Source organism: Larus michahellis, chromosome 20, assembly GCF_964199755.1.
Source record: "Larus michahellis chromosome 20, bLarMic1.1, whole genome shotgun sequence".
NCBI lineage: Eukaryota > Metazoa > Chordata > Aves > Charadriiformes > Laridae > Larus > Larus michahellis.
The window spans coordinates 7,580,670-7,705,439 of NC_133915.1; the positions used below are offsets into that span (position 1 = coordinate 7,580,670).

General features: G+C 58.1%; 13 protein-coding genes across 28 annotated transcripts; 4 read left to right on the plus strand and 9 right to left on the minus strand.

The window, feature by feature from the left end:
* Window positions 1–913: 913 nt before the first annotated feature.
* RAB11FIP1 (RAB11 family interacting protein 1) lies at window positions 914–15,454 on the minus strand. Of its 2 annotated transcripts, XM_074563785.1 has the most exons (6): window positions 15,042–15,454; window positions 11,111–11,556; window positions 9,861–10,656; window positions 6,594–8,915; window positions 5,300–5,405; window positions 914–3,379 (listed from the first exon to the last, which is right to left on the minus strand). In XM_074563785.1, the coding sequence occupies exons 1-6, from the start codon at window positions 15,386–15,388 to the stop codon at window positions 3,161–3,163; spliced, it is 4,236 nt and encodes a 1,411-aa protein (XP_074419886.1). In that variant the 5' UTR covers window positions 15,389–15,454; the 3' UTR covers window positions 914–3,160. The 2 variants fall into 2 exon arrangements, with proteins under 2 accessions (XP_074419886.1, XP_074419887.1); XM_074563786.1 differs by lacking the exon at window positions 6,594–8,915.
* Window positions 15,455–17,808: 2,354 nt separating this feature from the next.
* On the minus strand, window positions 17,809–20,821 carry LOC141733283 (prolactin-releasing peptide receptor-like). The gene is made up of 2 exons (XM_074563430.1): window positions 20,187–20,821; window positions 17,809–19,071 (listed from the first exon to the last, which is right to left on the minus strand). The coding sequence occupies exons 1-2, from the start codon at window positions 20,591–20,593 to the stop codon at window positions 18,438–18,440; spliced, it is 1,041 nt and encodes a 346-aa protein (XP_074419531.1). The 5' UTR covers window positions 20,594–20,821; the 3' UTR covers window positions 17,809–18,437.
* A 3,696-nt stretch (window positions 20,822–24,517) lies between these two features.
* On the minus strand, window positions 24,518–27,050 carry LOC141733430 (nucleoplasmin-like). Its single transcript, XM_074563779.1, has 5 exons — window positions 26,791–27,050; window positions 26,540–26,622; window positions 26,321–26,440; window positions 26,130–26,223; window positions 24,518–25,777 (listed from the first exon to the last, which is right to left on the minus strand). Exons 1-5 carry the CDS (start codon window positions 26,846–26,848, stop codon window positions 25,749–25,751), a joined length of 384 nt encoding a protein of 127 aa, XP_074419880.1. The 5' UTR covers window positions 26,849–27,050; the 3' UTR covers window positions 24,518–25,748.
* Window positions 27,051–29,081: 2,031 nt separating this feature from the next.
* On the minus strand, window positions 29,082–32,380 carry ADRB3 (adrenoceptor beta 3). The gene is made up of 3 exons (XM_074563667.1): window positions 31,086–32,380; window positions 29,964–30,031; window positions 29,082–29,563 (listed from the first exon to the last, which is right to left on the minus strand). Exons 1-2 carry the CDS (start codon window positions 32,378–32,380, stop codon window positions 29,992–29,994), a joined length of 1,335 nt encoding a protein of 444 aa, XP_074419768.1. The 3' UTR covers window positions 29,082–29,563; window positions 29,964–29,991.
* A 14,505-nt stretch (window positions 32,381–46,885) lies between these two features.
* Window positions 46,886–53,896, plus strand: EIF4EBP1 (eukaryotic translation initiation factor 4E binding protein 1). Its single transcript, XM_074563757.1, has 3 exons — window positions 46,886–47,128; window positions 51,935–52,105; window positions 53,488–53,896. Exons 1-3 carry the CDS (start codon window positions 46,981–46,983, stop codon window positions 53,517–53,519), a joined length of 351 nt encoding a protein of 116 aa, XP_074419858.1. The 5' UTR covers window positions 46,886–46,980; the 3' UTR covers window positions 53,520–53,896.
* Window positions 53,897–54,230: 334 nt separating this feature from the next.
* Window positions 54,231–73,581, plus strand: ASH2L (ASH2 like, histone lysine methyltransferase complex subunit). 4 transcript variants are annotated; one of them, XM_074563724.1, is made up of 17 exons: window positions 63,399–63,576; window positions 64,198–64,267; window positions 65,168–65,313; window positions 66,097–66,185; window positions 66,530–66,624; window positions 66,756–66,851; window positions 67,046–67,141; window positions 67,372–67,447; window positions 68,124–68,141; window positions 69,514–69,607; window positions 69,977–70,194; window positions 70,391–70,558; window positions 70,917–71,110; window positions 71,535–71,627; window positions 71,976–72,074; window positions 72,386–72,445; window positions 72,901–73,581. In XM_074563724.1, exons 1-17 carry the CDS (start codon window positions 63,440–63,442, stop codon window positions 73,006–73,008), a joined length of 1,857 nt encoding a protein of 618 aa, XP_074419825.1. In that variant the 5' UTR covers window positions 63,399–63,439; the 3' UTR covers window positions 73,009–73,581. The 4 variants fall into 4 exon arrangements, with proteins under 4 accessions (XP_074419828.1, XP_074419827.1, XP_074419825.1 ...); XM_074563726.1 differs by lacking the exons at window positions 63,399–63,576; window positions 64,198–64,267 and adding an exon at window positions 54,247–54,404; XM_074563725.1 differs by lacking the exon at window positions 68,124–68,141 and having other exon boundaries at window positions 63,400–63,576.
* NODAL (nodal growth differentiation factor) lies at window positions 59,321–62,306 on the minus strand. The gene is made up of 3 exons (XM_074563668.1): window positions 62,054–62,306; window positions 60,611–61,401; window positions 59,321–60,522 (listed from the first exon to the last, which is right to left on the minus strand). The coding sequence occupies exons 1-3, from the start codon at window positions 62,244–62,246 to the stop codon at window positions 60,370–60,372; spliced, it is 1,137 nt and encodes a 378-aa protein (XP_074419769.1). The 5' UTR covers window positions 62,247–62,306; the 3' UTR covers window positions 59,321–60,369.
* On the minus strand, window positions 73,053–79,576 carry STAR (steroidogenic acute regulatory protein). 3 transcript variants are annotated; one of them, XM_074563734.1, is made up of 12 exons: window positions 79,167–79,309; window positions 78,964–79,057; window positions 78,129–78,389; window positions 77,678–77,750; window positions 77,265–77,332; window positions 76,830–76,998; window positions 76,252–76,365; window positions 75,844–75,971; window positions 75,604–75,762; window positions 74,846–75,030; window positions 74,545–74,638; window positions 73,053–74,456 (listed from the first exon to the last, which is right to left on the minus strand). In XM_074563734.1, the coding sequence occupies exons 3-12, from the start codon at window positions 78,180–78,182 to the stop codon at window positions 74,349–74,351; spliced, it is 1,152 nt and encodes a 383-aa protein (XP_074419835.1). In that variant the 5' UTR covers window positions 78,183–78,389; window positions 78,964–79,057; window positions 79,167–79,309; the 3' UTR covers window positions 73,053–74,348. The 3 variants fall into 3 exon arrangements, 2 of the variants coding, with proteins under 2 accessions (XP_074419835.1, XP_074419834.1); XR_012584287.1 differs by having other exon boundaries at window positions 73,645–73,783; window positions 74,292–74,456; window positions 78,964–79,576; XM_074563733.1 differs by having other exon boundaries at window positions 78,964–79,576.
* A 474-nt stretch (window positions 79,577–80,050) lies between these two features.
* LOC141733402 (G protein-coupled receptor kinase 5-like) lies at window positions 80,051–89,896 on the minus strand. Of its 4 annotated transcripts, none has more exons than XM_074563732.1 (16): window positions 89,879–89,896; window positions 84,185–84,280; window positions 83,954–84,066; window positions 83,102–83,179; window positions 82,806–82,906; window positions 82,640–82,732; window positions 82,492–82,555; window positions 82,267–82,407; window positions 81,998–82,188; window positions 81,885–81,922; window positions 81,597–81,686; window positions 81,294–81,502; window positions 81,073–81,210; window positions 80,853–80,990; window positions 80,626–80,757; window positions 80,051–80,525 (listed from the first exon to the last, which is right to left on the minus strand). In XM_074563732.1, exons 4-16 carry the CDS (start codon window positions 83,138–83,140, stop codon window positions 80,418–80,420), a joined length of 1,482 nt encoding a protein of 493 aa, XP_074419833.1. In that variant the 5' UTR covers window positions 83,141–83,179; window positions 83,954–84,066; window positions 84,185–84,280; window positions 89,879–89,896; the 3' UTR covers window positions 80,051–80,417. The 4 variants fall into 4 exon arrangements, with proteins under 4 accessions (XP_074419833.1, XP_074419830.1, XP_074419829.1 ...); XM_074563729.1 differs by lacking the exon at window positions 89,879–89,896 and adding an exon at window positions 88,757–88,902; XM_074563728.1 differs by lacking the exon at window positions 89,879–89,896 and adding an exon at window positions 88,757–88,902 and having other exon boundaries at window positions 83,102–83,206.
* Window positions 89,897–90,250: 354 nt separating this feature from the next.
* LSM1 (LSM1 homolog, mRNA degradation associated) lies at window positions 90,251–93,622 on the minus strand. The gene is made up of 4 exons (XM_074563744.1): window positions 93,493–93,622; window positions 92,763–92,831; window positions 91,726–91,841; window positions 90,251–90,778 (listed from the first exon to the last, which is right to left on the minus strand). Exons 1-4 carry the CDS (start codon window positions 93,536–93,538, stop codon window positions 90,608–90,610), a joined length of 402 nt encoding a protein of 133 aa, XP_074419845.1. The 5' UTR covers window positions 93,539–93,622; the 3' UTR covers window positions 90,251–90,607.
* A 120-nt stretch (window positions 93,623–93,742) lies between these two features.
* Window positions 93,743–99,214, plus strand: BAG4 (BAG cochaperone 4). Of its 2 annotated transcripts, XR_012584288.1 has the most exons (5): window positions 93,743–93,850; window positions 95,844–96,104; window positions 96,409–96,645; window positions 97,711–98,640; window positions 98,736–99,214. XR_012584288.1 is itself a non-coding variant. In XM_074563737.1 (4 exons), the coding sequence occupies exons 1-4, from the start codon at window positions 93,773–93,775 to the stop codon at window positions 98,212–98,214; spliced, it is 1,080 nt and encodes a 359-aa protein (XP_074419838.1). In that variant the 5' UTR covers window positions 93,743–93,772; the 3' UTR covers window positions 98,215–99,214. The 2 variants fall into 2 exon arrangements, 1 of the variants encoding a protein (XP_074419838.1); XM_074563737.1 differs by having other exon boundaries at window positions 97,711–99,214.
* A 4,982-nt stretch (window positions 99,215–104,196) lies between these two features.
* Window positions 104,197–115,934, plus strand: DDHD2 (DDHD domain containing 2). 2 transcript variants are annotated; one of them, XM_074563735.1, is made up of 17 exons: window positions 104,197–104,619; window positions 105,883–106,073; window positions 106,932–107,021; window positions 107,387–107,507; window positions 108,562–108,651; window positions 109,870–110,005; window positions 110,484–110,692; window positions 110,836–110,906; window positions 111,100–111,219; window positions 111,434–111,529; window positions 111,975–112,103; window positions 112,206–112,361; window positions 112,442–112,544; window positions 112,628–112,792; window positions 113,250–113,412; window positions 113,696–113,814; window positions 114,358–115,934. In XM_074563735.1, exons 1-16 carry the CDS (start codon window positions 104,439–104,441, stop codon window positions 113,784–113,786), a joined length of 2,112 nt encoding a protein of 703 aa, XP_074419836.1. In that variant the 5' UTR covers window positions 104,197–104,438; the 3' UTR covers window positions 113,787–113,814; window positions 114,358–115,934. The 2 variants fall into 2 exon arrangements, with proteins under 2 accessions (XP_074419836.1, XP_074419837.1); XM_074563736.1 differs by having other exon boundaries at window positions 104,290–104,619; window positions 114,615–114,755.
* PLPP5 (phospholipid phosphatase 5) lies at window positions 115,875–121,169 on the minus strand. Of its 5 annotated transcripts, none has more exons than XM_074563742.1 (7): window positions 120,932–121,026; window positions 120,607–120,715; window positions 119,112–119,202; window positions 118,830–118,893; window positions 118,146–118,270; window positions 117,613–117,783; window positions 115,875–116,388 (listed from the first exon to the last, which is right to left on the minus strand). In XM_074563742.1, exons 1-7 carry the CDS (start codon window positions 121,015–121,017, stop codon window positions 116,372–116,374), a joined length of 663 nt encoding a protein of 220 aa, XP_074419843.1. In that variant the 5' UTR covers window positions 121,018–121,026; the 3' UTR covers window positions 115,875–116,371. The 5 variants fall into 5 exon arrangements, with proteins under 5 accessions (XP_074419843.1, XP_074419844.1, XP_074419842.1 ...); XM_074563743.1 differs by lacking the exon at window positions 120,932–121,026 and adding an exon at window positions 121,136–121,169 and having other exon boundaries at window positions 115,876–116,388; XM_074563741.1 differs by lacking the exon at window positions 115,875–116,388 and adding an exon at window positions 116,506–117,314 and having other exon boundaries at window positions 120,961–121,039.
* Window positions 121,170–124,770: the final 3,601 nt, after the last annotated feature.

Genomic DNA, 124,770 nt, shown 5'->3' on the forward strand with positions numbered 1-124,770 from the left:
AAGGTCCCTTCCAACCTCAACAATTCTATGATTCTATGATTCTAAGGACCACCTTGAGAAAGAGTTTCAAGCAGCACAGCCCGCAAAGAAACATTCCAATTCCTGCCTCCGGTCAATGCTCCTTCCTAAAAGTATTAGCTGCAAAACTAAAGGAGGATGAAAAAGCAAAAATGCAAACTAAACAGAGAGATTACAGATTTATTGGTTACAGCAAAACGCATTTTCAAAGGAAGCAGCTCCCCCTCCCCATCTTTTACCCTTTAGGAGGTAGAAACTCCTAACAGACCCCAGCCCTTCCCACGTGCGTTTATAACTAGATTTTTTCCCTCAGCAGAGGAGAGGGACGGAGGGGACAACGCGCTCCCTCGCCCCACACTCATGGAAACCTTCCCACGGGGAGACTGGTCAGCCACAGCTCATCATCGCCGTCCCCACTGAGCCCCAGGATTCTGGGGGGCTCCATGCGACCCCCCCAACCCCTTCCATCCCCAGAGGCGGCTGCGGGCGATGACGACACTCAGGACTCCTGGGGCGCAGATGGGTTTCAGGCTAAATGGCCCCGAGACAGCAGGAGGCTGATTTCCTCCTCTTGTCATCCGCTGCCCACAATCTGAGGGCCATTACAATCAGAGACCCGGGCGATTGTGCTGGCTCCTGGCCAGCAAACCTTTCACACATTTATTTTACAGAAACTCTCGATTCTCGTGATGCGGATGAGCTCGTCCATCAGGTTTCCCCACCCTGCGAGGTGTTTACCATGAACTTCCTGCACTGATAGCTGGCAGGGATGGAACTAGCCCAAAAATACCTTGAGGATGAGGAGTTTTTGGCAGCAGAGCTGGTCACCAGGAGGGTATGAGGCCCTTTTGAAACTGCTCTTTTGGAAAAAAAGACAAAGCGATCAGAACAACGCTAGATGTCAGGTATTTTTATTTTAGTGTTCTATGAAACCAAAAGGCATTTAAAAACAAATAGGTACCCAGGCTAAAAGCAGACAGTATAAACACGGAAAAATACATTCAGATCCTTCAATAATAAAACAATACATTTGATTCTTCAGGCCCTTAAAGTCAAGGTGAAGCACCTGGCTGGACATAAAATGCCAGTCCCCTTAACACCAAAGAAAGGCTTTAACTTGTATCACCAATAAAAGCCTGAGGTACAAGGTTTGTGCGATGCTTTCACGGCCGTGGACGCTGAAGCGTGGCTGGTGCAGGACCCCGCAGCCGCGCCCGGGCTGCTCCGGCAGGAGCTCGACACCGAGAACAACCTCAGGGGCAAAAGCCAGGCACAGCCCAGGGTCCACCTCAACAAACATGGCTGTAACTGGCAAAAAAAGGCTGCCAGGAGAGGACAGTAGAAGTTTTAGGGCTTCATCTCCAAGGAGACAGCATATTACCGCTTTGTGTGTGTGTGTAACTGCAAGATGCGCATTCCTGCCAACAGGAATGCACATGAGCCGAACTTCATAAAATCCACGCCCCAAAAGCATCGCACCCAGCACCGCGGTACCTTCGGCAGCCACTCAGCAGTGCCCACATTGCTCTAAAATGAGGGCAGCGAAAAGCAAGAGTCCAGCCTTGCTTCCCACGCGTCCAGTTACGACCACCAGTAACACCATTTTTGAACCGTTAAGTCACCGTTCAAAGGCACAACCGGTTTTTCTGACTCTCTGACCTAGAACATCAGAAAGCTGTGGAATAAAGTCTAGAAGACAAGTTTATTATAGTGAGGTATAGGCAACCGTTTCTTTCCAGAGATCCACTGAGGCACAAGGAGGAAACAAATTAATCCTTCATCTTCCTCACTATTTCAAGGCACGAGAAGCAGCAGCAGTTTTCAGTAAGGCCAGCCAGTACCACGCAAAATTAAAACCACCAGCCAAGAGCTGAAGACGCCACTAAGACCTTCTGCATTTCACACCCTTCATTCACAGAAGAGGGTACAGTAGAGAAGGAATAACCCCTTCACTGAAGATATCTGCTCAAGTAAAAATAAAATTAGGAAAAAAGTACCCGAAGTCTTAGAAGACTCTTAACGCTTAAGGCTTGTTTCAACTCAAGCTTCCTGTGAAGGACAGCTCTGTCAGAAAAGCTCCAGACTTTGGTAGTTAGTCAGTTTACAGTAATAAAAATGTAATTAACAGCATTTTTTGAACTTTCAAATAAATGTATACATCTCTAGGTAAATATATTAAACTACTCTTCACTACAAAAATACAGTATTTGAGAAGTCTCCGGTAGATTTCAGTGTTTAATGACAATAGTAAGCAGAGTACTAACAGGTTGATAGTCGATCCAGCTCGTCTAGCCCCTCAATAAAGTGCTTTGCTGTGGAAAAACTGAGTTAGAAACTCACCCCTTTCCAGCCAAGCCAGGCGTGAGCCCATAAACCCCTTCAACAGCCTCTGGCCCCAAGTCGTTACTACCACTCCTGTGGTAGACACACGTACCATGACACCTCCAGGTTTCCTATACCAAAAACACCTGTAAACCTTCCCCTTGGAGAACCGCTTTGACGCAATATGTACTTTATGAGACTAAGCTTTTCTTCTTCCTTTACAGTCTAAGGTTTAAATTGCAGGTTTATAACTTTTAGGGCACTAATTCCTTTTAAAATACAGCCCACCCAGCCCTGGTCTGAAGCACACATCTTTGGACTTCTCCAGTGGAGTTATTACTATGTTTTGAAGAACAATCAAATCCTCAAGCTCTACTGTACAAGGTTTTATATTGCACTACAACTTAAGATATGAAAAGAAGAGTAATTGACCTACCAAAGCTGCTACGAAACAAAACCATTTAAAAAAAAAAAAATCTTCATAAGGGATCATCAGTGCCTTGCTGGCAAGCAAAACACATCAAAAACCCGTCATCCTTCCTATCGCAATCAGCCTTTGGATTAGATGCCTGAACAAATCTTCCCAAATAATGGAAAGAAACCAAAAAATAAATATGGTAAGTTGACTCCACTTCTGGACTCCATCTCCAAGACCTGACATAACTACTAATCAAACCGAGAGTTGCTCAAGGCAGAAAGAGGAAAGAGGTCATTTCTGTGGGCAGCACAACCGGTACCACCTACTTCATGTCATCTCCTTATTAATCAAACTCCACCGCTGGGAATTCAGTCCTTTGTTCAACCAACTGCCTGAGAGCTTTTACATCTTCCCGGCTTTTTTGTTTCCAGACATCGAAACCCGAAGAATGTTTGGGGTTTCCTCCATGACTCTGACAAGCAAGTTATCGATGTAGTCCTCAAGCTCCCGCACCTGGAGATCTTTCTTGGTAATTGCATCCTTCTGTTTCAGGACCAGCTGGATCAGCTCATCGTGTGTTAGCTGAGCATAAGCATAGGCAGGATCTGAAGGATCATATTTCTTTGAGAGAGCAGAAAGGCAGGGTCATTACAGACATACGGGCATTTCAAAATCGCAACAGAACGCTATCTGGTCACTGCCTTGTGGAATTTCAAGCACCAACGAACAACTTTACAGGTGGCATTTGCAGACCCACAGCTGCTCTTCACAAGTATTACTGTGCTTCGTATTTTTTAAAAAATAAGTTCCATCCAAAGGACATTTCGGAACATCAGTCATTGGCATTTTAGGATGAAGCAGAGCAGGCTGCGCAATGGCCAAGGAGAGGGAGGCAGCCCAGCCCACATCTCTGCTACAAAGCGCCTTTCGGGCCATTAGCAAACCCTGCCTGGAAAAATTCATACAAAACACTATTTACCCATGCACTTCCGGAATGCAGAACAGCTCTTTGGAAGTATTGAGGGGGAAAAAAAAAAAAAAAGCAACTGCCTCAAAGTAAGTGCATGCAACTTATGGCACAGAGACACGATTTATAGAGCTGGGGCAGCCTTCTCCAGAAGAGACGGCAGGCTCAGAGCCAGAGCGTTGTTATGGATGGTAACCAGGCATCAGTTTTAGCATAAAATCTTTGCATAATGTCAGTTCTGCAATTCAGCTCTGCTGCAATTTACGTTAAAAGAATGTCATGCTGACTCCAGGCAACAGCCCATCCAGCTGAGCGAAGATGCCTGGAGGTTACAGCCGCGCACCAGCTACCATCGCCTATTGACGAGTGCCGGGACAGCTACTGTTTAAAACACACCAAAGACTAGGAAAGCCAAATTCAGGTTAAACGGCAAGAAAAAACACACCTAGGCCTTTGGCATTTCCCTCTTACTGTAGTTATCACTGTGAAAACTCACCACAACACTGGTTCTCCAAAAAAATCTGGTTTTGACCCTTAAGGAAATTTGACAGATACTGAGCAGCTTCTGCCTTCTCAGGCGCTAAATCAGCGTCAGCCTGGGCGAATAATGGGCTCGTGTGACTACATCAAGCAGAATTTCTTATGTGCAATCAGAGCACCACACAGAACACTAATTACGAGTTCTCAACTCATTCAAAATAGCACCATGTCAGTTTGAATCACTTAACACGCGTTTTCTCCTTTTCCACGTACACCAGAAGGAGGCACTCCAGCTATTTGGGTACTAACACTTCATTTTCCCCAGAAAACCCTTAGAGACAGTAACGGTACCCAGGGTTTTTCCCCACTGATCTGGAGATGCTTCTAGCCGTTCTGATCAACATGACTTTTCAGCTACACCTCAAGCCTGGAGGTCTCTTTTGAGGCCAAGATTATGCAAAAAAGCCTCCTTTAAATCTGAGTGATTATGCAAGCTGCACCATCACTCAGAAAAAAAGCTGCCGTGCTTTAACGGCAGGCACCCGGCCTCTCAACCCACACAGGATATTAATGCAACACATTACAAGGCAACAGCCACCCTGAGATTACTTTTTCCCCATGTTCTCAGCTTTAAGAGCCGTGTCCTTATTTCAGGGTGAAAACGAGCTCTGGGGACTAACCACGTCTGAAAATAAACAGTGACTAATTTGCCCAATCTCCTCTGCAAGTCAGGCAGCTCCCACAAGTCACCAACGGGACCATCTTCCAGGGGCAGCACCACCCGCGAGTCACTTGTCTCCTGTCACCGCATGGCTCACCAGGCAGCACCCCGTGCTCCTCTCCACCGAGAAACCCCTCCGCAAACGAGAGGCACCGATTCTATTACAGATCGGTTCACAAGAAAAACAAATATTTAAAGACTGTTCCCACCTTTGGGGACTGACAAAAAGAAAGCTCATGGACCCCAGGCATAATAACCACTATTCTTTTTCTGCTCAGGATATAAGAGATATGAGCCTAGGCAATCTCAAAAACACAAACTCTGTTCAATTTACTGCTTAAGCTTTGGGTTAAAGTACCACTTTCCTCCATACCTTCACGTTCATCTCCAGCAGCTTTTCATTCATGGTGCTGATGACATTCAGGTTTTGACTCTGAGACTTGTTTGCTGTGGCATTCATTGGCTTCACAGGATGGAGTCTGCAAGGTTAAAACAGGCTCATGTGATTTAGGCAGCACATATAACACCAGCACTACACAGACCTTCAGACTAAAAGCAAATATACCAAGAAATCGGGGAAAATTCCTGCCCTTCTCTATCTCCAGAGAGATAAGAGATTCAGCTTCGGGAAGACAAGGCATTTCTGTATAAGCTACAGGCTTTTTATAAGTACACTCCAGTTCTCTTACGACTATCTTTATTGACTTAAGGCATTGGAGATAAAGAGGCAGTAACAAGGGGAATATATCCTGAATGGCGTATCACAAAAGCAAAGGCAGGTTGGTCCACACGAGAAGGTAGAACACAGCGGCAGCTACTCTGATCTCTCCCGCACTAGTATTTGAGCCTGACTTTCCTAACAAGAACATATTTGTGGTTCTTGCAACATATGAAATACTTCTACTGCCCTGGGACAAGCATGTATTATGCCTTTTCCAATCTGAACTTACGCCATAAGCTGTCGAAAAGCGCTATCTTCATTTGCTTGAGGAGGATTTATACTGCCAATTTTAATACAGGAAGAAAATTTTACTGGTATCTCAGCAAATGCTGGCCCAGAAGTGTCCCAGACCCCGGATGGAGTTCTGCAGATAAAGTATTGAGGACCGACAGCTCAGTGGCACCACTCCTCGGGCAGCAGTAGCCCAGTGAGCTGGAAGGGCCACAGGCTGCTCCAGAAAGCAGCCAGGCGCTCTTGGGAGAGAGAGGCTTTAGCTGCATCGCTGGCTGCGACTCACTTCCAGGCTCAGGAGCCCAGTCCGAGGAAGCACCCCAGTTTATCAGGCTTCCTGTGACCATTCTCCCATTTCTGAAAAGTGGATGAATTGCAGTTCATTTCCCCAGTTTGATGAAATGACTCTTTTTCTTAAACTGTGACCAAGTTTCCCTAAGATTTTTCCTTAAGAGGTAGCGCTGTGATGAACGGCGGGTGCCCTCGAGTGCTCTGGGCATCCTTTTTAGCCATACAGATTTATCTGGTGCCAGCAATGATCCTACGCTGACGTGACAGACCCAGGGCCCGACAAATCCATGGGCCATAGGAAGTTAAGGCTGCAAAGCGCTGTGAATTCCTGCCCCTGGAGAGACAGATCTGCGCTCGCAGGAAGAAAAAGCAAGGCTCACATCAGCACTGAGATACTCGCTGTGCATTTCCCATATTCTCTCACCTGTGCTTAGGAGACACGGTTTCACCACTCTGCTGAGTTTGGTTAGGATATGTTTCAGAGGGTGAAACCCATGCCTGAAGAAGCTTCTTCTTGCCAGAATTTCCTGCTTTATCTGCGAAGCCCTCGGCTGTTGGCTTTTTCGGAGACTCTGCTCTATGACTTGGGGTGTCAGAGGGGAGAGAAGGAGAGGAAGAGTAGGGCTGGGAAGGACTTGACAGGGAGGAAGAGGAAACAGAAGGCTCAAAGAAGTCGCACTCTGCACACTCCTCAACACCTGCACTTATTTTCAGTTCTTGTTTCTCAAAATGACTATTACGCTCCCTGGAATGAGATGTCATACCTAAGCCTGAGTCAGCTACCCGGTTATTGACACTGTGAACATCCACTCTGGCAGGCGGCACGCGTGGTTTGCTTGGCTTGCAAGCACCAGGAGTACTTCCTCCACCTCCTCCTCCTCCCGGAGCAGCCGGGGTTACTTGGGCTGCAGCAGAGCTAGCAGAGTGCTCTGACAGTTCTTCATGCAAAGGCATTAAATCCAGGGACTGCCTTGCAGTCTCTGAAATGTTTTTATCACCTGCAGCAACGCCGTGGTTCTCCTGGCAGTCACCCAGCAGCTCGTCATCCGAGCCTCCCTCCGGAATAACTGGAAGACTGGCCAGTTTCAAACCACGGTCTCCGGTAACAGGAACGGCAGACTTTAGAGTTGTAAGACAGTCAAATAAATCATTGTCACCTTCATTTTTTAAATGCCTATTAGTGCTGTCATCTCTGATCACCGCTGGTGGAGTGACAGTCTCTAACGAGCCGCTCTGGGGGAAACACCCATGAGCATCTGAGGCTTTATCAACGTGTAATGGGAGCCCAGGCGCAGATTTTACACCGTCACCTGAAGAAGGCACATCACCACTTAACTCATCAGCCTGAGAAACCAGTGGGCACTTCTTCCGCGTTAAAGAGAGCCGTGGTGCTGGCTTGGGAGTGACTAACACCTCACTGCCAGCCCTCCCTACATCGCCTTCCCCAGGGGACGGTGCACAAGCTCCCGAGGTTGGTCTGGCAGATCCTATTTGAGAAAATGAGTCATTTTTATCAAGTGGAGTCACCTGGGGTTCTAACGTGGGTGCACGTTCTTCCTGTCTCTTTTCACCAAAGATCTGCATCTCTTTCAGCTCACTCTCGGGGGAAGGTGGCTGCTCAGGCCCATTCTCTGGGAAAAGGCTATTACTACACTCCGAGGGAGATGCAAAGTGTTTGCTGCCCTTTGTGCAGGCTTCAGTATTTATAGTACCTACTTCCTCACCACCCTGAACAGTGGTCTCGCCATGCCGGATGGGACCTACGCTGTCACTAGAGCGCTCTGATGATGGGTAGCACCCCGCTTCCAGTTTGTGAGCAAACCCTGCTGGCTCTCCGGTTGCATCTGAACCCGTCAATACCATTTCACTGAAATCAGAGCACTGCTTTTCGTGTTCCTGCCCATCCAAATCCTCATCACCTGATGTAGCACCCTCCGATTCACTGAGGAGAAAGGACACAGATTTCCCATAGCCTAACTTGCTTCTTTTCAAAGAAGTCTCAACCTGAGGCTGGGGAGAATCGCGTTGCTTCTTTGGAGCCAGACCAGGGCTGTCAGAAAGGGTGCCGAGAGGCTTTGATACAGCTTTGACATTACTAGTTAAAGCCACATCTGAAGAACTCCCTGAAGCACCGCGACCAGAGTGTTGCAGCTCAGCAGGGTGCTCTGCTGAGGAACAGTCTTCATCACAAGGAAGGCAGAAAGAAGAACTAGCAACAGCTATGAAACCTGGCGCACCCGCGTCCCACCCAAGCTTGGATACAAAGGGATTATTGTTATTAAAATGACAATCAGAGGGGAGAGAAGGTGCGTGTGGGCAAGAGAGACCCCGAGAAGCCTGCGCATCAGAGCTTCTAGGACCTTGGCACCATTCGGAAGCAAAAGGATTATTACCACTGCCAGAGACCTGCCTAGAAAGAGGCGTTTTGGGAACAGAGGCTGCAAGCGGATGGGGTGAAGGGAGACGGGCAATGCCTTCAGAACCCAGGGCTGCGGATGCCCTGCCCCACTCAGAAGTAAAGGGGTTCTTGCCATGTAAAAGCTCTGCAGCAAAAGCAGGAGAAGTAATAGATGCAGGAGAACTAGTAATGTTTTCAGAGTCTGCCACTCGGACATTTTGCCCCGTTTTAGAAACAAAAGGATTATTGTCACTACTGATAGGGTGTACAGAAAGAAAAGCAGGAAGGGAATCAGGTGCAAGAGTAGGAAGCGTGGCTTTGGTTTTCTCCTCTGAAGGCACGCCCAGTCTGCAAAAAGGGACAAAAAACTCGCATGTCACTTGCGGATGCAACACGAGGCAGGAACAGACAAGCTTTAGCACCAGACTCCATCAACTCCTAAAACCGGACAGGAATTATACTTGCAAGAGACCTCAGAGCCTATCTGACAAACTTTACATACTTAAACGTGTCTTCACAAAGCACTCAATTTACGTCAGAACGCTTCTGCTGAAGAGTTTGCAGATGGCTCCTGATTTTAAGCACTATCTCATTTTTTGCACCCCAAGCAATTTTATTAGTATGTAAGACACTTCATATGCAAGACATTTAAACATGAGAAGCACTGAAAATAAGGAGTTAGAGACAGACACAAAATGTAGCCTTATTAGTAGAACACACCCATATATATATATAAAAACACACACATTATATATATAAGGATAAAGGAGCAGAATTTCCGAAAAAGCCTTATGTACAAATTTAGAGAAATGTCCTTCACGTTGCTATGAGTAATGCCAAAAGCAGAAGGGCTCCAAGATGAACACTTTTGAAGACCACAGCCAAACACAGAGGAGAAAAGCAGAGGTGTTAGAACTGGTGTTTCAGCCCCTGGGTACATTCAAGCCACACAGCTCAGCAGTATGTTAGTTTTTGCAAAAGATCCAGCAAGAAAAATCACCCCTACAGTACCTGCAAAGATGCCTGCGCTCAGAGAACCACTGTATCTCGGCATCACTTATAAGGAACATCTCTATACTAATCTCTTTTTCACACCGAGAGAGAACACAGAGCTATTATTTGTTATCAAAGGGTTCAGTGGGCAGCATAAACCCACCAGGTACCCTGCAGAGCAAGAGGCTTCAGCCGCAGGCAGGATGCCAGGGCGAGAGGCGCTGCTCTGCGGCAGGAAGCAGCCTGGTCAAAGCCTGCACATCGCTGTTTCTGTCAGCCTCCGAAATAAACGCCACTGACCTGGGCTTCACGGCTTTGGTCTTCGCTGGCGCAGCAGCTTTTTCAGGTTTCGGTTCTTCCTCGAAAGGGTTGAGCGGTTGCTTATTTGCAAAGACGTCTTCTGCACGGCGTCTGTCTCCCGAAGGATCCCCTCTGCTTAAATCTGCTGGAAGTTCAAAGTGTTTGGTCTCTTGTTCACTCTTCTCTTCTGGAACTTTGTTTTCCTCTTCCAACAGGGTCCAGTCGGGAATGTTCTCAGCATCACTGGTCTTCACTGCTTCCTTCTTCCCTGTGACCAGGGAGAGCAAGGCAGACTTTTTGTGGTCCGTTTTTTTGGTCTCTTTAATAACCTCAACAGTTGGAGGAACGCTGGTTTCCAGGTATTCTTCACTGCTAAGCAATTTGTACGATGGCAAAGTCATAGATTTAAAGGTCTCCAAAGACGCAGACCCAGAGAAAGCATGACTAGGAGATGTTCTTCCCGTCTCTTCAGGAACTTTAGCAGATCTGGAAGACAGGTTCTCTTCTGAAGCAAAGAGCTGCTTCCTCCTGAAGTTGTGAGGAGAGGGGGAAGAGGCTGGAGTGTTGTCCTTCGTCGTGCTCTCTTCCATATAAACGTGACTGCCGTTGATACACAGACTAGACTTGGAAACAGGATCGCTTTTGGATTTAAGGCCACTGAACAAAGAGAGCCCTTCTTTCTTGGTGTGGCTAGTGGTTACTTGGTTTAGTTGCCTGCTGTCCAAAGTTGCTGTTTTACGAGACTTAAATACAAGAGAAGGAGAGGACTTCTCTTCCAGGGCATTTCCAAAGGCTCCTGGAAAAAATAAATGGGGAGAAATTCAAGATGCAAGAACATCCTTTCCTCTGACACCCTCAGTGCATCACAATCATTGATGGATTGCAGCAACATCGCAAGTGTGACTATACCAGCCACTTCCAAACCTTCTGGGTCCCCCAGCACTGCCAGCCCCCAGCACGCTGGATCACACGTGCCATTCAATGACATAAAACCACCACAGATCGCTCACTGCAGCTGCACCGCCAACACGTGCTGCCATTGCTCCCGCAGCCCCACCAGTTCTATGCTGGCCCAAGGTAAGCTTAGCCGTGAGCGTCTAACGTCCTACGTGTGTTCTCACCACCACGGACAGAAGTGACTTTCTATGGATTCGTTCAGTAGGAAGAATTTAACCAGCAGTTTAAAAAGTGTGAAAAGTGCAAGCACACCTTTGTAGAAAGGCCTTGTGCCCATCGGTGCCAATACTCACTTTCTGAGGTTGGAGAGGCGTCTGACTCTTCATCGTCCCATTGTGACTGGAAGTCGCTGGGCCGCAGCCGAACCCTCTCGGTGACGGGCTGCGTTGGCAGGACTGACATGGACTGGGAGAGGGACGTCTTCTGCAGGCCAGGTTTGGAAAACAGGGCTTTGAACTTTGATTTCTTCTTTTCCTTCTCCTTCTCAACTGACTCATCTTCGCTGTCAGCGGGGGAGTGAGTCGTGCTGGGAATGATCACCGACGCCGTGTCGGAAAGGCCACTGCTCCTCTTCCCCTTGAGCTTGTCTTTGAGCTTGCCAAAGGGAGAGCGAGACTTGTCTTTCACGGACAAATCAAACATACTGGCTGTCATGTTGCTCCTCATAAACTGGATATCCACTTCGATCTCCCCTCTCTCCTTTTCTTTTTTCCCTGGTTTGGAGCGAAGCTTGTACCACCTGCAGACACAAGGAGATTTCTTTCACAAACAACTTCTTGAGAAGCACAGGTAATTGAGAACAACAAGGGTGTTTATGTTTTAAAAACCAAATAACCTACAGTGTAGAGAAAAAAAAAAAAGGCAAAGCCTTCAATCTTACAACCATGTCATAATCATATGGCCCCAGGTGCCAAGGAAAACATTTCTTATCATAAAGTTATTAGTAAAATCTGTTTTAAAACCCCAACAAGGAAGGGTTAAAAAAAAAAAAGAAGAAAAAAAAGAAACACAACATGGAATTCCTGTATTTCAGCTCAGCCACTCTCTTCTGTCATTTTATCTGGCTTCTGAAATTCCCAGAGGACTTTGAAGTGGGTTGGAAAGAAGGAGGCTCAGAGAGACACTGGTACCAGACAGCTCGCACACACCCTCATACCTTTCATTCCAGCTGCTTCTCAGTTGCTATCTTAATGCCTCTTAAGTCAGGAACCCCTAATCAACACAGCGAGAGGCAAACCAAGCCTCAGAGTCTGGGGATTTCCACACACCCCTACCGGCTCGTGACCAGGAAGGACACTGGTTACAGACAGAGCCTTATCCCTTCTGAGATGCATCTCTAGAATATTATGCACTGCGTATCAAGTAAGTGCTCGGGTGTCCTAAACTGCAAGTCCACCATGTGCACACCGCTACCATGCGTGCTTGATTACCACTCATGACACTCAAACCACGTTAGGGCCGGCAAAGAAAATTATCAGCCCTGCACACCAATACTTTTTTGTCTATCACTGGAGCCACAGACTTCCCGACTCCACAGAACCGATAGGAAAAGCCGCCTGGAAAATGCCAGCTTCCTCCTCCTCACCAGCTGGTACGGGAAATAAAAGAAGAGAACAGAGCATGCAAATCTGCCGCTCCATCAAATTTGCACTGAGTTCTTTGAAGATGCACTGGAAGCAATGAAAGAGAAGGGGAAAAGGCAATTAATTTGCTTCAGAGAAAATTCAAAACTAATGAGGATTAGCTGAAGGAGATGAATTCAGGAATCTGCTGCGGAGGAACGCTTTAGAAGGAAATGAAAGCAGGAGCACCACGCTACAGTTCGGTGTTCACACCTGAAGTCACAGGGCAGCAGCACCAGGGAAGGGACTTTATGAGACGTCAGGCTCTGCCAGGTCCCACAGCGGCAACAGCAAGGGAAGCGCAAACCCTTTGCCTTTAATGCAAGCCAGCACTGGGCACTTTTGTTCTAAACCGCGTGATTTTTCTAGGAGCATCCTGTGCTTGTACGGTGCCACAACAATTCCCTCTCTGCCCCGGGGAAAGAGCAGCCCCTGTTTCAACAGCATCCAAAATACAAACTGTGTGTTCAGCGAAAGGCAGCTTCCCACCGAAATACGGACGTGGCTTTGAGAATCACGCGGCTGCGGCCGAAAGTAAATAATGCACTGACAACCTCCCCCCGAGACTACAAAATATAAAATCTTATTAATTTATTATGTTACTGTGCACCTGTCAATCAACAGGCATTTATTTTCCAAATAAAACCAACCCTTTACAGGTATATGTCACCACGGCAGCCAAGCAATAACAAAAGAAACAGGCTTCAAACAGAAAATTGAGGTCTGGGGGGATGACACTAACAACTTGAAATAGCAGACGTTTTCACAGGAACATCAAAGTTGTTTTGTTTTTTTTTTTTTCTCCCCTTTCCTCTATTTTCCTTTGTCCGGACACAAAGAAGCCAGCCCAGAAGGTCGGCGGCACTTGTCTCGAAGGGCTGGCTCCCCAGACGCCGCACACCGTGCTCCACAGTGTAAACACATTAGCGCTTGACACAACCTTAATGACAGCCAGATTATAATTAAGGCCTCGCAAGCGCCAATGGCTTTGTTAAGAAACGCGACGCAGACCTCAGTTTTGGCCAAGCCGGCGTGAATACTTGGATCCGCTCAGGTGAGCGAGAGGAGGAAGGTGAGCGAGAAGGAAGGTGACTCACCGGCCACATTACAAGGCTGCTGACTCCCAGTAAAACCCTCCCAGTAACCACCCCTGGGATTTCAGGGCACCGTCCCGGTGTTTATGTTCAAAGGAGGGAGTATGACACAGAGCTGGGACTCGGCATTAAAGGAAGAGTCTCCCAGCTCAGTGTCCTGCTGACAACAGTGAAGCCGGCCCATATAACGCTGAATTATCTGCTCTTACACATGCTTACACTCTGCCGACTATTTATTAAGAACAATACACAAACAGCTGGCTGCAGCCTGCGTTCATTCTCTGTTGGAAGGTGTTTTAAATACATTAAGTTTCTTGGGTGAACCGGGCTGTTCCCAGCGTGCGCTGTCAGCACTCGCGTGTAAGTATGTGAAAATCAAACCCAAGCACGAGGCAGGACTGACCAAAAAAGCACTGTCCACGTTTCCCCAGGCCAGCCCGGCAGCCGCAGCACCCCCCGCCTCTTCCAGGGGGGCTGGCACCCTGCAGCTATGGGGGCCACCCCACACCAGGAGGGACCCTGCCCCAAGGGGTCACCCCATGGGCCCGCATGGGGCTTCAGGAATCCCTCACCAGATCCTCCCACCCCTGTGGGGCACAGGGGTCCGCCACAGATTCCCCCACACCCCCGTGGGGCTCAGGGGTTTCCATGGTGCACAGGGGTCCCCCACCAGAATCCCTGGTCGCTGTGAGACCCAAAGGGTGCCCCCCCATCCCTCTCCATGGCCGTCATCCGGCACAGAACCTCCCTGCCATTCCTCTCCCCGGTCCCTGTGGGACACAGACTGCCCCCCCCATCCCTCTCCGTGGCCCCTTTGGGACTCACAGACCCCCCCCAATCCCTCTCCGTGGCTCCCTTGGGCCTCACAGACCCCCCGCAATCCCCCTCCATGGCCCCTTTGGGACTCACAGACCCCCCCATCCCTCTCCCTGACCCCTTTGGGACTCACAGACCACCCCCAATCCCCCTCCATGGCCCCTTTGGGACTCACAGACCCCCCCATCCCTCTCCCTGACCCCTTTGGGACTCACAGACCACCCCCAATCCCCCTCCATGGCCCCTTTGGGACTCACAGACCCCCCCATCCCTCTCCCTGACCCCTTTGGGACTCACAGACCACCCCCAATCCCCCTCCATGGCCCCTTTGGGACTCACAGACCCCCCCCATCCCTCTCCCTGGCCCCTTTGGGACTCACAGACCACCCCCAATCCCTCTCCATGGCACCTATGGGACCCACAGACCCTCCCAATCCCTCTCCATGGCCCCTTTAGGACCCACAGACCCCCCCCACCCCTCTCTCCCCAGGCCCCGTGGGACTCACAGACCCCCCCCATCCCTCTCCCTGGCCCCTTTGGGACCCACAGACCCCCCCCCCATCCCTCTCCATAGCAACCGAGGGCACAGACTCCCCCGTCCCTCTCCGTGGCCATCGAGGGGCACAGATCCCCCCCCATCCCTTTCTCCCGCCCCCAGTGAGCCCAGAGCCCCCCTCCCCTCCCGGGCCCACCTGCAGTGCCGGCGGCCGCCGTCGGCCCTCAGCGCCGCCAGATCCACCTCGGCGCGTCCCAGGAACTTGTCGAGGCCGACGAGGGCGCGGTGCAGCACGGTGAGGCGGAGGGCGGCGGGTCGCGGCGGCGGCGGCAGCTCGAAGGTGGCCTCCTCCCGCCAGACCGGCTGCCCCTGGCACCGCTCCGCCACCGAGGTGGAGAACTTGTCGCGGCCCAGCGCCATCACGGTGTAGGCGTCGCTGCCGCCGCCGCCCGCCGCCGCCTTGGCCCGCAGCCCCCGCGCCCGCAGCACCGTCACCTGTACGTGGGTGGGCGCCCAGGCCGGCGCCGGGCCCGGGCCCGACATGGCGGCGGGAGCGGGAGGGAGCGGGAGCGGGAGCGGAGCTGCCGGTGCGCGTCCCGGTGCGCTGCCCCGCCCCGCCCCTCTCGCGAGAGCGCGGGGCGGGGGCAGGGGTGGGCGTGGCCGCGAGTGGGCGGGGCCCGGGCGGCGGTGGGCGGGGCCTGGGCCGTACAGGTGTGTGTGCAGGTGTGTACAGGGTTATACAGGTGTGTGCAGGGGTGTGTGTGTACAGGGTTATACAGGTGTGTGCAGGGGTGTGTGTGCAGGTGTGTACAGGGGTGTGTGTGCAGGGTTATACAGGTGTGTGCAGGGGTGTGTGTGTACAGGGTCATACAGGTGTGTGCAGGGGTGTGTGTGCAGGTGTGTACAGGTGTGTGTGTACAGGGTTATACAGGTGTGTGCAGGGGTGTGTGTGCAGGTGTGTACAGCTGTGTGTATACAGGGTTATACAGGTGTGTGCAGGGGTGTGTGTACAGGTGTGTACAGGTGTGTGTGTACAGGGTTATACAGGTGTGTGCAGGGGTGTGTGTGCAGGTGTGTACAGGTGTGTGTATACAGGGTTATACAGGTGTGTGCAGGGGTGTGTGTACAGGTGTGTACAGGGGTGTGTGTGCAGGGTTATACAGGTGTGTGCAGGGGTGTGTGTGCAGGTGTGTACAGGGGTGTGTGTACAGGGTTATACAGGTGTGTGCAGGGGTGTGTGTGCAGGTGTGTACAGCTGTGTGTGTACAGGGTTATACAGGTGTGTGCAGGGGTGTGTGTACAGGTGTGTACAGGGGTGTGTGTGCAGGGTTATACAGGTGTGTGCAGGGGTGTGTGTGCAGGTGTGTACAGGGTTATACAGGTGTGTGCAGGGGTGTGTGTACAGGTGTGTACAGGTGTGTGTGTACAGGGTCATACAGGTGTGTGCAGGGGTGTGTGTACAGGTGTGTACAGCTGTGTGTGTACAGGGTTATACAGGTGTGTGCAGGGGTGTGTGTGCAGGTGTGTACAGCTGTGTGTGTACAGGGTTATACAGGTGTGTGTGCAGGGGTGTGTGTGCAGGTGTGTACAGGTGTGTGTGTACAGGGTTATACAGGTGTGTGTGCAGGGGTGTGTGTACAAGTGTGTACAGGTGTGTACAGGTGTGTGTGTACAGGGTCATACAGGTGTGTGCAGGGGTGTGTGTGCAGGTGTGTACAGGTGTGTGCAGGGGTGTGTGTACAGGGTTGTACAGGTGTGTACAGGTGTGTGCAGGGGTGTGTGTACAGGTACGTACAGGGGTGTGTGTGCAGGGGTGTGTGGACAGGTGTGGACAGGGGTGCACAGGTATGTACAGGTGCGTGTGGCATGTACAGGTGTGTATATACAGGTGTGTCCGGGGGTGTGTGTACAGGTGTGTATGTACAAGTGTGTACAGGTGTGTGGCATGGAGAGATGTGTACAGGGGTGTATATACAGGTGTGTGCAGGTGTGCAGAGGGTTGTACAGGGGTGTATATACAGGTGTGGATGTACGAGTGTGTACAGGTGTGTGCAGGGGTGTGTGGCACGTACGGGGTGTACAGGGGTGTGTGTACAGGTGTGTGCAGGTAGGCACAGGTGTGCGCAGCATGTACAAGTGTGTGCAGGTGTGTATGTACAGGTGTGTACAGGGTTGTACAGGTGTGTATGTACAGTTGTGTACGGGGTGCACAGGGGAGTATGTACAGGTGTGTATATACAGGTGTATATGTACAAGTGTGTACATGGGTGCACGGGTGTGTGGGGCATGCATGGGTGTGTACAGGTGTGTGCAGGGGTGTATGTGCAGGTGTGTACATGTCTGTACGTGTATAGCTGTGTGCATACAAGTGTGTACAGGAGTGTACAAGGGCGTACAGGTGTGTGTGCATACCAGTGTGCACAGGTGTGTAGGTACAGCTGTGTAGGTGTGTGTGCAGGGGTGTACAGGTGTGTACAGGTTTAGGTACAGGTGTGTACGTGCATGTGTGGCGGTGTACAGGTGTGTACAAAGGTGTATGTACACGTGTGTGCATGTGTGGGGGTGTACAGGTGTGGGCATGTACAGAAGCGTAGAGGGGTGTGTGAATGGACGTGTGTGTGTATACAGGTGTGTGTATGGGGGTGGGGGTGCGCGCAGGGGCTGTGAACAGGCGTGTGTATGCGCAGCTGTGTGGGCACAGGGCTCTGTGTGTGTACGGGGGTGTTTTGTGCACGTGCAGGGCCGGGGGTGTCTGCACAGGACACTGTGTGCAGGTTTGGGGGGACACAGGAGCCTGTGCCTACAGGCGGGGGGTGTGCGGTGGGGGAGGCAGTCCGGAGGGCTGTAGGGTGACCTGTCCCAGCGCCAGCTCCATCTCGTCACCTGCTCTGAGGCTGCTGGAAAAGTACCAGCACTTCTCCAAAAACAGCCTCGCAGGAGAAATGCCATTTCCAACACCCGGCGCGGTGAGAACCTGTGATTCATTTAATGACAGGGGCACAGCCGTCACACCAGCAAAAGGCTTTTCGCCCTTTTCCTCACACTCCCGCAGGCCCATTTCCTTCATTAATTTAGAATAACGACACCGCAAGGTCCCGAAGCGAAGCGTGCAGCCTGCCGCCCCCCCCGCGGGACTGGGCAAGGTGTCCCTGGGGGAGCTCTGCCCGCCCACCCCATCCCGTCCCGTCCTGTCCCCTGCTCCCCGGGACCCTCTGCCCTGCTCGCTGCGGTGCAGGTTCACCTTCGGGACCCTCAGGGGAGGGACAGGTTTTGCTGGGGGGGGCCGCGGGCACGCAGCTGGGGCGACTTTGCAGGGAAAAGCTGCAGCAAATGCATTTTTGCTGGTGCCGGCCGCTGTCCTGGAGGCCAAGGGAGCTCGGGACACACCGGGAGCAGCCCCAAGCACCCTGATGCGGGGCAGGCGTAGGGAAGGACGCTGCGTCGAGTGCTGCAAACCCCCAGATGGGCAGGGGGACTCCATTCCCCTCCGGTCCCATGGGGAACAGGGACATCCCCGACCCCCTGGAGCAGGGAAAGCTCTGCCGTGAGCGGGACAAAGTACATGGCCACGGAGGAGAGCGGGACGCCGGCCTCAGAGCACGCCGCCGGCAGCCCCGCAGCTCTTGGCGGGGATGATCTTCCTCTTGCAGGCGAACATCTTGCGGAGCTCCCCGCGGAAGCGGTCGTGCAGCCAGGCGTAGAGGAAGGGGTTGCAGCAGGAGGAGCTCATGGCGAACCAGTGGCAGAGCAGCTGGATGAGGAGGAAGTAGCGCTTGTCGATGAGGTTGATGTCGATGTCCCGGATGATGTTGAAGACGTGGATGGGCAGCCAGCAGACCCCGAAGGCGGCCACCACCAGCACAATGAGGCGGAAGATCTTCCTCTTCCTCAGGCGGTCGAACTCGGCTTGGTTCTGGGTGGGGTGACCGGGCACCACCCGGCTCCTCAGCTTCACCGAGATGCAGATGTAGGAGAGGGAGACGGCGGAGAGGGGCAGGATGTAGGTGACGATCAGGGTGCCGTAGGCATAGGCCAAGCGCTGCGTCTCCTTCTGCATCCAGAACTCCTCGCAGATGGCGAAGCCCTCCTGCCGAAACTCCACGTGGTAGGTGTGGGCGATGGCGGGGGCCACCAGCCCGCAGGAGAGCAGCCAGATGCCCCCCACCACGGAGATGCAGCTGGTGACCGAGATGCGCTTCTTTAGGGGGTGCACGGTGGCGTAGTACCTGCAGGGAGAGAAACCGTGGAGACCGAGCCCCAGAGCATCCCGGAAAACCCACGGACATCCCGGACACCGCCACGGCGCTTCCCGAAGGCAGAAGATCCCACAGGAGGGGCTGTGGGAGCCGCTGCTGGGAAAGGGATGGCTGGCGACAGGGGGGACGACTGTGTCCCCTCACCCTGCGATGGAGCCCATGGAAGCCCCAGGTCCCTTCTGGTGTTTAGTAAAGCAGGGCCAGGCATGGAGGATTGGGACTGAAAGCATCCATTTGGGATAAATCCCAGTGATATTTTACGAGCACAGTGAGGACAGTATAACTCGGTGGCTGCCTCTTTAGCAGGAGAAACAGAAGCAAATCTTTTTTGAAGAGCAAAGGAACACCGCCAGCGCTCCTGGGGACATCTCAAACCCCAGACCTCCAGCTCTGCCGGCCATCCAGCCTTTCTCAGCTATTCCGCTCAAATCTTCCCTTTTTCCTGCTGTTCCCATCACGGTCCTGCCCCGCTCTCCCCCGGGGGCAGAGGGAAACCAGCTCCTCGTGCTGCCCTGGGTGCTGCCAGCTTCGCACCCATCCCTGTGGGGTTTGCACCATCTTTTATGAGAGGAGATCTCTATGGAAACGTGTTTTGTTTTGTTTTTTTTATAAACCACCCCCCCTCAGCCCCTGCCCGGGCGCACTCAGGGAGGCACAAGCGCTCCCCACCCTGGGGCCAGAAGGCAGCCTGATTTGGGTGCGCATTCATCCAGCAAAGTATGGAAAACGGGGTGCAAACTGCAACAGCCCTTGGGCGAGAGCCACGCTGGCCGGGAGCCCAGATCTGACCGGGGGTGAACTGGATTTTGGTAGAGATGGCTTCGTGAAGACAGGCATGAAACTGCCCAACAGCACTTCTCCATGCCAAGCAGCATCCCGGTCAGCCCCACTGCGCTTCCTCCGCCCGAGGCCGAGCCCCGACGCTAAAGAAAAGGCTGCAGAGTGACTGCAAAGATCCCCTGGGTATTTTCTTTTACTGTTTTGAGGGTTTGGCGCTTAAAACCCTGAGCTGAGCGAGCAGCAGCTTGAGGGGACCGAGGGGGACAGACCCGGATCCCCGCACCATCCGCCCCGCCGGTGCTTACCTGTCGACCGCGATGGCCGTGAGCGTGAAGACGGAGACGTAGACGGTCATGGGCTGCATCAGGAAGACGAAATAGCACAAAAACTTCCCGAAAACCCAGCCCTGGGGGTTGAAGGCGTAGGCCAGGGTGAAGGGCACGCACGTGGCGCACATCAGCATGTCGGAGAAAGCCAGGTTCCCGATGAAGAAGTTGGTGACATTGTGCATCTTCTTGGTCTTGCAGATGACGTAGAGGAGCAGGTAGTTGCCGAAGATGCCGACGAGGACGACCAGGGCGTAGCAGGGGATGATGAGGGGTTTGAAGGACTGGATGAGCTGCACCCCAGTGAACTGCGCGCTGGCATTGGAGCGGTTCTGCGGGGCGAGCTCAAAGATGGTGGCGTTGGCCATGTCCCCGTCCCCCTCCATGCCTGCGGCTGAGCCCCTCCACCTGCACACAGCAGGCAGGCAAGAAAACCCCTATCCCGACCAGCCTCAGCACCCCGAAATCTGTTGGTCGCAGGTTTCAGGTGTCCGTGGGGCGCATCCTGCTCCTCGTCACAGCTTTGTTGCCACTGTCCCCCCCCGCGCCGCCGCACAGGACCCTGCCCTGCACTGAGCGAGGCTCCCTGGGACGGCAGCTTCGTCCGGCGGGTCCTGGGGAGGGAAATGGAAAATCAGGCTCAGGAAAGGGGCGATGCCGGCGAGCAGCCCTGCATTCCTGGGGGGAGAAACAGCGGCGACGGCTCCGGGAGGGGAAGAGGAGAAGGAGAAGGGGGGCTGAGTGTGGGCTCGGGGGCAGCACTTACCCAAACCCGCTCTCATCAACACACCTTTAGGCGAAGCGTTCGCGGCAATCCTGCCTCTGCCCCAGCCCAGCCGGCGCGGGGGGACGGCTGCTGGCGGAAGGGAAAGGGAAGCAGCAGCCGAGCCAGAAAACGGCTCCTAATGTTTCTGGAAATAACAAAGGACATTAATGGATAAACGAATAAAGACGCTCTGCTACTTTTTCGCTGCCTCAAAGCCTCGTGTGCCGGCGCCCCGCTCATCCATCCCCCTAACGAGATTAACCCGGCTCTGCTCCAACGCGGAGGCTGGCCGCAGCCTGCCCAGGCTCCGTCGCTGCTCCGGCTCAGGGGGGCTCAGCCGGGGGATTCTCACCCTCCTGCCAAAACCAGACCCAGGTTTCCATGGAATCAGGAACGGGATGAGGGGCAAGGAGGAAATTCAGGGGCAAAAATTCCATCGGTCCTGGCAGACGGGTCCCTGCCCGCCCGGGAAGCCGTGACCCACACACCGTGCTCGCTGCCAGACCCCCGGGACCCCCGTCCCCAGCTGCTCCCCCTCCTGCCCACCGAATCATCCCACCTCCCGCTGCAGGCCGGCTTTAATTCCCTGGGCTATTTCCATACGTTATCTCCCACTCTTTCCCAGCACAGCACTTGCCACCCTGTTTATTCCTCTCTGTACCAGGCGTTATTTCACCCTTCAGCCCTCACGTACCTGATCTAGTAAGACCAAAACCCACCCGGCAGATTTTGGAAGCCCCCCAGGGGGACCCAACAGAGAGCTGCACCCAGCCGCGGTTTTGTAACGCGCCTCAGCAGCCCCCCAAAAGCTCCGCAGTCTGAATGTTCGTTAACTGAGTTTTTAATCAACTTCCGTGCACCCTGCCTGCTGCACCCCACGCGTTTGCAGGGCACCCCACCCCTACGGACGCACTCGGAGGCAGAATAGAGTCCCTCTTACCAAACATTTGCTGCTGAATCCGAAGCCGTGCAACTGCCCCCCGCCTCCCCAGCCAGCCCCGCGCCGCTCTTTGTTCTGCTCAGGGAAGGAATTTGCCAGCGGAGCATCAGCAGGTAAAAAAATCCCCCACCACCACTCCGTAAATAAATTACCGCGTGCGGAAGCCTCCTCCTGAAATACATCCTCAGCCCCGCACGCGTCCCCGGACCAAGGGCTGCTTTTCCAAAGGAAGCAGGGAATTTATCCGTGCCACCCAGCGGCGTTTGAAGGCAGCCGCCTTCCCGCGGGCTGGGCACGGTCCTGCTCAGGGGCTGCCCTGGGGGGGGCCGAGGGGACGGACCCCCCTCGCTGCCCCTCTCCACGTGCCGGGGTGCAGCGAGACCAGTAGGGACCTTGGACTGAGACTGCAGAAAATGTAAATAATTGAAAAGTATTTGGGGAAAATTCCTCCCCCAGGCCTCCTCCTGCCCTTTCTGCCCAGGACTCCTGAGATCGGGGGCGGGGGGGTTCAGGCAGGCACCCGCATCAGCCAGGCACCAGTGAGGGGGTGCTCACCCCCGTGCTCCCTGGGTGCTCCGGTTTGCACTATTTAACCTCTCGCGCAATTATTCGGGCACTGACGGGTGAACGGACGGGGCGCTCACGCATCAAATAATTGGCCACTTACACACAAAATAAGTGGGCGCTGCTGCATTTACCTGCTCTAAGGTGACCCTGCTCTGGCCAGGGGTTGGACTAGGTGATCTCCAGAGGTCCCTTCCAACCCTATGATTCCATGATTTGTGATTAATAACAATCATTATCGCTTACTGCTCGTGCAAAAAGGCAGGAGAGGCTGCCCCTTGTGCCCGGTGGAGGTGTGGGGTCAGCCCCAAACAGGGGGAGGCACAAACAGTTCTGCACAGGCAAAGCCTGGGGTGAGCCCCGGCTCCAGGGGGGGTCTCTGCAGCTCCCCTGGGCTTTGGAGGGGTGAGCGTGAACATCTGGAGGACGTGCACACAGCTGGAGCTGCACAGCAGCGGGTACCCAGAAAACCACCCCAAAACGGCCGCCAGCGCCCCCATGCTGGGGGCTGTGACCATCCCGCTGCCGAGCCCAGGACCCCAGTGCCCATCGCCCCACGCAAACCCCCACAGGCTCCTGGGGAATGAGTTAGCCTGAAAAAAAAAAAAAAAAAATCTGTGAAGCAGCTTTTAGCCTAACGGGAGCATCTTTGGTGTTAAAATGTCATTCTTGCAGCCCACTTCTCTGCCAAAACTCTTCTCCGGCATTCCCCAAAGAAAGTCACCCCTGGCAGTCCCGCTCTCGTGTCCCAGGCTGGCACCCATCCTGCGCACGAGCCGCTGCAGAGCCCCGTCCTGCCCAGGGGATGTCGGCTGCCACCTCCCACCCTCGCAGTGGGGGGACATCCCTGCCATGGGGGGAACGGAGCCCGTTCTGGCGCCAGGTGGGTGGACACAGCACCAGCCCCACGCCACGTGCCGGTGGCTGCATCCCGTGCCAGTGCCCCCCACGCCCGGCCGGGCAGGTGCCCGGTGCCCTCTGTTTGTGCGTTTTGTCTCCATGACATTGAGACTTGTCTATTAATTACCTGGCAGTTGCCATGGTTATGCCAAAGTCCTCCAAGAGACGCTGCTGGGCAGGACGCAGGATGGGGCGAGCGCGTGGCTGCGGGCAGGGTGACGGAGCATCTCCCCCAAAACACCCCCCTTCCCGCTGCCGGGGTCACCCTGGCTCCGGCCGTGACTCTCCCGAGTCCCACGCTGCATCTGTGGCCAGCGCTAGCCGTGCCGTCCTGCAGACCAGGCTCCAGCAAGGGGCTTGTGGCCAGTGTGGGGTGACAGCTCTGTCCCTGCGCACCCACCCGGGAGCTGGTCCTCGGGAAGGCATCGGCACCACGGCGGCTGCTTATGCACTTGGCTGCCCAGCGCTGCCCTGGCAAGCACAGGGAGCCGAAGAGGCCACTGTGCGAATTCACCGGCACCGACCTTAATCCGCTTTGTGACTCTTTTCTTCCTGGATTTCTTTAATCCGCACCCAGCGAGACGGTTTAATGCAGCTGCCGGATCACGCCGGGCGGCCGGCGTTCAGCAAGCTTCCCAATTAACAGCACGTTTCGCTCCCGCCTGAGGAATTAGGGGCAGTGAATTCACCAGCCTTTATTCCTGCTCCTCCGTGGCCAGCACCCCCACCTGCACCCAGCACCCGCAGAGCGCTGCCGGGATGGGCAGCGGGGGGGGGTGTCTGGCCCCCAGAAAGCCCCTTCAACCTGGGCAACTCTTCAAGCCCTCGCCCCCCGGCAATGCGCTGTCACACCGGCCAGGTCCCAGACCTGACAGGTCCCAGACCTGATCCTGGTGGGGAAAATAAGCCGGAATCGCCTGTTTCAGCGAGAAAGGCAGTGGTGGTGGCTCCGACGCCCTCTCCAGAAGGGGCACACGCAGGCGTGTGTGCTGGGAGCGAGGCGAGGGCAGGGAAGAGCCGGACGAGTTAATTGCTCATTATAGTTTTGCTCTCCCCCCTCTCCCACCCCCAAGCTCAGGGCTTTCGGCTCCCACCCCAGGGCACGTCTCAACCCCAGGCACAGGGAGGGGGCTCGGGGCGCACACTTGCCTTGCGGGAGGTGATGACCCTTCCTGGGGCGAGGGCTGCAAGCATAACGTCCCTGCGATTCTGTCCCCTTGCGTCCCCGCGCCCAGGCGCAGCCCCCGCCGGGGGGTGACGTGGGGCTGCAGCCCATCAGGGGCTGGCGGCTGGTCTCACCCAGGCCCAGCTCCAGCCTCCCCCCAGCCATTACGGCACGGCGACAGCAATCTTCCCCCCGCGCGCCCATCAGCTCCGCTCTGCGGCTTTGTGTGTTATAAGTGGGGAAAATAATATAAAAAAAAAAAAAAAGACCCCCGTGCTCTCTTCCCAGCCCCCCCCCGCCAGCAGGTTCAGGGCTCCCCTTTAAAGTCAACCTCACTGATATCATGCACGTAATGGATTTGGGCAATTTTCTCAATTAGGAGTTTTAATTATATTATTTCAGCGGCTGCTTGTTGTGGGCGGCTTTTGGCCGCGTTTCCTGGGCTGCCATGAAGACAGCAACACAACTGCGTCCTGCTGACCCAGGCGGGCTACGGTGGGAGCGATTCCTACCGGAACAAAAGGACCATTAGAAGGGAATACACAGGATAAACTGGTGCCAGGGCTGCGCAGGGGGAAAACGAGCACCTGGGTCTCAGAGCATTGTGTCCTCCCCTTGAAGAGGTGGCTGAGCTTACGTGGACACACAAGTCCCGAGACAGAGCGTGGTGCAGCCTCCCACCTCCGGACAGGCTGGGGCTGGGAGAGCCCCCCCGAACCCCCTGTCCTGGCCACAGGCAGGGGGGCAGAGGCTGCTTGCTGGCACCTCTGGCCCCCAGACCCACGGGTCAGCAGCACAACCCACAGCATCGCAGCCATTGCACGCATGGAATCTGTCTTCCCAAGAGGAGGCAGGAGCCGCCAGAGGCAGCGGGCGGGAAGGAGGGACAGGAGGGAGCAGGCTGGCGCGGCAGGACCACAGCACAGCCCAGAGGTATTTGCACTTTCCTGTTGTTATTGCAATAAGAGGGAAGAGGAGGATTTCTGGGAGCACGGTAGGAAGGGAGGGGGCAGGGAGAGGAGACAAGGGATGTTTGTGTCCCCCGAAGGGATCTGTCCTATTTGGCATGAGGCACTTGCAGCTCCCGGCACGGGGCATCCCCTCCATCACACCAGCTCCACTCCCAGAGCCGCGGAGTCTTCTCCAAGCTGCAGACACTCTATCATCATCCTCATCACCTACATCTTCCTCCAAGAGCTCTTCCTCCTAGGCTTCGGACTCGGCATCATCTTCCACTGGGGAGAGGAGACGCAGGGCTGCAGTGGGAGGGGGTGGCCCTGATCTGCCAAGGGGAGGCGAAACCCCCCCGGCTGCTCACACGGCCAGCGATCCCACCCCCCCGCTGGGAGGGGGGACAGGCACCATCCCACCCCGCAGCACCAAAGGCAGAGTGGAGAACCAGCACACACCACCGTGTCGAGCCCGTGAATGCAAACAAGCACTAATTCCACCCCCCCGCCCCCGGCCAGCAACCCCTCCATCCCCGGGGCAAAGCAGCCCAGTTGAGGGCTCCAGCTGCCACTAAAGCCACCGTGGGACCCACGGAGCACCCCCAGTGCGGCCCCCAGCCCTTGCACTGACACTCACGGATGATGTGCTGCCCGCTGAGATAGACCGGCCCCACTCCGCACTTGAGCACGAAGGTGATGGGAGGGACCAGCTCCACACCTTTGAGGTTGACCTGCAAAGAGTGGGAGCTCAGAGCACCCCCCGGCCCCAGCCTGGGGCGAAATCGCCCCACAGCCGGGGCGCTGCTCTGCACCTTGGTCTGCCCTTACCATGGGGAGCACCGAGGGCCGCAGCGCCGCGATGGGCACTGGCTTGTGGTCTCCGTAGGCGTTTTTCGAATCCACGGCCACCACGTGCAGCTCGTCCCCGGCATCAGCCCCCAGGCAGATCTGCGGAGCCAAGCAGAGAGCCCGCGGCAGGGGGCCTGGCCATCACTGCTGGGGCACAGGCTAGCTCCCACGGGCTCCTCGGCAAGCCTCAGCTCTCACCGTTCTCAGCAGCACCAGGTGCTCCAAGAAGTTGTCCTCCTCCTTCACCACGTAGCTCCGGCTGCCTGTGCTCAGCTGGCAGCCTGGGGGGACACAGCATCGTCCGTGCTCACCTGCGCTGCCTTGGGCGAGCAAAACCTAAGGGGAGGCATTCCCGGGTGCACACACCACCAGAAAGGGGGAATCCCACCCCGGCTGCCTGCAGGGCATGGCCACTGTCCCCCCACTCGCTCCTGCCATCGTCTCCATACCCCATAGGGCAGCAACAGGCTTCCGCAGCGACCTGGAGAAGGGAGAAGAGCTGCTCATCCTCCGCGGCAGATCCAACGCCGGCAGCAGGAACTAGCCCCTGCGAGAGAAACACCGGAGAAAACAGCAATTGGCTGCTCCGGAGCAGAAGCGCAAGGAAGAAAAGTGACTTTGGAGCCCTGAGAGCAAACTGTCCGGTCCCAAAAGCCCAGAGCCAGGGCAGCAGCCTGCAGGCGGCTCACAGCAGCCGGACCCGCACCCCTTTGGCAAGGACAGCGTTGCTAAGGGAAGGATGAACGGGGAAAGGAAATTAATTGCCTTTATAGGCAAAGCCAGCTCTAAGAGCAGGAGGAGCAGCCCCCTGCAGCGGGGGAGCACAGAGCATCTCCGGCTAACCAGAGCGGCTAAAGCTTTAGGGAAGCCTTTAGGATGGAGAGAGCACTTGGGGACCTCCAAATGCACCACGGGCTTTGCCAGCGCCAGCGTTTAACCCAGCAGCACAGCCCAGCACGGGCACTGGGGTGTCGGAAGGAGCTGCCCCCCCCAGCAGCAGCTGCCCCAGGGGACCACAGGTTGCACCCCAGCCCATACCCAGGCAGGGAGAGCAGCGCCAGCAGCGCCTGCACCCGGCTGCTGATAAAGAAGGGGGAGCCGAGGGAGGAGCAGTTTGGGAATGCCACGCAGGTGCTTCGGGGAGGGGCAGGTGGCACCAATGCACCCACCACCCCCTCATCACCACACCCCCCCCCAGCAGGACCTACCCAAACAAGGACACCCGTCTGAGCCAGCTTTAGCTTGATTAGAGATGAGGACACGGGCCCTGAGAGAGGGACACGCAGAGACAGGGGGCCCCCCCATTCCCTGGGACAGCCCCCTCTTCACCCCCAGCCCGGGGCTTGCCTGCTGTTTGGGAAGTTACTCATTAACACGGGGGGCTAACGAGCAGCTCCTGGGCTGGTGTTGGTCTATGTCCCCTCAGCGGGTCACTGAGGGTACCCCGGGGAGGACGAGGCCACGGGGGGGACACGCAGGACCTGCCTGTGCTCAGGGTCAGCTGCAGGGACCGGAGACCAGCCTCCCAAGAACCATCAGAGCCCCCAGACTGCCATCTGAACTCTAAAATGGAAACAGTCGCCAAGAGCCGTGTTTTTCTCTTTATTTAGTGATTTCAGCCTTGCTGGGTAAGAAAAGCAAAACGCGCCAAGGGAGGATCCTGGCAGGGGAGACCCCCAGCACCTCGTCCCTGGGGCTGCAGCCAGACCCCGCAGGCTCCATGGGGGAGCTGGGATGTCCCCAGCACTAGGAGGTGGCACTGGGCCACCCTGCATGGGCTCCCGGGCAGGGACGGGGCGGCCGGGGGGGCTGTGAGTGCAGGGGGTGCCCCGGGCATCGTCCTGGCACGGGGTCTCTGCCTTTCCCGAGCACACGTTCACACTGGTAGAGAACTCCCCAATTCTGGTAGGATGGCAGTGCCTGCGTTCTGGTGTGTTCCCAGGCTGGCAAACCCCCCGGGGGGGGGGGGCACAAAGCTCCTTGGGGGGGCACAGGGCTGGCGGGTGCAGTGCCCGGCCCTGGGGAGGGGGGGACAGCCCTGCCTGCCCTTTCAGGGTGCGAGGAGATGTGGCAGAGCTGGGACAGGCGCCACGGCACGCTCAGAGCTTCTCCCTGCCTGCCGGCCACAGCCCCGGGGGGGACACGCGCCCCCCCCGCCTCCGGCAGCGTCCCCCTGCTTGGCATGGACTCGAGGGCGTCGCAGAGCTTCGAAGGTTTATTTCACACGGGGGGGGGGGGGGGGGGGCAGGGAGGAGACGAAACGAGACAAAAACTTTACAGTCGCCGTGACATATTTACAACCAACATCACCCCCAAAAGCGGCCGTGCGACCGCGTGGCGTGGGCACCCCCACCACCGCCAGCGCCCGCCTGGACACCGCGGCCGGCACGGAGGAGCGGGATGGGCCCCGCCGCCGCTTCCCACCACCCCACCAGCACGAAGCGGTGTTCAAGCTAGAGCAGATCACCCCCCTGCCCTCACCCCACCGCCCCACAGCAGCGCGCGGGGGCCCCAGGGTGAAACCCCCCTCCCTCCTGCAACGCTCTCCCCACCTCACCCTGCTGCTGCTCCTCCAGCTTCATCTAAACACCCCCCCATCCCTGAACGGCACGGAAACCCGGCCCCGAACGGAGAGGGAGAAACAGGAGGAGATTTGAGAAGAGCATCATTCACATTTTTTTGCCCAGCCCCCCTGCTCGGGGCTCTCCTCGCTCCCCTCTGCTTCTCCTTTGCTAACGGTATCGCTGCGGCCCCCGGGATCGCACCCAGCGCTGGGAACGCAGCGGCTGGGGCAGGGATGGAGTGGAAATCCTGGAAAAGGCTCGTGCCCACAGGAGGCTCTTCTCCCCTTCCCGACCGGCTGTCCGAGCCTGGATGACGGCATCCTTTGGGAGAGCAGAGCCACTGGCCACCGCGTCCCGATGCCAGCCACGCCAGGAGGCACCCCGGGGTGGGAGCTCGTCCCCAGTCCGCACAGGGAGCACAGGCATGTCCCCGAGGCTGCGCTGCCTCTTGGCAAGCAGCTCGGGAGCTTTTTCGCAGCTGGTTCCGGCTCTCCAGCACCAAGGGCATGGAGGAGCCGGCTCCTCGGGCCCTGCCGTGACTGCGAGCGCTCCCAGGGGAGAGCCCCCTCTCCTCCCCAGGTCGGTGTGAGCACCGGAGGGTCCTTCCAGCGCCGTCGCCCCCAGCGCCGCTCCTCCATCCCCTTCGCAACGCCCGGCCCTGCAAGAGGAGGGTGGGATGTGACACAGCATCACCCGCCGGGCTCAACCCTCGCGGCTGCCCCTCGAGGGACAGGGACCCGGAGCCACCACCCCGGGACAAAGGGGAGCAGCGGGCACGGAGCGGGGATCCAGGGCTGGAGCTGGGCAAAAAAGCACCGTGCGTGAGGTCTGGAGCTCCAGCAACCAACGTGGGTTAAAGCACCCCAGGGCAGGGGGGGTGTCAGCAGACGGCCGGGCTGACGCCAGGCTCACGTGCCCCAGAGCGGGCAGCTGCCAGCGGGGCGGCCAAAGGCTGCGCTCCCCCAGGGAAGGCAGCGGCCAAGGCGGGCAGAGGAGACGCTGCGAGGGATGACGGCCCCGACGCCGACGCCGCGCCGGCCGAGGGCACGCACACTCACTCTCTTCCCGGCTCTCGGCTGCTCCCAGTCAGATGGAAGGACCCGCTGGCGTCTCTCTGCCGGCAAACCTTGAACAGGAGAGCACAGCGCGTGAAGAGCCCAGACCTTCCCCACCGTTTACCGTCCCGTCTGCCTAGGATGGAGGAATCCTTCCCCGGAACATGCGACTTCAGAAAACACTCTCCAGGACCCCTTTCTGCACATCTCTGCCGACAGCGGCGCTGCCTGCCAGTGCTGGCAGGAACCGCTCCTGCCTTCGGGTGGCAGGAGGGGTTCCGGACCAGAGAAAGCCGGTTAAAATCCACAGTAACCAGAATATTCAAATTTTGTCAGGTTAATAAAAAACTCGGCGGCGGGAGGGGGGGGAACCCATGCTGTAATTTGCAGGAGGAGGTGTAAATCAGCGTAAGGGTGCCGGCAGCGCGCTTGGCAGGGCAGAGCCACAGAGGAGCCGTCCTCTGCCCTGGCACCGGCTGCCGGCCCCGGGGAGCCCATCTCCCTCCGCAGGGCTGACGGAGGGGGGGCAAATAAATTCCCTTCCCAGAATTATGCTCTGTCAGACGGCAAAGAGACCCGCAGAGCCCGGGCTGGAGACAGTGAGCCCCCGGCTGCCTCACCACAGAGGGGCTCCCCGCGTTTTCCTTCTTTAACAGCAGTGGGGAGGGAAGAAGAGGGGAAATCCCAGGCTTTGGGACGCATTCCTGTTTAGCTGGTTTGCTTCCCTATTCGCCATCAGCATTTTCTTTACCCAGGAACCGCAGACCCCGTCCTGGCGGGCTGGGGGGTACCCCAGGAAGGGACAAAACCAGGCTGGGACCCCAGTTTTGCAGCCCAGTGGAGGGGCCGGGATTTTAGGGGAACCTAAAGGCAGAGGGCAGCGGTTCCCAGCCCCGCACCCCAGCGCCTCCCCCACACACCCTGGGGTCTGCCTGCCCCCCAGCTCTGGGCACTCCCTGCCCCCCAACTCCGGGGTCTGCCTGCCCCCCAGCTCCGGGCACTGCCTGCCCCCTGGCTCTGCATTGTGCCATCAGACCACAGCCCCGCCATCGACAGCCCCCCTGCTTGCACCCCAAAGGGCCGGTCCCCCGGAGCCCCCCCACACGAGCACCTTCAGGTACCTACTCGTCAAGCTGCGAGCACAGCGTGGTCTGGGTGCCCTGTGGCCGGGACTCGCCCAGGGGCCGCGGCTGGTGGCCACTGCCCTGGGACAGGCTGGTCTCCTCCGTCTGGCTGCTGCAGTGGCTGCTGCTGCCGCTGCCCGGTGCCTCGTCGTCCTCCCCAGGGTGCCGGGGGGCCACCGCCTTGTTGTCCTCTGAGGGGACCCCCTGGGGGCTGAAGGCACAGGGGCAGCGCTGCAGGTCCTGCGAGACGGCATGGAGCCGGCGGTCGGCGCGGCGCGGGCAGCACAGCAGTTTGCGGAAGGCGCTCCTGAAGTCGGGGCTGCGGCAGTAGATGATGGGGTTGAAGGCTGAGTTGACGTAGCCCAGCCAGTTGAGGAAGAGGAAGAGCTGGTCTGGCACCAGCGGCCGGCAGAAGACCTTGATGATGTTGGCCACGAAGAAAGGCAGCCAGCAGAGCGTGAAGGTGCCCATGATGATGCCCAGAGTCTTGAGCGCCTTGTGCTCCTTGATGGCCAGCAGACGGGAGGGCCGTCTCCGCCGGCTGCTCCTGGAGCTGGGGCTGGGGGGCTCCTGCAGGAACCTCACCTTGTCCTTGCCGATGAGCTGGACATGGCGTGTGGCCACGGCGAAGACACGGACGTAGACAAAGATCATGACGAGCAGGGGCACGTAGAAGGAGATGGTGGAGGAGATGATGGCGTAGGTCATGTTGGTGACAAAGTCGCAGCAGCGCGGGTCATCGTAGCAGCGCACCGCCTGCTCGTCCGCCCCGTCCCGCCACCAGTGGTTCATGATGGGCAGGAAGGAGATGAAGGCAGAGATGGCCCACACAAGGCACACCACGGCCCGCGCCCTGCCCTTGGTCACCAGCGCCTCGTACTGCAGCGGCGACGTGATGGCGAGGTAGCGATCCACGGCGATGGCACACAGCGTCTCGATGCTGGCCGTGACGCACAGCACGTCCAGCGAGGTCCACAGCTCGCACACCATCGTCCCGTAGGGCCAGTGGCCGCTCAGCAGGATGGTGGCCCCCGGCGGCACCACCAGCAAGCCCATGATGAGGTCGGCGCAAGCCAGCGAGGTGATGAAGACGTTGGTCATGGTCTGCAGCCGCGGCGTCTTGGCGATGGCCACGATGACCAGCAAGTTGCCGGCCACGATGACCAGCACGGTGAGGCTGAGGGCGGCCCCCACCGCCCACTGCCTGCTCAGGCTGGCCGCCCCGCTGCAGTTGCTGCCGCTGCCCAGCGCTGCCGCCCCCCAGGCGCTGCCGTTGCCGGCGGGCAGGGGGGTCATCTCGGCCGGGCTGGGGGCCACCTCCCCGCTCCCTCCCTCCCACCCTCCCCGCGAACCCCGGCCCTGCGCCCCCGCCGGAGCGCGGAGCTGCCGTCGGGGCGGACCGGCGGGGCTGCGGCGGGGCCGGGCTGCCCTCCGCGCCGCTCCCCGGGCCGCTGCCGGGAGGAGGAGCCTTTAAAGGCTCGGGGCGGCCCCGGGCTGCCCCGCTCCGGAGATCAATGAAAGGAGAACGGGCTGCGGCACCGCCTCCCCCCCGGCCGGGCGCCCCCCGGCCCGCCCCGCTCCCCACGGCATCCCCAGGGTCCCTCGCCCGGCGTCCCGGTCCCGCACCGTCCGTCCTTGTTCTCCGCGCAGCCTGCGCCGTGCCGTGCACACACCAGCCCCTCGCCATGTCCCCCGGCCCTTCTCTGCTCCCCCCTCGCCCTGTGCCCCTCATTCCCTCTGTGCGCCCCTAGCTACGTGCCCCGGTCCTTCCCCCTGCACCTCAGCATCTCACCCTGCACCCCAAAACCCCTCACCCCGCACCCCAGGACTTTGCTCGGTGCCCCCCTCTCTGTACACCCCTCACCATGCTCAGGGTCTCCCTGGGCAGGACAAGCTGTCCCTGGTGGGGACACCGACACCCCTGTCCCCCCCAACACCGGCAGAGGGATGGCAAGGTGACAGCCCCGCTCCAAAAGATGACATCCAGGGCGTCCCGCAGTCACCACTTCACTTCCCCATGTATCGCCCAAACCCCCTTCTCAGCTGATGGAGGAGAAGGGGCAGCGCTTTGCCGCTCCCCCTCCTGCTTTCGGGTGGGGGCTGGTGTTCTGGGGACCCCCACCCACACTTCCTTCTCCGCTCACACCTGGCAGCAGGGAGCCACCTCACACTGGGAGGCACTGGGCAGCTCCAGAGCCCCAGCAGCCCCGTCGCTGCCCCCATCCCTGCTCCTCCCAAAGGCTCCTGGGCAGACTCCAGAACGGGTAATTTTTTCACTATCAGCTATTTATACAAATACTGGAACTTCTAAGACGGGCGCTCTCCAAATATGGCATTTTGAAGTTTCAGCCAAATGGGGGAATGTTGACAAAGAGGAAAAAAGATATGTGTAAAAAATTATCCAGTTGGCATTTCTTCCCATTCATGAGCTAGCAAAACAGAGTCCCATTTTTACAAGCTTGATCTTTACAAGATTGTTTTGGTTTTTCAAAGCACTCAGAGGAGGGCTTGATGCAACCCTTTTTAGCTCCCAGCTCTGGCATTAATTGCTGGCTTGGACCGAGCCCTGGACTTGCTATTTACAGGGTGATTTGTCCCTCCCCTGGCACGGCGCATGGCACAAGCAAGATGTGCCCAGGAAAGTCGCTCTCTTTTTAACGTGGCTGCACATACATCTCCAGCGTGTATCGGCGCATGGAGCTGCAGCTGGGTTTAGTGTTTGAAAAAGGAAGCAAGAGCATCTGGGGGAATGTCCATGGATAACGCACGTGTTGGGCTTGGCTCTATGGAGCTGGCAGAAACCGGGCACGGGGGGAGGATGCCCGGGTCTGAGACAACCCTGTTAGATTACAAGGGGTTGGTGACTCCACATCCTCAGCCCGCTCCCCATCCTCACCTCTCTCCCCATCCTCACCTCTCTCCCCATCCTCACCTCACTCCCCATCCTCACCTCCTCTCCCCATCCTCACCCCTCTCCCCATCCTCACCCCTCTCCCCATCCTCACCTCCTCTCCCCATCCTCACCTCGCTCCCCATCCTCACCTCCTCTCCCCATCCTCACCTCCTCTCCCCATCCTCACCCTGCTCCCCATCCTCACCTCGCTCCCCATCCTCACCTCACTCCCCATCCTCACCTCTCTCCCCATCCTCACCCCTCTCCCCATCCTCACCTCACTCCCCATCCTCACCTCCTCTCCCCATCCTCACCCCTCTCCCCATCCTCACCTCCTCTCCCCATCCTCACCTCCTCTCCCCATCCTCACCCCTCTCCCCATCCTCACCCCTCTCCCCATCCTCACCTCCTCTCCCCATCCTCATCCCCCTCCCCATCCTCACCCCTCTCCCCATCCTCACCCCTCTCCCCATCCTCACCTCCTCTCCCCATCCTCACCCCTCTCCCCATCCTCACCCCTCTCCCCATCCTCACCTCACTCCCCATCCTCACCTCACTCCCCATCCTCACCCCTCTCCCTATCCTCACCCTGCTCCCCATCCTCATCCCCCTCCCCATCCTCACCCCTCTCCCCATCCTCACCTCTCTCCCCATCCTCACCTCCTCTCCCCATCCTCACCCCTCTCCCCATCCTCACCTCCTCTCCCCATCCTCACCCCTCTCCCCATCCTCACCCCTCTCCCCATCCTCACCTCCTCTCCCCATCCTCACCCCTCTCCCCATCCTCACCCCTCTCCCCATCCTCACCTCCTCTCCCCATCCTCACCCCTCTCCCCATCCTCACCTCCTCTCCCCATCCTCACCCCTCTCCCCATCCTCACCCCTCTCCCCATCCTCACCTCCTCTCCCCATCCTCACCCCTCTCCCCATCCTCACCTCCTCTCCCCATCCTCACCCCTCTCCCCATCCTCACCCCGCTCCCCCAGCAGCCCAGCGTGCACCCACCCGGCAGAGCTGGGCTCTGCGCTGGCTCCTGGGCACCAAAAGGGCAGCAGGACAGAGCCCCGGGGGTTTTACAGGGAATTCTCCCACAGATGGTCCTTCCTGGCACGTTCAGACCCTCTCCGCACCACCGTGCGCTGGAGGGGAGCACTCCCACCAGGGTCAAAGCGAGAAGCAGACAGACGCGCTGCCCACGGTGGGACAAACAGCCAGGCTGTCTCGAGGTGCCGAAGGGGCTTCCAAAATGCCATTTCTGATGGCTACTGTTTGGCACTTATATGAGAGTTTTCCTCCCGCTCCCAGACAGGAGAGCTCGGAGCCCTCCTCCCTTGCCAGGGAGCCGACTCGACTGGGGAGAGGAAGGGAGAGTCCCAGGCATTTCATCAAGGCAGGGGAAGTAACGTGGCTCGGTATCTTTGTCCCAGTTTTACAGCTGGAAAAGCTGAAGCACAGGGATGCTGGGTCCCGCACAGTCCTGACCCCCATCCCCTCTGCTCCACAGCCTCACCCCGAGCCCCCGCGGAACTGGAGACCCCGGCAGCACCCTCCGGCCCAGGGCTGGGCACCAGGGAAAGCATCCTCTGCCCTTGCCTGTCCCTGCCACCTGCCAGAAACGCTGGCCCAGCTCCCCACCTGCGCAGCCACCACGGGCAGGGGGAGGCAGAGCCGGCCCCGGAGAGACCCCACGGGTCAAGCAGCTGTTTAGAAAACTCTGGGAAAATATGTTCATACCACGGATCAGAGCAGCTCCTTTGGCTGTTGCTACAGAATAAACAATGGATATTTAAAAATACTTCTTTATACAGAGAGAGGGAGTTGGGATGGATTAGGGAAGATCCCTACTCGGGGAGCGCTGGGATGCAGCGAAGGAGCCGTGCAGCTCTCCTTGCACGTGGAGCCCACAGATGGGTTTGGAGGGAGGAAAGAGGTGTCCGAGCTGGTCCCAGACACATCCGAGGGGACACAGGGTCTGCCTGGCCGTGGCATTAGAGGGGTGAGATGGCACAAGAAGTAGAAAAGAAGTAAAAAGGAGGGGGTTTAGCAGCTCCTGGAGGATGCCTCATCACGGGGCATTTCCCCTGCGAGCGGAGCCGACCACCAGGGCGAGATGCCTCCAAGGTCCCAAACTCCTCCCAAGGCAACGCCGAGTGTGAGGGGCTGCGTGCCCCCCCGCAGGGTCAGGCTGCCCCACGCCAACGCCCAGCGCTGCCCTGGCAGAGAGCAGGATCGGTCCTTTAGACCAGGGGAGGATGGAGCAGGAGCTTCCTCAATCAAGGAGCTCAAATTCCCTTTTGCAGATTCCCAGGGAAATAACTTGGGATCATTCAGAGGCAGCTGGACACAAACCCACCTTTCTGTAGCTGGTGCAGTGGCGTAGCCTCCCATGCAGGGCAGGGGAACCTGCTTGGGCCGCCCCCGGCACCCTGAGCCCGTCTCAGGTCTGAATCACCCTCCCTGATCTTAAACAAAGTTTTCGCCTGCTGGCACTGCTGCTGAAGTGGATGTAAAGTCCCTGCGCTGCTTAATCCCCATCCGCATCCCTGTGGGGATGTGCCTGATCCCCCCCAGCCAGGCTGCACGCACACGGCATCCTAAGGAATCGTTTTGGGTCCACACACACGGCGCTGGTTCTGCTAATCCCCCTCACCGAGGGTGCGGGAGAGGCTCCATCCCAGACACATAAGGCAGATAAATCAGCGCCTGGCATTTAGCAGATAGAGGGGAGCTTGTGACGGCTGCAGGAGCTTGGCGGCCGCGGGCGCTGGCTCCTGCCTCGGGGCCACAAGGTGAGCCAGGGACTCAGTGGAGATGACCCTGTCACCCGCAAACTGGAGACCCAGAGCACAGCAGAGGTACCGCTGCACCCGTGGGGATGTGCATCGGGATGCGCCTGGCCGAGGGAGGACGGACCGTTTCCATCCGCCCAGGAGACGAATCCTGGGCAAGCGGTGCAGGAGCCTGTGCGCAGGCGGCTGGCGGGGAGGGGGGTGCCCGCTATCGCATCCCTGCCCAAGCTGCCAGGTATTAAGCACAGTTTAAATCCTCTGTCCCTCGTGTTCAATTCCTAATTGCATCTGTGAGCTCACGGAAGCTCGGCAGGCACCGAGCAGGGGCTGAGGCTTGGCGGGAGGAGAGGAGACACCGGGCAGCGAGAAGTAAGCGCCAGCTTTGCCTCCCAGCATCATTAAACACAGCACATTCAGACTCTGCCAAGGCTGAGCCGGGCTGATGCCACACTAGGATAAAACAAAAGCTTTTTATAGTTGGGAACTCTTGCTCTCTCCCCCCTGGCAGGCTGTTTGCATGCTCGCCGTTACAGAACGAGTGATAAAAGCCAGCACATGGCAGGAGTCACAGCAGCGTTGCTGCTTGCTGCCGTCACCGCTGTGGGGACACCGGCATCCCCCTCGCCCCGGGGTCTCACTGCTCTCCCCCTCGGCTCAGCCCTCCTCAGCTTCCCTGGAGCAGCAGAGGGTCAGGGAGCAAACCCGGGGCAGCAAGTGATGGCACTGAAGCTGCGGGCAGGACATTTGAGGGGTTTTTGCCTCTCCATCCCCTGCCCTGCCCCAGAGCCGGGGTGCAGGGAGCGGAGCAGGGGAGAGGCACCCGCAGAGATGCAGTTCAGCTTTGCACCAGTAAGAAACGGTGCCAGAGCCCTTCTTGAGCCAGGCTTGTGTTGCAAAGCGTTGCTGGTCCATGGAATTCAGAGCCAGGGCCGCGCTGGCGCAAGTCCGCAGCCCGGAGCAAAGGGCGAGGGCAGCCGGAGAGGTTCACCACCGCAGCCCGGGAGAGCTGCGAGCGCAGCACCTCTGGGATGGGCATCCCACCCCTGCAGCCTCATCAGCGCTCATTCCCCCACTAGGTTTCCAAAAAAGGTTTTCCCAAGAAACCAGACGCGCTCTAGGAACGTGACAGCCCCCTTCCTCCTGGCTTACAAGCCCCAGCCTTGCCAGAGCAGCCTGAGCGGCCACTGAAGCCCTCGAGAGCTTTCAGATATGATTTAGTGATGCAGAGCCCCGGGGAAGCACCCGGGCGGGTTCAGGGCAGCAGGCAGGCTCTGCAGGCAGGACCAGCACTGCTGAGAGCTGCCAGTCCACACCACGCAGGTCCCACCAGCCCAGGACCCCACAGCATCCCCGTCTGCACGAGGGCTCTGAGCCCGCCCTGCCCAGGCACCCCATGGTCCCCCACCACCCTGCGATGCTCCGTGGGCCTGAGACATCCCCTCGGCAGCAAAGCCACCTGGGCTCGGAGCCATCCACGACACAAAGCCACACGCCACAGAATGGCAGGGGTTGGCGGGGACCTCTGGAGATCACCCCGTCCCACCCCCGGCCAGAGCAGGGTCACCCACAGCAGGTGGCACAGGGACGCCTCCAGGCGGGTTTGGGATGTCTCCAGAGACGGAGACTCCCCCACCTCTCTGGGGAACCTGTTCCAGGGCTCTGCCACCCTCAAAGAAGTTTTTCCTCATGTTGAGATGGAATTTCCCATGTTCCAGTTTGTGCCTGTTGCCCCTTGTCCTGTCCCTGGGCACCACTGAGAAGAGTCTGTCCCCATCCTCCTGACACCCACCCTGTAGCTATTGCTGAGCGTTGATGAGATCCCCTCTGTCTGCTCTTCTCCAGGCTGAGCAGCCCCAGGGCTCTTGGCCTTTCCCCAGCAGAGAGATGCTCCAGTCCCTCATCATCCTCGTAGCCTCCGCTGGACCCTCTCCAGGAGTTCCTTGTCTTGAACTGGGGAGCCCAGAACTGGACACAGGACTCCAGATGTGCCCTCACCAGGGCAGAGCAGAGGGGGACCATGCCACGACCTGCACTAGAGCAAGCCACCAGCCCCCGCAAGGCTCCTGCCATGGAGCTGGCTGCCACCATGGTCCCACCACCTCCCTAGCCTCTGTTATTCCTCCCTCCCTGATCCATAAATGCCTCCCAGAGCATCCCAGCTCAGTGTTAACCCCCCCTGCCGGGTGGGCTGGCAGAGCCCAGGGGTGCGATGGGGCTGTCCTGGCTGCCGGGGTACACCCGGGGACGGCGCAGGAGGTCGGTGAGGACCGCGTGATGCTCTACACTCTGCCTAAGCAAGAGCTGCTCAAGGAGCACCATTTTACCCCGAATCCGTGGCTGCCCAGGGCTTGGCGGGGTGGGCACGGGGCCAGGCCAGGCGCTGGGCTTTTGCCAACGGGTCCTGCTCTGCCTTTAATGTCCGCAGCGGTAATTAGTCCGGGGCTCTCGGCACTGAGACTGCAGGAATAGTTTCCATATCGGACTCACCAATCTCGCTTTGAAGTTGTTTGGGATTATCTGTCATCGTGTTTCCTTGTCAGCACATAAACAGGCTGTGATGGAGCTTTAACCCGCTGGGTACTGCCTGTCCCGGGAAGGCTGGAGGAAGCTCTACATAAACTCTCAGCTCTATATCAACTCTCCAACCCCCGGTAAATGCCACCACAGCTCTGGGAGCGTCGCGGCAGCCAGGGCTCGGGCATAGGCAGCGGCAGGAAGGGGGAAAATACTCTGTCGGAACAATAAAAAATAATAAAAATGTGCCGTTTCACTGACTCTCATGCAAGCCTCTGCTTTTAGAGCTTGGGATAGTCAAGGCGTCTCAACATCCCACCCTACCTGCAAGGGGAAATGCACGTATCGCTCCTTTATGTGGGATTTCAGCAGACGCTTTTTGCTTTGCGTCTGGGGCAGCTTAAAACCATCCCCACGTCTCGTAGCTCCTTCCACCTGGCTGCTGCCCCAGCGCAGTGCTCTGCCGGGGGGGTTAATCCCGGTGCCCCCCCGGGCGCTGCCATCCCACTTCCCGCAGCAGTGGGGCCGGGAGCATGCCGGCAGGCTCCGAGCTCCCCCGTACTCGGGAGGGCGAGCGGCCGCCTCACACGCTCACATCCTGTTTTCCAAGCGAAGCTCCTGGGAGCAAACGCATGGATGATGATGAAAGAGGCAGAGCGTACCCTGGGTACCCAGGAGGTCACAGCCCGCTGCCGGCTGCCTGCGCAGGCAGGGCTGAGGTCGCTCCATTCGCTGTTTATTAGCCCGTTCCCACAGCGTTTTGCCCTGCGGACACACAGCTTCGGCGGAGGGAGCCCCCGGGGTGCCTTTGGGGGAGACAGAAGGGGCTGGAGGGGTGGGAAACCTGGGAAACGGTGACTGCAGCTTGGTACCCGCCGCGGTGGTGAGCAGCGTCGCTTCCCACCCGAGGGGAGATGGAGACGCAGATCTGGCTGCCGGGGCCGAGCCTGCCCTGGCTGGAGCAGGCAGCCCCCGGGGCCGCTCGCCATCCCGGGGCCGCGGCTCTTCCCGAGGCTACGGCAGCGTTGTGAGAAATAGGGAAAGGGGCACCGAGATCCTGAAACCCAGCCAGTGTCAAAGGCTACACTAAAGCAATCTCAGGTCCTCCTCCTGCCCCCCAAATCCCTGTGCAATTATGTTTTCAGATTTAAAAAAGAAAAAAAAAAAACAAACATAATCATAATAAAGCTGTTTTCTTTCCCATGCCGCTGCAGGGAGAGCCCGCGGCAGCCACAAGGGCAAAGCCTGTGGGCAGTTATTCCCCATTTCTGGCATGTTTCTAACACCTCGCGGCAGGGTTTTGTTTCTGCCATTTCCCACCTCCCTCCAGCCACAGGTACCCGGAGAGGAGAAGAGTCCTTGTGCTGCCGCCGGGGTCTGCAAAGGCTTTACAGAGGTTTTCACAACTCCCCCTCCATCGTTTCTGGTTTTCCTGGGGCTATTGCTAAAGAAAAACGGGGTGGGGGGGAAGGAGGGAGAAGTTTGCAACAACAGTGGTACGGATTTCACAAAAAGTGTGGAAACTGTCGTGAAAAAATGTCAGACGCAAAAATACCGCCCGAGAGTAGCTGTGCTTCCAGAGGGAGGTTTCCGAGGAAGAGGAGCGTCCCGCGGAGCATCCCCCTGACCCTGCTCTGCCCCTTCCCTGCCCTGGGAACCATCCCCTGGGGCTCCAAACCGTGTCCCCCGTGCCCGGCAGCGTCCCCGCTCCCCGGCGCTCCCGTCCCCTCCTGGGCCTGACCCCGCACCCATCCCACCCGGGCACGGGGTGTTTGCTTCCAGCCCGCGGTGTTTGCGGGGTGGGAAAACAACAACAACAACAACAACAACAAGGAGGAGGAGGAGGAGGAGGTCAGGTGCTTCCCCTCTGGCTCTGGCCATGGGCGCAGGGTGGCTCCCATGCCATGGCGGCTATTTTTAACCCGTGCATTCCTCCTGCCTCCCCGGCGTTTCTCAGAAACCTCCTTCTTGAGGGAAGCAAATGGGGAAAAGGTTCCTCCCCACCGGCTGCATCCCCCGAAGCTCGTGTCCGGGTGCTGGGAGAAGCGGCTGCCCAGCAGCCTGTCCCCTTGCCCACCCCACTGGGACGGAGCCCCCCGGGGCTGTGAGGGGCTCGGGGTCCCTCTGCCCTGGCAGGTGAAAATCCCAGCCCTGGCCTGGGAGCTGGGCGAGATTTCACAGCTCCAGGCGCCTTCACCGCTGCCCAGAGCCATCGCTCATGGCTCCCAGCCCGGCCCCGGCACCCACAGCTGGTTAAACCCCGCGGTGTCCCTTGGCAGGCGGGTGTCCCCATCGGCGCACAGTTCCCACCGCACTCCAGCTTTTACCCTTATGACACGAGCACGGTGAGCCCCCGTGGCTCCTGGGTGGGGAGAGACGAGAACATGAATGGGAAGGTCCTGCAGATGCAGCAAAAGGGAGGTGGGGGTGAGGAGGAGGAGGAGGAAGAGGAGGCAGAGGCCGGTTTCCAAACCCCAACTTTCAGGGGAAGGCAGAGCCCGCACCGGCAGCATCCCTGCCTGAGCATCCCGGTCCACAAAGGATCCGGCACGGCCACGGGGCACTGCCGAGGGCAGGGAATGAAAATCTTTCCCCATCCCGGGCGTTTCTGTGGTTGCGGAGGGAGCGGTGGCCGGCGCGGACAGGGCAGGGTGTCGTAAGAGCGGGGACGCTGCCAGCAGGAGCTGCCGGGCTGGCGGAGGTGCCCAGTCCCTCCCAGGGCAGGAACGGTCCAATTAATATTGTTTTTTTCCAACTGGTACATGGACCTTTTGGCTGCCAGAAGCGACCTGAAGCGTGAGCGAGGGGACTCCGGGTGCCGGGCCCCCTCCGCAGCCCGCCCAGCCCCGCTGCCCCTCGCCTGCTCCTGCCCTGGGGCAGAGCGCGGGATCCCTACCCAACAGATTGCTCACGGATGCTTTCCGTCTCCAGGGCAGCTTCCAGCCCCATCTATGGAGCAGGCTGGAGCCGGCTGGCACATGCGGGAAGGAGCAAATGTGTCCACTGGCACATGACAGGGCGATGCCGGGGGCTGTGCAAAGGGTGGGAGCTGATGGGCAGAAGCTCCAGAGATGCATCCCGGCTCCCAGGAGTCTGACTGGGTGCCGTTTGCTCTCCCTGCTCCATATTCCACCCCCTCCAGTCGTTCCTGCCAGGCTTTTCCCCCGCCAGCAGCCGGAGAGCCCAGGCCGTGGGTGCAGGAGGGTCCCCGCCGTCCCCGGGTGCGGGGCCGAGCTGGCTGCGGCTGCGAGCAGAGCCATGGCTCCTGCGAGACGCTGGTGCCAGGCGTGTGCCCTCACCGTGTCCACCCGCAGGGACGTCCCTGCCTCTGCCAAATTTCCTGTGTGAGAGTGTGAACCAAGTGTCAAGCCCCGGGGGTGCATTTTGGGGTGCTGAGCACCCCCAGCAAGTGCCAGCCCCGACCTGTGCCCAGGGGATGGGGACGCTGAGCCCGCCATGGTCCCACCGAGCCCTGGCGAGGGTTTTCCTGCCTGGGGGCTGCGGGCAGGGCGGGGATGCGCTTCCCACGGGCAGGATGGGCTTGTTTACCGGGGGCAACTTTTATCTGCACAAACAGCGGGCAAAGTGGATATGGGTTTGTCGTTATCTCCGCCGGCAATCAGAGGGGAATGTAAACACGGATGGGGTGGAAATGCCGCGGCACAGGGACATCCTCGCCGGGGGGTCACTGGGGTGGGCAGCAGCACCCGGGGACCACCATCACCCCATCCTGTGCGGGGGTGGAGGTGGGTTTCCCAGCCCTGGGAGAGCCGGGATGCAGCATCGGGCTGGAGAAGAGCCCTTCCCCGCGGGACCCCCGCAGCTGGGGAGATGATGGATGGGGCGAGACGAAAGCCGCCGGTCCCCGCTGCCCACCACACAGAAGTTTATCCTCCCCTCAGTTTATTTTCTTCCTGTCTGCAGCGAACCCCCCTGTAATGAGCAGCCCGGTTAGTATTGGTGGAAGTGCCGCCGGCGGTAGCCCGGGGCTGGGCAGGAACTGCCCCTCGCTGCCCGTCCCAGGGGGCTGCTCTCACGCCGGGGGCCGTGGGGCAGCGACGAAGGGGGCTATTCCCCACAGCAGCCCCCGGCCATCATGTGTGCCTTCAATATTTCACGACTTATAAGGTGTGTTTTCCAAGAGCCACAGGGAGATTTCCCCCCGGCCCAGAGCCTGCTAGGGGAGCAAGCGTTTTACAAAAAGCCAGCCCTGCTCAGCTAGAATGGTTTAAATGAGGTCGGGAGCAAAGACAGCGCGATTGCTGGTGAGCGGACGAAGGGAGGGACACCTACCAACGGCACTTCTGCTCCCGATTTAGAAGGCAATAAAGCGATAACCTGGTATCACAGGAGGATGACGAAGGGCTTTCCAGCCCTGTTCGCTGCCCAGGGAAAGGGCAGATAAAATGCCCTGGAGATGAACATACTGTGACCAGCGGGTGCTGGTGGCGTGGACAGGTGAAACCCAGGGCCCTGTGCCTCCTCCTGGCCTGCGGCGCAGGGCGGGCAGCACCGGCGCATCTCCTGACCCCCCCGGCCAGGAGCATCCCTGGTCCCTCGTGTGCTGCCAGGAGCACCGAGCTCTGGCAGGTGTGGGGATGGTGATGCCGTGATGGGGCTGGGAATCCTCCACCCCCCTTCATCTCTTTTCCTGGTGACTGTCGGTGCCGTCCCCATGCACAGAACTGCAGAGAAATGCCAGACACCCCAGCAACCGGCGGCACAGGGGTCCTGCCCCCCCAAGACATCACTGATTTATTGCCCGGGGCTGGTTGTGCCCTGGCCCTGGGTCCAGGTGGTTTCCCCTTTCTTTCTTCTTGCTTTTTTTTCTTTTTTTAATCTCCAGCCTGTGTGGGAAATGGGAGACAGAGACGGATGAGGAGGAAAGGCTATTGTTCAGGCTCTGGGCTGTGCATCCCGGAGCGGCTCAGCTCGGTGCCAGCGGGTTTCTGGGGAGGTCTCTGCCACGGGGAGATGGTATCAGCAGGTCGCTGCCAATCCCGGGGGAGCAGCGTGTTCTCCTCCGTGGGCTGGAGCCCTGCACGGCTCAGCCGCCGCAGCAAGAGCTGAGCACCCGCATCCTCGGTCCAGGACAGGCACTGGCCATCTCGCGCCGCCTGGCTCTGCGGCAGCATTTCGGGGTCTCCTGGGCACCCCAGGTGCTGTGTGGGAGCGCCCCCCCCTCGATGGGGACGTGCCTGTGGGTCTCACAGCGTGGAGAAGGCGTCTGCAGAACAGAACGGGTCCGGTCCCCTGAAAGGGCATCTCCAGAAAGGGCATTTCATGGGATTTTGAACACCCCAGAGGGTTTCCCCCCACACTTGCTGCTGCAGCCAGCCCTTGCCCACACCCTGACCCCGGGCGCGGAGGGCAGACATCCCAGTGAAGCCCCTGCTCCCCCCCAAGCCAGGATGTGCCCTTAAACCCTGACCTCCCCCCCGGCTCCTTGACCCTGTAATGGTCCATTCTCTGGGAGGAGGAGGAGGAAATGGCCACAGACCTTGTTATTCGGCGGCGGGAGCCTCGCTGGGTTGGGGGTCACTGCTGATGTCATTCCCCACAGCCGGATATGTTATTTTCCTGCCCCAGCGCCCGGTAATCGATTCAGCAGCTGGCACAGGGCAGGGGCTGCCTGCCTGGCACCTCAGCCTGACCGGCGTCTCGGGGGTCCTCAGGGGGCACCACAGCCTGCCCAGGGTCCCGGAGGTCCTTGGGGGGCACCACAGCCTGCTTGGGGTGCCAAGCGTCCGTGGGGAGCAGACCCCTCAAAGCACCCCTCTCCATCCCCCAGCCTGGCAGGAGACCCCCACGCTGGTCACAGAGATGCTGCCCTGGAGAAAGGGCTCGGAGCCCCCCAGGGACCCCCAGCGCCCCAGGGCTGGACCGCGGCTCCTCAGGGATGAGCTTTCATCCCCCAGGGATGGGGCAGTGGCTGGGGGGCTGTGGGAGCTGGCTCAGCCAGCGGGGCTGGGGGTTGCCCGAGCCAGGAGTGGGTCGAAGCAGGCAGGGAAGGAGGGAGGGCAGCGAGGTGCTGCTGGTTTGGCCGTGCCCGGCTGCAGGCCCTGGGCCAGGGTCCGGCTCGGCGTGCGGCTGCCGAGCTCCATCTGTTGGAGCCAGGATGTTGGAGGGGTTTGGGCAGGACAAGAGCCTGTCATTGCCACAGCCCCGGCCACCACCACCATTCACCAACGCTGCCAAAATGCTGCCGAAACGCGGATGGGCATCAGCTGCCTCGTGCAGAGCATCGGGCTGGGGTGGTGGGGGCACTGGTGGGGGTCTGCCCCCTTCCCGGCCGTGCCACCCCTCTGACAAGCTCAGGGAGCCCCTCTCCCTCCATCCGGCAGGCAGGGCTGAGCTGCTGGCACTCATCACACTTGTGAGCAGGGTGGTGCTGCGGGGGGGAGCGGGGTCTGCCCAGCCCAAGGATGCTCGGAGAGGCTTTGCACTGGGGCTCCATCCCGGGCATCCCAGCTCTGCCCCCCGCCCAGCCTGGGGCTCTGGCACAGCAAGTCCAGCCCACCCCGCTGTTCTCCCTCTGCACTTCAGCTTCTCTTTACATGGTTTATTTAATAGAATTTTAAGAAAAAAACTATTTTTTTTACCACCCCTAGGCCCGAACAGCCCAGCCAGAGCAGTCCTGCTGAGGGTCTGTCCCAGCACCCCACCCGGGGCATGGCATGGGGGGTGCCGGACATGTGTGCAGGCACTGTGTGGCCCCCTTGGCCGGTCCCACGTTTGCTCCGAGCCCCCCCGGAGGTGGCAGAGCCATTTGGGATGGGGGTCTGCCACCCAGGGGGGATGACATCTGTCCCAACAATGTTCACACCAGGACCACCCGGGACCTCCCAGAGCGGCCACCCCGGCTGCAGCCCCACGTGGGGCAGGTGGGGGTCACCAAGCGGAGGGGGCATCCCCGGGGTGGGGTACACAGAGGGCCGGGACCCCCGTGGGGAGGAGGCAGCGCTGTCAGCATCCCCCCGTGGGGTCACTGCAGGGCGCTGGGTGCACAGGGTGGGGGGGCAGGGGGCAACGCGCCCCCTGGGAATGGAGGGGCACAGAGGGTGGGTGCCCCGGAGGGGGAACGGGACCGGGGAGCACAGGGGGTGGGTGCCCCGGAGGGGGAACGGGACCGGGGGGCACAGGGACTGAGTGCCCGGGGAGGGGGGGAACGAGACCGGGGAGCACAGGGGGTGAGTTCCTCGCGGGGGGAACATGGAATCGGGGGGCACAGGGGGTGAGTGCCCCGGGGGTTGAACAGGACCGGGAGGGCACAGGGGGTGAGTGCCCCGGGGGTTGAACAGGACCGGGAGGGCACAGGGGGTGAGTGCCCCGGGGGTTGAAGGGGCCCGGGGGGGCACAGGGGGTGGGTGCTCCGGAGAGGGCGGAACGCGACCGGGGGGCAGAAGGACCCGTCGTGCGCCCGGGCGCGCCCCGCCACGCCCAGGCCCCGCCCCCTTCAGACCAAACCCCGCCCATGCCCCGCCTCATCCCAAGCCACGCCCCGTCTCCACAGAAGCTCCGCCCCCTGCCCAGCCTCCGACCAGTCCCCGCCCCGCTCTGCCCAAGCCCCGCCCCTGCCCCGCCCCTCGCTGTGTTTCCCGTCGCCCCCCGCGGCGGAAGGGGCGTGTCCCGGGCCGGAAGCGACGGGCAGGGCGGGCAGGGCGGCGGCACCAGCAGCGGCAGCGTCCGGTCCCGGTGCCATGTCGGGCCGCTGCTGCCAGGGGCAGACGCCCAGTCGCGACATCCCGGGCCCCGGCAAGCGCCTCGCCCTGCCCGACGGCGCCCCGCTGCCGCCCGGCGACTACAGCACCACGCCGGGGGGCACCGTCTTTGGGACCACGCCGGGCGGTGAGCGGCGGGCCGCGGCCGGGCCTCGCCCTGAGGCGGGGCCGGGGGGGGGGGATGCTCGATCGCGAGCCCGGCGGGTGCGGAACCGGACGGGCCCCTGTTCGGGGCTGGGAGTGTCCGGGGGGAGCCCCTTGTGCCGGCTGGGCCGGGTCCCCCCGGGCCGGGCATTTCCCCGGAGCTCGGCCGGTGCGGTGCCGGGGGGGGGACAACGAGGGAGCCGGGGGGTTTCCACCCGCCCCGGTGCAGCGGGACAGCAGCTGCCTGGGTGTCCGTGCTGGAAAACAAGGCGGGTCGTGCTGCTGGGGCGCCTTGCAGGCAGCAAACCCATCCTCTGCTTTGGGTTACTTATTAATTCTCATATTTGCAGTTTCCCCTGGCAGTCAATAAACCCTGGGCCTCTTTTTTTTTCCTCCTCCCAAGTTGCGCGAACATCTCAAAGCGCGGTGCTGCGCCGCACAAAGAGCGGGCTGGTTCCCTCTGCCTTTGCTGCAGACTCGCCATGCTGCGTGTGACTACCGGGGTGGTATCTCTTAGGAATTTCATCTAAAAATAAGAATAAACTGATTGTGGGTGTTCGCTGTGCTCGCTGCTTGCTCTCAGCGGAGGCAGCTGCGGGGGGCTGTGAGCACCCAGCCCGTACGTGTGGCGTTCATCTTAGAGACACCTCATGCATCTTCTATGTCCACATGCTGCAGCAGGGATGTAACGTACAAAGGGCTTGTCCATCTGAAAGGTTTTGCCTCCACGTCGCGTGCTGGAGCGTCTGTTTATTTTGAGTAGTTTGGCTTTCGAGACACGCGGCTGCTGTTCCGGATGATGACACCGGCCACCAGATCGGTTGGGGGTATTTCCAGTTACGGCAGCTGCCCGCGCTCCCGCAGATTGGTGCTTTGAGGTCATTTTTTTCCATACCTTTAGTAATTTTTTTTTTTCCCTTTGTGCTGCTACATAAAAGAGCAATGTGAGCAGCTGCAATGATGAAACTGTACTTGAAGTTCAGCCAAAAGAACAAACTAAATGGGAGGCGGTGGATGATGTTTTGCTCGTCCCTCAGACCTTCTTGTCTCTTTACAACACAATACGTAAGGGGTTAAATTCGGAGAAGGGGGGAAGTCAGCATTGCTGACTCACTTGTTTTTTTGTGTTTGCGCAGAAAAGCTTGGTTGGGGAACTGAATTTCTAGTGTTATTTTTGCCATATGTTCTCTCTTCTCTGAAAGCAGCCAATAACTGAAGTACTTAAATAGCACTTGCAGTAATTACGCCATGAAAGATAGGAGAATGACTTTCTCAGCTATATTCACGCGCTCCGAATAACAGAATAGAAACGAACAATTAACAGCGCTGTACGGTGTAATGAGCCTGCCCGGATGATCGTCTCTGGAGAGTTAATGAATATCTAGAGCGTGGAGGAGAAAAACACAAATGGTGTTTATTGTTCGGGTGTGTGCACCTGGCAAAACCCACAGTGCTCTCGTGACTGGGCGGCTTGTTGGGCTGTCCCCAGCCCGTGTGAGGACACCTCGTCCGGGCGCTGGCCCTTTGGGTGCTAAAAGGAGGAATGATTTAAAACTCCTGCAGGACTTGGGTGGTTGGTCTGCCTTCATGGTCGCTATTGCCAAGAATTCCTTGTCCTCTACAGTCTGGAAGAGCTCTCGTGAAAACATTATCAGCGCATTTCGCAGCAAACTCCCCGGATCAATGCACTGAAGAGTCACTTTAAATATTGCAGGGCCAATGCAGCTTGGGCTCGGAGAGTCTGTGCATCCTGGGCCGTGCTTTCTTCGTCTGTTTTCTGCTAACCCATGTAGCCTCTCATTCAGGCAGGATACTTTGCATTACTCCTTTGCATATAAGCCCAGACTGCTGTGAAAATAAATAATGTTGTGTTTCAGAAACACTAATTTTAGGTCCTTGCGTTGAAAATGTTCAATGTACGTAGCCCCCTGAAAAAGTCAGATTTCCTGTGAAGCAGTAGGTTAAATCTGAAGAATCAGAAGAAAGAAGCAAATCAAGTTTTTGTTGTGCGTTTTGTCGTGCTCTGACTAATTTCGGAGAAGAATTGAGGGCTGTCATCGCTGAAGTCATCCCTTTGGCTGTAGGCAGCGCTGGGGATGTGAGTGATGGAAAAAGGGCTGGGTGCCAGGACTAGAAACCCACGGCGGCAGTGCTGGGTGGCTGAAGGCTTTGGGAAAGGTGGTGCTCCACGGCGATAGTGTGCCGAGCTGTGTGTGCCTAACAGCCACGCTTACTGACTTGGAAAGAGCCAGGAACATTTGCTTTTCCAGTCGTTGGGCACTGGTGGATCGGCTTTTTCATTGCCGCCGTTACTCTGGGCTGTCTTTGCTGCTTGTGGTCAAATACACAAGCTTTTCCTCATAATATTTTTCGCTCTGCCCCATACCGAGATGAAGTTCTCTGGGCAGGTTGCTTTTGAGTCTCCAGAAGTGTTGGAAGTGACGCCCTAAAAATGCAGTTTGGGTAAAAGGGGCCCTTCCGAGGAGGGCACAGCCACGCGTTGGGATGCTCTGAAGCATCCTCCCTCTAATCCCAGTAGCAGGGGAGCGGCACAGCCCACTGTGGGGCTGATGTGAGCGAACAGAGTTTCGCTCTGGTTTCTGAGCCTTGGTTTGGCGCCAGCAATCGGAGGAAAGGACTCGATTTTTCCTTTTTCAGCTGCCTTCACAGCTCTCTTTAGGCTCCGTGATTCCCCCTGGAAAGGAAGGAATTCCCTGTCTTCAGTGCTGTTTTTCTTACAGCAGTCAGCAGATGATAAATAAAACAGTATAAAGGAGCACGGAGGAGCGTGTAAGAGGTGATGTGACCTTTAAGCGTAGTCTATTCTCAGTATTCCCTTTGTGCCCGTCCTGGCTCCTCGCCCGCTGGCCGAGGGCACACACAGACATTGTCTTTAAGCAAAGCCCACGTGCAGCAGGATCTGGGGAGTCCTGCCAGCTCCGTTGGTCACAAACCGAGGTGCGCGCGGTGTTTGCCACGAGCAGTGCGGGGTGGGTGGCGATCTGATGCTTGCAGCGCCTGTCGCACCCGGAGCTGCCACCGGAGCTGCTGGCTCGGCCAGTGAGGTGGTGGCCCTTGGGATGGGATGGGGATGGAGCAGCACAGCTCAGGGTGCCTGCGCTCCGTCAGGGAGCGGGGAAGGAGCCAAGGTGTTGTACTGGAGACTTCAAACCTAGTGCTTCATTCTGATGGAAATACTCAAAGTGATCCAAATTCTCATCCCACTTCCCAAGTCGCACAGCGAGGCACTCGGGTGTCGAAGCCGTGGTATAACCAAGGCTTCCCAGGAGCAAAGCAGGTCCATGGCGTGTAGTCTTTCCTTCTAAATACCCTCACAACAGGCGGAGAACTGCTGTTAACTCAGCTTTAGGTGTTGGAAGGAGCCCATTTATGGCCTCGGGCCGTGCCTGTTGACAGCCGAGGCTGCTCTGGCCCCACTTTCGTAAGCCCTGGGCATGTGACTGTCAGAGGAACGTGAACCAGGCGTGGAAGGTCTTGTCCGCCTGAACTGTGCTCCCAATACCCGGTACGTGAGCTGCAGTTCTAGGAAGCCCCGTCCTCGCCTCTGCGAACCTCCCAGGAATTTAACGCTTGACTCACGGACTTCTCAAATCCAGCGAACTGCTAGAGCACGGTTCTCGAGTGGGTTTGGTCTCCCCTTGGATCTAGTGAAGCAACTCAAATTCACAGTCTTTCAGGGAAAAGGTTGGCAGCATTCTGGGAGCTCGTTAGCAGAACTTTCTTGAAACCTGATATCAAGCAACATTATTTTATAGCCACGCTTCAAAATAAAACAAGTTTAATGTTCCCAGACAGATGTTTACGGGAGGTTGTTTCCCTGTACGTGTGTATCTTTAGCTCAAGTGTTTCAGGGAGTACACAAGGAGAAGTTGCTTTTCCCTCTTGCTGGAGCCAGAGCAGAGCAGTGATCCAGAGAAGGGGTTTGCCGGGTTCCTCGTGGGCAAAGAAAAAGCTGATTTTTTTATTATTTTTTTTTTAGTACTTTCTGGGTTAAGGCTGCGGTTTGTTTGGAGGAATCCCTTTTTTGCGTGTGGTTTTTGAGCTCTTTCCAATGCAATTCCTTTGTAAGGAACAGGCCGTTCAGGCCAGCGGTATTCCTAGAAATCCATGCCTGGAGCTGCTCTGTGGCTCCTGCCGAGGCTTGCGTAGGGCAGGGAGAGTAGGCTGCGGTCTGGATAACGGTTAAAACAGATGGGCGTCAACAACTGCCTGTATTCAAGTCTTCTGAAAGGTACGTTCTTGGCCGCAAAAGCCTGGGCAGGAATTCCTGCTGGGCGGTGACAGAGGGAGGCGCTGCCACGTCCTGTTACCTGGTGTGTGCGCGTGTGTCTGTCCACGGTTCTCAGGTTCTCAGCCCCTGACGGCACGGAAAAGGCTGTTATGTTTGCAAGCAGAAATTAAATTCAACTTACTCTGTTTCCTTTGGGTGGTGTTGGGACCTTGAGTTAGGCAGCAGGGGCTGGATCTGTCGCATGCAGCGTCGGTCTGGGGTTTGGAGCCGCGTGCTCTCTCCGTGCAGCACACCGGTAGCGTTGGCTGGTACTTGGGTACCTGTTGCTTTCGTACCTTTTTCTGGCAAATAATGTTAATGGTATCGGGTTTTCTTGTAAGGTAGCACAAAATGAACAGAGTACGTGCTAAATAATAGGTATCACTTTAAAGATGACTCCTGCTGTTGCTTTACACATCCAGTGGGAAGATGGCCCAGCTGTTTTTCGTGCATCAAAATGCTAAAAACTGACTGTTCTTGTCTCCCCTCCTCCCCCAGGTACCAGGATTATTTATGATCGAAAATTTTTGATGGAGTGCCGCAATTCTCCAGTTGCCAAAACACCACCTTCTGACCTTCCGGACATTCCAGGTGTTACAAGCCCAAATGTGGAGGAGTTGAAGATTGAGAACAACCATGTCCAAAACTGTGATGAGAAAGTGAGCACAGGTGAGCGCACGCAAAAACCCAGTGAAGTGCAGCGCTGGTTCCTAGAAATAGCGAAGTTTACACGGGGACCAGAGCCAGGAGATCCCTCTGAGCTGTGCTCAATACCCTGATATCTTCTTGCAAAATCAAAGTGTGCTTGATGTTAGTAGGTAATTCGGTGCATGTGGTTGTTAGGTTCTGCTGTGGTCCCTGGTGATGTGACTCTCTTCAATTAGTCAAATATAATTTGTTACAACCACTTAATTCTCATTAATTTAGCGTGTGGGAAGACGCTACTGGATTAATAAATAATCCTGTGGTGGGAGAGCGGGGGCAGCTGTTGCTGCCTCTCTCTGCCCTGGACCATTTTGCAGCTGCGTTGCATTTTTCCAGCAGATCAGATTACAGCCCCCAGCGGGCTTTGTTTGGGGTTGTTAATATCAGCCTGGTTTTTGACACTGAGGCTTCTGGTGTAGAAGGAGCTCCGTTTCGTAGCTAGGATGTAATCCCTGATTCGCGTGTGCCAATTATCCAGTACCCATTGCTGTCTTAGGGGGGTCAGCACAAGCCGGCAGGTGTCCGTAAGACAGCGCGGTAGAGTCAGTCCCCGGGAGAAGAGAGGCCACTGGCCGCTCTGTGCACATCAGCACGTAACTGAAGGCGCTGTAGTGGCAACGTGAGCAAGTATTGCTCTTGAACGGGTCTTTTTAAAGCTATGGGAGATCACTTCATGAAGCAACCTGAAACTACCAAGTACGATTATTTATCTTCTCTCTAAAAATAAAGATCTGAACGCTCGTTAGCTGGCTCCCATGCTCACTCTGAGCAAAATCTTTCCAGAGTCAATATTGCTTAATGTTTTCTATTGCACGCTGTTGTGACCTTCAGTGGCTCACTGGCTTCTCTGGCGACGCGAGAGGCAGGCAGCGTGCTGGATGCCAGCCTGGTTGTGACTTTTCCCGGGGAAGAGTCCTTGGGAAGAGACGAGCGCTGCTGACGCCGGCGTCCTGGCCAGCAGCAGTGTGGGAGCAGCTGTAGGATAATAAGCTGTGAAATGTGCATTTGTGTCTTGGGTAACAGAAATTTGTACCATTGACTGTCACCAACATTATTCTTTACACTCCTTTTTACAAGGAAATTGTTTTTTTTTTTTTCCTTTAAATTACTTAAAGGGTGTGTCCTCTACTTCTGCTCTTGTCTGAGTGAGCTCCCCTCTATGGACAGAGTTTATGTTTTGCGTGTACAAGATGGTTTTCGTATCAAACTTGATGCCCGAATGCAGATTTTTAAGTCCAAACTGCCACACTTCTGAAGCACAGCTGACGGTTGTTTCTTCAATAAAATATTTGGTATTTAATGAAACTTTGAAGACTAATTCTTGGGTTTTTTGTCCCTCTGAACAGGTGAGGAAGAGCAGTTTGACATGGACATCTAAAGCACGTGCCCTGAGAGTGCTTATCCAGTGAAGAACCAGGACCTTGTCTTGAGGATCCCCACCAGCCAGGCTTAAAAGCAGCCCATGCCTTGAGTGCCTTCCTGCTTCCTGGGCAAGGCCGTCTATTCCCCTCCGAGGACGGAGCGCGTCCTGTTTCGGGGCTGAGCCTCGGCCCCTCCGTCCGGCTGCGACCGCGGGCGCAGCCCCTGCCGAGGACGGGCCTTGGAGTGCCGGAGGAGACACTCTCAATGATTGGTTTTGTTTCCAGTTTTATGCTTTTGTTAATCATTTTAATACTGTAAAAGTTACAGAAATGCAATATAAGGGAGAAATAAAAATCATTTTGAGTCTCCTGGTTTGGAGATTACTGCAATAAATACGGCTTCTGTCCTTCATTCCAGCAAGAAACTACCAACCCGTTGCAGAAAAATCCGTGGGGTGGTCCTGTGTTGTATAGATTTCAGATAAACACCGTGCTTTTGGGTTTCCCCTGAAAGACAAAGGCTGAGAGGCCTTAACCCCTCCTGGCAGAACATCTGCCTGTGTCCCCCGTGCAGCACCCGGGCACGGCAGCAAGTTTCAGTGGGCTCTGAGCCTGATTCCAGAAATAGTTAGCAAAAGCTGTCCACTGTGTTTCCAGATGGTTCTCTCACAAGGCCACGCTGCAGGTGTTCGGTTCCTTCTCTCACCACCCCCCCGAGGGGCAGGGCTGGGTCTGGCTGCAGGTGGAAGCAGCTGAAACGAGCTCAAGAGGAGCCACCTGTAGCTGAGCTCTGCTGAGGGTCCCGACTCCGAGCTGCCTTCTCCTGCCAGGGAAAACCCGAGTCTCCAGCCCTGCGCCGCAATTCCTGCTTCCCAACAGAGCCGATCTCTTCCAGCATGCGAGTGAGTGCTTAATTAGAATGTTTTCTGCTGGTTTTTTAATCCATCTGGAAACTTTCAGGCTGTTCTACACTTCGTAACTTGGTGGGCAGGGGATGAAGAGTTCATGCTGGCCTTTGGAGCAGAGGGGTTTAACTGGGAGGTTGGAAATAAGCCTGTCTGGTTTTGGGAGGGGAATTTTCATCTTGAGAAAGTGATTTTTCAGTGGGGGTGGTCAACGTGGGCTCCCAGAGCGAGTATCTGTGGTTCTAGTCTGGTGTTCTGGAGCCGTCTCCAACTCGCCGCCGCGTTACTGCTCTAGAGACGCTGCTGACGGTGGCATCTTGGGTTGGTGGTTGAGGCGTCTCAAGAAGGAGAAGATATCGGGACATGGCCTCAACCTCAGATTTCCTAAAAGACAATGAGTGTCCGCTCAAATCGGTCTCGGCAGATAGCGTTTAAATATCTGCTAATTAAGCTCAATTGTGGCATTACGATATGCAAGCTTTTAATAATGAGTAACAGAAGAAACGGGGGACAAAGCAACTGCTGCCGATAAACTTGCATTTTTTAAAGATAAGATTAAGTGTTTCTCTGAAACGTTAATGGGAACAGATTCAAATTTATTGCCCTCGGGTGTCACTTTATCAGTCTTGCAGCTGGGCACCAGCGGCTGGGTTTTGTTATGATGAGCCGTTCGAGAGGAGCTGCTGGGACGCGCGCCGTGACCTGCGGCTGCCGCTGACTTTTCTTGCTAAATTAATATTTTCAGCTGGAAATGGCACGGTGAGATTGTGTTGGTGTGCGCCGTGCAGCCCTTCAGACTGGCGTGTCCTCGGAGCCCTCCTGGTCTCTGGTCACAGCAACCTCCAGCTTTGGCTTCTGGGGGGGGCACAGAAGGGCTGGTTTTAAGGAAGCTTCCCGTGTGGATGTTAATTTGCCCAAAGCCGGTTACTTTGGGGAAGACTGCACAAGCTGTGAGAGGCTTGTGGGCTGCTGTTTGCAATAATTAAGTCCCTGCACTCGGCGCTGAGGTTCGTTTTCCTGCTCTGCCCTAACCTGGGTGTTTGCCGCGATTGCCGGGGGGGGGCTTTGCCACTGGAAGGGCTGGGTGGATGGACCCCTCGGCGAGGGGGTTTCGCTGGGAGGGGGCGTCTGTTCGCAGGACGGGGTTCTCCCCTGAGAGCTGGCACCCGCCATGCGCCCGCCGCGCCGCGCCGCCGGGGGTGAGGGTTCGGTGGGGGACGTGGTGCCGGTGTCCCCGCCTGACCAGGGGGACACAAGCTGTTGCGGTGCCATCCCCAGCCAAGGGCTGCGTCTCTTCGGGGAGAAACAAGCTCATTTCAGCCCTGCTCCTTTTTTTTTTTTTTTGCGCTGAGTTTCTGAGCCCGGGTGGCCCAGCCCTGAACAGGACCCTGGTGGTGACGGGTTTTGATGTCGGTGCAAAAGCAGCTGCCTGGTGTTAGTTATTGCAAGCGACACTTTTAAATTCCGTCCCCTCCCACCCCCCTGCTAGAGGGTAACAAGTGTTTAAGTGTTAAGTATTTCGTCCGTGCCCGCGACAGCTTTGCATCGGTATCTGCGTGCTTATGTAGATCTGGGGGGAGCATCAAAGCGCCAGGTGCCTCCGAGAGCAATTCATAGCCGATAATTCGGAGAGCGGGCGAGCACCCTGCGAAGCACCCGGCCAGGTGCAAGGGGAGGGGTCTGGGGGGGCCGGGGCTCCTGCTGGCTTCCCGTTGCTGGGCCCTGGGGCCATGGGCACATCAGCGAGCCGCTGCCGAAGCTGTGGATGCGTGGAAGCAGTGCTGTGGCATCCGCGTGTGCGTCTCCTCCGGGGTGATTCATCCCAAGCCCGTGCCTTGAACTCCCCCATCCATGGCACGGCACCACGCGGTCTCAGCACCCCCTGCTCCCATCCTTTGCCATTCGCCTCCCTCCCTTACACCTCCGGACGGTGCCGCATCCTTTAGTCAGGCATTTTTGGAGCCGTCTCCTGCGTGGATTCATGCTCCAGGCTTGCCAAAGCCAGGCAAGGGGCAGCTCAGTGTTTCCCGGGCAGAGCCCTGCTGGAGCGGGGTTTGTTCCTTGCCTGGCCCTTGCACTGACGGGCAGAGGAGCCGCTGCTGGGGGGGGCTGATGGCTGAGCCCCTGGGCAAGCGCGGGCTGCGTGAGGCTGATGGCTGAGCCCCTGGGCAAGTGCGGGCTGTGGGGTGGCTGCCCTGGCTCGCACAGCGGGAGGGGACGCAGCCTGGGTGGCTGCCTCGCACAGCTGGGATGCTCCGGGGAGGTCCGAGGGACAAGTGTCAGCTTTTGTCATCGCGTTTTTTGTCCCTGCCCCATTTTGTCTGGAGCGGGGGCAGAGCAGCGTGCCTGCGTCCTGCTCCGCGTCCCAGTCACGGGACGAACAACGCTGCCCTGACCCAGCTACTGCCTCCATCCACCCTTTGTACTAATATTACCCCGCACCTTCAATAAGCCCGTCGGTCCCTTTATTCTCGCTCACTCCGTCCTCGTGCGCCCAAAGTAAACCGAGCCTCGATCCCCTCCCCGACCGCGTGCTGCTCCTCCCGAGGGATGGGCACCGGCTGGCACGCGGGTACCACGCGGGTGGTGGCTGCTGCTCGGTGCCGTCGCTGGCAACAGATGCTGCTCTCGCTCGTGTTCGGGGGGAGTGCGGGGGCTGCGAGGGTCCGGCCCCGTGTGCGGCGAGGGGAGCTGGGAGGCAGGCAGGGCCGCAGCTCCTCATCCTCATCCCAGCCGGGCCAAGGCTGCCCTGTGCTCCCTGAGCAGTTGCTGCCTGTATCCGAGTCGTGCAGCTCCCATAAAAACCTGTGCACTTTCCCTGCCAGAAAACTTTCCCTGCGCTGGGAAGGCTCCGTCCTTCCCATGCCAACGCGGAAGGATGCTAAAGCCGAGCCAGCCCTTCCAAGAGCGGGGACCCTGCCAGCTCCCCAGCACCTCTGGGAGGGCGACGAGACGCTGCCCGAGCCCCCGCGGCTGGGTTTCTGAGAAACTGGTGCAAATTCCAGTCCCTTCTGCCCATGCGAGGCTCACGAGAGCATCTCTGCGTGTGAGAGCAGGGTCTGGCCGCGTGTGCCAGCCAGACCATTCCCTGCCCACGCAGCAGGAGTGGGGTGAAACCCCCCGTGTCCCCTTTGCTGTGTCCCTGCCCCAGCAGCCTGTGGCCCGGGGGTGCCGAAGGGTCCCGTCGGTCGCTGGAAAGGTGCCGAGCGCAGGGCCCGGCCATGCCTGCAGGAGCGCAGGACCCCCATTTATTGTCCTGCGTGTCTGGGCTCCCTCTGTCACCAGCTGATGTGTATTGGGGCGGGAGAAGGGCCAGGCACCGAGGTCTCCGCTCAGGGACCAGGTCTCCGCTCACAGCCCGAGCCCTGCAAAGCCGGGCTCGCAAGGTACACATCCTAAGCACAGTGGTGCAGCTTTATTGCCACCCTCCGTGCTTTGATGTTTTCCTTACAGCCTTTATTTTTCCACCCGGCTCTCCCCAGGGCAGGGCTGCCTGCCTCCCCCTGCCCCGCCACAACTTTTGAACCCGCTGCCCGCTTCCAGACAGGCTTTGATGGAGGGGCAGAGGTCGCCGAGATACGGCTTCCAGCGAGGCTGATGGACGCGGGGGGAGGCTGGGGAGAGCGAGGGGGTCCCCGGGGGGGCGAGGAGCTGGGGAGCGAGCGTGGGAGAGTGAGACACACACACACACACACACCCCGGCTTCACTGCTGGTGCCACCAGAGGGGTTTTTTGAGGGGGAGTAGCAAACCTGCGGAGGAAGAGGCGAAAAGAAATTCCGTTTATTTCATCAGACCTGGAGATTTCTGTGCGCATCTGCCTCCTGCCGGGGCTGAGCCCGCCCTCCCTCGCCCGCCCAGGGCAGCTCCTGCAAATGACCCTCTAATGACGGGCCGGCCGCGGTGTGAAGCGCCGTCGGGATCCGCCGGGGAGGGTCCGGGCGGGGGGGGACCAGACGCGCTGTGTTTATCCGCCGGCGGGATGTGGATTGGGGATAATGAGGCTGGGCCGGGATGTGGAGTCGGGGCTGCTGGTCCCAGGAGGGGCGGGACGGGGACGGCCCCCTCCCGGCCACCCGCTTGTCCCCTCCGCCACCCGCTTGTCCCCTCGCTGCCCGTAGCCGGGGGCCAGCGGTGGGTCCCCGCGCTTGAGCCGTGTCCCCCCGCCCCGCGGCCGTGGGAGGGGGCAGCTGTGAGCATGGGGGACCGCAGACCCACGGCTGCGATGGGGGGAGCCCGGGCTCTCCCCAAACCTGGGGACGGACCCTCGGAGCGTCAACCCCCCCCCCCCCCGGGCTCGCACGTAGGGGTACACGGTCACCCCGGGGGCACCGGAGACCCTGAGCATCGCCTGGGGCTCCCAGCCCCCCACCCCTTTGGGTGGGTGCCCCAAAGGAGAGCTGCCTGCCCTGGCCACTGCGCATGGCTTAAAATCACTTAGTGATGTTAATTAATTTAATTTTAATGAATTTAACGGCTGTTGGGGAATGTGGCCCTTCCCCTTATCTCCGAGGGGCAAACAAAGGTGGAAAATCCCTTCAGCCCTTCTCCTCGCAGGCTGCAGGTGCTTCCCCGCTCGCTCTCGAGCAGCCCCCCATGGGGGTGGGAGCAGCTTCTTCGTTATGTCACCCCGACTTCCCTCTTCGCACAGCTGTTGGGCACCTTTCGCTCAGTCCCAGGGGACCCCCTTGCTCTGGCAAGTCCCGGTAGCAGCCCACCCACTCTGGGTGTTACTGCCTGGCTGTGCTGGTTTTGCTGGCGAGCCATACGGCAAAACTGGCAACGCCGGGCGGTAACGGAGCTACAGCCAGATCCCGCCGGGGCAGGGAGAGCCTCTGGGTGCAGCAGATGGGGGGAGAGATGGGGGGAATCGCACCCTGAGAGACCATTCCACTGCAAAAACAGGCTGTGGGAATCAGCACAATCTACCAGGCGTTTTTAATGTATATAATTTATTGATGAATTACACAACCATGAGCCCCGTCCAGCGAGCAGTGGAAAAGCTTTGAGCGCAGCCGTGGGTTTACGGAGGAAAGCAGTGTGTGAGCCAAGATGTTCAGGGCAGGCAGGAGGGCTGGGGGGTGCTCAGACCCACCGAGACCGACCGTGGGGCTGCCCTATTGCCAGGGGCACCTCGCTTGCCCGTGCAAACCCTCTCTGGCTCTTGGTGAACAGATGATGCTTTGGAGAGGGACGCAGGAGCCCCAGCTCCATCTTTTGCATCACTCCTGCGTGGTCCTGGGTGAGGAGCGTGTATGATGGAGGTCATTGCCCCCCTGCCTGCTGCCAGCCAGCTCCTCCCGGCTCCGTCCCTCCCGGCGCCGTGCTCAGCCTGGGTGTTTCAGGGCAGGAGCAGGCTGAGATGAACGCCTGCCTTGCTGCTGCTGGACACTGGGCAACCACATTAACTCACCTCAACTGTAATAGAAATCTGATAGAGTTTTAATAGAAATATAACAGAAGTCTTAAGAGAATCCCGGGGGAGACCGACAATCCTGACAGTGCAGATGCTCAGCGTGAGCAGACGCCGGTGCTGCAGTGTCCGGCTGAGAGCCTGTAGCTACCAGCGATACCTATCGCAGGCAAACGGAGCATCGCTGCCAGCAGCATGTCATGGCAGGGAGCGGTGCTGCTGCCACTCCAGCCCCTGCGCCCCGGCTCCTGCCTCTGCGGAGCAGCACCAGCCCTCGGCTGGCCCGGCACCCACCACCTCGGTGCTGCTGTGAGGTGTCTGATGGCTTCCCCGCACGTAGCCTGCATCCGTCCGTGCACACGCAGTGCTGCAGAGCCGCTAACACCCGGGCACCGCACTCCTCCTCCCCTGGCACAGCCAGGGCTTCACCGACCCACGGGCGTGTGGGAGGTGATGGGGGCTCAGCGATGCTCTGGTCTGCGCGTTGGGCAGCCCACGGGGACACTTTCTGGGCAGAGATGTGCCCCTTCCCACAGGGGATGAGCTGGGCTCAGTTGCAGCCGCACTCCTCGATGATCATGTCCTCGTGGTGGCGGACGACGATCTCGCCCTTCTCGTAGTAGAGCATGGAGAGGGGACTCATCCTGACCGGGGAGCAGGCGGGACAGGGCACCTGGTTGGGCTTGTAGAGCTGCAGCAAACTCTGTGGGGAGACACGGGAAGGGCAAAGCATCACCCCCCTGCTGCGGGCCGGTGGGGCCGGGGGTGCGGAGGCAGCGCCCCCCTCTTACCTGTATGTAAGCGTGGTTGGTGGGCTTGAAGGTCTCGTCCACGGGTGACGGACACTGCCCTTCGCACCGGTAGGCGTTGTACTTTTTGGGGTAGACGATCCAGCTGCCCCAGCCGGTCTGCTCGAAATCCACCATCATGTCCACCCTCCTGCACAGGGACCTGCCCTCCTCCCTGGGGACGGCGGCGGCAGCTTCGCTGACTTTGATCCTTTGCTTCTCCTTCCTGTTCCTGCGGTGCCGGCGAGTCCCCACGCCCTGGGAGCCGCTGTCACGCATGACGTGCTTGGAGGTCTCCGCCGTCCTGATGAGGCTGTGGTCTCCCGGAGACTTGTCCCTGGAGAAGACGAGCAGCAGGACTCCGTCTGTCACATCCTGGGGCAGGGCTGGCTCCTCGTGGCCAGCATCACTCGAGGTGGGCAAGTGCATCGTGGCAGTGGCCGGGGTGGCAGACCCACTCGCCTCCCACTGCTCCTTTCCCATGGGACTGTGGTGTCCGGGGGCCACGGCTTGGTGGAGCCAGGACCGGAGCAGGCTGGTGACCTCAAACACTTTCCAGGAGGCCTGGGTGGAAGAGGGGCTGCCAGCCACGGTGCCCAGAAAGAGCTGGTGGGCGCAGGTCCTGCCATCCCGGCACCTCTGCCGCCGGCTGTGGTAGATGTCCAGGGGGATGTCGTGGGATGGAGAGAGGCCGGGCAGGCGGACGCGGAGCTCGGCCAGACTCACCTCCTGGCTGCTAGAGAGGGAGGACATGTCGAAGGAGAGCGCCCAGCGGGAGCCGTTCTGCAGGGAGCCTGAAAGCCAAGGGACACGGTGAGGGGACCCCCAGCTTTGCCCTCACCTGCTGCCGGGGCACGGGCCCTGCCGTGGGAGCCCAGGGGTGGGGGGAATGCAACCACATCCACCCCGAGCCCCCAAAGCCAGCGAGAGCACCGGGCAGTGCTGGTGACAGGGACAGGGATGCTCGGGGACAGCGTGGGTCCTGGGGACCGTGCTGGTCTCGAGGAAAGGGATGCTTGCGGATGGTGACAGTCCTGGGGACAGGGATGGCTGGGGATAGCGCGGGTCGTGGCAACAGTGCGGGTCCCAGGACAGGGATGCTCGGGGACAGTGTCGGTCCGAGGGACAGGGATGCTCGGGGATGGTGCTGGTCCTGGGGACAGTGCGGGTCCCAGGACAGGGATGCTCGGGGACAGTGTCGGTCCGAGGGACAGGGATGCTCGGGGATGGTGCTGGTCCTGGGGACAGTGCGGGTCCCAGGACAGGGATGCCCGAAGACAGTGATGGTCCCTGGGACAGTGATGGTCCCAGGACAGTGCGGGTCCCAAGACAGGGATGCTCGGGAACAGCGTGGGTCCCAGGACAGGGATACCCGGGGACAGTGCCGGTCTTGGGGACAGGGCGGGTCCCAGGACAGGGCTGTCGCGGGGCCGCGGTCCCACTCACCGTGCGGGGAGAGGCTGAAGGCGGCGGCGGCGGCGGCGCGGAGCGGGGCGGGCGGGGAGCGGAGCAGCTGCAGCATCAGCGCGGGGCAGCGCGGCGGGGCGCGGGTGGGTGCGCGGGTGTGTGCGCAGCCCGGGCGGAGCAGGGCGAGGGCGCAGAGCAGCAGCGCGGGCGCGGAGCGTTGCGGGACCCCCATGGCTGCAGGGGCCGCCCGCAGCCGCACTATTTGTACAGCGGCCCCGAGCGCCGCCCCGGGCGGCCCCGGCAGCCCCCTCCCCGCGGCCCCGGCCCCCTCCCGCCCGCCCTCCCTCCCCTCTTCTCGCCGTCACTCTTCCCATCCCTCCGTCCCCGGCTCCATCCCTCCCTCCGTCCCTATCTCCATTCTCCCTCCCCTCCACCCCCATCTGATCCCCCGCCATCCCTCCCCGTTTCCATCTCCCCCGTTCCTGCCTTTCTCCCTCCCTCCTTCTCCCCGTCCTTCCCTCCCTGCCTCATCCCTCCGTCTCCCCATCCCTCCTCTTCCCCATCCCTTTCTCCAGCCATCCCTCCTGCGCTCACCCCCATCACCAGCTCTCTCCGGCTCGGCCCTGACGGGGGGGTGACGGCCACCCCCTCGCTGTGCGGGGACACCGCTGTCCCCAGCGCCCTGCACTGCCCAGAACCTGGTACCCCTGGGACAACACCCGCACCCCCCCGCTGCTCTCCTGTCCTGCTCCTTGGAGAAGGGACCGGGACCCAGGGTACCCGCGGACATCGTCCTGGTCGCCCCCCCCAGGCCCGTCCAGGCAGGGGCCGCTGGGTGCGGGGGGGATGCCAGCCACGGGCGGGGGGATGCCAGCCCCGGTGGGGGGGCGATGGGGCTGGGGCAGGGGAGCTGCTGGGCCGGGCGGAGGGACGCGACGGCTCCGTGAGCTTTTAGCGCCGCAGAGCCAGCGAGGGCGGCCGCGGGGACACATGGCTGGGCCCGGCCCCGGGAGGGGTGCGGAGCCGAGCAGGGGGGTCTCTGGGGCAGCGACACTGCTCCTTCCCGGGGGAAAACGTGCTGAGTCTTCCCGCGGGACCCCCCGGCGCGGGGCCGGGGCCGGAGAGGAGCCCGCGGGCGCTGCCGGTGGCACCACCCCCCGCCCCGCTGGGCACCTCCGGTTTGTCCCCTCGGAGCCAGCCCCCGCCTAGCTCCGGGCTGGGTGACGTCACGGCCGAGCAGGGTGACGCCACGGCGGGGCGGGTGACGCCACGGCCCCCCCGTGTCCTTCCCGGCGGCCGCCGGCAGGTGGCGCCGCAGCCCCGCCCCGGGGTGGTCCCCACCGCCGGCCGTTGCCCTTTGAAGCGGGGACTCTCGCGAGAGCGGCGCGCGGCGGCCTCTCGCGAGAGCGGGGCGGCGGCGGGAAGATGGCGGCGGCGCCAGCGGCGGCGGCCGCGGCGGGGATCGCGGCTCCTGCGGCCGAGGGTGCGGAGCCCGCCCCCGAGCCGCCCGCCCCCGAGCCTCCCGCCCCGCCCGAGCCGGGCGCTACCGACGCCGACACCGGGTATGGCCCCCCCTGCCCGCTCGCCGGCGCGGGCCCAGCTCCCTCCCGCACACACGCACCCCCCGGCCCTGGAAACCGTGAGGGGACCGGGGGGTGCCCTCACCTTTCCCCGGGGAGCAGTGGGGTTGCGGGTGGTCCTTTGGCCCCAGCGACACCGGGGGTGCCCAGGGTTCCCGGTCCCTGCTGCCAGGGAGGCTCCAGCCCACGCTAGGCCCTGGGGCCAGGCTGCCCCAGTCTGCTCCAGTCCGCGCCAGGCTCTGGGCCCAGGCTGCCCCAGTCCAGGCTTGTCTGCTGCAGGCCGTGCCAGGCCCCAGGACCAGGTAGCCCCAGGCTGCCCCAGTCAATGCCAGGCCCCAGGGCCAGGTAGCCTCAGTCTGCTCCTGGCCCTGGTCCCAGACTGCCCCTGTCCACCCCAGCCCCTGAGCCCAGGCTGCCCCAGTTTGCTCCAGTTCGTACCAGCCCCTGGGCCCAGGCTACCCCAGTCCAGGCCCATCTGCTCCAGTCCATGCCAGGCCCCAGGGCCAGGCTGCCCCAGTCCACCCCAGGCTGCCCCAGGCCACATGATTCCGCCAGGACTGAGGTGGGGACCCCTGTCAGGAACTCGTTTCTGCTCTCACGCAGGGGGGATGCCGCCCTGGTCGATGTTGCTACAGCTCTGGAGACAGAGTCTGCCAACGGAAAGGACCCCCTGGTAGGTGGCTGCGGGCGGCCGGGGCTCGCTGGGAGAGGCACAGTCCTCGGGGGTGAGTTCTGCAGAGCTGGGGCGGGGGATTATGTGAGAGCGGCCAAAGCTGAACGTGCAGCCTGGCGGTGAGGATGCGGCATGGACGGCCTTGCTGGGACATTTTGCTTGTCCCTGCAGAAGAGCTGCCCTTGTAGTGGAGTCTGTGCAGGCCTGTGAGAGCTGGGGATCCTGGACGTGGAAATCGGCCTTTCTTCTTGTGGGTCGTTGCAGGCCGAGGCTTATCCTTGGGATACCCGTTCACCAAACCGCTAGCCCTCTCCCATTTAAGTTTCCTTTTTTCCTCCTCACTAGCACATTTTCCCAAAGGATTCTTATTTGGTAGTGATGTAGTGTCTTTGTGTGGATGTCAAGGGAGGTGCAAAGACGTGAAATAGCCATGGGTTGTATGTGGCATAGAAAAAGAACGTAGCATTTTTTTTCAACGGGTAAGGTTTTTCTGTTTAACAAAAATGGTGTTTGGCAATGCCTGACATGTTGCTAATCTTGGAAAACGAAGGATGCTTATTAGTCCTAAGTCAGGGGTAAGACAAAGATATACAAGGTGAGAAGGTAGTTATTGAAAAAACAAAATCTGAACATGTTCCTGTGGTTCAGACAAGGACTTTCCATCCTGCTAACTCCAGCTTTAGTTCTTTAAAGAATTATTTCGGAAATTAAATGCTTACCTACCTGACTAGTTCTGAATCTGCAAAATAGTTCCAGCTCGCTCACAGCCTGGCTGTATATTAGGGGGAAAAAATATTCCCTCTAAATTTTCCTGTCTTGACAGGTTACTGCACAAAACTTCTTTCCTGTCTGATTCAATCTTTAAGCCAGTCCAAGTTTGCTGATCTGCTCTGGTTGTAGGAAGCTGCCGGGGATAACTCCGAAGCCTTGGATGCTCAGGCAGGCTCAGTGGATGAAGAGAACGGACGGCAGCTTGGAGAGATAGAGCTGCAGTGTGGAATTTGTACAAAGTGGTTCACAGCAGACACGTTTGGCATTGATACCACGTACGTAAGCTCTGCTAAGCGCTGGGCATGAAACTTTGGTCAGCAAAAATGGAAGTATGTTGAGTGGAAATTCCCAAGGACTGGGACCCTGTCCAGGTCCTTGGACACTTGAAAACCAGTGTGTTATGTAAATAACAGAAGCTTTACCTAACACAGCAGGAAGTGTTTACGTTCATACATTTCAGCTTAAAAGTATCTTTGTCCAGACCTCAGGACTGTCAGAGCCACCCCTGGACTTAGTGCCTTAGAGGCCTGTAAACATTCTTTGAAAAGCAGAAGGGGCTTCAACAGAGGTTTGCAATTGGTGTGAACAAAAAATAAAATCTTCCTGTAAGTGAAAAGTAAATTTAGCTTGCTTTCTAGAACCTATGTGGGACTGACCTTAGACTTACTAAAACTTAACTTTTTTGGTTGTATTTTGTCCCTAAAAAGTACTGTAGACTTCCAGTTCAAATTAATTGACTCAGATGGAGCTCCTTGTCCAGAGCTTCTGGGTTGTTGTCTCTTATTTTGCTGAATGAATTTCAAGATTTCTCTAAACCAAGAAGGTTAGCTTGCTTACATTTTTCTCAAGAGCTTTGTCGCTCTTCTTGACACCTGTGATAATCCTAATTTGATGAAAATATCATTGAACCTGTAAGGTGTTTCTAGTTTTGGAGAGAGAGAGAGAGAAAAATTGATTTGTTAACTTGGAATTTCTTAACCCGATGTAGTAAAGAATACTTAATTTTTTAACCTGATGTAGCAACGTGTACACTCACCAATCAGCGCGCTCTTTTCCAGCTCGTGTCTGCCCTTCATGACCAACTACAGTTTCCATTGCAACGTTTGCCATCACAGTGGGAACACGTATTTCTTAAGAAAACAAGCAAGTAAGTGTAAAAGCATATTCATTGAAATGTTGTGCAAGCTAATCCCAGAGGCTTCATTTTATCTAAAGTCGGTGGGAGGGTTCTGCTGAAACTTCTCAAAAATGACCCAAAAATTCCATAATAGCAACAAGCATGTGCAGCTTTTTCTAAAAATATATTGCTGTTTTGATACTAACTTATTAAGATCTGTTCAGTGAGGGCTGGTGAGTTAGGACAGAACTTGAGAGGGTTTTAGTGTTACTCAAGATAGCAAGGGTGCTGTGTGGTTAATAATCGCGGTGTGCACGAGTGTGTGTGATCTTCATGAAGTGTAATCCTAGCTCTGGTATATTTTCGTTTTTAAGATCTCAAGGAAATGTGCCTTAGTGCTCTGGCCAACTTAACGTGGCAGTCGAGGACACAAGATGAGCACCCAAAAACGATGTTCTCAAAAGATAAGGTATGGCTGTTAGAAAAATCACAGATTTATGTAAGCTGTCATTTCAGTGAAGAGCAAGTTCAAACGAATACTGGCAGCAAGACTTTCAGACCCACACTGTTAAGACTCGGTTATATTTATTTTTTTTACAGGATATTATCCCATTTATTGATAAATACTGGGAGTGTATGACAACACGACAGAGACCTGGGAAAATGACGTGGCCTAATAATATTGTCAAAACTATGGTAGGTATTTGGAGTTAAATTCGTGGAGGATTTTCTGCGACTGGTACGGTTGTCTGCTGTCGTGACTGGCGAAGATTCTAATGCTTCCTATGTAATTGATATACATATTAATAGTAAATACTCTGGTTTAAACACTTTTTAATGAACTTGATATGATCTTACCCTGTGTAACTTAAACTCCTCCTCTATTTTAGTGTAAAGAAAGAGATGTATTCTTGGTGAAAGAGCATCCAGACCCAGGGAGTAAAGACCCAGAAGAAGATTACCCCAAGTTTGGACTTTTAGACCAAGTATGTAATTAGGGATGGAAGGAAAGTGTGCCGTGGGGAGCTGGGAGGAAGGGGTGGGGGTCCTTTTTGCTGGCGATTTACGCAAATGAGCAAGACTTAGCCAAGCCACGCTGTGAGCCTGGCCTGTGCCAAGCGATGTGTTGGAGTACTCTGGCACCTGGAAGTGCCGTGTTCAGGCTTTGAGTGGCGAGTTTGACTGAGTATACATCAGATTTTTTTATCTCTTTCAGGATCTTGCTAATATTGGTCCTGCATATGATAACCAGAAACAGAACAATGCTGTATCCACGAGCGGAAGCTTAAATGGCAAGTTCTTTAATCAGGCGGGTTTTGAATGTTTGGGATTAAGTTGTATTTTCCCAGTCCTACAGCTGGGTGTCTGTGCAGTTACGTCAGTTGAGATGCTGCAGTTAAACCTGTCAGGTGAACTGAGGTTACGCTTATTGTGTTCAAAATAAGTTCAGCCAATCTCACCATGCTTTTTTTATAGAGATAGATTAATTTTACCTTACTGCAGCCAACGAAATCGAGATGCTTGCAAGAAAGCTGAGCTTGTCAGTTTTCTTCCATAATGATTTACAATTTACCTACTTGTATTATCCACAGTTCCTGTCTCCCTCACTCTGAGATTTCAAAGTAGTCGGGGGAAAGTATATATCATTCCTTACAATCACTGCTTGCATTTGCCTGTTGTTCCGTTTTGCAGGATGACAGCTGTGCTGACAACTTTGCCTAGCTCGCTGGGATTAGTTATAGTCATCTCACTGTGGTAATGTTAACTGCTGGTGAGATCTCTTTGTGTGCAAGGCTACACCGCTCTATATTAAACACATTCAAGTAGTACCTAACGGGAGATGTTGGGGGCTTTTTAAAACAGGACTGTAATGTCTAAGGCTGTATTGTCTCCATTTCATGCACTGGTTGTTTTTTCTTTAATTTCTGGAAGATTGACAGATATGTGGTGCCACTTCTGTTCTTACAGGTGGAGCCTCTTTGGGAGGTGAATATTTACCTTTCAGCTTCTAAAACTTAAGTATTGTCGTTTGCAAAGCTTTTTTGCTCAATTATCTTGGAAGCTAAAGTCAATTAAAAATCAAATGCGTGCCCTGATGTGATTGCCATAATACCTTAATACAAAACAATTTCGTGTTTTAATCTTTAGCAGTTAGAAGCTTTTAATTATCATATTCTGCCTCACTTGACTGGTTTAAAGTTTTATTTTCACTTATGCTTGTTTTTACTTTGTATGATTTGGCCTGATATTTTTGTAGTTTTAAATCTTAATGCCTAAATAAGTGGTCTGAATCTGTGAGCTGGTGCGATATTCTGGTTGTTTGGGTAAATAAGTGGTGACAAGCTGGAGAACCCTAAACGTATGTCTGGACTAAAACTAGCAAATGCAGCTGAGATCATGTCATGTTTGTGCAGAATATGGTATTCCTTCAATGGTTTGGATCCCTTACACTCTAAGGGGAGCGCTGATAATTTAAAAGCTGACTATATTTTTAGTTACGACACAGTATGTGGTTCGTGAAGGTGTTTATCTACAGTACAGAAAAATTCTGTAGCTTTCCTTGGAAATCAGTAGTGATCTTTTTGGAAACCGTGTAATGATAAAATGCGCATACAGTTTAATGTATTAAAACGTTATATTGGTTTGATTACATTTAATGCGTAGCTCTTCCTATACTATGGTTTTATTTGTGAGTAAAAAGTGAGTGCTGTAATGCCAAACGACGTGCTGTTCAGTCATAGTGGTGATTTCGGTAATGCTGAAGAGAAACACCTCTATTGCTTTTCATTTTCCCTCAACTTAGGTGTGTTTTGTTTTATAGATGGAAATTTAACGTTAAGTGCTCATTGCTTATCGGCGGCAGAGTGTTCCTCCAGCATAGTGTGTCGCTGGGACAATGACTTTGCTTAAAATCAGATAGTGTGTGCTGTAGGTTGGATTTTCTGCTACTTTTGCAGAAATAAATTTGAACTGTGACTGGAATCTCCATGAAAGGCGATAATAATGCTTTTGAAGTGGATCCCAATGCTGCTGTCCGTAGATCTTTTGGTGACAGAAAAGATGCTTAATCCTCACCTTAACATCTTGAGTTGAGCTCATTTTCTTGATAAATCTCACTTAGCTTCCACCCTAAATTTAGACATTTCAAAACTTGACTAGAAGCTACATAAAAGTTCTGGGTTTTGCTGTGCTCATTTTCAGTAAAGTCTGTTTTCAAGTTTAACTGTGGAGGAAGGTACTTGAGCTCTTGAACTGATTTTAATTTGGCTGCTTCTGCCCCTTTCTGCTTGTGGAGATTCCATGCTCACGGGCTCCCTCTGGTCATCAGCTGCTTAATATCCCCGGTTTCTGTGTCTAGGGGGAATTGCTGCTGGAAGCAGTGGGAAGGGACGGGGAGCCAAGCGCAAGCAGCAAGACGGAGGGACCACGGGAACAGCCAAGAAAACCAGAAGGTAAGAGGAAAGACAACATTGTGGCACAGTGATGAGCATCTATAGCGAGGTGTTGTACGCTGGTCGGCGGGACAGCTTCACTTGTGATGCCTTAACCTGCCTCCCGCCTGTCTCTGCCCTTGGTGGATTTATGGGGAATCATGCCATAACCCTGTGATGGTATTGATAGGTCACATGCTAGAAATTAGCTGGAATAGATGAGTATGCGCTCATTTCGTAGATGAGTATATGCTCATTCCGCACCAACTGTTTTGGAAGCGGAGCGGCGTGCAGGCGGTGAGCGCTGCAGGTACAGCTCTGTCCTGGGCTGACGTGTGACTCAACCATCGCCACCGTGAGATGCCAACCTGTAGCTTTTATGTTTCACAGCGACCCGTTGTTTTCCGCTCAGCGCTTACCACCCCACGGTTATCCTTTGGAACACCCCTTTAATAAAGATGGATATCGTTACATCTTGGCTGAGCCTGACCCCCACGCACCCGACCCGGAGAAACTGGAGCTGGACTGTTGGGCAGGAAAGCCTATTCCTGGGGACCTCTACAGAGCCTGCCTGTATGAACGAGTCCTCCTGGCACTGCACGACCGAGGTACGAAGCTTGCCCACCCTATGCAAGTTGTACAGCCGTCTTCAGTAGCCTCACATCACCAGTTATTGAGGTTTTGGACATAATTGCTCTAAGAGGTGCAAATGTTAAATCTGCTTCTGTGTGTCCGCTTGCCTTTTGACATGACTGCATGTTAGAAATCGCAAATGAGCAGCTCGTATCCTCTCATCCATCGCAGCTCCTCAGTTGAAGATCTCTGATGACAGACTGACTGTTATCGGCGAGAAGGGCTATTCAATGGTACGAGCCTCGCATGGAGTGCGGAAAGGAGCGTGGTACTTTGAAATATCCATGGATGAGATGCCTCCGGACACAGCTGCCAGATTGGGCTGGTCACAGCCACTAGGTAAATAACTTTACCAAATATTTCTTAGCAGCGGATTCCAACTGGTTCCTGTAATTCTTTCCCCAGTAATTTAGACGTAAAGAGGGTAAGTTGAGTTCAGCTTGCCTGCTTCTTCACTGCTTTTCTTAAGGGGAAACTCTTTCTGCAGCTGAGCTAAACCATGCAGAACTGCAGTAGGGGTGGACCCTTTATGCTGGTTTATGCTTGACCTTGCGTAACGCTGTAGTCAACGCGTTTGTACTAATGGCAGTCGTTTTTGGTAACTGAATGTAATTGCTGTTCCAAAACCTGAAGTGGGACGCAGAGAGGCGCTCCTGCTCCGCTGCGTATGTTCATGAAGAAACGTTGGTTTCTGCAGGGAACCTCCAGGCGCCTCTGGGATATGACAAGTTCAGTTACTCCTGGCGCAGCAAAAAGGGAACAAAGTTTCACCAGTCGATAGGGAAACACTATTCGTCTGGCTACGGACAGGGTGATATACTGGGCTTTTACATCAGTCTTCCAGAAGATACTGAGACTGCCAAATCGCTGCCTGACACTTACAAAGACAAGGTGAGGTGTGGAGTTCACTGTGGGATTAAGGGTTGGCCAGGTGACAAGTGGAAAACAGGTTGCTCTAGCCTCACTTTTGTCCCCTTTGAGTGCATCCTGTCCGTCCTACCTCTGCGTACCGCTGTGGTTCATAGCAGAGTGGTCCAAAGCGTTGATCTCAAGAAAACAAAATACCCAGAACCACCCAGGGTCTCCGCAAGGGAAGGCTGTGCGGGGACTACTCACTGAGAGTGCCCACATCTCGTTTAATCTTCTCTTCCCCTCCTGATTCTCAAATATTTGAGATGCGTGAATCGCTCTTCACGGGGAACAGGCACACCTGGCCCAGAGCGGGGCTCCTCTACATCTGCTGTTCTTTAATACGTCACTAAAGGGAACGGTTTTTCTGGCTTGTGTCTGAAGTGGTTGTTTTCTAATATTTCAGGCTTTGATCAAATTCAAAAGCTACTTGTACTTTGAAGAGAAGGACTTTGTGGACAAAGCGGAGAAGAGCCTGAAGCAAGCACCTGGAAGCCAGGTAAGTTAAGCGCTGGTGGGTGGAGGATGCAGAACCTGGGGAAGAGTGGAGGGCCTGCTGAGACTGGCTTATTGAAGGTATTAATCACTTGCACTTAATGAGCACAAAGGGAGGCTGATCATTAGTTCTTCATCAAAAAGAATGCTTTTATTAAGGCAACAATAAATGTGAGCTTAGCAAACCAGCTGCGCCCTGTGCTCGTAATGTTATTGCTGTCACTTGAGTAATTGTCTGGCACCAGGCAAAGGGGAGCTGCTTCTCGAGGAATGCTTTGGAGTTCATGAGTAAGGTCAGGAAAGCATCGATGGGGGGGGGAAAAAACCAAACCCTCTTCATTTTTCTTTTCAGATAATATTCTTCAAGAATGGTGCCAGCCAAGGAATTGCCTTTAAAGACATCTTCGAAGGAGTTTATTTTCCTGCCATTTCTTTATACAAAGGCTGCACGGTAAGTGACGTAGCTTCGAAGGAGAATTTCTAAGCCCATCGTAGTTTTAGTATTGCGTAGAGTGTGGGCGCTCTGGGAGCTGTCAAGCAAGTGGAGAGGAAAGATGGGAATTATTTTAGTGAAGCGACTCTGGAATGCTGCTGCCGTTTGCTGTGTGCTGTGACGGTCTCAAACGAAGGCTCTCCTTTCGTGCCAAGGAGGTCTGTTCCCGTGGGCTTGCACAGGGTGCAGGCAGGCTCGGGAGTGGGAGGGGTGAGGACTGAAGACATTTGCCCCTTTTTTGTAGCTAATGATAAATGTGTCTTCCACAGGTTTCTATAAACTTTGGGCCATATTTCAAGTATCCACCTCGAGATATCACTTACCGTCCGGTAAGTAGTAACTGAAGCATTTCACCCCCCCACTTTGGGATAGCCTCACAGTATTTAAACAAAAGGTGGCTGAGATTTTGTTGTGGCGGTGGGAGTTGATGCGTACCAAGGCTGTATCCATCCTCTTCAGCCTTTGTAGTTGGTTAGTGTAGCCAAAAGGATTGTATTTAAAAATATTTAAGGACCGATAGCCTAACAAATAACTTAGCTAAGTTTTAACTAAACAGTAGGTGCTCTTTACAGATTATGAAGTCTCTGTTCTTTCCTGTGTTAGTCTCTTTTATCAGTACGAGGGCTGAATTTGTGTTTAAGGAAAGACTTAGAATTTTTTTTTTCCTTCCACTAATGTTTTCAGGAGGGAAAAAGTGCTGGAATGCTGCTGTGCAACAGGGCTAGTCACCTTCTGTCCTGAGCCTGTACGTCGTGACTGGCGCTGTCTTTCCCTCCCTTTGCAGATGAGTGACATGGGCTGGGGTGCTGTTGTGGAGCACACGCTGGCAGACGTACTGTACCACGTGGAGACAGAAGTGGACGGAAGGCGAAGTCCACCCTGGGAGCCATAGACGAAGGAGGCGGCGCAGCGTTAACAGAAACGACGCAGTGGGTATCCAGTCAAGTGGTTTTTATTCTAGAGGAACATGCATCACTCGGGACGATGGGCCAACGCGCAAACACGCTGAAGCCAACGCAGCTCTTTGTGGCAGGCGTTATGTATATTTGTTACCTGCTGAAGATTCACGCGCTACCACTACGCTGGAGTCTAAGTGAATGCAGTTCTAGTATGTCTTGTGCTGTGTGTGGGCATCTCTTGGAGTCCTCGGTAACTTTACAGTGTAGCTAGCTGAAGAAGCGAGTGTTGTGTTGAGGTAACTTCTCCTGTGCTGTACCCAGCTTGTAACAGTCGCGTGTCGGTGGGAGTGGGCTGGAGCTGGGCCCACCTGCTGTACGTACAGACTGGCAGAAGGAGCACCGACGCTTCTGCTGTGGCGCACTGTAACCAGCAGCTTCCAGCCAGAAGGATTGTGTTGTAACAAGACTACTGCATGTATGACTGAAATTTGGGCTTCTGTCCAAACTGTATTTTTTTTTTCCCCACAAACTGGAAACCAGTTTAAAAATAAAGGCTTTAACTCTTACTTTTGGTTGTTTTTTTTTTTTTTCTTGTGACTCGTTATGAATGAGATTTAACCTCAAAGTAGCTACACTTAAACTCAAGGTGGTCACGCTTGAGGGATCTCCTGAGCTGAAGATCTGCTCACTGCATTGACGAGTTGAGTTATACAACGATCGTCACCGCAGAGCTTTGAATGAATAAATAATTGGACACTGTGTGTGTGTCTGTAGAGGAAAAATAAATTAGAGCTGCTTCAGTGGGGGGAGAAGGGAATAAAATTTTTAGGTGAGTGAGTGAGTGGTGTGTTTGTGTTTTGGGGGAAGGAGGGGAATAAAATTTGAGGTTTGCCCCAGTGAGTGTGTGCTGGCCCTCCTGCCTTCCCCGTCAGCTCTCTGGGACCTCCCTAATAACTAATTAGCTAAGGCCCTTAATAGCAGACACCACTAATTAAAGCCTTATTTATTGATTGAAACTAATTAGTTAGGGAGGTTGCAGGGGCCTGACTGGGCCAGCACATGCTCAGTGGAGCAAAGGCAGGACTTAGCTCAAATTTTTGGTCCTGCATTTGCACGATGAGCATGTGCTGGCCCCTGCGCCCTCCCTAACTAACCAAGTTTCAATAAATAAAGCTTTGTGTATTTATTTATTGAAACGATGCATTAATTAGTGGTGTCCACTATTAAAGGCCTTGTCTAATTAGCACAGGCTGTAACTAATTTGTGTCTGACTTACCCCATTACAAGATTCCCTACTGCACCCTGAACAAAGCACCCCAACGCGGGGCTGCCGTCAGCAGCCCGCGGCCACCGTCCGGGCCAGGCGCCGCCGGAGGTGGTTGGCAAAGTCCACCTGCGTCTGGGACAGAACCTGGTTGATGATGGTCTTCGGCAGCCAGCCCTGCGGAGGAGCAGAGACAGCCCGTGAGCGCAGCCTGCCTCGATCGCCAGTCCTGCCTCCGCTGTGGAAGGTTCCCGGCCAAACCTACCTTCAGGTCGATGCTGAGAAGCCAGGTGAGCTTGGTCTGCGAGGGGCTGCCGGCCAGCGGGCGCAGGACCATGCAGGTGGGCCCGTTCTCAGCTCTGGGGGAGGAGAGGAGGGCACGCGTCAGAAACCACCGGCTGACCTGGCCTCACCGTTACAGCCCTGCTGAAGCGCGTGTGAACGAGGGTTTCCTTAGCAATTCCCGCGTCTGAGACAAACCCAACCGCTCTGAGCCTGGACTAAAAGCCAGTGTGAGTCTTTTCACTAAACGCCCCTGTAAGTGACTACAAAAGGCGACCGATTACCTTATGAATCCCTCCTGTTCTGGCATAGCTCCGTATTTGGTGGACATGCCGGCCAGGACGCAGGTGGAGCCGCGTCTCTTGGCGCATCGGACGCTCACAAAGTCCCGGGGTCCCACGATGTTACCGGGGGTAGCGGCTGCCTTCTCATGGGTGATCACCGTGTCCTTTCCGATCTTCTGGAGAATCTGGAGAGTTTGGAATTAAAATGTTAATTATTTATTTGAGGTGTTTACTGCAAACATGGCTAAAAGCGAGCTTTGATGACTGTGTTCAAATACGTGCTCTTACAGAAACTCAATGCCCACCGTAAGAAAAACTGCAAATACGCGCTTCATCCCAGAATACAGAGCACTAGTTTTCAATAGCTGAAAAGGGAACGTGTTTCGCTTATTCCACACGAGCTGTGGAAGAGCAAAATGCTTTTCCCTGCTATTTCTCCCCTGGTAACAGTGTAAATTCCACAAGAGAGCCGGCCCACCCCCTTGCGAGCGCCGTCCCTGCAGGGTAAGGACCCCACAGCCCTCCACCTCTCCATCCCCTTCGGCTGCAGCACCGCGATTTCTGCAGAACAAGCTCCGCATCTGCAGTCGGAAGCGGACAAGATAAAGTCCAGCTTCTCATTTCCCAAAGACCGGACGGAGAAATCCCGGCGCTCCCACTGTGACGGGCGCAGGGATCCTTTGCCCTTTCTGTCCCCAGCGAGAGCAGGACGCGCGTGCGAAGCCCCGGCTGAGGCGGGTCTGACCCACGCTTCCCACCTTGATTTCTTTGACGTTGGGGTTCCAGTCCCCCATCTGCTCCATGTTGTCCACCAGCTCGCTGTAGACCGTGTCCAGGGGCTGGTCCACCACCACCTCCAGCCGGAACACCTTGCCCACGTCTGGCAGCACCTTGCTCAGCACTTTGTCTCCGTTACCCTGGGAGAGGGGGAGGCGGAATGAGCATCACAAGTATTTAGGGGCGGACCCCGTCGTTCTGCTGCAAGGCAGAGCACCTACCACCACCGTCTCTGTCTTCCAGCCGTCCAGGTTCCCGAGGATGCTGAGCGATTTCTGGAGGGCTTCCTCTCCCTGCTTGATGTACGACATTTCCATCTCGCTGAAGGGCGTCTCCTCCAGCCTGGAGCCTGCGTGGGATGGGAGAGCAGCGGCAGTGAGGGTAAGACTCTGCACGTTCACTAACACACCGTAACAACAGATAAGCTTTATCTACATCTCCGTACCCAACGAAGTAACCTCCGTTCCCACCGCTTGCCCGCCTTCGCTGTTTGTTTAGCAAAAGCAGCGCGACCCACAACCAGTTTTTCCTCCACCCGCTCCCCTGAGCCCTGGCCTGTAACGACGTCTCCCTGGTGGTGACACCCTGCGGGATGGGCCACCGACCCCCCCCGGGCACCGGTCACTTACTGAGCAAAGAGCTTCTTCTGCGGACCTGGTTAATCCAGGCGCTGGGTCCCGCGCTGCGGTGGGCGAGCTTGCTCAGCTCCTGGCTGATGGCCACGGCCGCTTGTCTTCTCAGACCTGAGAGCAGAGAGCGCGTCACACCATGCTCGGGGGGGGTTGCTGCATTTTTTCCTCCCACAATTTAAATACACAACATTGAAAAAGTCTCCGCTCGCCGCCTTCGCTGAAGCCCCCGCAGGCAGAGGGAGCAGCTGGATGCCACCGCGCTGCTCCGGGACGGAAACCGTCCTGCACGTCCCAGGCTTTGCTCCGGGTCCGAGCCACGCAGCATGCGAGGAGCAGACGAGAGCGGGAAAAGCACCGAGGAGCAGAGAACGGCCATAGAAAACAAAACCCCCGCAGCCAGCGGGAGCGTTACCTGTAGCTACGCCCTGCGTTTGACAAATCCCCCCTCAGACCCCGGAAACAGGTCTGGGAGCAACAAGGGTGGTGGAGACAGTAAAACACGAACCCCAGAAAGCAGCGGGGCATGGGGTGGGGGGAGTATCCCTGGAGCCCCCCCCCGGCCCCCGGCCCCTCACCGGTCATGTTGCGCAGGTGCCGGTAGGAGATGGCGGCGCAGAGCTTGGAGGTGGCGGGCAGCATCTCCCCGGGCAGGCGGAGCCGTGGGCTGCAGGCGTCTCTGCGGCGAGCGTTCCTCTGCCCCGGCCTCCCCGCGCGCTCGGCCTTAAATGCGCCGGCTGAAGGATGCTGGCGTGTCAGCAGGGAGATAAGAGCCATCACTTACGGCAGGGCCACGCGGGCCAAGGACGGACCCGGCTCCTCGCGCAGCTGCCGGGGGCCACGGGGCTCCGAGGCAGGCGCAGGGATGGGCTCGGACACCCGGCCAGCCCCCCCGCCAGCCATGGGGGGCACAGGCAGCTCCCAAAACAAGCCGAGGGCAGCAAATCGAGGTACACCCCCCCCAGCTCGGCTCGTACAGCGCTTTGCGGGCGATCCCTGCGCCAGGGACAAACCTGGGAGCTACAGCACGGCTTGCGCCCGCGCAGATCATCAGCCACAGATAACAAGGGACGACAACCAACTGCAACAGGTAATAACGGGTAAAGGCGGATAACAACGGATAATAATAGATAATAACAGATAACAACAGATAACGGTGGGCAACGCGGCCTCACAACACAACCATCCCGGAATAACCGGAGCCAGGCTCAGCCGGACCCCAGCTGATACCACACGCAAGCCCTGGGGCAGCCCCTGTGCGTCCCCCCAGGCCAGACCCCACGGCAGACCCCGGCCGCGCTGGCCCCAGCGACCAAACCCCGCGGAGTGGCACCTCCCGGCACCGCTGGCACCCGCACGCATGGGGACCGGTGGGGAGCCGGGACGGCCACGTGCGGCCGGGCAGCACCAAGGATGCTTTACGCACGTCGCACGGACAAGAGTTTTGGAGTCCTCTCCCTGGCGCCGCAGAGCCCCGCACTAACGCAGCCTCCTTCGCCCTACAGAACACCGAATATTAAGCGCATTAAGGCGCTGAGCCCGGGGCTGGGAGCGAGGGGCAGCCCCCACTCCCCCCCCAGGGGCCGGTTTATCGGCGTGGGGCTGGGAGCGGTGGGCAGCGGCGGAGCCGCGATAACGCTCAAGGATGAAATGCCATTTGCGGGATGAGTTACGGCCCCGGAGCCCCGCGCGCCCGAGAACCCGTGAATCACCAGCTGCTTCCTTTGACGTCAGCCCCACACCCTCCTGCGGGGAACCTGACCTTCCTCCCCGCTGTCGCAACAACTTGGCCGAGGGGGAGGTCAGCCGCTCGCTGCGCCTCGGCCCCGGGGACCCCCCTGCCTCCCCCAGCCCCCCACAGACGGGCCGGGTCCTACCTGCCATCCGGGAACGGTCCCGCTGCTCCCCGGGATGGCTCCTCTCCATCCCATGCAAGAGGAGACCCCTCGCGTCCCCCTCGGAGACGGGCAATTAGATGGAGGTGCTGGGGGGACCGGGAGGAAGCCAGAAGCTGCGGCATCCCCTTCCCAAACGTTTACTGGGAAATCCCGGCTTGGAGCGGTGCTGCAGGCATCCTTCCCGGGGTCCCGCCGCAGCTCTACCCCCGATGGGGCTTCGTCCACCCCGTCCCCACAGACCTGCACGTGGCGGGAAGGAAAAATCAGGGGGGGCTGAAATCCCTGAGCCCCCAGCCCCGCAGCCCGGAGCTGGGGAGTTCCGGCTCCCAACCCAAAGGCACATTGAGCACCGGGGGAGAGCCGGGGAGACCCCGGCCCCCCGCACCCCTCGCCCTGCCCTGCTGGGGACGCAGCTGGAGCCCCCCGGGGCAGGGGACAGGGGCAGCTAGGAGACCCCCCCGGCTGCGATCCATCTGGGACCGCTGTTATCCCGGAGGGAGCAGCTGCTGCCAGGCACAAGGCCTCGGCACAAGGACACGCTGTTTTTTGTGAAAAGAACCAAAACAGCCCGGGCAGAACCACCCCTGCGGCTCCGGGGTGGGGGGGCTGGAGGGGTATGAGCCCCTCTGTGCCCCTCGGGAGGGGACACAGGGACGGTCACACCGTGCCACGGTGCACAAGGTCAACACCCCGGGTGGCCGGACCCCGGAGCCACACGCCGAGACCCCCAGCCTGCCGGGAAGCCGTGCCGAAAAGGCAGCCAGGGCCCTCAGGAGGGTCTGGTTAACTGGGGACAACCCCCCGAGACCCTCACCAGCTCCTGATGTCACCTCGGCATCTCCTCCAGCAGTCCCCCGGGGGTCCCGCGCTGTCACCCACTGCTGGGGAGCCCGCTGTGTCCACCGAGCCTGCGAGGAGAAGGGACGGCAGCCCTCCCGCGGCACCGGGATGGCACCGGGGACGGCACCATGGCACCGGGGACGGCACCGGGGACAGGGCTGAGGTCCCGGCACCTACCTCGGGCACCAGGACGGTGCTTCTCCGTCGGGGCAGGAGGGAGCACGGCCGGTCTGGCCGGTGGATCCCGTGTGTGCTCTGGCACCGCTCGGGGCAGGATTTGGCCCCAGGCGCAGCTCGGACCCGCCGGGACCCTCGGCTGGTGATGCTGAGCCAGGTCCTGCCCAGCCGGGGGTGCTGGGGGCAAAGGGGGTGCGCGGCCACGTCCTGCAGCCCAGCGAGGGGACACCGGGGAGACGGCACGGCCCCGCTCCAGGACGGGCACCCAGCTCCCTCCCACCCGCGTCCCGTGGGGCAGGAGGAGGGAGAAAACACCGGGGGAGGCAAAACAGCCCCACGGAGCCCCCGTCCCCGACAAAACGCCCCCCTCCCCGTCCCTGCGCAAAGTCACCACGCAGCTCCGTTTGCAGCTTTTAGCTTAAAAATGTACATCCAGGCGCTCAAACGTACAAATATTTACAACTCTCTACAAATGTACAAAACCCGGATTCGAATGTAAACCAAAGGCGCCGGAGAAAGAGATTCACCGGGGCCCAAAGGCACGGGGCGGGGGGGGGGGTCCCGGGCACCCCCAGCACAGCCCCCCCCACCCACGGATGCTGCCCGTTGCACACCCACGTGCAACGTCCCCCCCTCGCGCAAGGCTGGGGCACCCCACGGCTGCCCTGAGCCGTCCCACGAGGATGAGGAGAGCCCCCCCGCGTTTGAAAAAATTCCCTTTTCTGAGCCCGTTTCACACGGCGGTGGCCGGAGCAGGAGCGGGGAAGGCTGCGTGTGCCCGGGGAGGGGGCTCTGTCAGGGTGACCCTGTCCCTCCTGCGGCAGCAGGGCTGGGGGGAGAGCCGGGGGTGTCCCCCCACTCCAAGGCTGCCTTTGTTTCTATTTGGAAAGCGCAGATAAACCCGCAGCCCCCCCCACGCCCGCAGAGGTCACGCGCGGAGCTGGCGATAAGATAAACGGGCTCAAACGCAGCAGAAATAGGCTCCTGCCCTGGCCCCTTCCCAGGGGGGGTGGACGGGGGTGGTCCTGCAGGAGCCCCCGAGAACAGCCTGGGGCAAAGGGGGCGGGGGGGGCTGCCAGGGTTGGGGTCGGTCCCTCCATCGCTCCCTGCCCACGCGGGCAGCCCGTGTCCGTCCCCGCCAGCATCCCGCCTCGGCGAGCATCTCCTGGGGACCCCGGCCCCAGCGCCGGCCCAAGATAACCCTGAGAGGGCACGGGGGGGCTGGGGGCTCCCCTGGGACGGCGAGAGGGGTCAGGAGGGGGCCGGGGCTCGGCAGGCGGCGTTGGCCGCGGGAGGGTGCGAGTTCACGGCGGCCGGGGCCGGGGGGTGGATGGTGGTGCCGATGGTGTAGTCGGCCGGCTGCGAGGGACAGACAGACAGACGGCATGTGGTGAGCCGGGGGGGCGTTGGGAAGACCCCAGGCCACCCCCTCCCCAAAAAATACCTCCCCATCTCTTACGTGTCGTCGGAAGAGCCTCTGCAGAAGGCTGCGCTTGGGGGGCTCGGGCAGCTGCCTCCAGTCCAGGTCGGGGGAGCGCGTCCCGCTGGGTCCGAACACGTTGAGGTCCTTGAAGCACTCGGTCTCGATCATCTGGGGGGGTCGGGTCACCGGGGGTGACGGGCACGGGCAGCGCTGGCGGCACCGCGGCAGGGCAGGACCCCCCCGGAGCCCCGCGCCCCCCGTACCTCGTTCTGCCAGGGGATGGGGACGCTGCCGGTGGCGAACTTGGCGTAGAAATCGTTGTCGGTTTGGTCCAGGTTGACGCCCTTCACCGTCGAGAACTGCTCGATGTCCAGCACGTCCTTGCAATAAACCGCCCGGGGCTGCGGGAGCCCAACAGCCGTCAGCTGGGGGAGAGGGGCTCGTCCCCCCCCCGGCAGGTGCCCACCCCTGCCCTGCCCTTACGTCCGGCACGAAGGAGGGCGTCATGATGCCGGCCTCCAGGCGCTTGAAGTTGATGGTCCTGAAGAAGGGATGGCGCTTCACCTCGGCCGCCCCGTCGGCCCCACAGCCCAGCCGTTGCTTGGGGTCCTTGGCCAGGAGCTGGGGAGGGGGACGGGTGGTCACGGCGGGGGGATGGAGCCAGCCCCGGCCCCCCCATGGCGACCAGCCGCTCCCCAGCTCACCATCTTGCAGATGGCCTGGGCATCCTCGCTGAACTTGTCCGAGTAGGGCTCCTGGTCCTCCTGTACCCGCTTCTCCACCTCCTCCCGCTTCACCCGCTCCTTGCGGGCGCGGAAGGGCGACTGCCCCTCGATCATCTCGTACACCAGGCAGCCCAGGCCCCACCAGTCGGGGCTGAAGGCGTAGCGCTCGTTGTTGATCACCTCTGGGGCTGCGAGGCACGGCCCCAAACCCGTCAGCGGCCAGGCACGGCCACGACACGGGGACCCCCCGGCCAGCCCGGCCGGCGCAGCCCCCACGCTCACCCATGTAGCCGACGGTGCCCACGCGGCCGCGGATGGTCTCGCCCTCGGGGATCTTGATAGCCAGCCCCAGGTCGGAGATCCTGATGTGGCCTGGGGCAGGGAGGGGGTTGAGGGCATCATCCCAGGGAAAGTGCCCTGCACGGAGGGCAGCATCCCAAGGAAGGACCACCCCACATTCCCACAGGTTCTCCCCAAAACACAGCCAGAGACCCCCCCAGGAGGCACAGAGAGACCCGTCCCCAAAGCCACGAGCACGGGCAGCGCCAGACCCCGCAGCTCCCTCCTCACCATCATCATCCAGCAGGATGTTCTCCGGCTTCAGGTCCCTGCAGGGACAGAGGGATGGAGGGCTCAGCACGGAGTGGTCCCATCCGGCCGCCCCGCGCCCACGCCACGCTCACCGGTAGACGATGCCCTCCTGGTGCAGGTGCTGGAGCCCGCAGCAGATCTCCGCCGCGTAGAAGATCACGCGCTCGTCCTCGAAGCCGGGGTTGCCCATGTTGTAGATGTGGAACTTGAGGTCGCCGCCGTTCATGATGGTCAGCACCAGGCAGAGCGCGTCCTTCGTCTCGTAGGCGTACGCCAGGCTCACCTGCACGCCCAGCCCGGCCATCAGCGCCGGCCCCGGCCCCCCCCCGGCTCCCCAGCCCCCCGAAAGCACCACACGCACCACAAAGCGGCTGTTGACCTTCTCCAGGATCTGCTTCTCGTTCAGAGCCATCGCCTCCCCTTTCCGCTTCTTGATCCGCTTCTTCTCCAGCTTCTTGCAGGCGTACATCTTCCCCGTGGCCCGCACCTGGCAGGCGCACACCTTGCGGGGGGGACACACAAGGTGATGCAGGCTGAGCCCCCGGCCAGCCCCCCATCACCCCCCGTCCACCTTCCGTGGCCGTACCTCTCCGAAACCGCCCTTGCCCAGGATCCGGTACTGCCGAAACGTGTCCTTGGTGACCGACTGCCTGAAACGCACAGCCCGGGGGACGTCACCCCCCGGACCCCCCCCAAAAGACCCCCTCAGACCCCCCCCAGACCTCCCCGCTCACCTCTCCAGGTACTTCCACTGCAGGAACCGGTCGAAATACATGCTGTCCCGGTAGTCGGCGAAGGGGTCCCCGCTCAGGTACTCGTGCAGGGGGCTGCGGGGGGAGAGGGGACGGTTGGGGCCGCCCTCAGCCCCCCTGGGCGCCCGTGCCCGGGCAGGGCACTCACCGCAGGCAGCTGCTGAAGAGGTCCTTGCAGGGGCTCTTCTGCAGGTCCTGCAGGCACCGGCTGGCATGGGGCTGGCCCACCTCGGGCAGAAAATCCGGGGACTGCGGGGGGAGCAGATGGATGCACCCCCCCGTCATCCCGGCTGGGCAACGGATGCCACCGGGATGCCCAGACAGAGGGGACGCAGCTCCGTGGCCAGCAAGGGACCCCCCCACTGCCGCCCCTGCTCCCGTCCCATCCTCACCCCATCCTGCTCTGGCTGCCTGCGGGGGTAAAAAAGCCCCCCCGGGACTCACCTCCTCCTTGAGGAACCGGCGGATGATCTCCTCCCCCATCTCCTTCCGCTTCTCATCCGGGGAGAGCTCGTAGTCCGCCTGGGATGCCCGGGGGAGAGGAGGGGGCTGCAGACAGTGCACCGGGCACAGCTCTGCCCTGCGCCCCCCGCCCAGGACAGGGACCCGTCTGCACCCCCCCAGGGGCAGGTGCCTGCGCCGGGGGCTCTGGGGGTGCTGGCGGCCCTCGGGGGTCTCCCACACGGCAGGGGAGGGGACGGGGGGTGGGCGGCCAGACCCGCTGCAGCCCCCCCAGCTCTGGTTATTCAGAAGCGGGGAAAAAACGTCCTGCAAGAGCTCCGAGAGCCGGCACGAACGGGCTGTTTTAAAGGCACGTGCTTCCCATTCGCAGCCCCCCCGCAGCTGCCGGGGCTCTGCACGCCTGGAGGGCTCCGACTGCTCCCCCCGAGGCCCCCCCAGCCCTGGAAAGCCTCGCAGGGCACGGACCCGACCCAAACCCTTCAGCCATGGGGAACACGGATCATCTGATGGGGCTCTTACTCCCCATCCGCCAGCATCTCCCGGCTCCGGGTAAACCCAGCAGCAGGCCAGGGCGGGCGCCCCAGCGGCATTCCGAGAGCCCCCTTCCCCGGCACGACCCAGAGGGAAACCAGCAGCGCACCGGGATGGGGGGGTCTCTGCCTCCCCCCGCAGCCCCCCGGGTACCGCTCCGCAGCTGCTGCCCCAGGGCTCACGCCGCCAACCTGCCACGGCCTCGGCCAAACCCCGACCAGCCCCATCCTCCCGGGAAAACGCCTCTGCACGTCAGCGTGGCCCAGCGGAGCCGGCGCGGTGGCATCCCGCGGGGTCCCTCACCACGGCGTCCAGGAAGCGGATGCAGCGCAGGAGCTCCGGCCGCGTCTCGCAGAACTGCCGGAAGAGCAGCCGGCCGATGGGCTGCTTCTGGCACAGGCTGCCGTAGTCCCGCTCTGCAAGGGATGGCGGGACGTGCCATGCACCGCGCCGAGTGCGTGCTGCCATCCCGCGCCCACCACGCCGGGACCCGCCAGCCGGTCCGGCCGGTCCCCGGTGCCCTCCCCGGCTCACCCAGGCTCTTCCGCAGCTCATCGCACTGGCTGATGTGCGGGAACCGAAGGATCTCCCTCCACTTCTTGCTCCTGCCTTTCCGCTTGCCGCCACCTCCTGCAGCCGGGGGAGAGGGAGAAGAAGGGGTCAGGCTGTCAGGACAGGCGTCATTTCCCTGTCCTGGGGGGGTAACGGGGGGAACGGGGCGGCAGAGCCCCTGCCCAGTCCCGCAGAGCCGCCCGGTTCGGGGTTCCCCCCCATCCCACCACTGCTGGTCCCCAAAACCCATCGCTCACACACGTCCGCACCAGGGCTTTGGGCAACTCTGAAGCCACGTGGGAAAAGGCGTTGCCAGCCCTGCAGAGGGCTCCGACCCCCGAGGGGACCCTCGCCCCCAACAGCCAAGGGGATCCCCACCCCCAGCCCCGCGCCGGGGCAGGAATAGGATCCCCCTCGGCATCAGTTGGCGCCGGGGGAGGCCGAGCCTGGTGGGTGCTGGCTTCCTCCCCAAACGATGCCCAAGCCCCACATCACTCCCTCCTGTAAACATCTGGTTTCCTTGTCTCCCCTCCGAGTCCCTCGTCCTGCCCGCAGGGCTGCAGCAGCCCGGCCTCTGCCTCCTCGGGGACGGGGACGAGGAGGGGGCAGAGGGATGGCCCCACAGCAGCGGCCGCTCCTCGCGGGCGGATGCTTGGCGCGTGAAGTCATCCCTGCAGGGACCTGACATCAGCACGGCTCCGAGCTGGTGGCCGGCCAGCACCGCCCGCCGCCGGCCCCGGTGACGCCGAGGCGAGCCCACGGGACGCCGTGGTGCTGGGCTCCGGCGGGGCCGGCGTTTCGGCCGGGCAGAGCTTCCTGCCGTCATCGCCTCGCTTCCTCCAGCAGGAATAGCCCCGCGCCAGCCAGCGGAGCAGCCTCGGTGGCGGCGCGGCACAGCACGGGTCCCCGGGCACCCCGCTCACCCCGACACCGCGGCACAGCGTCCTGAGCACTCGGCGCCCGAGGAAGAGGAGCAGCCGCTCCCCTCGCCCCGCGGTGCCCAGGCTGGAGCCCCCCGGGTGGCTGGCAGAGGGGACATTCCCAGGGTCCCGCCCCAGGAGCCGTCCCACACGGGCGGCCCAGGCAGCCCCGGCCTCGCAGGGGTGCTCCGAGGCTGCGGCTTTGTGTCCGGGGTCAGTGAGATGCTGCCCACGCCATTCCCTCCCTGCCTCTTCCACAGACTGCAGGTGCCAGCCCCCAGCATCCCGCGGCACTTGACGCTTTACGGCGCTCCTTCCAAATTCCAACTTGTTTGCTGCGACAATGAAGATAAATTAACGCTCATCACCCGCGCCCCAACGCATCTCCCCCGGGGACGCGCTCCCAGCCGGGCTCTGCTGGAGCTCGCTGCGGGCTGGGACGGTGCCGCTGGGGAAGGGCTGGGGAGCAGGGAAGGAGAGGAGCTGAGCGAACGGGGAGGCTCAAGTCAGGCGTGTTTTGCCTCCTTCCCCGGCCCACTCCCCTGCGGCGTGGCAAGCGCGGCACGGCCAGGGCGAGTGGGTCACAGCATCATGTCCCAAGTCCACCTCCCGTCCCCAGCGCATCCCCCGGCGAAACTGCACCAAAACCGACCCGCGGCAGAGCCAGGCAGCTCCCGCCGAGCCCCAGGGCAAAGGGGGAGCAGGGCTCGGAGCGGGACCCGCTCCTCCACCTGCAGCGAGCTCGGGCAAAGCAAAACCCGTCTCGTCCCTCCCCGGCACCCCCAGCCACCACCACCCCAGCCGGTCGCCGCAGCGAGGGAAGCCGAGACGTGGGTCCCAGCAGGACACGGAGCTAGAGCCTGCGCGAGACCCAAAGACCTCCAAGTAAAGGGGGGGGAAAAATACACACAATCCTTGTGCGGAGCTGGCTCGGCCTCCCTGGGCAGGCGAGAGCCCCGGCGAGTGCTCGGTCTGCTCCGGCCACACACGGCTGCTCCCGGGGGTTTCGGCTCCCCCCTCTCATCCCAGAGCATCAGGCTGCACCCCACGGCCCTGGGCCCGGGAAGTGGGGTCCCCCCCGTGCCACAGCAGCCCAGGCGGCTTTCCACTGCTTTTTCCACGCCGGCCAGAACAGGAGACATCGCTGCCGTCTCCACCGCCGGTACGCGCGCAGGCAGGGCACCCACGGGATGGGCGAGCGCCGGCAGCGAGCCCCAGCCTCAGCGGGCTGCAGGGCAGGACCACCCGGCCCACGTCCCCCACCGCCGCCCGCAGCCCCCTGCGGAAGCGGCTCTGCCCTCGGCTCAGTTTCCCAGGGCGGAGCAGGATCCCAGCGGAGCCGCACAAAGGGCTGGCAGCCCTTCCTGGCCCAGCATGGGGCTGCAGGGGGTCCTGGGCACAGCCACCCCCCTGCCAGCGCAGACCCCTTGGTGCTGGGCAGCAGAGCAGTGACAGGGACACGCCGGTGGCATCCATCCCCTCTCCCGCAGCGTCAGGGCATCGGGAATGGGGACATGCAGGGAGCAGCCGTGGCGGGGCATCCCACCAGGGAAGATAAAATGAGGAATTGGTGCTGGCCTCGGCCCTGCTTCCCCCGGTTGAACCGTGCTGGGAACCCCCGTGAGGCCACCGACGCTGCCGAGCCGACCACGGCAACCAGAAAAGCTGCGGAAAGCAAAATAAAGCCGTTCCTCGGCAGAAAGGAGCCCACGTACCAAACGGCACGGCGCACGCGGGGCGACGTGTTACACCAACACAAGCTGCCGGCAGCGAGAGCCCCGCGGCAGGCGGGAGCGTGTCCCCCCCGGGTCCCCCACCGCCAGTCGGCGCGTGGTGCGATGGCACCGATGCCTGGCGAGGCACGGACCCGGCTGCCCCCGTCCCGGTGAGCCATAAAGCCTTACTCAACCCCTCTTATCTCCCCCGTGCCGGGTTTTTATCCCGGGCACTTCCGCGGGCGGAGAAGCCCTTTTGGCTCCCGGAGGTTCGGGAGCCCTTGGGGACACCTGCTCTCCCTCGAAAGCTCCAGCGGCCCCAGCGGGGAGCTGGGCACAAAGCCCAGGGAGTCCAGCCAGCCAGAGCCCCCTGCAGCCCTCGTGGGGCCGGGCGGGGGGACCAGCCCCCCCAGACCACCTTTTTGGGGGGCAAAGCCCCCGGATGCGCAGCAGGAAGGGCCACGAGCCCACAGCTGGGCAAGCCCCTTTGGAGGGGCGCAGGGGGCGGCAGCAGCCCGGGGAGGAACGATGTGACCCCCCCAGCGCACCCCGAGGACGGAGGAATTTGGCCAAATGCAGTAACAGGCGGCGGCGACGGCTGCTATGGGGTGCAGGGGCCAGACCCCACCAAGCCCCCAGCAGGAGGCCGACCCGCGACCCCCAAGCGTGGGGACCCCCCAGCCACAGTCAGTGGGGGCTCAGCTTTCCACCAGGACGGCTCCGGTCCTCCCCATGCCGCCAGGGAGGGAAGCTGGACCCAGCCCTCGTCCCGCTCCGCTTCCCGGCTTCCGGCGCCTCTCGCAGCCGTCGCACACCGACATTAACCCGTTTGGTGCCCGTGGCGGCGGAGCCCCCCTCGCCCTCCAGGCCAAAACCCCCGGCTCCGGCTCCAAGGAGGCTCGGCTCACATGGGCGGCCGTCGTGCATCCCATGGCACAGGAGCAGGGGCCAGCCCCCAGCAGGGAGCATCGGTGCCAACAGTTCGGCTGCCCCAAGTCCCCGATGCCGAACCTCTCCCTCCCCGGCGAGGGCACCGGCACCTCTCTGGCCCCATGTACGAGCCGGCCCCATGGCGTCTCCGGTGCTGCTGGAATCCAGCACGACAGGGGTAAGGAAACCTTTGGAAGACAGGGATGTGCAAAAAAAATAATAATATGGGGTGACCTTCAAGCCGCCCCGTCCCCCGCCTCACCCGTGGGGCTGCGCCGGTGGCTCTTGGGGCCGTTTGCTTTTCGGTCACAAAAGTTCAGCGACGAGGGCGCCGGTTTTCCAAAGGAAACCAAAAGCAAACAAAAGGCGCCCGCGCTCCCCCGGGATCCCGTGCCAAGCCCCGGTTCTGGAGGGGCGCGGGCGCCCGCAGCCTCTCGCCCCCCAGGCCTCACCCCAGCAGCTGGCGGGGGGCTCCAAGCGGGGCGGTGGCACCGGCAGCACCCCGTCTCCGCCGCCGCACCGGCAGGGCCATGTTTTTCCTGGCAGCGCCCGTTTCGCCCAGGCCTGCGCCCGGCCGTCCTGGCACCAGCGAAGTTTTGCTCGCGCGAGCCCCGTCCACGCCAGACACGTCCTGCTGGCACGGACGGACGGAGGGGCTCTCGGCCGACCCACGTCCCGAGCCCGGGGCGCCCCGGCACACGCAGGGCTTGGGGACACGGCACCCAAACTGCGTTTTAAATTCCGTGCCCCACGTCCCCGGGTCCGCGGGGCGGGTGGGACGGACGCGTCCCCCGGCGCGGGGTGCAGCCGTCCCCTCCCGGGGGGCTCGGTGATGCCAAGCGGGGTGAGCCCACCCGGCCCGGGACGGCGGGGGGTGCCGCGGGTGCCCGTTGGGAGGGGGATGCGGGGGGGGCGGGGGGAAGGCGGGATGCGGCGTGGGAACGGGGAGCGGGACGGGACACCGGGACGCGGGTGGGGGGACGCGGTACCTTCGCGGGCCTTGAGCAGGACGGTGTTGGCCACGATGTTCTCCAGCTCCATGGCGCGGGGGGGCGGCGGGCGGCGGAGCAGCCCCCCCGCCCGCACACCATGCCCGGCGCGGGGCGGTCCGGCCGCCTCCCGCCGCAACCGGCCGCCTCCGGGGGGGCGGGGGGGGGGGGGGGGAGGAGGGGAGGGGGGGGTGCGTCACCGCCGTGACGTCACGGGCCGCCCCCTGGCGTCACGGGCTTATGTAAGGGGCAGCGCCGCGCCCCGCCGCACGGGAGCGCACACCCCGCTGCGGGGGTGTCCCGTGTGTCGTTCCCCCCCCCCCGCCGGGTTTGGGGGTCGGGCGGCACCAGCTCCTTGCAGCCCCCCGGGAGGGGGGCACCGACCCCTGGACCCCCGGCAGCTGAACAGCCTTCATCCTCCTCCTCCTCCTCCCCCGGGAAACGGGAGCCCGGAGCCCCAGGGAGGGCAGCCCCCTCCCGCCGCCCCAATCCCCCCCCCAAAGCCCCAGGGGCGGCAGAACAACGAAACCGAACCATCCGCCTCCTCCCGGCGGAGATTCCCCGGCTGCGGCAGCCACCGGCTCCTGAAGCCTTTGGGGGGTTTTCTCCTCATTAAAGCAAGAAACTGCAGTTCCTTGTTTACGCCTTTTTTTACCACCAAATTCCCAGGGCCCCACTCCGGCCCACGCCAGCAAACGCAACAGGGAAGATGCATTTTTCTCCCCAAAAGTGAGAAGGGGCGCAGGGAAGCGCTGGGGGGGGGGGAGGAGGGGGCAGCCCCCGCTGATGGCTTCCCAGGAGGGCGGCCGTTCGCACCGAGCAGGGCTCATCCTTGCGGGGACATGAGCCACTTTGAGAAAACCCACTCGTGGCGACCCCCCCCCCCCCCCGAGTCCCCCCCTTCCCCAAGAGGAAGAGCTTTGCTTTGCGGGGAAAGGAGCCGGGAGGTTTCGCAGGGAGCCCGCGCCGCTCGCTGCCCACGTTCGCCCCCTCCTCGCCCCACACAGGAGCTCACACAGCCCAGCAGCCGCCCAAAGCCAACCCAACGCCAACCACTACCTCGACCATCACCTAACGCCCCCAACAGCACGGGGACGAGCTCGACACAAAGGACTCTCCTACCTGCCGCAGCCACACCGGCTCCTCCAAAGCACCAAGGCAAGGAGCCGCTGCCCCCCAGGCCAGCCCAGCCCAGCTGCAGCACATCTTCATCAGCAGGTAATTAGTGGGCTCAGCTGTGGGGGAGCAGCCGCAGCCCAGCTGGAGAGAGCCACGGCCCTTGTTGGGGTGTGGGGGGTCCCCAGGCCCTGCTCCCCATCCCAGGGAGGGATCTCGCCACATCCTTAAGCTTTTCCATGATGCCAGCCCACCCCGCGGCAGGACCGAGGGTCCCGTTTCCCCCCTGCGCAGCACCAGGCAGGGACAAGAGTTGGCAGGAGCGTGGTCGTCCCAAGAGAGGGGGAAACCCTCAGGTCCCGAACACAGGCAAATCCATCGCTGTTGAGATCAAGGATTTATTTACACGTCAAGGAAAACTCTCACCCAGAGTCACAGGAGGAGGAAAAGGCAAACCAACCCACAGGACGGAGCGATTTGCCTCCTGAACACAAACGCTCGCGCTCCCCAGCGCGCTTGGCCGCCTCTGGGGCGGCCGATCGCCTTCTCTCCTTCTCCGCAAGGAGAAACTAAAGGCATGATTATTATTTTTTTTTTTTTTAACAGTTATCTGCGCCACAGAAAACACAATCTGAAAATAAAAAACTGCCTTTCCAAAGAGACCTGCCCAGGCGCGGGCGGCTCACGGAGCACCCCTCGCTCTGCCGCGGAGGAGAGGGCCGAGGGGCGGCACGTCTAGTACTCATCCAGGGTGTCCGCGCGCGGGACCGAGAGGCCCCGCTCCTTCAGCGCCTGCACTTTCAGCTTCTCCGACTCCTGCTTGGCCTGCTGCTCCAGACGCTGCTCCTCCAGGATCTCCTCGATGGAGACCTGCTGCAGAGGCGTGTCACTCTCCTTCTCCAGGTCCTGCAAGAGAAACAGCCCCCTCAGCGCCGCGAGGCGGCCGCCAGGACCCGCGGCTCTGCTTTTGGGGTGTTCCGGGCTCTGCCCCCCGTGGGCCAACATCGCCTCCGCTGAGCAGCAGCCGGTCTGGAGGGGCTAAAAGCCAGCAGAGACGGGAAAAGCCCGGGGCAGATCTGCACTCCCGTTTCTGTTGGGATAGTAACACACATCCCTCGTGTGCTTGGGCTTCCGTCACCTCCGAGCGCTTCCCACAGGCACCCCTGGCCTCACGCTCCCGGGGAGAGCGGCATCGCTGCGCCACGGACGATGTGCTCCATCGCTCTTGCCAATGTCACCGGAGCGGGACAGTTCCTGATGCGGGGACCAGCCGTAGCAAGGGCTGCCCCCCCCACTCTGGGCTCTCTGCTGGAAGGCAGCGCGGGGGCTTGGTCCTGTGAATGCTCCGGTTCCCCCCGGGTCAGCGCCCATGGGAGGGGGCTCCCGGGGCGCAGCCGGGCTGAGCTCAGCCCGAAGGGCCGAAGCGAAACAGTGCTCGACTCCTCCCGAGCCCATCCCGGATGGTGTCCCCTGCTGCCGAGTCAGCAGGGAGGTGACAGCCCCACAGCCAGCCACTAATGACACCCTCCCGCAATGCCACACACAGGCCGGGGCTTCCCCGTGTCATCCCAGAGGAGCTGCAGCCGCGGGACGGCACCTCTGCCCCCGCCCTCGGATAGACGGCAGCATTTCGTGATGGTTCAGCCTGGACCGGCCCCAGGAGGGGGCTCAAACTCCAGCCCCGCAACGAGACAGTGACTGCGTTTCACAGCAGACAGATGGACACCCAGCTCCAGTGTCCACCTCGGCAGCGCTGCTTGGAGTCACGTCACCACAAACACCACCAGCTCAGTCCCGGCGCGGCAGCAGGCAGGGAGCAGGCAGGGAGCAGGCAGAGGGAGCCGCTTACTTACTATTTCCCCCAGCAGCACAACGTTCTCGCCTCTCACAACAAAGATGCCTCGAGGGATGTCCCCATACTTCTTGCCCACGTGGATGCGCTCCACAGTCTGGTGCAACACCAAGTTTGCTGCAGCGATCAAGAGAGAGAGGAAAATAATCCACATTTCGCTGTGTTTTCCCACTATAAAGACCGTCTCATCCCCTCAGCCGGGCAGAAAACACAGAGCAGCGACGGCACCAGCGCTCTCACGCCTCTGAGCCGGATCACTGAAGGCACCGACCGTCTCCCCGGCTGAAATGCGACGGATGCAGCACCTCGGGAGCAGCAGGACCAGCGCCTGCGCTGCAAGGCAGCCTCTGCCCCCCGGCAGCAAGCAGGGCAGAGAGCCCAGACCACCGGGGCCCGAGTCCACCCAAGCACCACGTGCCGATGGCAGCAGAGAAGACAACGTCATTGTTGGTGCTGCGGGTTCCGGGCAAGGACCAAGGCACTTGATCACGAGCACAAACATCACCCGCACGTGTCCTGGGCTATTTGTGCCCAAAAAGAGACAGCCGAGCATCAATCCTGGACGCAGTCAGGAGTGGGGGAAGCACCCAGTTCTGGGAGAAGTCTCCGTGAAGCACCAAGTCTGGCAGGACACGCAGGCGGGTGTTTAATCCACAACACAAACATGCTCTAAAAATACAATCCGCAATCACCTCCCTCTGCGCACAACTAAACTGCTTTCTTTTAAAACTCATGGTTTTAGCCAAGGAAAGGTGCTCAGGACCAGCAGGCAATGGGCTCGTTACACAGGCTGAGAGGGTACCACGGAACGGGGAGCTCTCGCCAAACCCAAACTCCCTCTTTACTGCTACGCCACTGTTTGGGACGGGAGCTGCTCCGGTAAGCACGGCCATGACGGATGCTGGAGCATCGCCCTGCTCACGCCAATGGGCTCGGTGGGGGTCTCCTCCTCCTCCCCGCCAGCCCCTGCACATGGCTGCCACTGGAGCGTGCCCACAGCCCAGCCGGAGCCCCCAGTAACCCCCCGTGCCGACATACCGAACTGGTCGATGCTGCGCAGGTACCCGATGAGCGTCCGGCCGTCCCGCAGCAGGACCAGGTGCTTCTCTGCGAAAGAGGGAGAGGGGGGGGGTCAGCCATGGTCACGCGTGGGCATCGACACCCCCCACCCCACAACACACACTGGGGGGGGCCAGTGATGTGCGGGTAACTGCCCCAGCAGCGCGAAGGGGAGCGAGGATGCCTCCTGTAGCAGCCCCACGCGGGACCAGTGTCCACGGGAGGGGCAGCACCCACGAGGAAAGGGGGGGTCCGACTGCCCCATGGGGGGGCAGCACCCACGAAAACTGGAGGTCCGTCACCCCCTCACGGGGGGCAGCATCGATGGAGAACGGGGGGTCTGACCCTCCACGGCGGGGGCAGCAGCGACGGGGAAAGAGAGGGTCCGACCAACCATGGGGAGCAGCACCCACGGAGAAGGGGGGGTCCGACCGGCCGCGGGAGGGGGCAGCACCCACGAAAGCTGGCGGTCCGCGCCCCCCACGGGGGGCAGCATCGGCGGAGAGTGGTGGGTCCGACCCCGCAGCGAGGGAGCAGAGCCCTCGGGGGACGGGGGGGGCCGACTCCCCACGGCGGGGGCAGCACCAACGGGGAAAGAGAGGGTCCAACCACCCCACGGGGAGCAGCACCCACGGAGAACGGGGGTTCCGACCCCCCACGGGCAACGGTGCCCCCGGGGAAGGGGGCTCCGCCGCCGCGGCGCACTCACTGTCGATATCCTGGATGAGGCTGGCCGTGCCGGGCATGTAGTTCATGGTGCCGCCGCGCCGCCCCCAGCGGAAGCGCCGCCATGCGCCGGTGCCGCCGCCGCCGCCCCGGAACCGCCCCGCCGCCGGGCGGGGCCCACCGCGGCGCTTGCCCTTTTAAGCCGCGCCGGCTGTGCCCGCGGGGCGGCCGTTGATTGGTCATCGCCGGCGGGGGCCTGGCCGCCGATTGGCCCGCGGGGCGGGCGGCGGCCATTGGCGGCGGGACGGGGCGGGGCGGCGGCCATGGAGCCCCGCGACCGCGCCGCCGAGCCGGGCCCGCCGTGGCCCCCCGGGTCCCCCCGCCCGCCGGCGGCCGCGCAGGTAACGGCGGGGGCTGCGGGGAGGGACGGGCGGGCAGGGCTGCGGCCCCGGGCTCTGCCTCGCCGCGCACGGGCAGCCGAGACGCCCACCGCACGGCCATCGGGACGGCGCCGGAGGCCGGAGCCCCGGCGGTGCGGGTCAGCCCCGCGCCCCCAGCGCACACCCGGCCCCAACGGCGGGGGAACGACGGCACCGAGCCGCGACGCGCTCTCCGGACCTTTACTCTCGTCTCTTCCCTCCTAAAGTCTCATTTCCTTATTTTTCTCAGCTCGATTTCCAAAAAGATCCGTTTGCATTAAAAATCTACCCGCCCACCCCACCGGGCTTGGGCCGGTGTCTCGAACTGGGTAAAAACCCCACGAAATGGTGAACGCGGTAAAGTTTTACCTTCGTATCCAGTTCAAGGTGACATTTCTAGGGCGCGTGTTTTAATGGAGAGCTCACGGGGGACATGCCGCCATCCTCGGTTGGTTTGATGCCGAGATGACCGCTGGGAGCTGGGCATTGCCGGGCAGGATTGATCCCGGTCCTGGTTAACCGGCCCTGCACAGGGTCCCGGTCTTGGTTAACCGGTCCTGTACTGCATTGTGGCCAACGCGCCCTGTGCCGGTTACCAGTCCCGGCCAACCGGCCCTGCAACGTGTCCTGGTCCCGGCTAACTGGTCCTGCACCATGTTGCGGCTAACCGGCCCTGCACAAGGTCCCGGCTAACCGGCCCTGCACCATGTCCCGGTCCCGGCTAACCGGCCCTGCACCGGGTCCTGGTCCCAGCTAACCGGCCCTGCACCGACAGACGGAGCTGCCCCTTCCCCGGAGCCAGTGTGCGGCTGGAGGGTCCGGCCACTGCCGCGTCCCCCTCTTCCCAGGCGTGGCACACCAAAACTGGAGCCGCGTCAGCGCTGACATTTGTGCCACAGACCCCGCCAGCGGAACAGCGCCAGCAGCGTGGGGCAAAGGGGGGGAAAAAGCTGGAAAGGGGGGGAAAGAAGCCAGCCCCGCTGCACCCCACGACTTGCTCTTCCCGACTCTATTATTTGTTGTTTTTATTGCAGCAATAGCTTTTTTTAGGGGCCGTTGCGCAAATACTGTGTGAAGGGAAAGGCTTTTCTCTTTCCAAAGAGGCTGTCTGCTGGCCAGACATAACTGTGGCTCGTTTTAATCCTATGGGATGTGTAGGTTTGATCCAGCTCTTTCATAAATCCCGGCACACAGGTGATACAATCTCTCCTCCGTCAAACAGCTCGCGGGCAAAAAACTGCTTTGCTCAAAGCTACAGGGAGTCATCCTGAAATCCCAATGCTTAATTATCTCCGCTACGGTTAGATGGAGGCTCATGTTCAATACGCATTGATTGCTGGAGTGTGTTCAGATAAATCCTCACTAACGTCCTGGGCGTACAGACCTTTCACACGACGAGTTGTCAAACCCGACCGCTCCCGCGCCTGCCGCACGACCTGCGGCTCGGGGATTGCAACACCCTGCTCCCCCGGCCCCAAAACTGGTAGATCTCGTCTGTTTGCATCATTTCTGTTTGCAGAACGAAAGAGGAAACAAACTTTCCTGGAGTGTTTTTCATCCACCGGTCGGTGACTACACCGACGTGGTTGAAGCTCCAAAGAGGTTCAGGCTTGTGAGGAGTTCTACGTGGGTTTCTGAGCAGGGCTTATGTGCAAAGCGTGGTTAAGATCGGTGTATCCTCTCTCTTCCCACCATCCAGGCAAATCCATCCCACTGTAATGCCCCCGACACTGCCCAAGTGTCCTGTGAGGATGGTGGGACCAAAGCGTTTATTGACAGTGGCCAACAGAAAGCCACGTTGGAGCAGGAAAAACCTAAAACTGGGAGAAATCAGCTCGGGGGCGAAGAAACCCCCTAGTGAAATGCTGCAGGAAGGGACAGTCATCTTTCCCCGGGCTGTGCTGGGCTGGAGTGGAGCCCCCCTGCCCTGTGTCCATGCCCCATCCGCTTTCCTCTGCTCTTCCCTCCTCTCCAGGCCATGGATTCTCCCTACGCAAATGGAGCCTACAGCCCCCCATACCCTCCGGCTCCCGGTGCCGCCCCGCACTACGCCGGCCTGCCGCAGACACGGGGGTACTACTGCTCCGGGCCCCCGCGGACCCCCTACCCCACCGAGTCCACGGGCATGTACCGGCCCCCGTCGCCCGCTCCCCCCTGGAGCTACGCCCCGCCGGACTGCCCTGCCGAGGGGTCCTCTCTCCGGAGGCAGCAGGTTCCTGGCTACTCCCCACCGCAGGTAAGAGCCGTTCCCAGCCCCGCCGTCGGTGCAGCTGCTGGGCTTGTGCTTCCCAGGATGGAAGAAGTTGTTTTACGGGGCCGCAGCAGAGGGAAAGCCCCCAGTGCCTCCTGCGGTGGATTCGCGGGTCCTAACGGCAGCTTGCCCTGCCTGCTTTTATTCTTGTAAAAACTGGTAGTCACCCCGTTCTGCAAGCTTGTGGGCTGGGAAAGCAGGACCCGGGCACCAAGGCTGAGGCTGTGGCTATTCCCAGGGCCGTCTGGAGTGACTCCGGGGGTAACGTGTTCCCCCCCTTTTCTTGCAGACCCCGGGAATGCCCATCCCGCAGTATCCGTATGGAGACAATCCCGGGGTCACGCCGCAGGGGCCTCCGCCACAGCCCAGACCCCCGGAGGATACGTGGGCTCCCCCCATCTATGGGGTGCAGCCCCGTTACGGCTGGCCGGCTGCTCCAGCACACGGGAACCCGTTTGTCTCCGAATCCCATCCACACTGGACCGGCAGCGGAGCTCCTTCCCACCCTTCCCCATGGGACTCAAAGGTACGGCTGATGCTTCTGCAGTTCTTCCCGGCTGCTGTCAGACCTCCTAGATTGTACGGCTTTCCTCAAAGCCTGCCTCTGTCTCCTGGGAATGCCCCTTTCTCCAAGCACAGTTACTTTAGGTGGAAACAAAGCAGCAGGTATCCAGAGTACTGCCAGCAAAATCTCCTATTTGCATAGCAAAATCCACGGCTGTAATTCCAGAAAGGTGCTGGAGATACCAGATGTACCAGGGCAGGTCTTGAAATGGGACAGACCTTGTCTTGCTTGTCCAGTTCTTCTCTCTCGAGCAGCAAATGCTGCCAGAAATCCTGCAGCACAGGGTGCGGGACAGACCCGCGGGTCAGTTTGCAGACTCTGGTATTCCTCTGCAAGTGCTTGGTTTGGGCACAGTCATCCTCTACTGAGGAATGATTTAAGCAAAAAATTAAAGGAAGTGATGCATTTGGTGGGGTCTGTTCATCTCAGGTTCCTCTGGATTTAAGCAGGAGTGAAATGATTCTCCAGAGGTTCGGTCCCTGGGCAGCAGCAGCCTGGATGGGGGATGTGGGGATACGGGGATGGGGGCTACTGTTATTTGGGAACAGCTCGAAAGTGCTACCTGCAGAGAAACGTCTTCTCCAAAGGGGACCATGTTGAAATCTATTTAGCATCTCCCCTGTTGATGGGTAACGAGCGGTCAGTGGCTCACGCTGTTTCTTCTAGACGTGTGCCTCTTGCCAGGGATCTGCTCTTTAACAGCCTGGGACAAGAGCGTGGGTCCCGTGTCCCTCTCTGGGACTTTTCACAGAAACCAGCCCGCTTGGCAGGACACGGGGTGCCAGCCCACGGGGCCGTGATGTGTTATGATGTCATGGTGTGTGACAGTCTAGAAAATGCTGCCCAGATCCCCAGTAACATCGTGCCTAACCCGGTCTGCCCTGTCCTCCCAGGCATTCACACCTCAAAGCAGTCAGTGTCACCTGCCACCCCGTTCCCTCAGCCCTGCCTGCCTTTCTTGTGAGAGATTAAAGACCTGGCTTTAAGGGAAATGCACTTAAAGATTTTTCCTCCTTCTGACTGTAGGACAGTGCTTACGACAAACCTGAGCAAAGCGCAAACCAACACAACTACTATCCCGATGTCCATCACCAGCACTCTGGGACCATGAATGACCACAAGCCAGCCACGCCGCTCAGCGCCAAGCCATCCCCCTCCAACCCCAAGGTGCAGTACAGCGCCCAGCCCCAAATGTATGACAGCGCGTCTCGGAAGCTTTTAGCCGGGAACCGGGAGGCTGGTTTTAAACCCGGCGACCAGCATTCATCAAATTCCGCAGCCATCCAGCCCGAGATTCAGAGAATCCTCCACGTTATGGCGGAGGCTGAACAGCTGGAGCAAGAGGTGGATGAATTTGTAGGAAAAAAGACAGATAAATCCTACCGGCTTCTGGAGGAGATGTTGACGAAGCTGCTGTTGGAACTGGATTCCATCGAGACTGGTGGCCAGGACAGTGTCCGGCAGGCCAGGAAAGAGTCCGTCCACAGAATTCAGGCCATACTGGAAAAACTGGAAAGAAAGGGATTGTGAAAGCACATCAGCCCCAACACACAGTCTGTTGCTGAGGTTCCAAAGAGTTTTAGTTCTGTTAAATCTCATCTCTTTCTGCTACGCACTATTGACAATGGAATAGCAATAAGCCCTGGGTTAAAAACACAAACAAAACCACCAAAAAAACCCCCCAACCCAGCAGCCCGGCCCCAACCAATAACCTGGCAATGGACAAATTAAGAGAGGTCCAAAGCAGCAAACGGAATTGTTTGTTCCAGGCCTTGGAAAGGCAGAACCACCCGAGGTGCTTACGCTGTAGGGGTCTCCATGGGAATCCACATCCTCTGCATCAGCGGGAAGAGAATCACTGTACAAAGTTCCCCAAACCAGCCCCCATCTCTGGGTGCCTCCTGCAGCCGCAGCAGTTCTTTACGCAGCTGAAACTTCTCAGATGTGGTCACAACGGTACGTGCAGCCACAACCAAGACTCTGGGCTTGTCAGTCACTGTGTGTCTTTTCAGCTTCAGCTTCTTCCCATAAAAACTTGTGTGTCGTTGTAGGGTTTTGCTTGGTTTTAGTGCACTCAAGTAGCTACACCGAAGTGCTGCAGAAAGGGACCACGCTGGCAGCCCATCAACGCAAGCAGATGTCACGTCATGCTGTTCCTCCTCTGTCGCGAAGGGCCAGTCCCTGGTTTCCCCCGTGGACATGGGAACACAGCCTGGAAACCTCCGTTCTGCCACTGGAAAGGAGAGGGACAAGCCGAGGAACGATGTCGGAGCAGAGCAACCCAAAACGGCAGGACGCTTGGAAACGCTTTCCAGGTCACTTGGGTGAAAATCCACTTTTTAATTGTAACGTCCTTCCACGTACTGCCAAGTTTTGTATTCCACTGCAATGCCACCCTGGTGGCACTGCGCAACGCGGAGGGGAACGGCTCAGCCTGCTGTTAACCTGGTTACAACATGGTAAGTGAATCATGACTGTGTGTGACGAGGTAATAAACCCTGACAACTTCTAAATGTTATTTTGTAATTAAGACGTCTCAAAGTCTCTTTTCTTTAAAAAGAAGCCGTGGGCAAGGTTGTGTAACTCTAACCAATGCAGGTTACAGCCAGGCAGTCTCAGCGGCCGATGGTTAGGGATGAAGGCAAGTCACCTCCGAGGATCCTGGTTTGGGGGTGCTGGGGTACCGTGTCCCCCATCACCTCCCACGCGGTGCAGATGCCTCAGGAGCCTTCAGTCGGGGTCCGGACGGGTCTGGAAGGGGTCTTGGCGTGCCTGAGGCTGGGAGTGCCCTGACCGCGGGCTCTGCGGGCTGACAGCTGCCCCTGTCCTGACGGCACCCGGCAGATCCCACACCATTCCCAGACGGGGCTGCGCGCACGGGACTGACCTTTGCCGCTGGTTGGATGTGTCTGGCATCACGTGCAGTGGTCAGCCTGCAAAAACAGCCCCGGCCGAGGTGAGCCAGGAAAGAGCTGAATGTCCTGGGACGGATAAATGCTGGGTTGCTATTTTATTTCGTCCTCTGGCGAGACAGTGAGCAGCCGGGCCAGGCTGTCCCTCCTTCGGATACAGCATGAAATCCGACTTCTGAGGACGGGTGGCTGTACTGGGAGATAAAGCAGATAAACAGACCGATGCCCTGTCACTATACCCAGCCCCAGTCGATGCCACCTTTCTTTCTCTGACAAAGGCAGCAGTGTCGGCAGCATCTCCAGGAATTAGTCCGTGCTTTGGGTTTGTTTCTTTCTGTGAAAATACTCGTGGTAGAGATGATTTCCACACTACCAGCCTTGCTACCAGTGGCTTTTTAAATCCAGAGGAATGAAGAGCAGCACTCTGGTGTCTCTACCCTTTTCGGTTTATCATATGGTTGAAAATCTTGTTAAATGCTGCCTCTAATGTCCTGAAATCTTTCCCAAGAGACTGCTGCAGGTTCACTGAATTAGCCTGATACAGTAATAACTTCATTTAGTTTTTTTGAAAGGGAATATGAGCAACAAAACCTATCAACCACTCTGAAGAAATGCTCGGTGCGGGGGCAGAAAGCCGAGTCCTTGTGCTGCAGGATCATTAGCAGACTCAACTCCAGATTTACCGCGTCCTGCCCTTCTGATCCTTTAGCATGCCCTGCAAGGCTTGGCTGTACAAGGCTATGAAGGAGATGAAAAAATAAAGAAGGAATGTAAAGAGACCTAACTTGTCGCATTCTGGAGAAGTGAAGAGGTGCCGAATCCAGCCGTCAGAGCCGCGGTGCGCGCAGCACGCAGGCAGCAGCCTGAGCCACGCTCTGCCCCAGGCAAAGGCTGCGGGGGTGGCTGTGCTCTCATGGGGCGAAGGGGGGCTCGGGAGGAGAGAACTGGTGATGCCGGGGGGCGGAACAGCCTCTGCTGCACTTCTCCTTGGTGCTCAGGGCACGGCTGCGCTCTGAAACCACCCGTACCTGGCTGGAAGGCTCTCCTTTCTGCTGGAGGCGGATGCACGTTTGATCCCGTAACTCATACTGGGGAGTGGAGCCAGCCCCGATTAAAGCGTGACCACCCTACCCTGACGCTTCGCTCTCCGGCCATTTCAGGTTCGGCACCAAGTCCAGGCCACAGTCTCACTGCATTTGTGCTCTCCAGGGAATTACCAAAGAGCTCATTCCATCCTCTCTTACCACATTTGTTTTTTTATTTGGTTGGCATGGCTGTTGAAATAAAGGTTTGGATTCCCTTTGGGCAGGATCTAGCCAAAGTCTGAAATTTGTTGCTGCAAGAGGTGGTGCAAGTCCTACTTCAGCAGAGAAAGTGGAATCCTTCAGCTTGTCAATCAGCGTGGATTGACTTCTACAGCCCGCGGAGCTGTAAAGGACAAGTCGCGGCGCCGGCAGGTTCCTTCACACCCCTCCCAGCCGCAGGGTCTCCCCGCCTTTGCTGGATCAACCCCTTTATCAAAGCGCCCCAAGAAGGGGCAGAACCGCAGCCGAGCTCTAACCCCCCACACTCCGAGAGCTGCTCCCCGAGCACCGCGGCCACCAGCCCCGGGGCAAGTGTCCCTCCCGCTACCCGTGGGCTTCACACCTCTTTCTGCCACCGTCACCTGGGTGAGGTGGCAACAGTCAGGGCACTGATGTGTCAGCCCTGCTGCTTTTTTGAGGACGTGGCGTTACCAGCAGAAGTGCTGCAGCAAATCACTGCTTACAGGTACGTGAAAAGAAGCAGCCAGCAGCCAGCTTCAGTCAGGCTGGAGTCTGTGGAGCTGGCTGAAACTGTATTTTCTGTATTTGTTTCAGTAGCAAGAACTGCACCAGGAACAAAACAGTATTGTTTATGGCATCCTGTTTGCTCTAATAGTCATTTCCCTCCCCTGCCAGTTGCCAGGGAAAAGAGGTAAGTAGGTTCGAGCTGTGCGAGGAGGAGCGTGGAGCAATCCTGATACCTTGCAAACTCAGTAGCACTGCAATGCAGTCAGCCAGGAGAGGAGAAAAAACCCACACGCTCAGCTGCTGTATCACCAGCGCTCTGTGGACTGGGACAAAGGTTTCCCGCTGGGGAGACGTGGTAAGAACGATACCTTTATCTCTTCACAGGAAAAACTGAAAGTATGTGCGTGGCACACAAGCCAAAGTCTGGGAGGAAGGAGGGAGGTGGGTTTCTTCTCTGGTGTTTTGGTGCTGAACCTATCGAGGTAACGTATTCCTTTACAATATTTCCTCTTCCGGAGTTTAATTCCCCGCATGTGGGAAGGACTTGGCAGAGGCTTATGTAAACTCTAGTGAAAAGCACAGGAAAGAACATCACAAAGTGGGCCGAAATGGCAGGTTATCATTTCAGCGGGGCTGGTTATTTGAACAGCTCTGTGAGAAGAGGCGGCTGCGGCCGACGTTTCTGCGTCCCCGGGGCGGATGGTGGGTTCTGTGTGTTTCCCCCAAAGCTGAGCCGAGCCGAGGGCCGGGCTGTACCTTCCGCACCACTGCAGAACGCTCCCGCTGACGTAACCGCATCCGTCCCCACCGTGTCCCCACCGCCTCCTGTCTCCTTCAAAGCAGGACCAAAGTGGGTCAGGCTTGGACGGCGATCTGAAAGGAGAGAGACGCTGCAGCAGAGGCGCGGGCAGGAGCTGTGACAGCACCGAGCTGGCGCGGGCCCTGCGCAGGCCAAGCTGCACCAACAAGGTTTGCAGCCATTTGCTTTACAGATGCAAAACTGAGGATTTTAGCACTTCTGGCCATTCAGTCTTCCCAGCCAGTAACTGCCGCGGTGGAGGTGAGCACAGGGATGACAATTACTGGCAACTGGTTTATCTTACACCATCCACCCACACCACAAAGCCCCAGATTAGAAAGCATGTCTCTGTATTTATCACGAGGCTCGTCTCTGCAGAAACCAAACTCTTATTCCGGGGTTGCCCTGTCACTTCTACGAGTAGCATAAACCATCAGAAAAGGGTTTCTCAATCTCCACTGAGGCGAAACAGGCACATAAGGATTGAAAAACAAACACTAAATCAGCATCTCGTGGTTTCTGCTGTGGAGCACCCTATGCTCAAGTGTTTGTGTTGCACGTGGGAGGCAGCTGGCACCAAGGCACGTGCTTCCCAGCGATGCTGTGCCGACACCGCATGCCCCTGCCTGCCCGCATCCGGCTCAGGGGCGTAATGACCGTCCTGGACTCAAGACTTAGGCCAGAGAATCCTAATTAGCGCTGGCATCGCCTGCCTGCGATGGATTTTGGGTGTGGATCCACCTGGGCCGCTGCCAGCCGCAAGGGCTGCGCAACCCTCCCGAGAGCTGCGGCCGCGGGCAGGGGCTGCAGACAGGAGCTGTAGGCAGGATATGCAGGCAGGGGTTGTGGGCAGGGGATGTAGGCAGGGCTTGCAGGCAGGACAGGATACAGGCAGCGCCATGGGCAGGGATACAGGCAGGACTGCAGGCAGGGAATATAAGCAGGATCACAGGCAGGATTACAAGCAGGGATACAGGCAGAACTGCGGGCAGGATGGCAGTCAGGATCGCAGGGAGGATTGCAGACAGGGTTGCAGGCAGGATGGTGGGCAGGATGGCAGGCAGGGGATATAGACAGGGATACAGGCAGGATGGTGGGCGGGCGATGCAGGCAGGATTGCAGGCAGGACTAGAGGTAGGAATAGAGTCAGGATGGCAGGCAGGGATGCAGGCAGGAATAGAGGCAGGGAATGCAGGCAGGATGGCGGGCAGAGAATGCAGGCAGGAATAGAGGCAGGATGGCAGGCAGGGATACAGGCAGGATTGGAGGCAGGATGGCAGGCAGGGATGCAGGCAGGGACACAGGCAGGATTGGAGGCAGGACGGCAGGCAGGGATGCAGGCAGGGATACAGGCAGGACTGGAGGCAGAATGGCAGGCAGGGATGCAGGCAGGATTTGTGGCAGGACGGCAGGCAGGGATGCAGGCAGGACAGCAGGCAGGGATGCAGGCAGGACGGCAGGCAGGGATGCAGGCAGGACTGGAGGCAGAATGGCAGGCAGGGATGCAGGCAGGGATGCAGGCAGGACAGCAGGCAGGGATGCAGGCAGGATTGGAGGCAGGACGGCAGGCAGGGATGCAGGCAGGACGGCAGGCAGGACAGCAGGCAGGGATGCAGGCAGGATTGGAGGCAGGATGGCGGGCAGGACAGCAGGCAGGGATGCAGGCAGGAATAGAGGCAGGGAATGCAGGCAGGGTTGCAGGCAGGATGGCGGGCAGAGAATGCAGGCAGGAATAGAGGCAGGATGGCAGGCAGGGGATACAGGCAGGATTGGAGGCAGGACGGCAGGCCGGGATACAGGCAGGAATAGAGGCAGGACGGCAGGCAGGGATGCAGGCAGGATGGCAGGCAGGGATGCAGGCAGGGATGCAGGCAGGATCGGAGGCAGGACGGCAGGCAGGGATGCAGGCCTCTCCGCGCCTGGCCCCGCCCGTGACGCCGCCGTGGGCCGGGCCGGCCGGGGACGCCGCCCCGGGCTGGGCGGTCGCCGGGGCCGGAGCGGGGCCTGCGCTGGCGGCCGGGCCGGGCCCAGAGCAGCCGCCGGAGGAGCCGCCGGGCAGCGGGGCCGCGAACCCACGGACCCGTGTGTGCCGAAGCGGCGGGGAGGGGAGGGGAGGGGGCACCGCCGCGTCCGTCCCCCCGCAACCGCCGGCGCCGCTGCGGGGAGAGGGGGCATTTTCGGGGAGCGCCTTCCATTTGAGACGGAATAAGGATTTCTGAGCCGCTCGGAATCGGCCACCCGCGTCTCCCGCCGCCCCGGTGCGGGAGCATCATGTCCGCCCCGGAGCAGCAACAGGCGCAGCCGCCCCCGGAGCCCGGGGAGCTGGACCCCGCACACGGGTACGAGCCGGTGGCCCCGCACTGGTTCTACTGCAAGGTGACGGACGGCAGGGAGCGGTGGGTCCCCTTCAGCGCCCAGGACTCCGAGCGGCTGGAAGAGGCGCAGGGCTCAGGTAGGGGGAGAACACCCGTGGGCAGGGGCTGGGGCGTCGGGGACGGCAGATTGGACTCCATCCCCCTCCAGGGCCTGGGGGATTTCACAGCGGTGCCCGCCTTCAGCTCCCATCATTGCTATTTTTAAATTGCCCTTTGATTTTAAATACCCAGTCACTGCTCTTAAAATCGCTGTAAGGAACGGGCCTGTAAGGTCAACGGGGGAGCATCAGGTGCGTGCCCAGGGGAAGCGCTGTCTGGGTATCGGAGGGAAATTCCCTGGGCACATCCAGCTTCTGCCTGGGATGCCAAATTTTCCCTCGGGAATTTTAAATTTGGACTTTTTTTGGCAACGTGCCTACTCCTAGCGCTGTAAAGGCATGAATAACTAAGCTGTTTGGGTGCATTGAATGGTCTGACCTCATTCATTTGACAGATGCTCTAAATTACGTATCACTGTACTGCACAGCACCCTGGTGGGTGTGGATGGGACAGTGTCAGCAGGATGTCAGAAATTCCGCTGGGGAGATTCCTCCCATGTGGATGCGCGGTGCTCTGCCTGCTCTGAGCGGCACCGCTGGCGATGAGACCCCGCCGTGCTGCCGAATACGGCCTGTCAGCACGACCCGCTGCCAGGACCGTGCTCGAAGCACTGCTGCTGCCGAAGGCAGCAGGCAGGGCTCCCGTTGCCCAAGGGTCACTCCGTCCTCCCTCTCCTGGGAAGCTCTGGATTCGAGGCCATCCCGCCAGTCCTCCGTGCCAGGACCGCAGCCGAGCCCAGCACAGCCTGGCACCGGGCGCTCCCCCGGCAGCCTGGCCAGCGGGCAGACCCAAACGGCAGCAGAATTAACAGAATTTGAAGCCTGTATTGGGATCTGTGCAGTTTAGAGGGGAATGGCTGAGAGACCCGTAGACCCGCACCTCCACCATAAGCAATGCACTTCCCAGGGACACAAATTCATGTTTTACCATCTAAGTGAGGCAGAAAGAGTCCGTGTAAGGCTGTGCCTGAACTAGAGAGGAAGATGGTTGTAGCTTAATGCCTTCGTCTTACCTTCTGTCTCCAGGGCAAGTTTGACTTGGGGCATCTCTCCTAGGATGCCTGCCAACGTTGTTCTCCGTGCTTGGATACGGAGAACATTGGTGTCTGCTGCTGTTGCTTGTGCGTGCTGCCCACAGGAGATGCTCCAGTCTCAGCCCCGTGATCTGGCGTGGTACACAGCTTTCTGGTAGCGTGCCTTGCTGGTCCTCTCACGATTAATTTCAGGCCTTGGTTCCTGCAGGGAGAGACAAAGAAGATCTGGTTGTCCCAACGTCGGGGGGTAGGTACGATGTGCACCTGAAGAAGAGGCAGCGCGTTGCGGTGTACTGGGAGGAGGAGGTATCTGAAGTGCGTCGCTGCACCTGGTTTTACAAGGGAGACAAAGACAACAAGTATATTCCCTACTCAGAGACCTTCAGCGAAGAACTGGAGGTAAACACGCCTTTCCTGGTAGCTTCCATCTTGCCGAGAAGCATCTTGGCTTCTCATTGTCAAATACTGGCCCCGACGTCCCAAACTCCACAGGAGGCAACTGGCACCACGGTCACGGCTGAGGACACGAACTCAAAAGAGGCTTTGGCACGGGGTTTTTGCAGCTGATTAACAGAACTTTAACACTGCCGCTGCCTCCCTGCCAGCCTGCTGGAACTAGGTGGCCTCCCCTTCCTCCCGCCCTTGCCCAGGCCCGTTGCCATCCTTCTGCTACGCGCTGAAGTGCCCGAGTGCTGTTGGCACGTCACGCAGCTCCGGCCTTGCTCGTAGCCTGGCTCTAGCAGCTTTGCGCTGTTTTGCGCTGTCTGCTGGGACTTCAGCGCGACTCTCCTTGTGAGAACCGGCCTCGCTGCGCTCACAGTTTCACCAAACCCAAGGGAACTGTGAATGTGGGAAAGAGGAACCATCACCAGGGGGACCCACTGAATGTAGACTTCAGTGGTCTGTACTGTTAATAGCTGGAGACTTGCTTTGGAAAGATATATATATATATATATATTTAAAAATATACATCTTTACAATCATCTGTATTCTAATGTACCAAAAAATACCCTTCTGAATTGACGGGGAAATCTGCTGCTGCTGCTATTAAAACGGGGGCTTTCCTGGAAGCTCTCCAGCAGCTGATACTCGGATGACCCTGTTGTTCTCTCAGCGTGACCTGGCAGATTTCTCTGCCTCTTTCGCAAAATGTGTTGATAACAGATACCATAAAATGGGTGGGGAATATCCCAGGTGGTTGAATATTCATGGGAATACATTCAGCTGACTTACAGAGGGTGGGTTTTTTTCCCTTAGGAAGCTTACATGATTGCTGTGACCCTGGACGAGTGGAAGAAGAAACTGGAGTCCCCTAGCCGGGAAATCATTATCTTGCACAACCCAAAGGTGAGGAGGGCCTGGTGATCTTTGTGTTCCACCAGCAAGGACATCCCTTCAGTTCTCTTGAGGGCCTGGCTTTATGCTGTTTTTTTTAACCATATCTGCTGAGAAATCAATTCCGTCCAAACAGCATTCCCCTCGCCTGCGGGCGCCCAAGTAGAGAGATGCCAGCAGAGAGTCTGCTTCGCACCTTAACGTTTCTTTACAAACACACCTTTCACTCTCTTTGTGCAAAGGGCTCGTACCAGCGCAGTTACACATCGCACTCTGGTACCACCCCGTACCGCCTACCAGCTCTTGTAGCAGAATTTCTCCCCCGCTTGGCCCCGGTATGCAGCGCAGCTTAATGACAGGCTCTTCTTGTTTACAAGCTGATGGTGCACTACCATCCGGTTGCCACCTCCGATGACTGGGGCTCAACTCCTACGGAACAAGGTCGACCTCGGACTGTGAAGAGAGGAGTAGAAAACATCGCTGCCGAGATCCCCAATGGTGAGCTCGCTTCTCCCTCCCTCCCACCCTGCCAAAGCTACAGACTCTTTTCCAGCCTGTTTTCTCAAAAGGACTGACAGAAGCTTCCATGATTCTTTAAATGAGGGGCGTATCTAAAAGTTTCATGCCAAAAGGAACTGAATGGTTTTCAGAAACCTTCCTAGCACCAGAGAGCCCGCAGCGTAAATGAACGTGCAGAGGCGGCAGACGCATGGGGGAAGGCACGGCCGCTTCCAGCCCCTGCGCTGAGACCAGCACTGTGGGAAGCTCTGCAGTGCCTGAAATAAACCCTCAGGTCTTGGCGTGGACATTCGTAAAGGAGAAGTTTGTTTCTGTGGTGGGGATACGGGGGTTTATCACTTGCCTACATGTAGGTGACTTTCTGGCGCACGTGCCCTCCCCATCCCTGAAGATGTGTTGGCTCTGTCCCCTCCCAGCTGTCCCCGAGCTCCCGTGACTTGTCCCCGTGGTGACACTCGGGACTTGTCCCCGTGGTGAGGACAGGCAGTTACTCCTGTCTAACCCCTTCATTTTCCATGCCTGCACGCCTTCAGGAAGGTGCATATGCAAACTAAAGTGTGTGGGAAGCAGAGAACAAGACGTAACGTCACGTGGCACCTACCTGAGAGCTGCAGGGACGCGGTGGCCGGGTGGCTCAGCAAAGCAGGCTGGACACCGAGTCCTCTGGGCCTGCCCTCTCCTGTGCTGAATGTGCCCCGGGCCAGGTGGGTGTCACTGCGAGGGCCATCCGCCCCCGCCGAAGTGTGGATGGTGACAGAAGGGGGGACGAGCCGCTTTGCCTTCCTCTACTGTCCCCTTGATCCGGATCCATCCCGGCGCAGGCAGCTGAATTTAGCAGGGCAAACAAAGAAATGTGAGAAATCCCACTGCCCTTTAGGCACAAACCCGGGCGCTAACGCAAGGGTTTTTACCTGGCTGAGGTGAGGATGGGAGGCTCCGCTCTCTCGCGGAGTCTGTGGTTTCAGCGGGTCAGTTCCCCGTTAAGTGACGTCCCGCACAGGGCCCGTGCTCTGAACTCTTCTTTCCTCCTTAGGGGAGCCTCTGCAAATCGATCACCTGGTTTTCGTGGTGCACGGGATCGGCCCAGCATGCGACATTCGGTTCCGGAGCATCGTCCAGTGCGGTAGGTTTGGAGTCCGGCCGGGGTCCTCTTCCCACACGCCGCTTTTAGCGGAGCCAGTAAGGCCTCGTCTGCGCAGAGAATGTGAAACGCTGTCAAGAGAGCATTCCCACCACCCCGCCACTCGCGCTGGCAAGCTGCACAGTCGAATTTGCTGACTGCAGTGGGGAGCGCGAGTGCAAGGCTCACTAACCCATTAAATCCTACCATCTGGAAAGGTCTGGGCAACCACTTCCCATCACTGTGTTCTGCTGCTGCTCAAAATAGTGAGTTTCCCAAATTGGATACAGATTTTCCAAGTAACTGTCTAAACCTGCTAAACTAATTAGTAACCTGCTCAGTCTATTGCTAGGGCTTAATCTCACTGGGTGAAGCCTAACTGCCAGCACCCCATCCGGCGGCCTCGGGAGCGATTTTGGACCAAAAGCAGCGATGCTGCTTCTGGCTGAGGAAATCCCCAAGCTGCGAATGCCTGGAGGTTAGGAGAGTGGGCGAGGGGGAATCACTGCTCTTACACACTCCTCTTAGCACCCGCTGCCGATCAGTATCGGTGACGGGATGCTCAACCGAGTGACTCTGGCCTGACCTGTTCGTTATTGCTTGCTCAGAGCGCTTCAGTTCCTGGAGAGGTGATCACTGAAACTGCCTGGCAGCCTGACGTGATTTAACTTGTAGAAATAAAGGGAGCAGGGATTTTTCACAGCAGACTGTCTTTAGTTCCTATAAAATATACCTCTGCGTTACTGCAGTCTGTTCTTCTGTATGTTCATCTGATTAAACTGCTCTCAAGGCTGCCGACCACCTGAAATGAAGGGAATCAGCCTCTCTCCCTCAGAACTGAGTAATTTCAAGTTCATCTCCTCCCTCAGGATTCCCTTTCTAACATGTGCATCTTCGCAACAGATTTTTTTTTTTTTTTAATTCCCAAAAGCACCTTTCTTATCCCGACTGCTGTGTTAAAGCCCTGCCCATGTGGAAAGGAGGCTTGTTACAGCTGGGACAGCGAAATCCCGTAAACGCACGTGTAAGGACATGGAGCCTTCCCCTGATCTTGTAGTTAAAGATTGAAGGTCTTAGGGTAGCAGCAGCAGCAGCAGATTAAAGACCCTGGTGGGATTTCCCCTGGTAATGATCTTTTCTTTTATCTTATTAAGCGTTGTTGATGCAGCAGGCTGCTCTGTGGCCTGGTGCATCTCGGTAGGAGTTCACGCTCTTTTCCAGTGAACGACTTCAGGAGCGTTTCCCTGAGCATGCTGCAAGCGCACTTCAAGAAAGCCCAGGAGCAGCAGCAGATCGGCCGGGTGGAGTTCCTCCCTGTGAACTGGCACAGCTCCCTCCACTCCACCGGGGTGGATGTGTAAGTGTCCCCGACAGCCACCTCCTCCGGTGTCCGTGGGAACGGCACAGTGCACAGCCAGCCTCCTCCGGCGTAAACTCCACTTTTCCTGCCGGGCAAAGGGACAGCTGTGAGTGTTCAGGGCTGTGAGCACGCACGGGTGAGCAGGACAGAGGACCGTGGGCATCCACACCTTGCTAAAGGCCTCTGGAAGCTGAGCACCCCGTTTCTGCACTCAGGCGCTGCTCCACAGTGCCCGAGGAAGGGCAGAGGGCAGGCTGGGCTCCTGGGGAAGAAAGGCCAGGCTCCTTATTCCTGCCTGGAGTGTAAAAGCTGTGCTCTGCCTTCGGTCTCGGCATGAGCCGACGGTCTGATTACAATGTTATGTCCTTTGGGACGGTGGCAATCCTTCTCTGAACTTACACTTTGCTTTAGAAACGTGGCGGGGCTCACTGGCACCTCTAACTGCAGCTCCCTGTCTCCTCTTTTCCCCCCATAGTGACCTGGAGCGAATCACTTTGCCGAGCATCAATCGCCTGCGTCACTTCATCAACGACACCATCCTGGACGTTTTCTTCTACAACAGCTCCACCTATTGCCAGACCATTGTGGACACGGTGGCGTCCGAAATGAACCGCCTCTACCAGCTCTTCCTGCAGAGGAACCCCCTCTTCAAAGGGGGGGTCTCCATTGCTGGGCACAGCTTGGGTAAGGGCGTCTCACCCGCGGGTCCCCTCAATGTCACCGTGCCGTGGGAGCAGGGAGGGTACTTTTGTCCCAGAAAGGAGACGGCGTGGGAACTTTTCCCTGATGAGATGCTGATGCTCTGTCTGCCCACCCCTGGTTTCTAGGGTCGCTGATTTTGTTTGATCTCCTGACGAACCAGAAGGCTGCTCCCGAGGAGGACGAGCACAGCGAGGAGGTACGTGCTCTCCGGTGGCATCTGGACCCCCCGGGTGCTCCTGCAGCGCTTGCCCCATGGGGGTGGCTGTGCTGGGGCAGCGCCGCACCAACCTCCTGCTTCTGCCGCTGCCTGGGGAAGGGGCAGAGACTCCAAAACGTACGGGAGAAAATAAGTGAGCAAAAAGCACAATCCCTGATGGCTCTTTTCACAGGGGTCCAGGGCAACCTCAAGCAACAGGGGTATCGAGGAAGTAAAAGAAATCCTGAAGAAGCTGCAGCTGTCCGAATATTGTGATGTTTTTGAGAAGGAGAAAATGGACAGGCAAGCACTGGTAAGGAGCTCTCCTGTTTTGCTGTCTCTTGTTTGTCTCCTCTTTGCTTTTCTTCCCACTCCTCCCACCCTGTGCACATCTTCCTGGTACTGACTCACCTGCACACGAAACGTCTCTGAGGAGTGCGGCAGGAACAGAATTACAGAGAACAGAAATACCTCCCCGCACACACCTCTCTGCTCCTGGACTCACACCTGGGTTGCTTATTTTCCAGTTCTTGTGCACAGAGAAGAACCTTAAAGAAATGGGAATTCCCTTAGGACCAAGAATGAAGATACTACATTACATCAGCTCCAAGATGGAGATGCAGGTTTGTCTTTCGCACAGCTTGTATTCAGCCAGGTCACATCCCGTTGCTCCCAGACAAGGACCACGTATGATCAGTCCCTGAGCACCCCGACCTCCTCATTCCCAGCCATCCTCGCTCGGGCGGCTCTCACAGGCTCGTGTTTGCTGTGGTGACAGAGCTGCTTGCTGCTCCCGAGTTACGCTGGTGTTACCCTGCTGCAGGATCACTTCATCCTGTGGCCTGTAAGGCAGATCACAGAGCAGGAGGACTAGTTAACAGTGGTAGAGACTGAAGTTAGTGATGGCAGCTAGAGAGGTGGTTGTCACGAGTAGGACGATGCTGCTGAGACCATGGGATGCCGGGCAGTTCGCTGCCTCGTGTTCTTGCTCACGGGCGGGAGGACGGGCCGTGGTGTGGGCTCGCTGCAGCAGCTGCGATAGTGGTGTTTCCCGTTGTGTTGCTGCAGGACCAGAGCGCAGCAGGTCCCGGGCACAGCCGGGAGCACCGAGCAGAGCCTGGGTCCCCATCGCAGCACAACCCAGACAGCACAGACGATGGTGCGAATTGCCAGTACCGGGATGTTGGCTTAGGACAGGTAACTACCGAGCTCGGCACTGTGCTCTAACTGCAACAATGAGGCGCTCGTAACCAGCATAGAGTTTGTCTCGTGAAACAAATCCGAATCTCCCTCTCCTAGGTCTCAGCAAACTATCCTCAGCTGAACTACAAGCCCACCATCTTCTTTGCTTTCGGGTCTCCCATTGGGATGTTTCTCACGGTGCGAGGAGTGAAGCGGATCAACCCAAACTACAGCCTGCCCACCTGCAAAGGCTTCTTCAACATCTTCCACCCTGTAGGTATAAGGCCCAGAGCCTTCCTGTGTGAAACGCGTGGATCACGAGCCCTGGCTCACTGTTCCCTTCCTCTGTACAGTTTGACCCGGTGGCCTACAGGATTGAGCCCATGATCGTCCCAGACCTGGAGTTTGAGCCCATGCTGCTGCCTCACCACAAGGGCAGGAAGAGAATGCACCTCGGTAAGGGAAGGGCAGCCCCTCTCCCCCAGCGCGGGGCAGCGGCTGCGGCCCCCAGCCCCACGCTGACCCCTCCTGCCTTTCAGAGCTGAAAGAAGGGCTGACGCGCATGAGCGTGGACCTGAAGAACAACTTGCTGGGGTCCCTGCGGGTAGCCTGGCAGTCCTTCACGCGAGCCCCGCTGCCAGCCGTGGAGGGGGCGAGTACCGAGGCCGAAGGGGAGGCAGAGGCCGGCACGGAGAAGCAGCCAGGTTGGTGGTGCGTGCGGGGCGATGGGGAGCCATGATACAGCATCGCAGCCTGCCCACGTTGCAGCGTGCTGGGGCTCCCTGCAGCCACACCGGCGAGGTGCCCACACTGGCGTCAACCCCAGGGGTTGCCTTTGAGCTGCGGATGCACTTGGCTCTCCAAATGCCTTCCCCTGTCATTGCCTGAGGAAGGGGGAGAAGAAGCAAGCTGACCTCCTGGGGGTCTCGGCACACCCACACTGCTTTGTAAGCCTGCCAAGCCTGTCCCCCTTCTCTAGCTGTCTCTTGCTATGCTGTTTTACAAGAGTCGGAAAACCCTGGGGAGGAAGGACCAAGCACTTAAGCTGCCTCTCCTCTGCAAGAGCCCGCAGTGGGGCGAAGGGAGGGCAGGGTGATGCTGTTGCGTTTTCATGGCTGCTGGTGCCCCTTGGCTGAACCACAATGCTCTCTATTCCTCCAGAGACAAAGGCAGAAGAGCCCCCCGCAGCAGTGAAGGAAGAGGCCTCCCTCATTAACGTGGGGAGGCTGAACGGAGGGAATCGCATAGACTACGTGCTGCAGGAGAAGCCAATAGAGAGCTTTAACGAGTATTTATTTGCACTACAAGGGCATCTCTGCTATTGGTAAGCTTCTGCACAACTGTTAAAGCTTCAAATTCATGTCTGATGTAAGCAGAGTGCCATCGTTTTTAAAGCCAATGTAATAAGAAAAGCCTTAACTGAGTAAACAAGATATTCTCTTGCCTGTAACGCAGACATAGCAAGTGGGTAGGGACAGAGGAAGACCACTGTAGTTCTTGCCTGGTACTGCCTGCATTTGCACCGTGTCTACCCCATAACCATCACGGATGTCCTGACAGCATGGAGGGAAGTGTCCCCCTCTAATTCCCTCGTTCTCCTCCTCCAGGGAGTCAGAAGACACCGTTCTGCTGGTTCTGAAGGAGATATACCAGACACAAGGCATTACACTGGATCAACCTTTGCCAGGAAGCCAGTGACCAACCTATGCTGTTCTGGCCATTTGATGTAAGTCACCCTGCTTACACCCGCCTTCCGAATTTCCTAGGGCACCTCAGAGGACATCTGGTCCATTTGAGGGAATAATATCCCTTATTTACGGCGCTGTGTCTAAGGCAGGAGTTTGTGTCGGGCTTTTTCTTTGGCCTGTCAGCATGTTTGGCTTCTTTCCTCCCATCCTGCACACAAGCACTATCGGCCACGGGAGAGCTAATCAACTGCTGCTGCTGACAATAAGGGCAGCAGCAACTGTGCACGGTTATGATCTGTTCAGTCCACCAAGGGAACAACCAGATGTGCAGCCCATGCTCCAAACCTCCCGGGCTAAACGTTTCTTATAGACAGGTAGCGAACCAGAGCGTAGACCCTGCGGGTCTTGCAGGGGTGCTCTCACCCTCTGCTGCCCATTGCTGGCCAAGGGGAGACTGGGGTGAGGCGCATCCTTGGGTTTTCTGGCCCTCAAAGCCTTACGCTGGGTACAGGAGGCTGGGCTGAGTGGGTTCTGGTCTCTCCTAGTGCAGCTATTCCTATGTTCTCCTTTTGCTTTCTTAGATCCAATTCAACCAAGCACTCACCAGGAAAGTCCAGATTTCTTCTCTGCCTTCCTCTCTCCTCTGCTGCCGTGTCCCCCGCATGCTGTTTCCCAAGTACTTGCTGCTACCTGGAGATAAGGATGATTTTCCTCCATTTTGGGTAGGGGCTGGGGGGAAATATATCAAAGGAAAAAACTTCTGCTCACACACACACACACAGCACTTGCACTATGACTCCCTGTGGCAAGCTGTATTTTTAACCCTCCACCTTGTAAGCGATCACGCTGGCTCCTCTAGCACCGACGCAGAGTAGCTGCCTGGGCGAGGAACCGCCACCGAGGGCCTGACCCTGCTCCTGGCACAGTGAGGAAACTCCCAGCTTGGGACCTTGAAGAATAAAAGCCTTAAACATGCAGCGTGGAGAGACCTATAGCAGCCTTGGCGAGCGAAGGAGATTGCTGACTTCTCCCTGCTGTAACAGAGCACCGGGCGCGAGGACTGCGGTCTTTGGGAGGGGAAGCGCAGGGCACCGGCATCTGCTGTGAAGCGAGCAGGAATGTGTCTACCAGCGACTCTCATCCCCTTGGACTGCTGCTGCATGGTTGGTGTGTGCACCCATGGGCTGTGCCAGGCAGGACTGTCCCATAAAACAGCTGGTGAGAGCGGCATGTTTGTGCGCACTTGACCCGGGCGCTCGTGCCTCCCTGCTGCAGTAGGTTGGTAGCGACTTCTCAGCATCCTCACCCAGCCCACGGCGGCCATAAACCACGGGCATCCCTGAAGCACTGCCCGCGTCTCGTGTAGGACCAAGCTAGTGCCCAGGTGTGACTAAACAGGAGGAAATTCACCTCCAGGTCAAGCTACAGCTCTGCTGGGGGAAAGCAGCTGCTCCTCAGCAGCATCCAGGCAATTTGGAGTTCTGGAGGGACAGCCCTCCTCTGCTCTGCAGGGGCGCGGAGCAGCACTGCCGTCCTGCTGCAGTGTGGCTTTCAGGGTGGCTGCGGGGATCTCACGCCAGCCAGGCTCCAGTCGTTCTTGGTTTTAAATACACAAATTGCAGCCGGAGCCCAGATCCATAGGGTCGGGACACTGTGTCCCAGTGACCCCACGAGCCCAGCTCCGCAGTCGCCTGGAGCCTGGGGGCAAGGCAGAGGCTTCATGGTGTGTAAGGTCGTTGCTGTGACAGCCTTGGCAAGAGCCAAACCACTTTCCCTCCCGCTGACTTTTGCCCTGCATGGGGTAAGGAGCCTTTTTTTCCACAGCCTGTTTGTTTGTCCTCCGTTGTACTGCATTATTTGCACTATCTGAAAGGTTTTGTTTGCAGCCTACATCCCTCCTCCCATCCCGAAGGAACAGAAGCTGTTCTTTTACCTGACTGCAGGAACAGACACGCTGCTCAGTCGGAACCTGAACTACTGATTGCTAAAGCGTCTCCTACAAGAGTAGGAAAAGGAACAGTCTTAACACGGGACACTCTAATGATCAGCTTTTTAAGTTATGCACTTTGTTAAAAAAACAAAAAGAAAGAAGTTAAATACATTTTAAATGTTATTTAATGTCTTTTCCAGTAAAAGCCAAAATAAATAAGTAGATGACTGTGGTGTGTGCCTGTCTGGGGGGAGAGGGAGGGAGGGGGTTGAATAATTCCCATGTGCACTATTATAGGGAAAATTAAAGCTATTTCTGTAACTTCTATTGAAGTTGCAGGGTCGTAGAGGGCTTATATGGCGCAAACTGAACATGACGGGGTCGCGTTTTCATTACTGTTGTGTCCTGAGCTTGGCAGAGGCACATGTGCCTCGCTCCGCTACAGCCTCACCTTTGCATGTACATACACTTGATCAAAAATACAAGTATCTATGGAGGAGACGAGTGACAAATAATTACTTACAACAGTCCTGCCACACGGCTGCCCCTTGGATTTCTCAGCAGCGCCCTACCCTTCCATTGTCTGAGAAAACAAACCGCAGTGTAGGGAAACAAGCAGCTGTGAAGGGATGCTTTCAGACACCACTGCGTTTTCTGTCATCTCTTTACAACCACATTAAAGCTGCAAGGAAAGAGACACAAAATAAACACCCACCTGGAAACCCCTGCAGACACACCAAAGGAAACGGCTTGTACAGCATAAACCCAGTCCTTGAAGTAAAGTTTTCAGTAGCACAGCTCATTAAAAAAAATTAAACTTTATTGGGCAAATTAGAAAAAAATCAAGGCTAGCACAATAATACAAATAATGATCATGCTAGTTTCATTTTCCCTCTCCTCCATTTAATCCACGGTTAAAGACTGCAACCTTGCGCTCATTACTCCGAATTAGCTCAGCTGTGATTGAAAAGACAGACTTAAGCCCCGTGCCGGGAGCAGGTCCTGCACTTCATTTCGACACACACTTCCCATGAGAAGGGACAGGACAGCTCGGCTGGAATGAAGGGAGGTGACCGATGGTGCTTTCTGGCCTGGACACAAGAAGACCCCACCGGACGGGGCACACCAGATTGTCACATTTTTCCAGTTCTTGCTTCAGGACCATTCGTACCCGGGCTGTCCTCCTGCAGGGCTGCACACCAAGTGCCTCCTTTGCTTCACAGCAGGCCCAAAAGGAGGGATGCCTACAAAATTCAGCTAAATGAAGCAACACAGGCCCCTGAGCAGGAAAACTTAGCAGCACTGCAGAGAACGCCTGCTTGGGTTTCGCGTTCATCCTCATTTGAGCCACTTTTCGTAGACCAACCTCCCCAAGGCCTTCCCCTGCCCGAGCCCTCAGGGAGCAGCAGGAAAGGTGCCGGCAGGACAGAGCCCATCACTATATATCCAGGTGAAAGCTGGAAGCTGCAGGCTTCTCTTGGTGCGCTGGCAGTTGTTTGGATTTGTACAGAAACGGTTTGTGGCACATGGAGTCCACCAGAGGAGGGTAATACTGCCTGTAGCAGAGGTACGCAAGCACAAAGCCGATCGCTGAGCCAACCAACACATCTGTGGGCAGAGGAGAGTTAACTTCCCTTTACCTTCCCAAGCTCCACAATCGAATTCCCCAGCAGGCATTTTTTCACTCTGCTCAGGGCTGAGCTCTTGGCCGTAAAACTAAGCTTGGCATATATTTCAAAAACAAAAAGAAAGGCATCATCACCTTGCAGGCAGCAAGGAGGAGTAATCCAAAAAGCCAAGTTGCCAGCGTGGGCTCTGAGCACCTCTGCAGCAGCACAGACCGCCCCCATCGCTCAGGGCACCTGATTGTGGCCCCGTCCACAGACAGACACCAACCCTGACCCACCTTGCCAGTGGTGTTTGTAGTCGCAGGTGCGGGACACGGCGATGAGGGTGGCGAGGAACAGCGGGAGCAGGAAGGCGCAGAGCCGCAGAGCTCTGCTTCCCCGGCCAGGAGCGAAGCAGCGCAGCTTCCCGGCGATGTAGAAGGCAGAGAAGGCGAGACCAGCAAAGGCAACTGAAAGAGAAGCGTGTCACTTCAGGGCTTCAGGCTCTCACCCTTCACCCTCTCCCCTGCTGCAGTTGAAAGGCTGCAAGAGAACGTCTGTCCTGCCCATGCAAGCCAAGGGAAGCACCAGCTCATGAGTGACGGAGGAGTCGCAGAAGCTGGTACCTGGTGAGCATCCCTCCTCCCAGGAGCTACAGAAGCTTCACATTATGTTTGTCACGCCACTGTTTTGCAGAGGGAAAGCTGAGGCCCCCAAACAGGCCAATACATGTAGCCAAAGCCGCGGGGTGAATGAAAGCAAACACAAGGGCTTCTGCTCCCCATGGTTCGCTGTCCTGGGCTGCAGTGGGTAGGGGACATGGAAAACTTACATGAAGCATGTCCGCTGGGGAAGCTTTTGCGTCCCTCAGTCACTATGCCAGGGTCGCCTGTGCACACCAGCTCCGCGTTCGCTCGTCCATCGGGGAAGCATCGATAGAAGAAGTCTGGCCGTGGCCTAGGGCAAAGAACAAGGCACATAGCCCTCGGGCGTGCAGCGCTCCCAGCACGGTGCTCAGGAGTCATCCGAGCCCCCAGCCCTCCCACAGAGCACCCACACCCGAATGCAGTCACCAGCCACCTCGCACAGCTCCCTCCATCCTGCAAAGGGCCGGCAGCGCGACCCAGGCTGCAAGAAACGCAAATCTGAGCATCCTGCGGGCACACCAGAGCAAACATCTCCAGCTGCAGCTTGGCACAGGGAACTTCTTGCCACCCCGACCACGTGGCCGCGGGAGATGAAACCGTCCCATCCGCTCCCTGTACGCGTGCCAAAGCGCTCCTCCCTGGCGCAGGCCTGAGCGAGCCCATTTAAATGATGCCTTGAGACAGCAGGTCCCTGACAGTGTTTGTTCTAATATTTAATTGTCTTTACAGCTAGAAAAAACATGTTCCTTCCAGGCTGAGTATGTACAACTTCAGCTCCTGGCTCTTGCTCCTGCTATTGCAGCTCCACCATGGCGCAGACCTGCCTCCCCTCCCCGCACGGCGCAGCTCGGAGTGAGCCAGTTTCTCACCTGCCCACAATGAGCTTCAGGGCATTGGTGAAAACCCCGTTCAGGGCAAGAGCAAGGCTGGCAGCTAGGAGAGAGCAGAGAGGTCAGGTCAGCACCGTCCCCACCTGAATGTGCAGCCCGGAGGCACATTCAGTGCTCAAACTTCAGCTGGAGCCACACAGCTCAGCTTTGACACCCCTGACACAAGACTTGTGCCCCAGCAAGAGCAAAGGACTCGTGTGCGAGACCCCCGGCCCACAGCCGCGTGGGGGCTGCAGCTCCCCGGGGTAAGCAGGAGCTCACCGAGGCAGGCTTCCCGCGTGTCTTCTCGGTCAGCGTTCATGAACACCCTTGCCAGGACAATGAGCAATAAGGGAGACAGAAATGCGATGAACTGCCATGAAATGAGAAGACAGTTAGGCGTCTTGTTAACAAAGCAGATTTAAGCGCTCTCGCCAGAACACAACAGCAATTGCTCACAGAGATGATACACCATCCTTCCCCAAAGCCAAGCAGCAACCTGTGCTCTCCAAACACTACGCTTTTACTGGAATGCAAAACTGCCCCCAGCTGTGTTTGCAGCAAACCCTGACTAACCCTGCGCTCCCCAGAGCATGGCTATTCCTCCTGTCTGCCATCCAACGGCAGCGCTTCACATACAAAAGCCCACAGACTGCTGGACGCTGCCTGTACCAAAGTGTGAGGAAAAAAAACCAGGCAGCAAAAATAACGCAGTGCACTAAAAAGTCCCTCTCTGCATCCCACTCCTCCCTGTGCTTCACAGGCTGAGTGGCGCAGCGGAGCCTTCCCTCCTCTGAGAGACGCCCAGCACATCCTCAGCTCTCAGACAGCACCTCTGGCACAAGAGCGCGGCTTCGGCTGGCTCCGTGTCCCTCCTGCAGGTTTCCCTCCCCGGCACCAGCCGTGGCACCCTGCTGTCCCCAACCCCGCACGCACAAGGATTAGCAATTTGTCAGTGGCACCCCTGCTGCCTGTCAGCAAAAAACGCAGGAGCCGCTGATGCAGAGAAAACCAGTTATCGCTCACAACATCTCCGTGGCGATTTCAGCTGCAGGATTTCACCCCGGGGGAGCCCCACGGTGGGTCTGACAGGCTCCCGAGGAGGCTGCCATCCCCTGCACGTCTGGCACACGTCCTGCCTTCCGCCGCCAAATCCAAACGCTACACCAGGGTTTTGTCCTTTAATGCCTAGTGCCCACCCCTTGCAGAAAATCACCAGGACGATTTGCCAAGAAAGCGGGTGCTTGCCCAAGCCTGGAGCCACAGGTCTCACCCAAAGAGCCCTGCTTCAGAGTCAGGGACCCCCCCTTTAGCCGAATATCGCCCACGTGAAATCCAGCACTTACAGTTTTACATTAAACCCTTTTAACAGAGCCTAGAGAAAACATCTTCATAATCAAATTATAATAAAGCTTTGCTGAAAATAGCTGCTTTAAGCAAAACATTCCCTGCTAGCGAGACAGGTGCTATAGTCCATGATTATAGCCGTCTTGAAATGGACTTGAAACTGATCACAACAACAGTGAAAGGTCCTCACTAGCTCTAACAAACTTAGCTACAATCCCAAAGGCAACCCCCGATGGTAAAGCTTAAAAAGATGACAAAAATTGACTGTAGATGTTGTCTTGTTTGCAGTAATATACTGCACCTTCAGTAACACGCATTAAGGACTACAGGTATCTGCAACACAAGTCGTTTAGCTAGCGGCTTTGCTTTAAAAGCAGAGTTTATAATTAGAGAAAAATGTAAGTAAAACACAGGGAGCGGCTGAACTTACAAACATGGGCACCGTGGGTACGTGATCCACCTCTACGTACGGGTTTTTATAAAGCCACATCTCCTCGGGCTGCACCACGCGCTGAAACGGAGGCACAAACTCCATGATCCTGGAGAAGGAGGGGGGGGGGGGGGATAAAAAAATAAAAAAAATCACATTTTGGGCAGAACACACCCACAACCGGCCATTCGGGGCGCTCGGCCCCTCCCGAGGAACCGGAGGGGCCGCGGGGCCGGGGCGAGGGAGGGCTGGGCCACCCGAGGAGGGTGCTGGCCCGCCGACCCCGAGGCCGGGCGAGCTCCGGCGCCGCCCCGCTCGCCCTCACCCGAAGGCGGCCAGCAGCAAGGCCCGCACCGCCGCCTCGCCCGCCAGCTCCCCCGCCCGACGCATGGCCGCCCGCCCCGCCGACATGGCGCCGCCGCCCGCCCCGGGGCGGAGCGGCCTGGCCCGGCCCTTCCCCGCCCCGGGCAGGGTCCCCCGCGAGGGTCTCGGCTCCCCCGGCGGGAAGAGGGAGCCGCGCGGCCGCTACCGTTAAAGCGCGTCCCTCAGCGCCGCGTCTGCGCGGCTCTCAGCCACCCCCGGGGATGGCGGCTCCACCGCGGCCTGGGCAGCGCGTTCCAGTGCTCGAGAGCCTGTTCCGTGGAGAAATTTCTCCTAATATCCATCCTAAACCTCCCCTGGCGTGACGTGACGCCGTTCCTTGGGAGAAGAGATCGACGGCCCCTGGCTACCCCCTCCTTTGAGGGAGCTGAGAGCGAGAAGGTCTCCCCTCAGCCTCCTCCAGGCTGAACACCCCCAGCTCCCTCAGCTGCCTCTCAGAAGTTCTCCATCCCCTTCTCCTTGTGCTCCAGACCCCTCACCAGCTCCGTGTCCCTTCTCTGGACACGCTCCAGCACCTCAAGGTCTTTCTCGTCATGAGGGACCCAAACCCAAGCACATTATTTGAGGTGGAACCTCACCCGTGCTGAGTACAGGGGGACAATTGCTGCCCTGGTCCTGCTGGCCGCACTGTTCCTGATACAGGCCAGGATGCTGGCGGCCTTCTTGGCCACCCGGGCAAGCCCGGTCCTTTTCCACCAAGGCAGCTCTCCGGCCGCGCTTCCCCAAGCCTGTGGTGTCCATGGGGCTGGTGTGACCCAGGTGCAGGACCCCACACTTGGCCATGTTGCACCTCGTACCATTGACCTCAGCCCGTGGCTCCAGCCTGTCCCGATCCCTCTGTAGATCCCTCCGACCCTCCATGAGACCGACTCTCCCGCCCAACGCAGTGTCACACCGCGGGTGACAGCCCGGTGCTCGGCCGGCGAGACGCAGGGAGAAGCCTTTTCGTCGTTGGAACATTCAGAACGATTTATTGAAGTCAACCTCAAGCAAAAGTTCAAATCAGTGGAATGTCATTAAAAACCTTTCCAAATTAATCCTCACGGAAGCAAAAACACATCTGAATTCCAAAGTATTTGTAAAATAAAAAAGGCGACATCTCAGTAAATATAATGTACAAAAATTATATGTTCCTACCATCACAGACATTCAGTAAGAAGCTAAAATATTACAGGCAATTCTAGATACACTATAACTAGTTGACGGTAAGCTATCTATGTACAGGTTAACCAAGCTTTACAGGTTTCACACTATGCAAGAGAACATAGGCCGAACAACAAAACCCCCAAAATATCGTATATCTCAAAGTCTATGCGGCAACATCAAGTCATAATACAGTAATGCCCCAGTGGAACATCGCCAGGGAAAGGTAACACTACTTCGTTAGTGTCAAGAGCTTCTAGTCAACTTCCAAAAACTCTTAAGATATCGACTTCAGTGAATATTGATGCTTTGCTATTAAAGACTCGAGTGATTTCGTTAAAATAACATTTCACAGAATCTACAAAGTTTGTTACAGATAAACAAAGTCTACAGAAATAACGACTCTACAAAGGTCATCCGTACAGATAGAGAGTACATGGGAATGGAAACGGAATCTGCAGGTATCTGTGTTGTGCAACATCGCTCGCGTCTCCCACAGCCCCCCCGGAGCCCCCGCCCCCCTCTCCACCAGCCCAAATGCCACCGGAGCACCTTGTTGTCTGTGGCAACGCCATCGGCTTGATTGAAAAGGAAAAGTGACACCAGAAATGAGATAGACCCCACCAGTGAATAGGAAACGCTTTTTTCCTCCGGTCCGTTCCTGCCCCAGACGCGGGTGGGAAGGGGCCGGTGCCCGGCGGTGCGGGGAGGCCCGGGGAGGGCCACCATGGCCACCTCCCGGCGCTGGCAGGGACGGGGCGAGGAGAGGCAGCTCCCTTCTCTCCGTGCACAACCCCCGGGCAGCCAGTGCCACGCGAGGAACAGGGGATGAGTGAATGGCTTTGGCAAATTCATACGCGTTTTCCCTTTTTGATTTCACATTAATTACAGAAGTCTCCCATGCAGAGCACAGACAGAGTTTCAGCTTAACAACTCCCCTCTCTCCAGAGCGGTGAGACAGCCCCTCACAGGGGTAACAACACCTGAGCTCCTCACTCAGGAACAGAATATAATAGGAAACAGCTTTTTTTTTTTTTGCCTTTTTTTTTTTTTTTTTTCCTCAGAACAACATTGTGAATACATCCAAAGTGTAGGAGTGTATCGTAAGTGCAAATGTTTTTGCTACACAAAGATAAACAGCAGGGGAAAGCTGATGAGAAACGGAAGGCAAACGGGCAGCGTCCCCCCCGGGCTGCCGTCTCTCACGCAACACCCCCCGTGGGGACGCACACAACCCAGACGGCGCTTGGGAACGCTCGCCGTTTGCCAGAGACTCACTGTACAGCGGGAGCAGAAAGTAACTTCAGGGACGTCAAAGACATTGTCAATGTAGTATACAAAAAAAAAAAAAAAGTTATGTATAAATAAAAAAAAAAGCTGTAAAAGGAACCGCAGAGCTTCAAGTACATTAAACCCTGAATTCAATGAGGCAGAGGTTTCAATGTTAAAGTGACTACTTCGTACCAGCGTTGGACATCCCCCCTCCCACCCTCCTCCCCCGCCCCACCCACATAGTTCTGTAAAGTTTCCATATATACAGATTTTATGCTCATTGTTAATTATGTCTAGTAATTGTGTCTTTCCCATACTATCCTGAAATTAAGATACAAGAAGTTTTTAGAAGAAAGGCCAAAATTAAACATTCCAGCCCTATTACTCCATTTTAACAGATTCTCTAAGACCATGGTGGTGACCAGAGAAGGTAATTTGCCCACAAAATTGCCTTTAACGTTATCCTTCCTGAGCTGCAAACGCCTTCAACAGTCTGTCGACAGGCCAAGCCTATAGCGCCGAGCCGAAAGCTACAATAACTAACGCTCGCCCCGCGTCTGCGAGAAGGGCAGTGACCAGCCCCTGCACCGCTGGCCACGGCCTGCAGAGCCTCTGCGCTGTGCTAAGGTGCGACCAGAGAGGAAAAGCTCCGGTAAACAACAAAATCCGGTAACTTTGCAGCGCAGCCCCGACGCGAGAGCACCCGGCCGACAGCGCTGGAGCCAGGCCTTCGCCAGAAGCGCGGCGCTATGGCAAAAAATTAAAGCGAAAGTAAGGGAAAAGCACGAGGGTGCGTTCCGGTAAGGAACAACTGACAGTCCTAAACACCAGAATTTCCCAACCAAAATCACCAGCAGCTCTGTGGATTTCTTCCAGGCCTCAGCGTGAAACCACCAAAATACCCAATGTTAATTATCTCATTTTAGAGACCACACAAATTTAATTCAGCGGCTGACTCGCCCTCTGCTGATGCCAAATAATCAAAGCAGCTGTTCAATCTTTTCCTTACAAAGGAATTGCATTATCGTTACTCAGTTTGCAAAGAAATAGTTAAAATGTGTATTTTAACATTTTGTGTTTGGCATAAAGAACAAACCCCCTAGAGTTACCAAGATACTTTGAATTAGGTATTTTCTTATCTAAGAACGTTAAAGTTTTTTGAAAGATTCACCTTCTCTCCAATAGCGTGAAATCCAGTTCAGACTCTGTTCATAAGTCGGACAAGCTTATAAACCAATCTGTTTTCCCTTTAAAGTCCAAGCCCAGCTGTTGGCTATTATTAATCTTTTTTTTTTTTTTGGTGGAAAAAAGGAGCACCTGTAAGAAGTTTGAAAACAAAGTTAACCAAGACATCAAGCGGCATGGCAC

Coding starts and splice junctions, on each gene's coding strand:
- RAB11FIP1 (XM_074563785.1), bottom strand. CDS start 15,388: ATGTCGGGCCCGGGCCCGGCGCCGGCCTGGGCGCCCACCCACGTACAG. Junction 8,916..9,860: donor ACCAAAGCCGTGAAGCCCAG/GTCAGTGGCGTT, acceptor CCCTTTTTGCAG/ACTGGGCGTGCCTTCAGAGG. Junction 3,380..5,299: donor TGCTGGAGATGAACGTGAAG/GTATGGAGGAAA, acceptor GCTCTCTCAAAG/AAATATGATCCTTCAGATCC.
- LOC141733283 (XM_074563430.1), bottom strand. CDS start 20,593: ATGGAGGGGGACGGGGACATGGCCAACGCCACCATCTTTGAGCTCGCC. Junction 19,072..20,186: donor ACGGCCATCGCGGTCGACAG/GTAAGCACCGGC, acceptor CTCTCCCTGCAG/GTACTACGCCACCGTGCACC.
- LOC141733430 (XM_074563779.1), bottom strand. CDS start 26,848: ATGAGCAGCTCTTCTCCCTTCTCCAGGTCGCTGCGGAAGCCTGTTGCT. Junction 26,224..26,320: donor GGCCCTCGGTGCTCCCCATG/GTAAGGGCAGAC, acceptor CACTCTTTGCAG/GTCAACCTCAAAGGTGTGGA. Junction 25,778..26,129: donor CAGCGGGCAGCACATCATCC/GTGAGTGTCAGT, acceptor TCCTCTCCCCAG/TGGAAGATGATGCCGAGTCC.
- ADRB3 (XM_074563667.1), bottom strand. CDS start 32,380: ATGACCCCCCTGCCCGCCGGCAACGGCAGCGCCTGGGGGGCGGCAGCG. Junction 30,032..31,085: donor CTGTGCTCGCAGCTTGACGA/GTAGGTACCTGA, acceptor CTCCTGTTCAAG/GTTTGCCGGCAGAGAGACGC.
- EIF4EBP1 (XM_074563757.1), top strand. CDS start 46,981: ATGTCGGGCCGCTGCTGCCAGGGGCAGACGCCCAGTCGCGACATCCCG. Junction 47,129..51,934: donor CTTTGGGACCACGCCGGGCG/GTGAGCGGCGGG, acceptor CTCCTCCCCCAG/GTACCAGGATTATTTATGAT. Junction 52,106..53,487: donor TGATGAGAAAGTGAGCACAG/GTGAGCGCACGC, acceptor CCCTCTGAACAG/GTGAGGAAGAGCAGTTTGAC.
- NODAL (XM_074563668.1), bottom strand. CDS start 62,246: ATGGGGGTCCCGCAACGCTCCGCGCCCGCGCTGCTGCTCTGCGCCCTC. Junction 61,402..62,053: donor CTTCAGCCTCTCCCCGCACG/GTGAGTGGGACC, acceptor CTTGGCTTTCAG/GCTCCCTGCAGAACGGCTCC. Junction 60,523..60,610: donor CCAACCACGCTTACATACAG/GTAAGAGGGGGG, acceptor GTCTCCCCACAG/AGTTTGCTGCAGCTCTACAA.
- ASH2L (XM_074563724.1), top strand. CDS start 63,440: ATGGCGGCGGCGCCAGCGGCGGCGGCCGCGGCGGGGATCGCGGCTCCT. Junction 65,314..66,096: donor ACGTTTGGCATTGATACCAC/GTACGTAAGCTC, acceptor GCTCTTTTCCAG/CTCGTGTCTGCCCTTCATGA. Junction 71,628..71,975: donor AGCAAGCACCTGGAAGCCAG/GTAAGTTAAGCG, acceptor TTTTCTTTTCAG/ATAATATTCTTCAAGAATGG.
- STAR (XM_074563733.1), bottom strand. CDS start 78,182: ATGGGATGGAGAGGAGCCATCCCGGGGAGCAGCGGGACCGTTCCCGGA. Junction 77,333..77,677: donor AAAACTCTTGTCCGTGCGAC/GTGCGTAAAGCA, acceptor TACCTGTTGCAG/TTGGTTGTCGTCCCTTGTTA. Junction 76,999..77,264: donor AGCCGTGCTGTAGCTCCCAG/GTTTGTCCCTGG, acceptor CTGACACGCCAG/CATCCTTCAGCCGGCGCATT.
- LOC141733402 (XM_074563728.1), bottom strand. CDS start 88,808: ATGGAGCTGGAGAACATCGTGGCCAACACCGTCCTGCTCAAGGCCCGC. Junction 82,907..83,101: donor GCCGGTTCCTCAAGGAGGAG/GTGAGTCCCGGG, acceptor CTCCCCCCGCAG/TCCCCGGATTTTCTGCCCGA. Junction 82,189..82,266: donor AGGTCAACAGCCGCTTTGTG/GTGCGTGTGGTG, acceptor CTGGGCGTGCAG/GTGAGCCTGGCGTACGCCTA.
- LSM1 (XM_074563744.1), bottom strand. CDS start 93,538: ATGAACTACATGCCCGGCACGGCCAGCCTCATCCAGGATATCGACA. Junction 92,832..93,492: donor CCTCATCCAGGATATCGACA/GTGAGTGCGCCG, acceptor CCTCTTTCGCAG/AGAAGCACCTGGTCCTGCTG. Junction 91,842..92,762: donor GCGCAGCATCGACCAGTTCG/GTATGTCGGCAC, acceptor TGATCGCTGCAG/CAAACTTGGTGTTGCACCAG.
- BAG4 (XM_074563737.1), top strand. CDS start 93,773: ATGGAGCCCCGCGACCGCGCCGCCGAGCCGGGCCCGCCGTGGCCCCCC. Junction 93,851..95,843: donor GCCCGCCGGCGGCCGCGCAG/GTAACGGCGGGG, acceptor CCTCCTCTCCAG/GCCATGGATTCTCCCTACGC. Junction 96,105..96,408: donor CTGGCTACTCCCCACCGCAG/GTAAGAGCCGTT, acceptor CTTTTCTTGCAG/ACCCCGGGAATGCCCATCCC.
- DDHD2 (XM_074563735.1), top strand. CDS start 104,439: ATGTCCGCCCCGGAGCAGCAACAGGCGCAGCCGCCCCCGGAGCCCGGG. Junction 111,530..111,974: donor GCTCCAAGATGGAGATGCAG/GTTTGTCTTTCG, acceptor GTGTTGCTGCAG/GACCAGAGCGCAGCAGGTCC. Junction 112,362..112,441: donor TCTTCAACATCTTCCACCCT/GTAGGTATAAGG, acceptor TCCTCTGTACAG/TTTGACCCGGTGGCCTACAG.
- PLPP5 (XM_074563739.1), bottom strand. CDS start 121,017: ATGTCGGCGGGGCGGGCGGCCATGCGTCGGGCGGGGGAGCTGGCGGGC. Junction 119,203..120,606: donor TACCCACGGTGCCCATGTTT/GTAAGTTCAGCC, acceptor ATTTCATGGCAG/TTCATCGCATTTCTGTCTCC. Junction 118,271..118,829: donor CTGAAGCTCATTGTGGGCAG/GTGAGAAACTGG, acceptor TCTTTGCCCTAG/GCCACGGCCAGACTTCTTCT.